General features: G+C 34.3%; 4 protein-coding genes and 1 pseudogene across 4 annotated transcripts in view; 3 read left to right on the top strand and 2 right to left on the bottom strand.

Moving 5' to 3' along the window:
- The first annotated feature begins 61,245 nt into the window (after positions 1 to 61,245).
- LOC132556617 (beta-adrenergic receptor kinase 2-like) lies at positions 61,246 to 80,382 on the top strand. The gene is made up of 16 exons (XM_060221050.1): positions 61,246 to 61,332; positions 62,549 to 62,635; positions 64,863 to 64,924; positions 66,878 to 66,929; positions 69,704 to 69,795; positions 70,020 to 70,119; positions 70,555 to 70,770; positions 71,319 to 71,413; positions 72,319 to 72,426; positions 73,314 to 73,380; positions 73,741 to 73,841; positions 75,295 to 75,457; positions 75,874 to 76,036; positions 76,959 to 77,113; positions 77,900 to 78,016; positions 79,774 to 80,382. The coding sequence occupies exons 1-16, from the start codon at positions 61,306 to 61,308 to the stop codon at positions 79,951 to 79,953; spliced, it is 1,785 nt and encodes a 594-aa protein (XP_060077033.1). The 5' UTR covers positions 61,246 to 61,305; the 3' UTR covers positions 79,954 to 80,382.
- Positions 80,383 to 88,434: 8,052 nt separating this feature from the next.
- LOC132556612 (serine/threonine-protein phosphatase PGAM5, mitochondrial-like) lies at positions 88,435 to 93,837 on the top strand. The gene is made up of 5 exons (XM_060221043.1): positions 88,435 to 88,598; positions 91,304 to 91,491; positions 92,072 to 92,286; positions 92,445 to 92,575; positions 93,334 to 93,837. Exons 1-5 carry the CDS (start codon positions 88,435 to 88,437, stop codon positions 93,482 to 93,484), a joined length of 849 nt encoding a protein of 282 aa, XP_060077026.1. The 3' UTR covers positions 93,485 to 93,837.
- A 6,439-nt stretch (positions 93,838 to 100,276) lies between these two features.
- On the top strand, positions 100,277 to 104,932 carry LOC132556618 (serine/threonine-protein phosphatase PGAM5, mitochondrial-like). Its single transcript, XM_060221051.1, has 5 exons — positions 100,277 to 100,440; positions 101,340 to 101,527; positions 102,064 to 102,278; positions 103,149 to 103,282; positions 104,051 to 104,932. Exons 1-5 carry the CDS (start codon positions 100,277 to 100,279, stop codon positions 104,199 to 104,201), a joined length of 852 nt encoding a protein of 283 aa, XP_060077034.1. The 3' UTR covers positions 104,202 to 104,932.
- Positions 104,933 to 138,281: 33,349 nt separating this feature from the next.
- Positions 138,282 to 139,814, bottom strand: LOC132556664 (cilia- and flagella-associated protein 251-like; annotated as a pseudogene).
- Positions 139,815 to 141,011: 1,197 nt separating this feature from the next.
- The window catches only part of LOC132556636 (A-kinase anchor protein 10, mitochondrial-like), a 14,303-nt gene continuing 11,135 nt past the window's right edge, over positions 141,012 to 144,179 (bottom strand). The window contains exons 10-13 of the mRNA XM_060221072.1: positions 143,594 to 143,777; positions 141,766 to 141,845; positions 141,446 to 141,483; positions 141,012 to 141,198 (exon numbers count right to left, since the gene is read on the bottom strand). Coding sequence (XP_060077055.1) covers positions 141,085 to 141,198; positions 141,446 to 141,483; positions 141,766 to 141,845; positions 143,594 to 143,777 — 416 coding nt within the window. The 3' untranslated portion in view covers positions 141,012 to 141,084. The remainder of the gene's footprint in view (positions 141,199 to 141,445; positions 141,484 to 141,765; positions 141,846 to 143,593; positions 143,778 to 144,179) is intronic.

Below are 144,179 nucleotides of genomic sequence, written 5' to 3'. Positions count from 1 at the left end.
CTGTATGTATCATAGGAAGGCATTGGTTCACATCTGACAAACGAAGCACAAAAACCCCTGTATGTATCATAGGAAGGCATTGGTTCACATCTGACAAACGAAGCACAAAAACCCCTGTATGTATCATAGGAAGGCATTGGTTCACATCTGACAAACGAAGCACAAAAACCCCTGTATGTATCATAGGAAGGCATTGGTTCACATCTGACAAACGAAGCACAAAAACCCCTGTATGTATCATAGGAAGGCATTGGTTCACATCTGACAAACGAAGCACAAAAACCCCTGTATGTATCATAGGAAGGCATTGGTTCACATCTGACAAACGAAGCACAAAAACCCCTGTATGTATCATAGGAAGGCATTGGTTCACATCTGACAAACGAAGCACAAAAACCCCTGTATGTATCATAGGAAGGCATTGGTTCACATCTGACAAACGAAGCACAAAAACCCCTGTATGTATCATAGGAAGGCATTGGTTCACTTAACTCCATGTCACTGCCGTCATCATCAGGTGTTATATTGAGTCTTTGTTTACAACCGTACGGAAATTATCATCAGTCCTCATGCAACATGGTCTTGCGTACTCCTGAGAGCATCATTTTGAATCAATCGGCTGATGAGATGCACAGGGGATACAGTAATCATATTCACTTAAGCATGATGCATCATCACCATCAACTTGTTTCTAAAATTACTAAAATACATGTAGAATAATTCGATAAGATTTGTACACCATGCCGTACTGCATATATTATAAAAGGCATGAGATTTCGTTTTGAATCCTAAAATTATACTGACTGGATGTGTATGATGGCATTGCATACTAATCAGGTAAACTTGTAAGATATTTTGCTTCAGTGGACCTTAAGATTAATGACTTTGTAATGATTAGCAAGTTGTTATGTCCAAATTTGTTATAAGCACCTTTTTGTTTATTGATTACTTCTCATCTGACAGGGTGCAAGACTCCGCTTGATACTAAGTGTAAACTTGCTTTAGTTGTGTTTGTAAGATCATAATGTTTTACAGTATATTGAATTTCATGGCTACACAGAACTACAAAGTGAGTATTTATGATGATAAATACCTAGCTATAGCAAGCTGATAGTCTGAGGTACAAAACCAGTACTTGAAATTCATATTTTTGTTTAGTTTTGGACAAAATGGTCATGATCAGCTGATGCAGATTTTGAATTTCTAGGTTTACATTTATTTACTTAATACGGTACAGTTGTTTGATTTCGTAGATTAATACTCGTATTCGCTTTAGGCTAATTCACTGTGATTATGAAATTTTTTGCAAATTCTTCATTAGACGATAAACAGGAAAGTGTGTATTGACTTGTTGTAATTAATTGTTATGTAATTTAAAGTTTTTCTATCAAACAAAATGTATTTGATATCAACCATTGTATTTTTACTCTATTAAACAAAAGTCATATAACATACATTTTCTGGGATGTTGATTTATTGTAAAATTATTTTCTGGTTTAATGTTGCACTATCTTGTTTGGCCACAAATATAGAAATAATTAATTAGTTTACACAACTAATATACATAATGGCGGTGTTGTAAGGATTTTTCAGAAATTCAGGTTAGTCTGCTTTATGGCTTAGTGACCTAGTAACATACATATTCAATGCAGAATGGTTACATTGACCTTCAAAGTTCACACTGTTGTTTCAGATGTCATTAATAATATATTTCATGATAAATCATTTGGATAAGATGAAGTGGAAACCGTCAATAACAAGCTTCACAAGTGGCTATATCTGGTCACACTTTGATGTGGTTTTAGTGGTCACACTGTGTGGCTGTAGTGGTCACACTTGGATGTGGCTATGGAATGGTCACACTTTGATGTGGTTTTAGTGGTCACACTTTGATGTGGTTTTAGTGGTCACTCTTTGTGGCTGTAGTGGTCACACTTTGATGTGGCTATGGAATGGTCACACTTTGATGTGGCTAGAGTGGTCACATTTTGATGTGGCTATAGTGGTCACACTTTAATGTGGCTAGGGTGGTCACACTTTGATGTGGCTATAGTGGTCACACTTTGATTGACCGATCAAATGATATTTATCTGGAAGTAAACCCCTGCCCACAAATAAGCCACCTTCATTTTTGCAGAATCATCGGTTTTAAAATAGCAAGATAAAGGTGGTTCACAAATGGGCCTTCCCCAAATGTTAATACAATGGGGAGGGGGCTTATTTGAGGTTAAACATGGTAAGTCCATCATATGTTCTCCAGAATCAAAGTTATGATATTTAAGGGTAAATAAATCATTGTCTTATACAGTGTATATAAGCCTATCTGTATTGTTATTTTGTTTGAAGATTTTAGTCAATTTTTCGATTGTCCTGTATAAGAAGAAATGTATTGTTAACCTGCAGACTTATTAGATATATATAGTGGTCATATCCCATTTGTTATTAAAAGCTTTGTACACATTCTACTGCATCTGTGACCGCTAAAGTCAATACAGATGAATAATGCGGGGAATAATGTGATCGTGGTTATCTGCTCAAATGGGTCATGTATAACTCTCTTGTCAACAAGAAAGCAAAAACCTCTGGTTATATGTGTATATTACACCTGGCATTTTAAAATTGTATTCATCAGGTAGGCTACAATATTGTGTTTCAGTAACCTTTGGTAATGTTGTTTCAATTTGAATAGATTTTCCTGTTTGTATCCTTTAACAAAGCTGATATGCTGTGTGGGCGTTCTAACAAAAATATATCCTTTGCCAGATAGAATTGTTGTGGATTGGGACAGACATATAATCAGATGATATAATAGCTTCAGATGTCATTATTCCTCTTCTTGTCCTCCTCAATAAAATACAAACAAACCTTTCACTACCTCACCCTCCTCTCCTCATCAATCAATACAGTACACACAGACCTTCCATTACCTCACCCTCCCCTCCTCATCAATCAATACAGTACACACAGACCTTCCATTACCTCACCCTCCCCTCCTCATCAATCAATACAGTACACACAGACCTTCCATTACCTCACCCTCCCCTCCTCATCAATCAATACAGTACACACAGACCTTCCATTACCTCGCCCTCCCCTCCTCATCAATCAATACAGTACACACAGACCTTCCATTACCTCACCCTCCCCTCCTCATCAATCAATACAGTACACACAGACCTTCCATTACCTCACCCTCCCCTCCTCATCAATCAATACAGTACACACAGACCTTCCATTACCTCACCCTCCCCTCCTCATCAATCAATACAGTACACACAGACCTTCCATTACCTCACCCTCCCCTCCTCATCAATCAATACAGTACACACAGACCTTCCATTACCTCGCCCTCCCCTCCTCATCAATCAATACAGTACACACAGACCTTCCATTACCTCGCCCTCCCCTCCTCATCAATCAATACAGTACACACAGACCTTCCATTACCTCGCCCTCCCCTCCTCATCAATCAATACAGTACACACAGACCTTCCATTACCTCGCCCTCCCCTCCTCATCAATCAATACAGTACACACAGACCTTCCATTACCTCGCCCTCCCCTCCTCATCAATCAATACAGTACACACAGACCTTCCATTACCTCGCCCTCCCCTCCTCATCAATCAATACAGTACACACAGACCTTCCATTACCTCGCCCTCCCCTCCTCATCAATCAATACAGTACACACAGACCTTCCATTACCTCACCCTCCCCTCCTCATCAATCAATGCAGTACACACAAACCTGTCACCTTATTTTTTATTCTATTTGATCTGCTCCATGGTGGAAAATTAATTTGTACATTGATAGTGACAAATCTGGCCATATTTTCCGGGTTATAAACACACACTGGTAGATAAGCCTCAGAGCAAATTTTTAAAGATTTTAAAAATTTGATCAACATATAAGCCGCACCGGAATATAAGTCACACCCTTTCTTATGATGTCATAACCGTTATTTCGACCAAATTTCGTTGATATAGCAGACAACAGAAGGCAATTTATCAAGATCGTCACTGAAATAGTTAATATCAGTTTGCGAATGAGTTAAACACAGATAATCCTTTATTTTACTAATGTGTTTCAAAAGCGTAAAATAGCAATTATCGCACTTGTTTGGCTTGGAAGCCTACTCAGATTGTCTACATACAGATATAGGGCCTGACGTTATGTACGGTTAACTTAACAATATCTCCATTGGTGTCTGTACTGTTCAATATTACCAAAGGCTCTTGCATGCTAATAAAATTCTTTTAGTCCAATATTATTTCTTGTATGTTACAAGAAGCCATCCTTATTGTAAACAAACATGGCCGTCATTTTAGAACTTGAACTATATCGTGATGACCTATCGATCCCAGGATGCAACAGGTTATTGTTAACTTCTGCTATGGCTTCCGAAGTAGCCATGAAAGTTCAGAAGATATTACAGTGATTCACATTAAAAGGTGTGATTAATGAAATCCATGAGAATGTTATTTTTATTTCAATCTTAAAATCATCCTGTATACGGTTGCAAAATGATGGTTCTAGACGATCTGTTCAGTCACAAACAAAAAATTTGGTACCGTCTCATACTTGTGTACTGGTACACTTTGTTTTTTCATTCTGTTGATTTGTTTTCGTCCAAATTATGATATGTATTGAAATAGATTTGAATAGATATGACTTAAAAACGTTTTTTATGATTTCTTTTTAGTCAATGAATTATGTTTAAATTAGATTAAACCCGATTGACCTTAACAAAGTAAGCAAGTAAGTATATATATCGCCATTCTTAAATGAACCTGGTATGAACTTTCAGGATGCCTGTAACCTTTCATATAGCTTCGTAAAAGGAACAGATGTAATTATTTTGTTTGATTATTTTTCTATCTTTAGAAATTGCTGTTTCAAGATATTAAGAAAACCGTCAAGAGTAAACTACGTGTTTTGTGTGGTGGATCAATAATCCCTGTAATTTAATCAGATTGTAATATTTTTGACATTTGTAATGGACTCTTTTTTTTTTGATAATGTCTTATACTGCCAATCAAAAGTGATGTTACAAAACAATGTTAATTCAACACAGCCCATGTTGGCTAATTAAAAATGACATTGTGAAATGATGTTGATTTTTTCATGTTGTTGTGGAGTGACAGTAATAAAATTGGCTAGTGAAAAATAATTAAGAAATTTAAGTATTACAGGTAGTCTGTCTGCCTAGAAATTTAAATAAAAAACACAAGGCCAGCTTCATCACCTCACATGTTTACTGTGTGCATTACACATTTTTTTGTATTTATTGTCGCAGTAAGTAACAGCTACCGATGTTGTTCCTTTTGGTCACAGTAAGTAACAGCTGCCGATGTTGTTCCTTCTGGTCACAGTAAGTAACAGCTACCGATGTTGTTCCTTCTGGTCACAGTAAGTAACAGTTACCGCTGTTGTTCCTTCTGGTCACAGTAAGTAACAGCTACCGATGTTGTTCCTTCTGGTCACAGTAAGTAACAGCTACTGATGTTGTTCCTTCTGGTCACAGTAAGTAACAGCTACTGATGTTGTTCCTTCTGGTCACAGTAAAAGATACCACGATTATCAGACGTTATCATACAGTTATATACATCTACTGCCCAAAGGTACTGATAATCTGTTATGTTGCTGGGAGCTTGTGATCAATAAGAAAGCAGAAAAAATGGGTGTAACAGTCTAACCTGGTTGTCCTCTTTACATCTGCTCTCATTCAGGCTTGAAATGCAATATGCATTATTTTGCAGACATGTTTTGAAAGCCTGACACGTATTTGACATAGTTTGGGTATTCTACAGTGTTGGTATACAGCCTGGGATAACTTAATTGATAGTTAATGTTAGAGTGGTAGATACAAAATGAAAGAGTTTTCTGTCTAACAACACGCCTGATTTGACCTAATAAGTGCCCTAGGTGCTGAACACATGAGTAAGCAGTTTATGGAAAATTGGGGTGACTGCTGAACCTTTCAGAGATTTAAATCGTGGTTTTGCTTGGAGTCAGAAAACAATAGAGGTATCGGGGCCTTTACTCAACAAGCATTGATCTGTCATAATATAACAGTCATATATGCTATAAACGATAGATCTTCACTGGCAAATATTATGTGCTACCGTAATATGGTCAATTTGCCTGCCAAGCTGTCATTTATATCAACTATATATGCCATCAATATCAATGATTATGTTTACATTTTTATACGATAAGGTGATATCTGTTTGTTCTATTTAATTCAACCAACCGTAAATTGTTTCTGTGGCTGAATACAAACTGTAGTCAGTTTATTTCTTTAGATGGAACGGCCATTTTGACATCATGTTGTTATCGACTGCAAGGCCTTTTATGAAAGTTATGCAAGTAATAGTATTGACTGTCTTGCAGATTTAGGTAAGGGAAACATCATACCAGTGTCAATATAGATCAATTTTGGGTTGTCAATTACAAATACACAATCTTCTTTATTTAATGTTTTTTTGTTATTCTCAAAAAGGTCAAAAACAGAGGTCAAAAAAAGGTTAAGAAATATTTTCTTATTTCTATCAGGAAGGATTTGAACCATGAAACTTGTATTTTTAACCAAAATAATCAAATAGTGTGGATGTTGAGAAAGAGAATCAGTGAAAGGCTGATGAGGACAGCTGTGGTGCTGTGGACTGCTAGGTTACAAGCTTATGGTTCTGGTTATTTTATTTAGAAATAGGATATACATTTGTACACAAGTATGTACCAGATCATTCCAAGAGCCTGATAACCTTGAGGTCATGTGTGTTATGATTGTGTAGGGGCAGAGGATGGCTGGAAAAGACCCTGCCTTCACAAGTTTTGATGTGTCATGACCTTCCAGTACTGAAATAGATATGTGAGAACAAGTGGGTTTAGCAGGATGGAGAGTGGGGTCATAGATAGTAGTTGTCTCCCTTTGTAGAGCTCGTTTGAACTATAGCATGAATGTTTCTGCCTCTACATTACTTAACATACATAAACCAGGATCATTTATATTCAAATTTTGACCTTTGACCTAAGTTATATCCAGGATTGGTCTGTATCATCTACCTTTTTGTTGAGTAATACACATTATAATTGTTTGTCTTGAAGAAGTGATGTCATGTTTAATTACCTGTCAAATCTGTGATGCTCTGTCTACATTGATTCTTATTGAACGAAATTAAAGACCTTTTGATCAAATGATGACGTGGTAATAATGTAATTACTAGAACATTTTTTAATCTTGATGATATTTTTTCCCCATTGAGTTAAAACATGAACACTGAGCGGACTGTTATAGTCTTTGTGCTGATACTGTGGATAAAGTAGATGTTACATTTGATGATAAAAAAAGTCAGATATCAAAATATATGGCTCTGTCATACACAAAAACTTCCAGCTTCTCTTTGTAAGTTTTAATGAATAGCCATCTTTGGTAATCCTTCTGATTTCTTGACAATGTCTGGCCAATCAACCCAGCCAGATGTTGTCATAGTTATCTTTACTTATCGATAAGTCTGTTTCACATTCCCATATATATTGATTCCCAGTGTGCCTACCCATATTTCGTCATGTTTACGTCTGAATGGTGAAGTCATTTTGTCACTAAAATAGATTTATAAAACAATTGACATCGTAGAGCGGCATCTGCGAAAAATAACGATTGGAGATTCTTCCAAAGTTGTCAGTATGTTTCTTTCAAATGGTGATTGGAATTAATGTCTTATTCTGTACAGAAGTATCAATTAATGATAGAAGACAATACCATGTGATATGATTTCATTTAGCTGTGATATCATTATCTAAAGTTGATCCCTAGATTGAGAATATCACTTTCTGCAATGGTTACCATTTTTGTCGACATTCTGAAACTACCAACAAACTCACCTGAAGTTGAGAAAAGGCAAATCAGAATATGTCACAAAGGTTATCAGTATCTATCTCTCTTCTTCACATTTCAGCGACACATGTGAATAACATGTCATTAGGATTCAATTTCTTCAATGTCGACGGTGAACATCTGCCTCTACTGGATAGATGACTGCTATATTTGGACTAGTATGCAAAATCCTGAGTATATTGGGGATAATGAAAATCATCATAACAATTATTTTTGAATGCAGAATCATTTTGTGGGGGTGGGGGGAAGAGAGGGGATATTTTTGTAGATTTTGTGGGGGTGGGGGGAGGAGAGGGGATATTTTTGTAGATTTTGTAGCTACATATATATTAGGGGCTCTAAATCTATGTATTCATGTGTTCACAAATCGATTAAATATATGAAAGATAACATTTTATACTAAGAAACATTGGTGGGAATTTGAAATGAATTAAAAAAGTTACGGAAAATGGGCCCCACTTAAATGCAAATCAGTGTTATAAAAAGTTCAAAAGGCTGCCTCAAAAAATACTGGTTAATCTGCATGCTCTGCATCATCAGAAAAAGCAAACAGGTGTAGTACGAAAGTTTACAGATAAAGTGTGATGTAGCAGGTGCTGCATGCTTTTCATGGTGTCTTGTCATAGGTAGAATGTAGACATAGAGTCATTGGAGGGGTCACCGTGTAGTCTGAATATATGCTTATAGTAAACGTGACTTTTCACAAAAATTCAAATTTACTTTCCAACTTAACTAGGCTAGGCATTGTTTGTAAATGAAGTCATGTTTACAAGAGTGAATTTCAATTTCGTTGATATCAATTCCAATGCATGATATCACCTTGACTATTTTAAGATAGGAAATGTTTACTGTATTTACATAAATATTAATCAGTTGATTAATTAAATTTTCTAGTGAAAGTTGCGAATGTGAGGACTTAAAGATCTTTGTAAGATGGTTGAGATTTGACTCCTAGAATAATATCACATGGATCACTGAAAGACTTGAGTTTCCGTGTAAATACATACACTCCGTAGTCCTCCTGGTACATCATTTTAAATGTCTGAATCTATATATATATCTATTTATGCATGGTATAAAAAGTTGCCAAAAAATATGAAGTCTCCCCAGCAAATATTTACACTGGTAATCTTCTTGGATCTCGTTGTTTATCAATGGAAGGTTTTTGGTAAATGATGTGATAATATGGCCAATATTTATTTTACGGAATTCAGTCAGAGTTCAGCTGCCATAGCAAAGTTAGCTACAGTGCATTGGATATGTATGAGGAATTTAGAAGGGATCTGTTATTGTAGTGATATGATTAGCTGTAGACTCTGTAAAGGTGAAACTTCTGCGTAGTGTATCCCAAGCTGAAGGTATTGGATAAAGAAATCACTATGAAATAGCTATAGGCTTGTTTTAGACCAGACATCACTTGATCCATGCAGCTTGTAATAGTAGAACTTATTTGCTCTTATAGCATGTTACTGACTATTCATTCTGTGTCAACTTTCCCATTAAATAAACTTTTTTCTAAATAATCAAAGAGGCTCTCGGATTCATTATATTCAGCTTGAAAAGTTTGTGAAAAGAAAAGGCCTTGACCAATATGCTAGGTCTGGGATGGTTGACTTTAAGACTCCTTGATATAGGCTGAAGTTCTGCAAAATTGCACAAAAATGCCAAAAAAAGTCACCTTTACTAATATTCAAGGTCAAAGGGGTCATATTTGTATTTTAATAAAGAATCCCATCTGTTTCATGTGAATAACACTAAGTCATAAGTATTATAAGTTTGCATCGTTAGAAGTTGGTTTAAATGAATTGGACTTGCCAGATATACCTTTTCGAATATCAACGATGTTAGATGTAAATGCATTTGTAGAAAGCATTTAATAACAGGTAGGTAATTTAGGACTTTTAAAACATAATGTTGGCAGTAACACAGTAGTTAAGCTTATAGTATGATGTGGCTAATAATAGTTTTATTCATTCAATTCTACTTGCCTCTTAAATACTATGTGAAATGATCAGTCAAATTATCACATCACCGTGTTTGTTTCTATATCAGGCTTAGATGTAAATTAAAAATGATATTGCAGAGCTAGGTTGGTGGATTAGGGATGGGTGAATGAAATATTTGCAGGAAAAGTGGCCATATCCTTATTTGCTCACCAGGTCAAAGTTGAAATGAGCTAAAAATTTGTATCTTGTCTATCCATTGTCTTTAGTCAGGCATCAACATTTTTGAATTTTGGGTCTGTAGCATGCTAGGATGAAAGGCAATCAATTTTGTTCAGTTGAATGACCTTGACCTGCATTCAAGATTTTAGGGATCAAAATATGGACAAAATTAAGAAAAGTGTTAAAAATTGAAATACATGTTTTTGTATTTCGTCCTTAAAGATCATAATTTTGAGTATAAAAAAGCCATTACTGTACTAGCAGACATCACAGAATTACTATAGAAATGGTCGTTGGCATCAGCTATTTTATCGTATTTGCTTGAAGTTGTTTTTTTCCTAGTAGGAACAAATACTTATGTATGTTGTGGGTTGGAGAATTTAATTTGCCTAATAGTTGTGGATAATATTTGACGGGATGTAAAGCATTATATAATTAGTAAACATTGGATACATGAACAAATGACTTTGATAGATATCACTGGTGTAAATGCACATGTAGTGACATACTGTGCCTGTAAAACAGCGTACAAGAAACCGTAAATAATAGATGAATATCCATGATATATAGACGGAGACCTATTTCAGTGAAAAAACCGCTGTTATTGACTAGTGCAGACAGAACAGTGGAATCTCATTATTCAACAAGTTATATTGTGTTTTAGGAAAATGTCCTTAATTAAGGTTTTCTCTTTAACTCTCTGTGGCTTGGAGTATAACATTGTAAATATTGATGATTTGCTGCATTGAAGGCTTAGAAACAAATTGTATTGTGCGATTGTTTGTGTGTTTGTATAGCCAGTTGAAGAGGAGATATAGGAATAAGTTACCGTGTCTTTTCTGTCCATCAGTCTCTCTGTCTATCTGTCCTGATTTCATTTTTGCATTTTGACATCTGTTAGGTTTACATGTCTCATGTTTCTTACAGCTGATAAGAACTGTGAGGAATCATTTTGGTTTTTATCAGCATTGCTTCTGCCTGATTGTGTTTGATACCATGGGAAAGCTACACAATGGCACCAGATGACTTGGTCAGTGTTACACAATAGCTGTCTGATGGAACGAGTACCATATTACTTATAAGTCTGGTCTTGTTAGCGAAAACTCTCGGTTGTCTGGTCACATAATTTACTATATTGACAATTTCAGTACATGTTACACTATCAAAATATACTTATCATGTTATTAAATGTTTATTACAACTAATGATCTTATGAATTGATGTTAATTGACACCTGTTATGAAGCTGTTTATATTATTACATGAGATACATTACACTATGATAAAAGACCTCATTAGCTAGTAGGGAAAAAAGTGTTGATAACCTGGAAGGGGTCAGATTGTTTTGTATCACTAAGTACCATTAAGTACACAAATTCTTGCAATGCAGGATTTTATGTACTGTAAATAAAATTTCAGAAGTTTAAAAATTCTAGTTTCTGTTATCTTTGTATTGTTGTAGCCCTAATGAGAAACAGCCATCACAGGTTCTCAAGTAGTTTCTGACATTTAACATGATTAATTGAGATTCTCATCTGGGGTTTTAATTGACTATAATATACTTCCACATGAAGTTATCTTTATACATGGAGTCTGAGAATTAGTCAGGTGGTGGTGTTTAAAATTCTATCAGGACTGTCCTAAATGAAGGTCATTTCTTATCCTGTACAGCTGCTATCAATACTTTACTGTTAAAAAAAGTTTTTCTTTTAGAAAAAAGTCTTTATTGCTATCGTACGTAAATCTGGTTTTTCATTTATAGTATCAGATAATGAGCATGTTATATATATATATCAAGTCATTAAAAACCGGTTGCTGGTAAAAACAGCAGATTACTCATCAACTTTAAACCTGTATCTCAACAGGTTTTCTGATTGGTATTAAGAGTGAATCATCTATTCTATAACTTCATGAGAACACAGAGTATGATAACTATGAGGATTGCTATCCTTATTCAAAGTAATTATCAATTTTCTCCAAAGTCTGTTCTTTTGTCCTATTTCATAACAGGACATTTGTAGTCAGTCTGCTGGGTTTACCATCCCCATAACAGCCAGGGTCATTATTAGGCTGGGTCTATTTCCAGTAGCTGGTGGCTACCTCATTGAACAACATGTGGGAGGCCTGTCACATGTTGTCCAGAGACATTAGGATAAAACAGCACAGACTAGTCAGTTACTTCAGGCAAAACACAAACCGCTACAGGTGGAGTGTGTTGAACCATGCAACTCCGATCTTTACCTGATGTTTTATGTAGGCCAACACTGGAAGTGACAGAGCTGTCATGGCCTCTGTAGTCACTTACATCCAACTTTCTGTGTACAACAAAATTACAAGCAAAAACAATGTGTATTTTTTGTGAGAAACATAAAGGATACGTCAATAAAAGAAAATATGTTGATTTTGTTTGTATTATGTGCTTTCTAATTAAAAGTTAGGAAAGCATTAAGACACTCATTGGATCGAGCTTTGACACACTATATATAGTTTAAAAACATTGTCCTACACAACATTATTCATGTGCATCATAGAAGCCCCAAGGTTTCATGTGTGATACCAGATGATAGACACACATGCTGTTTTTGTTTGAGAGCTAATTGCTGAAGTCATTGGCTGTGAATAACAATTGAGGAAGTTTTGCGACTGTATCTCAATTCTTAAAATCTTTTTACTACATAACTGAAAACAGATGTACAAAAAATGTCTTTCATAGAAATACTGAATGAACATTTCTACCTTTTATTTCCCGTAATAGTGTAGACGACCAGTTTGTACTGATTATGGTCCTCTATATTATTTTAGGGTTCAGAATGGGGTATGGTATATGCCATATAAGAAATGGTTGCATAAAGTGGACTGACCTGTAGACATTAATTATATAAGAGGCCTTGAGAAGATTTGTCAAAGCACGTCAGAGACAAAACCAAGACTAGAAGGCCTGTTCTTAATTCTGTAATCCTGGTCCCGCTGGTCAGACTGAGAGTGGAAAACGACCATGAGTTTTCATATGTTTGATACTGTAGAGACGGAGATACTCGTAGTTTTGACAGGTGTTAGATTTTTATATATCAGTCAGAAACGAGAGACCGATGTCTTTGAGTATCTGTGTATGTATACCGTCAATTTAACTATAAAATTGAATAATGGCTGATACATTAGATATATATATATATATATAAATATATACCTTGAATCTTAGCTAAGTGTTATATATATCCTTACACCAGCCACAAATTAAATCCACATTATTAAAAGAATTGACGTTATAAGTTCACACCTCGTCTTTATGCTTTTAGGTTAGATTTAATATACTGTATTTTTCCAACAGTTAGCCCAGGGGCTAACACTTAGCTCAGATTCAAGGTATACAGGGTTTATGAGATACAGTCGAGGTATACATAAGAAAAGTTTGTAGGACATGTTTGAAAGAGAGTGTTCTGTTCAATTTCATTTAGTAGTACGATTCAATACAAATTCTAGACATTAAAGAATTGTACAAAGACACAAGAGGATATACACCTTTTAGTACATATTTAAAACAAATTTGGAATGAGATACAGTAGAGCTAAGTAATGATTTAAACTGTATCATACAAGTGTTTTGTCCCTCTAGGACTCATCAGTGAGGTCAGTGGCCTAGAGTATGAGAACTTAGTAAGTAACTAATGAGAATTAAATTGGTAAAAAGAAATATCAAAAGTTAGAGGAGTAACCCCATAGTTTAATAAATCGAATCCGTTTTATAAATCTACCTGTATTACACTAATAGTCATCCTATATACATCTACCTGTATTACACTAATAGTCATCATTTTTATACATCTACCTGTATTACACTAACAGTCATCATTTTTATTCATCTACCTGTATTACACCAATAGTCATCCTATATACATCTACCTGTATTACACTAATAGTCATCATTTTTATACATCTACATGTATTACACTAATAGTCATCCTATATACATCTACCTGTATTACACTAATAGTCATCATTTTTATACATCTCCCTGTATTACACTAACAGTCATCATTTTTATACATCTCCCTGTATTACACTAATAGTCATCATTTTTATACATCTACCTGTATTACACTAATAGTCATCATTTTTATACATCTCCCTGTATTACACTAATAGTCATCATTTTTATACATCTACCTGTATTATACTAATAGTCATCCTATATACATCTACCTGTATTATACTAATAGTCATCCTATATACATCTCCCTGTATTACACTAATAGTCATCATTTTTATACATCTCCCTGTGTTACACTAACAGTCATCATTTTTATACATCTACCTGTATTACACTAATAGTCATCCTATATACATCTACCTGTATTACACTAATAGTCATCATTTTTATACATCTACTTGTATTACACTAATAGTCATCATTTTTATACATCTACCTGTATTACACTAATAGTCATCATTTTTATACATCTACCTGTATTACACTAATAGTCATCCTATATACATCTACCTGTATTACACTAATAGTCATCATTTTTATACATCTCCCTGTATTACACTAATAGTAATCATTTTTATACATCTACCTGTATTATACTAATAGTCATCATTTTTATACATCTACCTGTATTACACTAACAGTCATCATTTTTATACATCTACCTGTATCACACTAATAGTCATCATTTTTATACATCTCCCTGTATTACACTAATAGTAATCATTTTTATACATCTACCTGTATTACACTAATAGTCATTCTATATACATCTCCCTGAATTACACCAATAGTCATCATTTTTATACATCTACCTGTATTACACTAATAGTCATCCTATATACATCTACCTGTATTACACTAATAGTCATCATTTTTATACATCTACCTGTATTACACTAACAGTCATCATTTTTATACATCTCCCTGTATTACACTAATAGTCATCATTTTTATACATCTCCCTGTATTACACTAATAGTAATCATATATATACATCTACCTGTATTACACTAATAGTCATTCTATATACATCTCCCTGCATTACACTAATATTCATCATTTTTATACATCTACCTGTATTACACTAATAGTCATCCTATATACATCTACCTGTATTACACTAATAGTCATCATTTTTATACATCTACCTGTATTACACTAATAGTCATTCTATATACATCTCCCTGTATTATACTAATAGTCATCCTATATACATCTACCTGTATTACACTAATAGTCATCCTATATACATCTACCTGTATTACACTAACAGTCATCATTTTTATACATCTACCTGTATTACACTCATAGTCATCATTTTTATACATCTACCTGTATTACACTAATAGTCATCATTTTTATACATCTACCTGTATTACACTAATGGTCATCCTATATACATCTACCTGTATTACACTAATAGTCATCATTTTTATACATCTACCTGTATTACACTAATAGTCATCCTATATACATCTACCTGTATTACACTAATAGTCATCCTATATACATCTACCTGTATTATACTAATAGTCATCCTATATACATCTACCTGTATTATACTAATAGTCATCCTATATACATCTACCTGTATTACACTAATAGTCATCATTTTTATACATCTACCTGCATTACACTAATAGTCATCATTTTTATACATCTACCTGTATTATACTAATAGTCATCCTATATACATCTACCTGTATTACACTAATAGTCATCATTTTTATACATCTACCTGCATTACACTAACAGTCATCATTTTTATACATCTACCTGTATCACACTAATAGTCATCATTTTTATACATCTCCCTGTATTACACTAATAGTAATCATTTTTATACATCTACCTGTATTACACTAATAGTCATTCTATATACATCTCCCTGCATTACACTAATAGTCATCATTTTTATACATCTACCTGTATTACACTAATAGTCATCCTATATACATCTACCTGTATTACACTAATAGTCATCATTTTTATACATCTACCTGTATTACACTAACAGTCATCATTTTTATACATCTCCCTGTATTACACTAATAGTCATCATTTTTATACATCTCCCTGTATTACACTAATAGTAATCATTTTTATACATCTACCTGTATTACACTAATAGTCATTCTATATACATCTCCCTGCATTACACTAATATTCATCATTTTTATACATCTACCTGTATTACACTAATAGTCATCCTATATACATCTACCTGTATTACACTAATAGTCATCATTTTTATACATCTACCTGTATTACACTAATAGTCATTCTATATACATCTCCCTGTATTACACTAATAGTCATCCTATATACATCTACCTGTATTACACTAACAGTCATCATTTTTATACATCTACCTGTATTACACTAATAGTCATCATTTTTATACATCTACCTGTATTACACTAATAGTCATCATTTTTATACATCTACCTGTATTACACTAATGGTCATCCTATATACATCTACCTGTATTACACTAATAGTCATCATTTTTATACATCTACCTGTATTACACTAATAGTCATCCTATATACATCTACCTGTATTACACTAATAGTCATCCTATATACATCTACCTGTATTATACTAATAGTCATCCTATATACATCTACCTGTATTACACTAATAGTCATCATTTTTATACATCTACCTGTATTACACTAATAGTCATCCTATATACATCTACCTGTATTATACTAATAGTCATCCTATATGCATCTACCTGTATTACACTAATAGTCATCATTTTTATACATCTACCTGTATTATACTAATAGTCATCCTATATACATCTACCTGTATTACACTAATAGTCATCATTTTTATACATCTACCTGCATTACACTAATAGTTATCATTTTTATACATCTTCCTGTATTACACTAATAGTCATCATTTTTATACATCTTCCTGTATTACACTAATAGTCATCATTTTTATACATCTACCTGTATTACACTAATAGTCATCCTATATACATCTACCTGTATTACACTAATAGTCATCCTATATACATCTACCTGTATTACACTAATAGTCATCCTATATACATCTACCTGTATTACACTAATAGTCATCCTATATACATCTACCTGTATTACACTAATAGTCATCCTATATACATCTACCTGTATTACACTAATAGTCATCATTTTTATACATCTACCTGTATTACACTAATAGTCATCAGATGTATCTGAACTCAGAATGGTACACAGTGTGTATATGATAGTCTGAACTCAGAATGGTACATGGTGTGTATATGGTAGTCTGAACTCAGAATGGCACATGGTGTGTCTGAACTCAGAATGGTACACTGTGTGTATATGATAGTCTGAACTCAGAATGGTACATGGTGTGTATATGATAGTCTGAACTCAGAATGGTACATGGTGTGTATATGGTAGTCTGAACTCAGAATGGTACATGGTGTATCTGAACTCAGAATGGTACATGGTGTATCTGAACTCAGAATGGTACATGGTGTATCTGAACTCAGAATGGTACACGGTGTGTCTGAACTCAGAATGGTACACAGTGTGTATATGATAGTCTGAACTCAGAATGGTACACGGTGTGTATATGATAGTCTGAACTCAGAATGGTACATGGTGTGTATATGATAGTCTGAACTCAGAATGGTACATGGTGTATCTGAACTCAGAATGGTACATGGTGTGTATACGATAGTCTGAACTCAGAATGGCACACGATGTATCTGAACTCAGAATGGTACATGTGTATTGATATGTGAAATGGTATGATAGCCAGGGACCAGAAGACTTATACGTTGTTACTTGTTTAGTTTTAGAAGTGGATTTATTTATCTAGATTGGTTAATAAGGTTTTCTGGTGAAATCAAAGAGCAATTTCCTAAACTGTTACTTACCCTTAGTAACGCTGTACCCCCATACCCCCGTAAACCTCAAATTTTGGTGCCCCTGTACCCCTCATATCTTGGTACCCCTGTACTCCTCATATCTTGGTACCCCTGTACCCCTCATAACGGTATTACTCCTGTACCCCTCATATCTTGGTACCCCAGTACCCCTCATATCTGGGTACCCCTGTACCCCTTATATCTTGGTAGCCCTGTAGACTTATCTTTGTACCCCTGTAGACCTGTCTTGGTACCCCTTTAGACCTATCTTTGTACCCCTGTAGACCTATCTTGGTACCCCTGTAGACCTGTCTTTGTACCCCTGTAGACCTATCTTAGTACCCTGTAGACCTCCTATCTTGGTACTTCTGTACCCTAAATATACCTGTACACGTTTGATATATAGTTAGCCAATGCAATTTCCATAACTATTGATTATCTTTCCCACTGTACAGATCCATCATAATGTTATTCATGGTATTATACATATATTATCAAATCAATAGCTGATGTACAGGAGGGGAAAAAAACAATGTAGTAAACTTCACAGAAATTAGCTGATGCTGCAGCCCTTATGAAAGGGATGCAGTGACCTTCAAACTGTTGTATACCGTGGAATTACAAAGAAATGGAATTTTACAGGGTACCAGAGAGTTGTTACGGTTATCACTTAAAAAAGCATTTAATAAAAAACAAGTACCAGGGATAAGGGTGTTTTGTTTGATTTAGGAGAATGAGGGCTGTGCAAATTGAAAATTAGATCAGGAAAGAACTGCAAATGTTTTCTTGTCAGCCCATATCTTGTCACTGTAACTAGTGGACTCCAGCACAGCCTCAAGTTACAAAACTAACAACATTCCGTTGATCAAATGCTGATTTACTACTGCTGTAAATTGTAGCAAATTGACATGTAATGAAATATTAAAGAAAGTTGAAAAAAACCCAAGGCAATATACTGGTATTTTGAAGATGTACTTTATAATTACTAAACTTGAGTAGGATGTTGGGATATGTCTAACAGTGTATCTGTACCACGCAATAGACGACATTTGTATACTTTGTGTCACTTTAATTAAAAGTGATTAAAAACATGTATGAATTTTTTAATTTCATGTGCATGTAATTGTAAATTGAAAGGTAAATTTTTCAAAATAGAGTAGTTTGATAGGCTTTAATTTCCCCACATTATCATTGATGTTTGTTTCCCCTGATTTCGATAAACATTTTCAGCATTAATACTCAATATTTCAATCATACCCTCAGCACTGTCTTATGTCTGTCCGTTTTCTGGAACACAATGGTAATCCTACAATATGAGAAAAAATAATATTTCAGTCAGGACCTGAGGCTTTTTCTGCAACACTGCCTCAGGAAGGTATCTGTGAGTGAAGGAACACTAAGATCATACACCATCCTTGTGTTAATTTAGCTTGTACCTACCAAAAGCATAGAAAATCCATTGATAAATTAATTCCTGGAGAAGAACAGGCTGGTCAGGTTTTAATGATAAGATGTCTGTGGGTTTGGTTATTTGCCTGTGTGATCAATTACCTACCACTGGTGGTTTAGACTTAGAAGGTCTTACGAATGATCATAGGAAAATCAATAAAGTATTGAAACTCCATGTGTCTAGTGACATCACTAGTGTAATGTTTTAAATAGGGGTTGAAAACCAACTTTGAGGAAGAATTATGGTGTAGCCTTGTCCATCTGTGTGTGAGTGCTTTCTGTAGTGGTCCTCGTATTCTGTCTGATGTTGTGAAATTCAGTTCAGGATGATAAGTAAATCTACTGCTACTGTGCATTTTAATGTGAGTCATGGAAACAGTGCGTCCTGATCACGAAATGCACATGTATAAATATACACTTTATGTTGGAATAACAAAATAATTTATCCAACATTTGAAAACAGTCTTGCCATTCTGATTGAGCAAAACATCTGGTCTTGTGAGAAATTATAACAGATTAGTTAACATGTCATCATATACTTACCTGTGTGATTATATCCAAAACTAAACCTTCCTGGTCAGTGTGATGTAGATAAACCTACCTGGTCAGTGTGATGTAGATAAACCTATCTCATCAGTGTGATGAAGATAAACCTATCTGGTCAGTGTGATGTAGATAAACCTACCTGGTCAGTGTGATGTAGATAAATCTACCTGGTCAGTGTGATGTAAATAAACCTACCTGGTCAGTGTGATGTAGATAAACCTACCTGGTCAGTGTGATGTAGATAAACCAACCTGGTCAGTGTGATGTAGATAAACCTACTTGGTCAGTGTGATGTAGATAAACCTATCTCGTCAGTGTGATGAAGATAAACCTGTCTCATCAGTGTGATGAAGATAAACCTATCTGGTCAGTGTGATGTAGATAAACCTACTTGGTCAGTGTGATGTAGATAAACCTATCTCGTCAGTGTGATGTAGATAAACCAACCTGGTCAGTGTGATGTAGATAAACCTACTTGGTCAGTGTGATGTAGATAAACCTATCTCGTCAGTGTGATGAAGATAAACCTGTCTCATCAGTGTGATGTAGATACACCTACCTGGTCAGTGTGATGTAGATAAACCTATCTCGTCAGTGTGATGAAGATAAACCTGTCTCATCAGTGTGATGAAGATAAACCTATCTGGTCAGTGTGATGTAGATAAACCTACTTGGTCAGTGTGATGTAGATAAACCTATCTCGTCAGTGTGATGAAGATAAACCTGTCTCATCAGTGTGATGAAGATAAACCTACCTGGTCAGTGTGATGTAGATAAACCTACCTGGTCAGTGTGATGTAGATAAACCTATCTTGTCAGTGTGATGAAGATAAACCTGTCTCATCAGTGTGATGAAGATAAACCTATCTGGTCAGTGTGATGTAGATAAATCTACCTGATCAGTGTGATGAAGATAAACCAACTTGGTCAGTGTGATCTAGATAAACCTACCTGGTCAGTGTGATGTAGATAAACCTACCACGTCAGTGTGATGTAGATAAACCTATCTCATAGGTGTGATGTAGATAAACCTACCTGGTCAGTGTGATGTAGATAAACCTATCTCTTCAGTGTGATGTAGATAAACCTACCTGGTCAGTGTGATGTAGATAAACCTACCACGTCAGTGTGATGTAGATAAACCTATCTCATAGGTGTGATGTAGATAAACCTACCTGGTCAGTGTGATGTAGATAAACCTATCTCTTCAGTGTGATGTAGATAAACCTACCTGGTCAGTGTTATGTAGATAAACCTATCTCATCAGTGTGATGAAGATAAACCAACTTGGTCAGTGTGATGTAGATAAACCTACCTGGTCAGTGTGATGGAAACGACATCTCAGATCTCTTGTATAGCTGGTCTCAACAAATTGAAGAATTTGGTATGCTTATCAAGAGTAGCATGCTAGATTTAATGGAAGAGCAAGTATGGGTGTTTCTGGTCTTGAGTATTTAATCAGCATGGAATAGGTGATTCATACTCTGCTGTATATAATTAAGAAAATGCATCATGTGAAAGTGGATCTGTTAAACTTGTTTCAACCTGTCACACAATTACTTTAATGATAGGTCCTAAGACCAAACTTTAAAAACAAATTGTGGGAATGAGCTGTTGCTATTGGAAATTGGATTTTGGAACACGGAATAAATGGTGTGCCTGTCACAGGGATTCATTCATTGATTCATTTGTCGTTCATTTGTTCATTTTTATTTATTCATTCATTCAAACAATAAAGAAAGGACAAAGTTTGCACCCTATTCTTAAAAAATTAAACTACACCTTCAGACAGAAATTGATGAAACAAATCGACAACCTGTTCAAAGACAACAAGACAAATGGACAGAAATTGATGAAACAAGTCGATAGTTCTTCTCACAGACATGCAGACAGAAATAGCTGGACCAAGTTGACGTCCCTACTCACAGACATCCAGACAGAAATAGCTGGACCATGTTGACGTCCCTGCTCACAGACATCCAGACATAAATAGCTGGACCATGTTGACGTCCCTGCTCACAGACATCCAGACAGAAATAGCTGGACCATGTTGACGTCCCTGCTCACAGACATCCAGACAGAAATAGCTGGACCAAGTTGACATCCCTGCTCACAGACATCCAGACAGAAATAGCTGGACCAAATTGACACCCCAGCTCACAGACAGAGAGACTGGACAAAGTTGACACTGGACACATGTTACCATATTTTCAGCAGAATTTAGTGACAACACTGATACAGTATTTACATGATCATTCATATAAGCAGCTGATGTTGAGAATACGATGGTGTCTGCCCTTTCTGCCAAAGCTGGTGTGATTGATTAGAAAAATATTGTCAGCCTTGTGCTGTGGAATACTGTCAATTCTAATGCTCTGTGTGTTCTACTCCGGCTTCTTCTGTGATCAATATATGTTACTTAGGTTTGTCGGAATTGATGTTTTCTTCAAATCTTGTGTAAGTCATTGTCAAAGGGAAACAGTTTCTGATAGACAGTTTCCGAAATATTGATCATTATTTGGCATGTATAATGATCAGATCTGTAGGTGGTGTCATGATCAGTATACTGCATCTAGGTTGAAAGGTTTTGTAATTTTGATCTGTTGGTGGTGTCAGGATCAGTATACTGCATCTGGGTTGAAAGGTTTTTGTAATTTCAGATCCTTTGGTGGTGTCATGATCAGTATTCACCATCTAGGTTGAAAGGATTTTGTAATTTCAGATCTGTAGGTGGTGTCATGATCAGTATTCACCATCTAGGTTGAAAGGATTTTGTAATTTCAGATCTGTAGGTGGTGTCATGATCAGTATTCACCATCTAGGTTGAAAGGATTTTGTAATTTCAGATCTGTAGGTGGTGTCATGATCAGTATACTGCATCTAGGTTGAAAGGTTTTGTATTTCAGATCTGTAGGTGAATATAGTATATATAACTACAATTTGGTTTAATCTCCTCAATATGGTTATTTTGTTTCAAGTGTTCTTTAGTCAGTTAGTTTGCTTGCACTTATTAATTAATCAAATAGATATCAAAAGAATTTACATCAAATAGATATCAAAAGGTTTGTAATCAAATACATATCAGAAGATTTTACATCAAATAGATATCAAAAGATTTTACATCAAATAGATATCAAAAGATTTTACATCAAATAGATATCAAAAGGTTTGTAATCAAATAGATATCAGAAGATTTGTAATCAAATAGATATCAAAAGATTTGTAATCAAATAGATATCAAAAGATTTGTAATCAAATAGATATCAAAAGATTTGTAATCAAATAGATATCAAAAGATTTGTAATCAAATAGATATCAAAATGTTTGTATGTAGAAATCACTTTGTTGACATCAATCAAGGATTTGTAAATTTTTTAAAATACGTACTTATTGTTCCATAAGTTATATATAAAGCTAGTTCCCCTAATACCATTTACACAATAACCAAAAGGGTTTATAAAGAAATCTAAATGATCGCATTGTACAGCAATTTCTTCTTTATCTGATGAGATGTACAAAATAACCTGGTAAAAGGTATTGTCATTCCCAGGGAACATATAATTTTGTCAGTTTTATAGAGTTCCTCATTGTACTACCTGGTAAAAGGTATTGTCATTCCCAGGGAACATATAATTTTGTCAGTTTTATAGAGTTCCTCATTGTACTACATAATTTTGTCAGTTTTATAGAGTTCCTCATTGTAGAGAAGTTGGACACATGTTAAGATATATATATATATAATAGTGTGACAATGAAGTAATAGCAGCAATACTGACAAGTGAATTGTCAAATTTTCGAGATAACTTGCCCCTTTATTAAGACACAAATATGACATAAGTAATATCACATACATAGAACATAAAACAAATACAAAGTAAAATAGAATAGTATATGTATGTTAAAAGACAACAATCTGGAGCTAAGAGAGTATGTTTTAGTGCTGTCCATTATCAGGGGAGTTACAGGGGAAGCTCATGAGAGGACATGATACAGTAAATATGTTATATAATGTACACCATCAGAACTGTAAAATGTTTTAATTGGGATAGATAAAACAAAGGTTTTAACAATTCTTTTTTCCAGTTAATTGTTCACTTGTTTTTTTTTCATGAAAAAAGCCTTCATCTTGTACTTTTTTCCAAAATAATAAGTTGTGTTTCTCTCTTATTCCAGGTTATCTACTGTTCAAAGACTTCTGTGAAAATGTATGTGATGAGACAGTCCCCCAATTGAAATTCTATGAAGAGGTATGTACTGTTGTCATATATTTTCTTATTTAACATCTAGAATTGGTACAAGCAAATGCTTTCTGTTAAGATTTAGAAGTAAATGTCCATTCTGTATTGTGCATTGTATGATTTCCTTGTATTTTGAAATGGGTGTGCACAGCTGAGAGCATTTACACTGATACGAGTTTAGGTGAAGATTTCAGGTTTGATGTTTGAACCAGTACCTGGGGAACATGCACAGGCTGTCCTGTGGTGTTACATTGACTCTTCAGCCAAGCTAATTGCTCTAGACAATGTGATGAGCCTTTCATATGATGTTCAATGAGGTAGCAACCATATACTTCAAAGGAGGTTGCCTCTAATTGACGATGCTTGAGGGAATCAGCAAGCAGTATTGTGACTATGCTGATCGGTTATCACTATGACAACTGTTAATGAGGTATATTAAAATTTCAATGTGTCACTGTATCACAAAACTGAATCAAGTGATCAAGTTCAAGTCTTGAGTGATTAATGAACTCAGGTTGCCAAGGAGATAGGTACTTCACTCAAAAAATATTGATGATTGTATTGAAGGAGAATAGAACTTTTGCCATAAGGTACTTCACTCAAAAAATATTAATGATTTTTTTTTTTTAAATAGAATATAACTTCCGCTATGGCAAATTATTTTTGGTGAGAATTTCAGAAAACCATTTACTTTCATACTGTTTTGAGTCAAGAATCGATCAAAAATAATTTCCTTTGGTGGTGAATGATCCATCTGTAATGATGATGAGAATTTTTCGAAATCAGCTTTTGAAGGCTTCCTGTTTTGGAAAAAAGAAACACACAAAGGAAACACTTGAAGATCTTTAATAAGTATAACAGTATGTTCAAGAAGAGCATAAAGTGAGACTGAGACTTAGCAAATATATAGTGATGGGGTCTATAGTTCCTAGTGATAACTATATAGTGATGGGGTTAAACAGGAAGATCTATAGTTCCTAGTGATAACTATATAGTGATGGGGTTAAACAGGAAGATCTATAGTTCCTAGTGGTAGTGATAACTATATAGTGATGGGGTTAAACAGGAAGATCTATAGTTCCTAGTGATAACTATATAGTGATGGGGTTAAACAGGAAGATCTATAGTTCCTAGTGATAACTATATAGTGATGGGGTTAAACAGGAAGATCTATAGTTCCTAGTGATAACTATATAGTGATGGGGTTAAACAGGAAGATCTATATTTCCTAGTGGTAATGATAACTATATAGTGATGGGGTTAAACATGAAGATCTATAGTTCCTAGTGATAACTATATAGTAATGGTTTAAACAGGAAGATCTATAGTTCCTAGTGATAACTATATAGTGATGGGGTTAAACGGGAAGGTCTATAGTTCCTAGTGGGAGTGATAACTATATAGTGATGGGGTTAAACATGAAGATCTATAGTTCCTAGTGATAACTATATAGTGATGGTTTAAACAGGAAGATCTATAGTTCCTAGTTGATAACTATATAGTGATGGGGTTAAACAGGAAGATCTATAGTTCCTAGTGGTAGTGATAACTATATAGTGATGGGGTTAAACATGAAGATCTATAGTTCCTAGTGATAACTATATAGTGATGGTTTAAACAGGAAGATCTATAGTTCCTAGTGATAACTATATAGTGATGGGGTTAAACGGGAATATCTATAGTTCCTAGTGATAACTATATAGTGATGGGGTTAAACAGGAAGATCTATAGTTCCTAGTGATAACTATATAGTAATGGGGTTAAACGGGAAGGTCTATAGTTCCAAGTGGTAGTGATAACTATATAGTGATGGGGTTAAACATGAAGATCTATAGTTCCTAGTGATAACTATATAGTGATGGTTTAAACAGGAAGATCTATAGTTCCTAGTGATAACTATATAGTGATGGGGTTAAACGGGAATATCTATAGTTCCTAGTGATAACTATATAGTGATGGGGTTAAACAGGAAGATCTATAGTTCCTAGTGATAACTATATAGTGATGGGGTTAAACGGGAAGGTCTATAGTTCCTAGTGGGAGTGATAACTATATAGTGATGGGGTTAAACAGGAAGATCTATAGTTCCTAGTGATAACTATATAGTGATGGTTTAAACAGGAAGATCTATACTTCCTAGTGGTAGTGATAACTATATAGTGATGGGGTTAAACAGGAAGATCTATACTTCCTAGTGGTAGTGATAACTATATAGTGATGGGGTTAAACAGGAAGATCTATAGTTCCTAGTGATAACTATATAGTGATGGTTTAAACAGGAAGATCTATAGTTCCTAGTGATAACTATATAGTGATGGGGTTAAACAGGAAGATCTATAGTTCCTAGAGGTAGTGATAACTATATAGTGTTGGGGTTAAACATGAAGATCTATAGTTCCTAGTGATAACTATATAGTGATGGTTTAAACAGGAAGATCTATAGTTCCTAGTGATAACTATATAGTGATGGGTTAAACAGGAATATCTATAGTTCCTAGTGATAACTATATAGTGATGGTTTAAATAGGAAGATCTATAGTTCCTAGTGATAACTATATAGTGATGGGGTTAAACGGGAAGATCTATAGTTCCTAGTGATATCTATATAGTGATGGGGTTAAACAGGAAGATCTATAGTTCCAAGTGATAACTATATAGTGATGGGGTTAAACAGGAAGATCTATTGTTCCTAGTGATAGTGATAACTATATAGTGATGGGGTTAAGCAGGAAGATCTATAGTTCCTAGTGATAACTATATAGTGATGGGGTTAAACAGGAAGATCTATAGTTCCTAGTGATAACTATATAGTGATGGGGTTAAACAGGAAGATCTATAGTTCCTAGTGGTAGTGATAACTATATAGTGATGGGGTTAAACAGGAAGATCTATAGTTCCTAGTGATAACTATATAGTGATGGGGTTAAACGGGAAGGTCTATAGTTCCTAGTGGGAGTGGTAACTATATAGTGATGGGGTTAAACAGGAAGATCTATAGTTCCTAGTGATAACTATATAGTGATGGGGTTAAACAGAAGATCTATTGTTCCTAATGGATAACAATATAGTTTTGGTGTTAAACAGGAAGATCTTTAGTTACTTGGTTAAGATGACAACACTTTTGGCAAGGTTCCAACTATAGCCCTGTTGCATTATTGAATTCCTATATAGAATGTTTAATGAGGTAGTTGTATCTTGTTTTATAGTGCTGCGAGACTGTTAACAGTGACAAATGAAGATTTTGTTTTGAAAGTCAACCCACAATACCATTTCCCTGTATGGGAAAATAGTTGTACATCAACAAGATCAGTTTTCTAGTAAAATGTAATTACTGTGTATTTTAAGAATTTCTCATGCATTATGTTATGTAGGAAAAGAAACCAGGAACATGATAATAATCTACTGATATTTTTCTATTAAAACCTAACATGATTCAAAACAAAAGTCACTCGTCTTGAGTGAGTTTGGATATTAAGTTAATACTTATATGTGGAATCATCGATGGCTGTGTCAGGCTGGAAGTCATGGAAGATGATTGATCAGATTTCCTTAAATTACATCTCATTAAATGATTAACAAATGTAAGAAATCTGTTGATCTAAATCAGAAATCTTATTCTTGGTCTAGATAGATTCAGAAATCTGTTGATCCAGATCAGAAATCTTATGTTTGGTCTAGATAGATTCAGAAATCTGTTGATCCAGATCATAAATCTTATGTTTGGTCTAGATAGATTCAGAAATCTGTTGATCCAGATCATAAATCTTATGTTTGGTCTAGATAGATTCAGAAATCTGTTGATCCAGATCATAAATCTTATGTTTGGTCTAGATAGATTCAGAAATCTGTTGATCCAGATCAGAAATCTTATGTTTGGTCTAGATAGATTCAGAAATCTGTTGATCCAGATCATAAATCTTATGTTTGGTCTAGATAGATTCAGAAATCTGTTGATCCAGATCATAAATCTTATGTTTGGTCTAGATAGATTCAGAAATCTGTTGATCCAGATCAGAAATCTTATGTTTGGTCTAGATAGATTCAGAAATCTGTTGATCCAGATCAGAAATCTTATTCTTGGTCTAGATAGATTCAGAAATCTGTTGATCCAGATCAGAAATCTTATGTTTGGTCTAGATAGATTCAGAAATCTGTTGATCCAGATCATAAATCTTATGTTTGGTCTAGATAGATTCAGAAATCTGTTGATCTAGATCATAAATCTTATGTTTGGTCTAGATAGATTCAGAAATCTGTTGATCTAGATCAGAAATCTTATGTTTGGTCTAGATAGATTCAGAAATCTGTTGATCTAGATCATAAATCTTATGTTTGGTCTAGATAGATTCAGAAACAATAAATCAACAAACAAATTGAATGTAAAATTAACAATGATCTAATTGATGCCTTCTCTGAGAACTGTGTCCATTTTTCTTCAAACGTTTGATAAAACTATGAATTGTTTAACCATCAGAGAAAACACTCCCTCTATAGTAGTGATCAATCACATGAACATGTATGTTTTGAGTCTAAATTTCTAAGAAGATCTGTGTAAAGCACTAAAACATTGGTCCAGGATTTCTGTGTAATAATATCTTATACAACTGCTAGATTTCATTGAGGGTTGGTCAGTAATTATGTCAACAATTCACAACGGTTAAATTTAGCTTGGAGCAAATTGCATTCATCATTGGTTCTTTAATCAGAGTACTGTGTTCAGAATAGCTCATGCTTTCCTCTTTTATATATATTTAAAAAGTTCCTGATTCAGAAAAAGTTACAGCTGTTGTTAAGTTGAATACAAATATTGTATTAATGGACTGTTAAGTTTATGATGAATGTAGAGTATGAAAACAGTAAGACCAGGCCCAAATTTTGGGACCTGGAACCAGTATGTGTTTACCATGTATATGTGAGATGAGCTGTTTACAAGACATTTACCTATATAAACTACCTGGAAAGTCATTTAGTTTACAACAATAAAGTAAGGATTATATCTTTGTGTCTAGAGGTCATAGATAAAAGATCAAATTTTAATACAACTGACGTATAGCAGCCAATAAAACTGATTGTACACCAGATATCTAAGGTCAAATAGGTCAGTGAATTGTCACTTACACTCAGTATAGAATACTGTCATATCATATATTTTGTTATTTTACAAAGAAAAATAAAAAAAAAAAAAAAACATTTTGATATCTAGGAAAAATTTAGCAGGATAAATTTGCTCATATTAGTTTGAACAGTTTTTGTACCTATGAATTCATGCAATAAGTGGCCACAACGTAAATGAAAACAAGTGATTTTATATTATCTATCAACAGGATACATGCTAATAACACATTCTGCTTTTATCCCATCCTGCCAAACTAACAGGTTTGTTAAACAAATTTTCCTGATGGTGAAGTATTTATCACCAATTGTTTGAAACAGTGTACTCCTTCCTTATGTGACGATCCAAAGTGTGTTGTTTGATGATCAACACACTTGACATTCTGTACTGATCAGGAAGATCACAGCCCTTCATTGTGATGGTTGTGTCCTTTAGAGAGACACTTTATACCACTATACCCCTCTGAGAAGCATATGGTGAGACGCTTGTACTATGTCCTTTAGAGAGACACTTTACACCACTATACCCCTCTGAGAAGCATATGGTGAGACGCTTGTACTATGTCCTTTAGAGAGACACTTTACACCACTATACCCCTCTGAGAAGCATATGGTGAGACGCTTGTACTATGTCCTTTAGAGAGACACTTTACACCACTATACCCCTCTGAGAAGCATATGGTGAGACGCTTGTACTATGTCCTTTAGTGAGACACTTAACACCACTATACCCCTCTGAGAAGCATATGGTGAGACTCTTGTACTATGTCCTTTAGAGAGACAATTTACACCACTATACCCCTCTGAGAAGCAGATGGTGAGACGATTGTACTATGTCCTTTAGAGAGACAATTTACACCACTATACCCCGCATAGAAGCATATGGTGAGACGATTGTACTATGTCCTTTAGAGAGACACTTTACACCACTATACCCCTCTGAGAAGCATATGGTGAGACTCTTGTACTATGTCCTTTAAGGAGACACTTTACACCACTATACCCCTCTAAGAAGCATATGGTGAGACTCTTGTACTATGTTTTTTTGTACTATGTCCTTTAGAGAGACACTTTACACCACTATACCCCTCTGAGAAGGATATGGTGAGACCCTTTTACTATGTGATAGCCACCAGCTCTGCCCACTTAACTTCTGCTTCATCAATTAATTACTTAGAAATTTTTTCAAATTTGAAACTCCCTCCCCTTCCCCTACATGATGTTGTCAATCATGGAGATTTTTTATATGATATCATGGCTCTACTTGTACTTCTTTAATTTATTACTGTACTACATGTCTTTTTATTATAAATGAAAAAGCATTGATACTATCTGCCCATACTCGTTGAGTACATTTTATGGTATTTGTGATGTTACCTTATCATAGAAAAATCTCACAATCCGGTTTTTTATGCGTTTGCAAAAGGCTTCAAGTATCTTCAGTTTTTTGTGCAGAACTCTGGCAGCTTCGAAGTGGAGACATATACTTTATTAGCATATCCAAATGATTGAATGATTGAGAATGGGTTTGAACACTTACAAAGATTACACTAGTCCCCAATTCGGATGTGGCTGCCACACAATCCTTTAGATACCATTGGCTCTGAAGCTTTTATGCTTGTGATAGCTAGTCCTAACTCTTGGGGATTTTCTGACCCTCAAACCTGACCAAACAATGAGAAACTGGCTTACATTCCCATTCACCATCAAGCTCCCCATCAAAAAAGACATTGTATGTTGTCTGTGTGTGTCTACTGTATGTAGGGGAAGACTTAACATTGTGGAAAACATTCATGGCAGGTACTGGAAATTGATGGAAGTATAAAGTGTTTCTATAGTTGTACATCTAACAAGTAGTAGTTAATCAATGAACACACTTATGAAATATACATTATGTTTTTTCAGAATGTTATTCAATGAATTCTGAATATGGGAAATTTTTGCCAAAGTTGAACTTAAGAATAGAGACGTAAGAGGTTTAAATTACTTACAATGTCATAACTAGAAAAATATATAGTCAAAATTAAAGGTTTATGTAAAACAAAAATAATGAGGTTTCTGCTTAATTTAAACAATGCATGTTATACATGAAATACCTTTGAAAAGATCTTGTCAGGCATTCTTTATAAAAATATTCTGCAATATTTACAGGAAATTTGATCCTGATATGAAAAAATATAATTGAAATTTGTCCACATTGCATGCATGATTTTTGTAGCTACAAGGCCAGAAACATTATTTTATCCAGCAGCTCGCAGAATTGAAAACTCACTTAATTATCTTATAGAAAATGGAAAGACATTACATTGATCCTGAATTTTTTACAACCATTTCCCTTTAAACCTGTTGGAATTGTAATTTGTAATAATTCAGGAATATGTATCTTTATTATAGAGAATTAAGATAAAAAAAAACTAATATCGAGATTATTAAGACCCAGGTACTAGAAACCACAGTGTTTTTCTATATCTCTACTCTGTTTGCACTTTGGTTTCTGGAATTTTTTTCAGAGTTCATGGAGACTAAAACCCTCAAAATTTCATTTAGTGAATATACTGTTGTTCACAGATATTGAAATGGATCATTTTCAAAGTCAATGTCAAAATTAACCCACAATGAATAGAACAGTTATATGCATATCATGTGTTTGTGTTTACTTTCAGGCCTGAACATCATGGAATTAGGCCTTTGTGATCACCATTTATACTTTTAATACATTTGTCCTGAGGATTATAAACCTGACCTTTTGAATTAGACTTTCAATTAATTATGTAAAATCAACTTACAAAATGGACATGAAATTGTCACTAAAATAATTTTCTTTTCAAATTAAATTGTTGATACATGTTACATCAGGTAATAAACTTCAAAGAGTAGAATAACTACAACAGGTTTTGAACAGTTCTTACTAACGAGGAAGTAGATGAATGATCAGCAGAGAAAGCACCTGTCAGTCTCTCTAATAACAAGTAAAATTTCCTCTATACATCAGTCGCTCATTGGCACCTTCTATAGTGGGGACACCTTTGTGGCATTGGGAAATTTTCAATTGTAAACTGTCATTTGATCCTCCAAAATATACCTTACCATACATAAGCAGATATTTTAAGCGTCACTTAATTGAATAACGTTATATTCCCACCTATTTATAATTACTTATTATATTCCTTAAGACGTTGCATGATACTTTAGTTGTGTTATTTTCCACTCCAAAACAGCCAGACTGAAAAGATCCGTCAACTATTGATTATCATAAACGAAGAGTTATGTCTTTATCATGGCCAATATTGAAGCTTTCTCCCGTAAAAAGCCTCTCACAGAATCCAAGATAAGTTCTGACCACTTCCTCTTGGCTTGTAAGTGGGTCCACTTAGGATCATTGATCCTGGTTCAGTGTAAACAGTGGCTAAGGTTTACGAGGAGTAGAGTATATAATAGGTTCTGATCAAGTGTTCTACACATTTATGTCCATGTCATTCTCCATTGTACAGGTCTTTGTACTATATTTTCGAAGCATATTTATAGCCAATAGCTTGAAAGAGTTATGACCAGCTACTTTTGCAAACCAGAAAACCTTTTCATTTTATGCAAGGTTATAAAGTAAACATTCAAGTGCCAGTGACATAGGGATTTTTTTGTGATTATAATAAAAACCAATTTGAGGGATTTTTTTGTGTGATTATAATAAAAACCAATTTGATTGCGCTTGTGAATTTTATGAATGAATTAATGTTTTTTCATCATGTTGTTTTAAACAAGTTGGTCACATGAAAAAAAAGTTCAAATCTTGATGAATTTTCCTGTGATCAGTTTTATCTGTTGTGATGCTATTCTTGAAATACTATCATATTGCGTAAATATTTAAAACAGCCGCAACCTCAAAGTCCCACTATTTAAGATTTCATTTTTATTGATAAAGAATTTCTAAAAACTTTTTGAAATCACTTCATTTTAATGTTAACGCTTACATGGTTCTATCATTTTGATAACCATAGATAAAGCCATGAGAATAACCATACCAGCTTGGACTCCGTCTTTGTCTAGAGAATTGTACCACAGGAGTCTGAAAGGTAGACGCTTGGTTTCATGTTGTACTACAGGAGTCTGAAAGGTAGACGCTTGGTTTCATGTTGTACCACAGGAGTCTGAAAGGTAGACGCTTGGTTTCATGTTGTACCACAGGAGTCTGAAAGGTAGACGCTTGGTTTCATGTTGTACCACAGGAGTCTGAAAGGTAGAGGCTTTGTGTTATCTTGTACCACAGGAGTCTGAAAGTTAGAGGCTTTGTGTTATGTTGTATCACAGGAGTCTGAAAGGTAGACGCTTGGTTTCATGTTGTACCACAGGAGTCTGAAAGGTAGACGCTTGGTTTCATGTTGTACCACAAGAGTCTGAAAGGTAGAGGCTTTGTGTAATGTTGTACCTCAGGAGTCTGAAAGGTAGAGGCTTTGTGTTATGTTGTACCTCAGGAGTCTGAAAGGTAGAGGCTTTGTGTTATGTTGTACCTCAAGAGTCTGAAAGGTAGAGGCTTTGTGTTATGTTGTACCACAGGAGTCTGAAAGGTAGACGCTTGGTTTCATGTTGTACCACAAGAGTCTGAAAGGTAGAGGCTTTGTGTAATGTTGTACCTCAGGAGTCTGAAAGGTAGAGGCTTTGTGTTATGTTGTACCTCAAGAGTCTGAAAGGTAGAGGCTTTGTGTAATGTTGTACCTCAGGAGTCTGAAAGGTAGAGGCTTTGTGTTATGTTGTACCTCAAGAGTCTGAAAGGTAGAGGCTTTGTGTAATGTTGTACCTCAGGAGTCTGAAAGGTAGAGGCTTTGTGTAATGTTGTACCTCAGGAGTCTGAAAGGTAGAGGCTTTGTGTTATGTTGTACCACAAGAGTCTGAAAGGTAGAGGCTTTGTGTTATGTTGTACCTCAGGAGTCTGAAAGGTAGAGGCTTTGTGTAATGTTGTACCTCAGGAGTCTGAAAGGTAGAGGCTTTGTGTAATGTTGTACCTCAGGAGTCTGAAAGGTAGAGGCTTTGTGTTATGAGGCTTTGTGTTATGTTGTACCTCAGGAGTCTGAAAGGTAGAGGCTTTGTGTTATGTTGTACCTCAGGAGTCTGAAAGGTAGAGGCTTTGTGTTATGTTGTACCTCAAGAGTCTGAAAGGTAGAGGCTTTGTGTAATGTTGTACCTCAGGAGTCTGAAAGGTAGAGGCTTTGTGTAATGTTGTACCTCAGGAGTCTGAAAGGTAGAGGCTTTGTGTTATGTTGTACCACAAGAGTCTGAAAGGTAGAGGCTTTGTGTTATGTTGTACCTCAGGAGTCTGAAAGGTAGAGGCTTTGTGTAATGTTGTACCTCAGGAGTCTGAAAGGTAGAGGCTTTGTGTTATGTTGTACCTCAGGAGTCTGAAAGGTAGAGGCTTTGTGTTATGTTGTACCTCAAGTCTGAAAGGTAGAGGCTTTGTGTAATGTTGTACCTCAGGAGTCTGAAAGGTAGAGGCTTTGTGTTATGTTGTACCTCAGGAGTCTGAAAGGTAGAGGCTTTGTGTTATGTTGTACCTCAAGAGTCTGAAAGGTAGAGGCTTTGTGTTATGTTGTACCTCAGGAGTCTGAAAGGTAGAGGCTTTGTGTTATGTTGTACCTCAGGAGTCTGAAAGGTAGAGGCTTTGTGTTATGTTGTTAAATTAAAAAAATGATGATTGTAAATAGTAGGCCAAGGGGACTGTTCGCTCAGTGTTGTAGAAATGTCCAGATAATAAACAACAACAACAACAACAACAACAACAACAACAACAACAACAACAACAACAACAACAACAACAACAACAATATTCTTACCTTTAACTAACTCCTCCACTAGTTCACCCTATCAACTTAATGTTATTGGTTTACTTGGCAGTGGACAGAGAAATGTCCTTGACCTTGGATTGGCTTGAATGTAGAACAATACCTCAATCCATGATAGTTGTACACTGACACAGGAAAAAATTAAACGTAACCTGTGAAGTCATTGATTTGTGTATACAAAAAACTACAGCAGCTTTGGTCTGTTAGTGTGTGTCGGGATTAGATCTAGAGCATCTGTTTCTCAAAGCTATGTTCATATTGGTTGATATCCTACGCGTTATGAAAAATACATCTCATTTGTTGATTTTTTTTTGCCATGGCTTTATGGTATTTAGAGATTTAACCATATGTGACCTATTTAGGTTGAAGACTTTGTATATACATTGAATCTATATAACAGATTTATCCTTCATTGGTTTGTTAGTCCTCCACCCCCATCATTATATACTGGTACACAGTCTATCCCATAAACATATTTACCTAATCATGTTCAGCTCACTAATTGATGATGTGATTGAGTTGATTTGTATAGCTTTCTTGCAGATACAACATGTTGCACAATCTTGCACATTATCACTGCTGATCTTTATGTTAACACTAGGTTAACATGCAACTGGTAATTTTGCAGTTAAATGTTTCCAATTAGCACATCTTTGTTGCATTCTACCAATGTCTTCCCCTTCCTATCACTTCTCTTCCTTGTATCAGCCCCCCCCCCTTTTGTATTAACATCTGTATTTACATTTGTATATGCACCAGTGCCCTGGAATGATAATGTACTTGAGATCTATAACTTTACCTTAATAAATCCTGAAACGTTTACCCATTAAAGTTACATAGATTTTTGTGGCCTCTCTGATGTTCCTTCCATTTGGCATGAACTCTCACTGCCTGCTGTGTGCCCCTTCCAAAATTCATTGATAACCAACTTGTAACAAAATAAACAAGGTAAATAGGTCAGGTAAACCTTGGTAAATAGGTCAGAAAGAGCAATGTAAATAGGTCAGACAGAGCAAGGTAAATAGGTCAATCAAAACAAAGTAAATAGGTCAGAGGTAAATAGGTCAAGGTAAATAGGTCAGACAGAGCAAGGTAAATAGGTCAATCAAAACAAAGTAAATAGGTCAGATAAACCATGGTAAATAGGTCAGAAAGAGCAATGTAAATAGGTCAGATAAAACAAGGTAAATAGGTGAGATAAAACAAGGTTAATAGGCAGACGGAAAATTATAAATAGGTGAGATAAAGGAAGATAGATAGGTCAGACAGAACAAGGTGAATAATCCCAGTAAAATAAGGACAGTATATATGTGTACAATATTTCAGTTTTTTAAATGGTCACAAAACATTGAAGAATGTACTATTGATGTTGTTTTTATAAACTTTGACAATAAGGAGAGAACATGAAATGATAGATAATACTAGGCTGACATGAAACTTAACAATTCAGATGGTTACATAATACACAAGTGGTAAACGTGTTTTCCCCTGTGAATCTCTCAAGTGAAAATCTTAAAGTACATGTGCATGTTTTCCCTGGTGGGCTGATAAAACAGGAGATAATCTTTGGAGCTTGCTCAGTGTGAAGTTAATTAGATAACAACCAATTCCACCTACCAGTGGCAGAAGTCAGTTTTTACAAGTCTGATCAGGGGAGGCCCTTTTATATACCAGCTCAAGAATTTGATGGTGTCTTAAAGGCTTTTATCGTGCCTCAGTATGAAGTGACAGTAGCATGTTTTACACAAAGGGTTTTGCTTTGGACGATATTTTTTTGTGTGAAATAGCAAAGCTTACTTTTCAATGTTAACAGCATGGTGGTGACTGTGACATGAATTTAAGATCTTGTCTGATGATTTTACTAAGTCATGCCTAATCCTTTCTCCACAGTTTCTCTTGATCTGTTCTAATTCATTTATTTAAGATATTAAAGTAGCACACATCAAGTTTCAAATTCTTTTTCTCCTCAGTGATGATAGATGATGTTTACTATTTGATCATAAATAAAGAATAATGTATACTATGTATGTCTGTGGTGTATGTGTTTAGAGATCTGTAGTGAATGTATTCAGAAATCTGTAGATATCTGTGGGGCATGTATTCAGACATCAGTGTGTATCTTTGTGTATGTTTTCAGACGTCTGTGTGTATCTGTGGTGTATGTATTCAGACATCTGTGTGTATCTGTGTGTATGTATTCAGACATCTGTGTGTATCTGTGTGTATGTATTCAGACATCTGTGTGTATCTGTGGTGTATGTATTCAGACATCTGTGTGTATCTGTGTGTAGGTATTCAGACATCTGTGTGTATCTGTGTGTCTGTGTGTATATGTTCAGACATCTGTGTATATCTGTATGTATTCAGACATCTGTGTGTATCTGTGGTGTATGTATTCAGACATCTGTGTGTATCTGTGTGTACCTGTGTGTATGTATTCAGACATCTGTGTGTATCTGTGTGTATGTATTCAGACATCTGTGTGTATCTGTGTGTCTGTGTGTATATGTTCAGACATCTGTGTATATCTGTGTGTATTCAGACATCTGTGTGTATCTGTGTGTATGTATTCAGACATCTGTGTGTATCTGTGTGTATGTATTCAGACATCTGTGTGTATCTGTGTCTGTGTGTATATGTTCAGACATCTGTGTATATCTGTGTGTATATGTTCAGACATCTGTGTGTACCTGTGTGTATATGTTCAGACATCTGTGTATATCTGTGTGTATTCAGACATGGAAGTGTAACTATAAATTCGAGTGTTTTGATGAGAAGTTGCATTGAGGTGCTGGATCAGTTTGTGGATGTAGTTTTATCACATAGGATTCAAATAACTGAAATGGCAGCAATGTAGACATCACTTAGAGCCATACCTGGACACTATTCCTAAAGGTCAGCTTCTCTGGAGGAAGGGTTACCATGTTGAGGGGGTTCCACCCTGATGGGATATACAAGATTTAACTTTTATATTTCTGATCTTTTGCTAACAAGAAGTTTGAGAAAATATATGCCAGATATAAAGTTGTTGATTGTGTAATTGTTTTTTTGGTAGGAAGGTAATAACAGGTCTTTTGATTACTAATGACATAGACGAAGAGTACAAGTTTACAGTGTGTGGAACAACCTATTATTTGATTGCCTAGTTTTCTCAAGGGATGCCAGTATAAAATCGAATCCAGTATCCTGTTATATACAGAAATATTGCGTTGTATTTACCATAAACCCATTTTGTGTAAGGTATCACCTCATATTGACAAATTTTTCATGCGTGTACTAACACATATGAAAATTGGGTCTTTATAACATCTGATGTGAACATATTTAATTGAAATTTACAAGGGGATTAGGTACAAGCCCTTACACCAGGACTTAGTAAGATCTCTCCTAAAATATTTACATTATACCTTTATCAAGGCTTTATATAGTTGCTTTGTCTGTCCTTTCTTCTGTCAGTCCTTTTTTGTCTGAAGCATAACATTGCCCACAGTTAAGCAAGGATCATGGAACTTGGTGTATTCATTCAGGGCCAACACCCCATTGTTTACAAAGTTACTTCCCTTTGTTTAAATTTTTGTGTCCGGGGTATCCCTTTGCTTTACTTAAACCAGGATTCTGAAACTTCGTGTATTCACTGGTCATACTAAGAGAATGTGCAGTGTACAGCATATTCGGCCTGCAACCCCTTAATTACAGAATTATTGCCCTTTGTTGAAATTATGTGTCTAATATAGTTGTTTTTGGGGAGCATTACTATACATTATTTATACTAGGTTATTATTGCAATACTGAAAAATGCTCTCTTTGTTTTTTTGTTAGATCTAGGTTTTAAAACAACTAAGATCATTATGAAATTTATTTAATTAAAGTAGAGTTGGCTTTCACATCCACTTGTGTACAACTGTTGTTTAGTGGATCCAGATTGAGCTTATATTTAATTACATCTGCATTTCCAATTTTTAAGATACTTCCTGTGTTTTAGGTGGCAAAGACCTTGTTACTGTTTGTATAAACTTGTCTGACCATGCAGATAATTTTGTACTCTGGGGCATTCATGCCAAACAAACATGTTCATGATAAACATGATACCAGTGATATATAAATAGAGTTATCTCCCTCAACGAGCTCTTTCATTAAATATGATAGGATGATTGATGACAAGTCACATGCAAGCAAAAAATAGCATATCATTTCAGAAGTCTTTTTAAATGTATGCCATGAGTTCATTAAAGTTGGAATTCAAACCATGCAAAAATATAGAAAGATTATGGTTGGAAACTCTTTAGAAAATGAATGTTCAGGAATAGGTTACAGCATATATATAACCTTAAATTGTTGTGCAATCTGAGGTGGAGAGGTTTTGATGTAACCTGAACACATACAGACTCTCCTGTATACATAGTAACATTCAATGTCTGATACATCTATTAGTTATCTTTGCTAAACAATTCCCCGCTCACAAGTGTATTGATTTTACACAGCTATCTCAGTTGTATTTCTCAGTAGATTTTTACCCTGGCTGGTTACAAATTAAACAAGTCCAAAATAGAGGCCAATATTTAAGGTTCCTTAGTGGAGAATCTTACGCATATGCTTTTATTTTTTTGGAAACAAAATAAAGTTTTGATATAGTTTAAACATACTCTATGTTAACAAGTTTACAATAAAAAAATCAAGGATGAATTAGGGAAACAAAGAAGAGAAAGAAAAAAAAACACAGCCAAGAAAAGAACAAAATGATTCAGTGATAATTAAGGGAAAAAAGAATGAGAATGTGTAAATTGATTGAATGTTACTTAGTTTGATATGCTATCTGATGTCAAACATTGATGTATGAGGATAAGACTCCATTGTATCCCTATAGGAACTTATCAGCATCTCATTAGAGACCCCTACGGTCTTCGCTGTGTGTATTTCTTGTTTAGTTATCCCAAGCACTGTAGTGTGTTAATCCTGTTCTGTGACCAGTACATGTTAATCCTGTTCTGTGACCTGTACATTTTCCTGTTGGTTAATTTGAGGAAAGCTGAAGGTAAATTTCAAAAGTGTAGTCAATAATTCAGTCACACTGGACCACATTTACATAACAAATATAACCAATACCTGTCTTTAGAGGCCACCTTTATACACTTTTAATAATTACCTGTCTATAACAACCATATGCCTCTATATATAACAAATGCATCCTCTATATAGGTCACCTGCATACAACAAATACCTTTCTATATAGATTGTCTGTATATAATGAATACCTTCCTATAGAGACCATCTGTATATAACAAATATCTCACTGTATAGGACATGCTTTTAACAAATACCTGTTAATAAGTACCTATTTAAATGTTATTAATATGTATACTGCTTATAGATATTGTCTTGTGTTACAGAAACATTTGTATAAAGACCACTGGTTTCAGGTCCCTACTCAATACAAGTTAGAAGTATTAAACTTCCATACATAGAAACCTTCACATGCCTTAAAAGTCACTTGATGATTTTTCAATATACATGCATTGTGATATGTGATATCAGTTAGTGTAAATATGGTAACAAATTTAACATGTGATATCAGTTAGTGTAAATATGGTAACAAATTTAACATGTGATATCAATTAGTGTAAATATGGTAACAAATTTAACATGTGATATCAATTAGTGTAAATATGGTAACACATTTAACATGTGATATCAGTTAGTGTAAATATGGTAACAAATTTAACATGTGATATCAGTTAGTGTAAATATGGTAACAAATTTAACATGTGGTATCAATTAGTGTAAATATGGTAACAAATTTAACATGTGGTATCAATTAGTGTAAATATGGTAACAAATTTAACATGTGATATCAATTAGTGTAAATATGGTAACAAATTTAACATGTGATATCAATTAGTATAAATATGGTAACAAATTTAACATGGGGTATCAATTAGTATAAATATGGTAACAAATTTAACATGTGATATCAATTAGTATAAATATGGTAACAAATTTAATGTGATATCAATTAGTATAAATATGGTAACAAATTTAATGTGATATCAATTAGTATAAATATGGTAACAAATTTAACATGTGATATCAATTAGTGTAAATATGGTAACAAATTTAACATGTGATATCAATTAGTGTAAATATGGTAACAAATTTAATGTGATATCAATTAGTATAAATATGGTAACAAATTTAACATGGGGTATCAATTAGTGTAAATATGGTAACAAATTTAACATGTGATATCAATTAGTATAAATATGGTAACAAATTTAATGTGATATCAATTAGTATAAATATGGTAACAAATTTAATGTGATATCAATTAGTATAAATATGGTAACAAATTTAACATGTGATATCAATTAGTGTAAATATGGTAACAAATTTAATGTGATATCAATTAGTATAAATATGGTAACAAATTTAACATGGGGTATCAATTAGTGTAAATATGGTAACAAATTTAATGTGATATCAATTAGTATAAATATGGTAACAAATTTAACATGGGGTATCAATTAGTGTAAATATGGTAACAAATTTAACATGTGATATCAATTAGTATAAATATGGTAACAAATTTAATGTGATATCAATTAGTATAAATATGGTAACAAATTTAATGTGATATCAATTAGTATAAATATGGTAACAAATTTAACATGTGATATCAATTAGTGTAAATATGGTAACAAATTTAACATGTGATATCAATTAGTGTAAATATGGTAACAAATTTAACATGTGATATCAATTAGTGTGTAACAAATTTAACATGGGGTATCAATTAGTATAAATATGGTAACAAATTTAACGTGTTATCAATTATTATAAATATGGTAAGAAATTTAATGTGATATCAATTAGTGTAAATATGGTAACAAATTTAACATGTGATATCAATTAGTATAAATATGGTAACAAATTTAACATGTGATATCAATTAGTGTAAATATGGTAACACATTTAACGTGATATCAATTAGTGTAAATATGGTAACAAATTTAACATGTGATATCAATTAGTGTAAATATGGTAACAAATTTAACATGGGGTATCAATTAGTATAAATATGGTAACAAATTTAACATGTGATATCAATTAGTGTAAATATGGTAACAAATTTAACGTGTTATCAATTATTATAAATATGGTAACAAATTTAACATGTGATATCAATTAGTGTAAATATGGTAACAAATTTAACATGTGATATCAATTAGTATAAATATGGTAACAAATTTAACGTGTTATCAATTATTATAAATATGGTAAGAAATTTAACGTGATATCAATTAGTGTAAATATGGTAACAAATTTAACATGTGATATCAATTACTGTAAATATGGTAACACATTTAACGTGATATCAATTAGTGTAAATATGGTAACAAATTTAACATGTGATATCAATTAGTATAAATATGGTAACAAATTTAACATGGGGTATCAATTAGTATAAATATGGTAACAAATTTAACGTGTTATCAATTATTATAAATATGGTAAGAAATTTAACGTGATATCAATTAGTGTAAATATGGTAACAAATTTAACATGTGATATCAATTAGTATAAATATGGTAACAAATTTAACATGTGATATCAATTACTGTAAATATGGTAACACATTTAACGTGGGGTATCAATTAGATATCAATTAGTGTATCAATATGGTAACAAATTTAACATGTGATATCAATTATTATAAATATGGTAACAAATTTAACATGTGATATCAATTAGTGTAAATATGGTAACAAATTTAACATGTGATATCAATTAGTGTAAATATGGTAACAAATTTAACATGTGATATCAATTAGTATAAATATGGTAACAAATTTAACATGTGATATCAATTAGTATAAATATGGTAACAAATTTAACATGTGATATCAATTACTGTAAATATGGTAACACATTTAACATGTGATATCAATTAGTGTAAATATGGTAACAAATTTAATGTGATATCAATAAGTGTAAATATGGTAACAAATTTAACATGTGATATCAATTAGTGTAAATATGGTAACAAATTTAACATGGGGTATCAATTAGTATAAATATGGTAACAAATTTAACGTGTTATCAATTAGTGTAAATATGGTAACAAATTTAACATGTGATATCAATTAGTGTAAATATGGTAACAAATTTAATGTGATATCAATAAGTGTAAATATGGTAACAAATTTAACATGTGATATCAATTAGTGTAAATATGGTAACAAATTTAACATGGGGTATCAATTAGTATAAATATGGTAACAAATTTAACGTGTTATCAATTATTATAAATATGGTAAGAAATTTAACGTGATATCAGTTAGTGTAAATATGGTAACAAATTTAACGTGATATCAATTAGTGTAAATATGGTAACAAATTTAACATGTGATATCAATTAGTGTAAATATGGTAAGAAATTTAACATGTGATATCAATTAGTATAAATATGGTAACACATTTAACGTGATATCAATTAGTGTAAATATGGTAACAAATTTAACATGTGATATCAATTAGTGTAAATATGGTAACAAATTTAACATGTGATATCAATTATTATAAATATGGTAAGAAATTTAACGTGATATCAATTAGTGTAAATATGGTAACAAATTTAATATGGAGTATCAGTTAGTGTAAATATGGTAAAAAATTTAATGTGTGTAATATATTTATGTAAATTTAGTTACAAATATAAAAATGTTTTCATCTTCATATGAACATTAAATATTTTGTAAGTTGACAGTTGTGGAGATATATTGCAACCTTTAAGACAAATGTAAAGTCCTGTTCATTAAAGATAAAATGACAAATGAAACAAGAAAAATTAAATGAAATATGAAAGTTTCTACATTTTAAACAAGTAGAAGAACATTCATCAGAAAATTGTTCTCATGAATGCATTAAATAGGAAACTTCCAACCTGCAGCTTCCACCGAGAGACGTGCACCAAAAAGCATGAGTCATTGCAAGTTATTGTCATGAAATTGGGTTTGATTTTTGCACAAATGCTTGTTGCTTCAGTTGTATCTGGATGTGTCATGGACAACTCCAGTGTAACATGTTACCATTAGCAGTCACCTGCTCTGCACTAAACAAAGATCTGTCATCATTCGGTTCCATGTGTGCAAATACTTTAGGCTGATGGCTTTTCATGGTTTATTGTGAAAAACGAGTGGTTTTATTTTCAGTAGTTCAACTTTGAAAGGTTTAACCAAAGGTTCCAAGCAAATTGGGTATAATATCCAAAGAAGTTCTTTTCTGTCCTATTTTCAAGATAGCTATTTTTCATTACTATATCCAATCATGGATAGTAGTGAAAATTGTAAATTGGCAATAAAAGTCATAACAGTAACTATGTACATCAATCAGCTGACAAACCTTAGTATGACTTTCTGGTAAACCTTTACATTATTAGAGAGAACAGTTATGGTATAGAAACCCTGTCACATTGTCATCAAGATTTTGTAGATACAAGACGAAAGATCTTTAGAACTGCAGGTGGTTGCAAAATTCTTAAAGCAAAGTGAAAAAGCGAAAAAAAAACCATGAATCTGCTTGACAGAAAGCAGTGATGGATAGAATGTGCTTTCTCTTGTGACTGTCATAGATCCCAGCTGCGGCTGCTGGCACTTGAGTAATTGCACCTGAAATATTTTGATGGAGATAACGACTGGGTGGCTTATGGATTCTCTGTACTGTTGATATTTATGATAAATCAATATTCCAATCAAAGACAGTGGTATTTTGTAGCATTACTCAAGTTTGTGTGCTTAATGTAGATAAGGAGAGGTATCAGATTATATTGGATTGTGACTTGTTGGCAAAGCAGTAAGAAATCATGTTGGAGTGCTGCTGTTATGATAATGGAGATTATAGATTAGTTGTTGGTTTAATAGGATTTAGATGTTTTTGGAAATGTTGCAGGTACAAATGTTATTTGTAATAGGATGATGAAGCAATGTATCTGTTGTTTTAGGCTGTGATTTGTTACAGAGAATGATTAGTCTGACTTAATATCCGTATTTTAGGATGTTTTAGGAAATGCCGAGAAGATCAACTAATGGAATCAGGTCATTGGAGTGAATGATATGTTGATCTTGTGTTTAATTGCATTGGGCCACTTGGGTAAATGCTATCTCAATCTTTTGTTTATTTTGTTGAGATCAGTTTAGAGGATGTGAGGTTGATAGATCTGGTTATTTTAGTGAGAGTATTTGATGGTGTGCAAAGCAGATCTCTACTCTTTAATTTGGTGTATATGGTTTCTGTGACAAGTTTCTAGGATTTTCTTTTCTAGGTCTCTATGGTTTTCTGTTTTAGTTTCAATGGTTTTCTTTTTTAGTCTTTATGGTCTATTGTTGCAGTTCTCTATGGTTTTCTGTGGCAGTTCTCTATGGTTTTCTGTATCAGGTCTCTATGGTTTTCTATTTCAGTTCTCTATGGTTTTCTGTCGCAGTTCTCTATGGTTTCCTGTTTCAGTTCTCTATAGTTTTCTGTATCAGTTCTCTATGGTTTTATCTTTCAGTTTTCTATGGGTTTCTGTGGCAGTTCTCTATGGTTTTCTGTCGCAGTTCTCTATGGGTTTCTGTGGCAATTCTCTATGGTTTTCTGTATCAGTTCTCTATAGTTTCCTGTTGAATTTCTCTATGGGTTTCTGTTGCAGTTCTCTATGGTTTTCTGTATCAGTTCCCTATGGTTTTATCTTTCAGTTTTCTATGGGTTTCTGTGGCAGTTCTCTATGGTTTTCTGTTTTAGATCTCTATGGTTTTCTTTTGCAGGTCTCTATGGTTTCCTGTGGCAGGTCTCTATGGTTTTCTGTGGCAGGTCTCTATGGTTTTCTGTGGCAGGTCTCTATGGTTTTCTGTCGCAGGTCTCTATAGTTTTCTATTTTAGTTTAGTTTTCTGTTACAGAATATGTCCTGTAGGAGACATAAGGTCAACCTGATGGTCTCGTTGTCAACAATGATAGTGGACATGAGCAAGCCTTGTGTACAATCATTAGCTATGCATTCATGGTAGGATATTGTAGTCTGGGGTTAGATAGCCCTGCAGCTCACTGTTCCATAATACACTGCTCCAATTCTTTCTATAATGTGTCTGTACACATCCTGCTTCACACTATCTTCAGTCCCCAGGGTCCGTCAGTGATAGAAGCAGTCATTGCATCATCACGTGAGAAATCAGTTTAGTCCAGCAGTCATCAAATTGCTAAAGCAAATTTGTTTTATTTTTGTAAAAAATGGAACATGTGGAATGTCTCAGATTGTAGTTGAAGCAAACAGGTTTTAAGCTCACCTGCCCCACAAGGTCTGCTGACTACTTGGATGTTTCCCATCCATCCTATGACAACTTTTCCCTTCCAATGACTGCTCCTTGTTAATTAACCCAAAGACTTTGAATCAGGATATTTGGCTGGTTTGTTCTCTGGATGAACCCAACAAAGTTTGTGAGAAGAAATGACCTAGTCTCATATCCAAGATCACAGCGGTCAAAATCGTGTCTTGATATTTTGCTCGTAGATTCCAGAGATAACGCTCGCTAAAGCTACTGGGAAGTGTTGATATTAATACTAATTTAAATGTTTGTTTAGATGGATTTTATATAGAACTATAGACTCAATCTGAACGTTAATAAAGCCTGATATTAATGTATGTATGATAAAAATTGAATATCAGTTGAGAGATACAGGAATATTAGTCCTGTTTTTTTTTTATTTCAGGCACATATGAGAGTAGCATGAGAATACAATGTCTGATCATTTATATAATTACAATGGAATTCACTTAAGTGATTGTGATCTTTTAGGATGTTTTTCTGTTGCCAATGGAATCAACATTGCTTATCATGCAATGAAGGGTCCATTAACGTGCTACAACAATGTAAAAAAGGATTTCACGAAGGCCTGCAGCATCAGGACTACATCAGCTCACTCACATATTAATACATACGGAGGGCTTGTGTAGTGGCTGATTGTGTAGTGAAGACTTCATGTCGTGACATATGTACTATAGTAAAAGTATTCATCAGAATTACACAGGGTGATTAATAAAGTTTAATCCCCACTGTATAAATTATACCCTCCTTATCAAAGTCGGGAGAAATTCTATTTATATACACGTGTCAGGGTATTTATCTGATTTAAGGAGTGAGGCACTATAATTGGCGTTCGTTAGAAGGAAGTAGATTTCTAGACACTATAAGGAAAATGATTCTGTAAGGTCATGTGATATATAATGATAGATAGTGGGGTATTATGTTCTAATATAAGCTTAGTAATTGTCTAGTCTTAGGTAATGATGGTGTAGGATCTTGTGATGTTTGAAGTTGAAGAAGCTTTTGTAAGAGACAACAGTAATGGTGTTTGATATCACATCTACAGCAATTAATGCCATATGATATTTGTGATTCATTTATTGTGAAAATGGTGTTTTATTGAGTGGAAGAGATCAGGCTATATTTTAGTATAGGAAGAATACTGTGATATGTTGTATTGATTTTTGTGAGCGTTTTTAGCTGATTCTATATCAACCTTTCAGTTGTCTGATTTTACATGATCTTAGTATGAGTGGGATTCTTGAGCATCAAGTTATGAAATTGAAAATCCACTCAAAAGTTCAGTTGTGGAAAATACAAAATGTGAGCCCCACAAAAATATATGACTTTATAGAAGACTATTTTTATGCAAACATATGGTAATAAATTCATATCTTAAGAACAAGCCATAACAATGCCTGCAGACAATTAAGATTCCTAACAAGAATAATGTACATTTACCCTTCAGAATGAGCATTGATTTGCATGATATATTGCTCAGTGTACCACCCAGGTCATTTTGAGGCGTGGTCTCTTTGTACTAGCTGGTAACTACCTTGGTATAGAGAAGACCCATCACATACGGTCCACAGGAACTATGTTAAAGTGTCCCTCCAATCACACTATCTTGTCAGCACAAACTGGCTCGTTTCTCAGTACAGAAATACCAACTCATTGGCACTGAACATCAAGCCACACCTTGAATATTCACCTGGAGTTACATAGGCCACAGCTGTCACCAACTGAGCTAAGATTAGAGCTGTATTTACAGTTACACGTATGATCATACAATTAATTTGGAGTTAGGATTCATTTGCTTTCTGATAAGGTTCCAAAAACTGATGAATTTGACAGACTTTGAAAAAACAAAAAAATTGTTTTGGTCTTAAGAATGATTTGAAACAAACTAATTCATTAGTGACATTTGCTTACAAGATAAAACAGTTCTTTTGTATTTTCTTTCCAAACAATGAATGCTTTATAGGGATCAAACCTGACCATATTTTGTTAATGCAGAGAGGTTTATTTCTAAACTACAGAACTGGTTACAGTATCCTACTTATTTAATTGATGTGAACAAATCATTTTTATCTTTTTCAGTCTTATTTGTATTTGTACAAATGTGACAATAATTTGGATTGCATCTTGAGCTAAATGGTATATTTTGAAATGATAAGTGTTGATGATATTTGCTTTCTATCTACCTTACTGGAGTAACAATATTGCAATATCTGTCAATATTGGCAAATTTTCTGCTTCGATATAATACAGCAATACGGCATTGAGGTATCGTAATACACCCATCTGAACCCTCCTGGAAATATTTCTCATGAAAAACTAGCTGTGTTACATGTGAGATGTTGGTTGTTAACAACAGAGGACACATGTACGTGTATTGCACTTTGCTTTTAATAGTTTTTTTAGTTTTTGAGATGGTGGTCGCGATCTAAAACAGACTGTGCTTGTTGTATAGAATAAAGATTGATGGGTTTCTTATAGTTTGAAATGAAGGTTAAGGAAGGGTAGAATTTTTTGTGTGGTTTACTTGTTTCTTCTACTTTCTTTGTGGTGAAAAAACTTATTTAGTGTTGTGGTTATTAGATGATCACACTAGAATTAGGCATATACAATAAGTAATGTATCACAGCACCTGTGTTGCATTACATGTCATATCATGAATCCTTTCAATATTTAAAACATTTCAGTGAACCTATTATGAAGGTAGCTAGACTCAATTTAGAATGATGAACATTTGAAACAGATTTTCTTGTAATGCAAATAAATTAGAAATATTACAACAAATAACTGTCTTTTTATCAGCAAAAATAAACCGGTTGCAAACCTATTAGTTCTGACCTTTGAGAAGACAAATCATTTGAAGGTCACATTTAGACTTTAACAAGCAGAAAACGACATTTTATTACAAGCAAGAAATATATGCATCATAAGGTTAAGGGATGATTTCTCAAGACCTCGGCTTTACTTCACCTCTTTCCATACAAACGACAACCCGCATAAACCTCACACGCACATGACTGTCCATTTGGTTCTGGGTATTGATTGTGAGGGTCCTAGATATACATGTAAACTGCTGTTAGAAGGAACACTCTGTGACACACTGTCATCTACATTTACCAAGTTGTCTTCTTTCAAATGGATTGTTTTTTTTAATTCTTATGAAGTTAGAATTCAAACATGACATTTTCAACATCTCAAAATGTCTTTCTTATTTTAATGAAGATGATACAGTCAACAGTTTTGATTTTATTTCTTAACTTGAATTCCAGGTAAAATATTTTTCTTCTGTTATCTGAAAAAGTACACCCAAATCCTTTGAAATTTTAAACATTTGTTAAAGTCAGTCATCTGAATTTATTTTCTGTGAAAGAATGCATTTGCTGGAAATTCCAAAAGTTGATTGAATCAGATTTGTTATTTCAGTGGTCTGGCAACTGTATCATCAAATTTATCTGTTTTATATATGTGACAATATAATGTCTTAGTTCTTTGAAATTATCCCCTGTGGCAGGGATCATCAATGATGTATAGGGACATGTGCTGAAGCCTGGCAGAGGTCGTATGTACTGTAAATGTCATCAGCTCTCAGTTGCCTACTTGTTTTGCCATCATCATGCGACACAATATGCATGCATCGGAACCAATATTCATTAATTATGTACACGTGTTCATATTGCAATTTATAAATTGATATGGTTTACAGGCAACTGTTTGTCTTACTAATTAGCTTTGTTATAAGAAATGATTAACTTTTTTAACAGAAAATGATTTTTAAGGAATTTACAAATACGATTTTGAAATAGAAAACAAATACAGAAATGGGAATTTCAGAACAAAATTTCAATACATGGAGTGTAATTCATTTTATGATACTGGTAACAGGGTACATGTAGTTCAGCTATTTAATGAAAATTCTTAAAAATGTCTTGTTAAACAGCAATTATCTTCCTTGCAATGGCCTGTTGCCTGCTGTTGGAGTTTTGGCATCATTGGAGTTGCAGATATTATTCATGTTATTATCTGTACTACTGTGGAAATGAACAGAGCCAATAAGGATGATATGTGTCTACTATTTGTTGTAAACAATGCAATTTGCCATTCCTATTTTGAGCCTGCCATTTCTTTAAAGGCTTATTGAACACTTTTCATCCTTCATTCTGTGATTCTCCTATTTTTATGCAAATTGGTTGTGTCATCGATAAAGCAGGATACAATCCCAGAATACATGGTCTTCTTCTGCGTGTACTTCTGTGGAGTCTCCATGTGAATGTTTCTTTTGTTCATATTTTGTCCTAGTTTCATAAGAGTTTTAACCCTTTCGGCGCCAAATATTTCTCACAATGTGCAGCTCAGCGCCAAATATTTCTCACAATGTACAGCTCAGCGCCAAATATTTTCCGGAAAATATCCGAAAACAATTGCAAAAATTGTCGACTAAAGTCGCCTACGGCGGCCTGTCTGCATGTCAACTTTAGTTGCCTAAGGCAGCCTGTCTGCATGTCGACTTTAGTCGCCTACGGCAGCCTGTCTGCATGTCGACTTTAGTCGCCTACGGCAGCCTGTCTGCATGTCGACTTTAGTCGCCTACGGCGCCAAAAGGGTTAATCAGAATTCTGATGACATATTGAGTTAGGTGGCTTTCTATTCAAAAGTTGAAGACACTATTTCTCTCTCTAAGTGATGACTAAATCTTTTTCATTCAAAATAATGGTTTGGATATATACTAAAGGTATTAGGGCTATATCATGTTGGTGTTTTGTGTCTGTATTATGGATGATCTGGTTTGAGTTACCTAAAATGCCCTCTGGGTTCATAGTCAAAATCAGTCTCACCAATACCCACATCATCTCCCATACGTTTTAGTTCTGTTAATCACCTAGATTTTCACAATTATTTTATTTCGCAAACATACCTCTTAAGACATATTTACAGATACATGATGTCGCGAATGCTGATCAATAAATGACCTTAAATTCAGCAATGATAAGCTATTAGAGTTTTGAAGACTCTGATATTGGTAATTATTTTCGTACAAATAATCACGAGGGATTTGAATTTGCGATTGACTCTCCTTGCATATTAACGCAAAAATGAATCTTGAGCGAAATGTAAGTGATTTACAATATCAAACTCAACATATCCAGTGTTCCACGAAGTGAAGTGGTTTAGTGGCTAGATCATAATAGAATTGATTAGAGGTCAGATAATAATAGAACTGATTATAGGTCAGATAATAATAGATTTAATTGTAGGTCAGATAATAATAGAACTGATTATAGGTGAGATAATAATAAAACTGATTATAGGTCAGATAATAATAGAACTGATTATAGGTCAGATAATAATATATTTGATTGTAGGTCAGATAATAATAGAACTGATTATAGGTGAGATAATAATAGATTTGATTGTAGGTCAGATAATAATAGAACTGATTATAGGTCAGATAATAATAGATTTGATTGTAGGTCAGATGATAATATATTTGATTGTAGGTCAGATAATTATAGAACTGATTATAGGTCAGATAATAATAGATTTGATTGTAGGTCAGATAATTATAGAACTGATTATAAGTCAGATAATAATAGAACTGATTATAGGTGAGATAATAATAGAACTGATTATAGGTGAGATAATAATAGAACTGATTATAGGTCAGATAATAATAGAACTGATTATAGGTCAGATAATAATAGAACTTATTATTGGTCAGATGATAATAGAACTGATTATAGGTCAGATAATAATAGAACTGATTGTAGGTGAGATAATAATAGATTTGATTGTAGGTCAGATAATAAAAGAACTGATTATAGGTCAGATAATAATAGAACTGATTATAGGTCAGATAATAATAGAACTGGTTATAGGTCAGATAATAATAGAACTGATTATAAGTGAGATAATAATAGATTTGATTGTAGGTCAGATAATAATAGAACTGATTATAGGTCAGATAATAATAGAACTGATTATAGGTCAGATAATGATAGAGCTGATTATAGCTATGATAATAATAGAACTGATTATAGGTCAGGTAATGATAGAGCTGATTATAGCTATGATAATAATAGAACTGATTATAGGTCAGGTAATGGAAGGACTTCATTAATGTCTAGATATATATAGAACTGATAAGTGGCCATATAGTTAGAGGAGTGGATTAGTTATTAAATAATGATAGAACTGATTAGTTACTGGATTATAATAGGACTAGATTAGTGACTGGGTATGATAGAATAGGATTAGTGACTGGATAATAGAGGGACTGGATTAGTGGTTTGATAAGTATCAATCTGATTAGTGGCTGGATAATGAAAGAATTGGTTAAATGGCTAAACAATTAAATAATATGATAAATGTTCAAAGTTTTGAGAATTGAAATTGAAATTAGAATAATTGCTTTGTGATATTATAGAATGTGATAGGACCTTATCATGATCTTTGTGTGTCATTTTAGCGACAGACTTCATTGAAAAAAATAATGCTTTTGCTTGAATCACACATCCGTAATGTTCCCATCAAATGGCATATAGGAAGAGTAGTTACAAATAAAACAAACAAAAATGGAAATTTTATTTTATATCTCACAAATAACATATAAAATCAATTTCAATGTCATACTAACAATTCTGCTAAACATTACACAATCAAATACTAACAATTCTGCTAAACATTATCTACACAATCAAATACTAACAATTCTGCTAAACATTACACAATCAAATACTAACAATTCTGCTAAACATTACACAATCAAATACTAACAATTCTGCTAAACATTACACAATCAAATACTAACAATTCTGCTAAACATTACACAATCAAATACTAACAATTCTGCTAAACATTATCTAAACAATCAAATACTAACAATTCTGCTAAAAATTACACAATCAAAAACAAACAATTCTGCTAAACATTACACAATCAAATACTAACAATTCTGCTAAACATTCAAATACTAACAATTCTGCTAAACATTACACAATCAAATACTAACAATTCTGCTAAACATTCTCAAACATACTAACAATTCTGCTAAACATTATCTACACAATCAAATACTAACAATTCTGCTAAACATTATCTACACAATCAAATACTAACAATTCTGCTAAACATTATCTACACAATCAAATACTAACAATTCTGCTAAACATTACTACACAATCAAATACTAACAATTCTGCTAAACATTATCTACACAATCAAATACTAACAATTCTGCTAAACATTACACAATCAAATACTAACAATTCTGCTAACAATTCTGCTAAACATCAAATACTAACAATTCTGCTAAACATTATCTACACAATCAAATACTAACAATTCTGCTAAACATTATCTACACAATCAAATACTAACAATTCTGCTAAACATTACACACAATCAAATACTAACAATTCTGCTAAACATTACACAATCAAATACTAACAATTCTGCTAAACATTACACAATCAAATACTAACAATTCTGCTAAACATTACACAATCAAATACTAACAATTCTGCTAAACATTATTTACACAATCAAATACTAACAATTCTGCTAAACATTATCTACACAATCAAATACTAACAATTCTGCTAAACATTATCAAATACTACACAATCAAATACTAACAATTCTGCTAAACATTATCACACAATCAAATACTAACAATTCTGCTAAACATTACACAATCAAATACTAACAATTCTGCTAAACATTATCTACACAATCAAATACTAACAATTCTGCTAAACATTATCACACAATCAAATACTAACAATTCTGCTAAACATTATCTACACAATCAAATACTAACAATTCTGCTAAACATTACACAATCACACAATCAAATACTAACAATTCTGCTAAACATTACACAATCAAATACAACAATTCTGCTAAACATTACACAATTACTAACAATTCTGCTAAACATTACACAATCAAATACTAACAATTCTGCTAAACATTACACAATCAAATACTAACAATTCTGCTACATTATCAACAATCAAATACTAACAATTCTGCTAAACATTACACAATCAAATACTAACAATTCTGCTAAACATTACACAATCAAATACTAACAATTCTGCTAAACATTACACAATCAAATACTAACAATTCTGCTAAACATTACACAATCAAATACTAACAATTCTGCTAAACATTATCTACACAATCAAACACTAACAATTCTGCTAAACATTATCTACACAATCAAATACTAACAATTCTGCTAAACATTACACAATCAAATACTAACAATTCTGCTAAACATTATCACACAATCAAATACTAACAATTCTGCTAAACATTACACACAATCAAATACTAACAATTCTGCTAAACATTACACAAAACATCAAATACTAACAATTCTGCTAAACATTACACAAATCAAATACTAACAATTCTGCTAAACATTATCTACACAATCAAATACTAACAATTCTGCTAAACATTACACAATCAAATACTAACAATTCTGTTAAACATTACACAATGAAATACTAACAATTCTGCTAAACATTACACAATCAAATACTAACAATTCTGCTAAACATTACACAATCAAATACTAACAATTCTGCTAAACATTACACAATCAAATACTAACAATTCTGCTAAACATTATCTACACAATCAAATACTAACAATTCTGCTAAACATTACACAAACAACAATTCAAATACTAACAATTCTGCTAAACATTAATTCTGCTACATTACACATCAAACACTAACAATTCTGCTAAACATTATCTACACAATCAAATACTAACAATTCTGCTAAACATTACACAATCAAATACTAACAATTCTGCTAAACATTATCTACACAATCAAATACTAACAATTCTGCTAAACATTACACAATCAAATACTAACAATTCTGCTAAACATTACACAATCAAATACTAACAATTCTGCTAAACATTACACAATCAAATACAACAATTCTGCTAAACATTACTAAATACAATTCTGCTAAACATTACACACAATCAAATACTAACAATTCTGCTAAACATTATCTACACAATCAAATACTAACAATTCTGCTAAACATTATCACACAATCAAATACTAACAATTCTGCTAAACATTATCTACACAATCAAATACTAACAATTCTGCTAAACATTACACAATCAAATACTAACAATTCTGCTAAACATTATCTACACAATCAAATACTAACAATTCTGCTAAACATTATCTACACAATCAAATACTAACAATTCTGCTAAACATTACACAACAAATACTAACAATTCTGCTAAACATTACACAATCACACAATCAAATACTAACAATTCTGCTAAACATTACACAATCAAATACTAACAATTCTGCTAAACATTACACAATCAAATACTAACAATTCTGCTAAACATTACACACAATCAAATACAACAATTCTGCTAAACATTACACAATCAAATACTAACAATTCTGCTAAACATTACACAATCAAATACTAACAATTCTGCTAAACATTACACAATCACAACAATTCTGCTAAACATCAAATACTAACAATTCTGCTAAACATTACACAATCAAATACTAACAATTCTGCTAAACATTATCTACACAATCAAATACTAACAATTCTGCTAAACATTACACAAAATCAAATACTAACAATTCTGCTAAACATTACACAATCAAATACTAACAATTCTGCTACACAATCAAATACTAACAATTCTGCTAAACATTACACAATCAAATACTAACAATTCTGCTAAACATTACACAATCAAATACATTCTGCTAAACATTATCTACACAATCAAATACTAACAATTCTGCTAAACATTACACAATCAAATACTAACAATTCTGCTAAACATTACACAATCAAATACTAACAATTCTGCTAAACATTACACAATCAAATACTAACAATTCTGCTAAACATTACACAATCAAATACTAACAATTCTGCTAAACATTATCTACACAATCAAATACTAACAATTCTGCTAAACATTATCTACACAATCAAATACTAACAATTCTGCTAAACATTATCTACACAATCAAATACTAACAATTCTGCTAAACATTATCAAACACTAACAATTCTGCTAAACATTATCTACACAATCAAATACTAACAATTCTGCTAAACATTATCTACACAATCAAATACTAACAATTCTGCTAAACATTACACACAATCAAATACTAACAATTCTGCTAAACATTATCACACAATCAAATACTAACAATTCTGCTAAACATTACACAATCAAATACTAACAATTCTGCTAAACATTATCTACACAATCAAATACTAACAATTCTGCTAAACATTATCTACACAATCAAATACTAACAATTCTGCTAAACATTATCTTCTGCTAAACATTACACAATCAAATACTAACAATTCTGCTAAACATTATCTACACAATCAAATACTAACAATTCTGCTAAACATTATCTACACAATCAAATACTAACAATTCTGCTAAACATTATCTACACAATCAAATACTAACAATTCTGCTAAACATTATCTACACAATCAAATACTAACAATTCTGCTAAACATTACACAATCAAATACTAACAATTCTGCTAAACATTATCTACACAATCAAATACTAACAATTCTGCTAAACATTACACAATCAAATACTAACAATTCTGCTAAACATTATCTACACAATCAAATACTAACAATTCTGCTAAACATTACACAATCAAATACTAACAATTCTGCTAAACATTATCTACACAATCAAATACTAACAATTCTGCTAAACATTATCTACACAATCAAACCCCCGAGTCCATTGCCCATTCTCAAATCAGGATCAAATCTCATTTGGAATCACTTAAAAAATGTGCTAGTCATGATTTCTATTCCTCTAGGGCTAACTAAATATCTGGAATATTCCAATATTGATACTGAGGCATGATGGCCTGATGTGATAGCTGTCTTTGAGGGGTAACAAACTAAAAGTTCAAACAGATCAATACTGCTATGATATCCTTCAATTCCAGACATTGACAAATGAAACATATCTATGACCAGTGTTACACACAAACAGACAATGTTGTATTTTAGTGACATCTCTTGTCTGGAGTATTAAACCTGTACTTATCTGACAGATAACAGCATGTAAGATAGCAATAAAATACAGTGATAGAGAGATGTCCTACAGACTGGGTACAGTGTGTATGTCCTATAGACTGGGTAAAGTGTGTATGTCCTACAGACTGGGTATAGTGTGATAGTGTGTATGTCCTACAGACTGGGTATAGTATGATAGTGTGTCTGTCCTACACACTGGGTACAGTGTAATAGTGTTTATGTCCTACAGACTGGGTAGAGTATGATAGTGTGTATGTCCTACAGACTGGTTATAGTGTGTATGTCCTACAGTCTGGGTATAGTGTGATAGTGTGTCTGTCCTACAGACTGGGTAGAGTGTGATAGTGTGTCTGTCCTACAGACTGGGTATAGTGTGTATGTCCTACAGACTGGGTATAGTGTGATAGTGTGTCTGTCCTACAGACTGGTGATAGTGTGTCTGTCCTACAGACTGGGTATAGTGTGATAGTGTGTCTGTCCTACAGACTGGGTATAGTGTGATAGTGTGTCTGTCCTACAGACTGGTTATAGTGTGTATGTCCTACAGACTGGGTATAGTGTGTATGTCCTACAGACTGGGTATAGTGTGTATGTCCTACAGACTGGGTATAGTGTGATAGTGTGTCTGTCCTACAGACTGGGTATAGCGTGTATGTCCTACAGACTGGGTATAGTGTGATAGTGTGTATGTCCTACAGACTGGGTATAGTGTGTATGTCCTACAGACTGGGTACAGTGTGTATGTCCTACAGACTGGGTATAGTGTGTATGTCCTACAGACTGGGTAGAGTATGATAGTGTGTCTGTCCTACAGACTGGGTAGAGTATGATAGTGTGTATGTCCTACAGACTGGGTACAGTGTGTATGTCCTACAGACTGGGTATAGTGTGATAGTGTGTATGTCCTACAGACTGGGTATAGTGTGTATGTCCTACAGACTGGGTAGAGTATGATAGTGTGTATGTCCTACAGACTGGGTATAGTATGATAGTGTGTCTGTCCTACAGACTGGGTACAGTGTAATAGTGTGTATGTCCTACAGACTGGGTAGAGTATGATAGTGTGTATGTCCTACAGACTGGGTATAGTATGATAGTGTGTCTGTCCTACAGACTGGGTACAGTGTGTATGTCCTACAGACTGGGTATAGTGTGTATGTCCTACAAACTGGGTAGAGTATGATAGTGTGTATGTCCTACAGACTGGGTAGAGTATGATAGTGTGTATGTCCTACAGACTGGGTATAGTATGATAGTGTGTCTGTCCTACAGACTGGGTACAGTGTAATAGTGTGTATGTCCAACAGACTGGGTAGAGTATGATAGTGTGTATGTCCTACAGACTGGGTAGAGTATGATAGTGTGTATGTCCTACAGACTGGGTATAGTGTGTATGTCCTACAGAATGGGTAGAGTATGATAGTGTGTATGTCCTACAGACTGGGTAGAGTATGATAGTGTGTATGTCCTACAGACTGGGTACAATGTGTATGTCCTACAGACTGGGTATAGTGTGTATGTCCTACAGACTGGGTAGAGCATGATAGTGTGTATGTCCTACAGACTGGGTATAGTATGATAGTGTGTATGTCCTACAGACTGGGTAGAGTATGATAGTGTGTCTGTCCTACAGACTGGGTACAGTGTAATAGTGTGTATGTCCTACAGACTGGGTATAGTGTGTCTGTCCTGCAGACTGGGTACAGTGTAATAGTGTATATGTCCTACAGTCTGGGTATAGTGTGTATGTCCTACAGACTGGGTACAGTGTAATAATGTGTATGTCCTACAGACTGGGTATAGTGTGTCTGTCCTACAGACTGGGTACAGTGTAATAGTGTGTATGTCCTACAGTCTGGGTATAGTGTGTATGTCCTACAGACTGGTACAGTGTAATAGTGTGTATGTCGTACAGACTGGGTACAGTGTAATAGTGTGTATGTCCTACAGACTGGGTATAGTGTGTATGTCCTACAGTCTGGGTATAGTGTGTATGTCCCACAGACTGGGTACAGTGTAATAGCGTGTATGTCCTACAGACTGGGTACAGTGTAATAGTGTGTATGTCCTACAGACTGGGTATAGTGTGTATGTCCTACAGACTGGATATAGTGTGATAGTGTGTCTGTCCTACAGACTGGGTAGAGTGTGATAGTGTGTCTGTCCTACAGACTGGGTATAGTGTGTATGTCCTACAGACTGGGTATAGTGTGATAGTGTGTCTGTCCTACAGACTGGTGATAGTGTGTCTGTCCTACAGACTGGGTATAGTGTGATAGTGTGTCTGTCCTACAGACTGGGTATAGTGTGTCTGTCCTACAGACTGGGTATAGTGTGATAGTGTGTCTGTCCTACAGACTGGGTATAGTGTGATAGTGTGTCTGTCCTACAGACTGGGTATAGTGTGTCTGTCCTACAGACTGGGTATAGTGTGTATGTCCTACAGACTGGGTATAGTGTGTCTGTCCTACAGACTGGGTATAGTGTGATAGTGTGTCTGTCCTACAGTGTGAGTGTGATAGTGTGTCTGTCCTACAGACTGGGTATAGTGTGATATTGTGTCTGTCCTACAGACTGGGTATAGTGTGTCTGTCCTACAGACTGGGTATGGTGTGATAGTGTGTCTGTCCTACAGTGTGAGTGTGATAGTGTGTCTGTCCTACAGACTGGGTATAGTGTGATAGTGTGTCTGTCCTACAGACTGGGTATAATGTGTATGTCCTACAGACTGGGTATAGTGTGTCTGTCCTACAGACTGGGTATAGTGTGATAGTGTGTCTGTCCTACAGTGTGAGTGTGATAGTGTAACCTTATTTATATATGTGTTATGTTGTGCTATGTGACAGCAGTTGTAAAGTACTTTCCAGTTATAGTCAACTGACCCGAGCTCATCACGATATCAAAGACAATAGCATTTTTCAGTGAAAAACTATTGTTTTGGTGGTGAATTAACTAGAATATTGATGCCAAATGTTAGAACAGATGTTGTATAACACAATCAGTAGAAGATTTGAATGTGACGTTTCAATAAATACACTGTCACCTTCATCAGACAAATGACCAGTGTTGAGTGGATTAGCTAACCAGTTCTATTCCATTGACATTACCAACCTGAAGAAAATGCTCAGAGATATCCTACTCTGTTTTTAAATGGGCAGAGATAAACACTGTCTTAGGATTTACAATCACAAATGTCTATTTTAATAACTGCCGGAATTGGCAGGGAAATGGTGTATTACGATATACTGTCACAGATATCTGTTGAATTATGATATACTGTCACAAATATCTGTTTTAATGACTGCCTCCTCAATAAAAGAAATTTCAGAACTGAGAAATGATAAATATTGCAGCAAGTTTGAAAACTAAGAGGACATTAGTCCTCTGGTAGACTATAGTTTTACATCTGTACCTCCTTCTGCCTTTTTTCTTACTCTCTCTTTCCCTACACTTCTTGTTGCTGGAACTTCATACTTTGGTTACACATTGGGAGGTTAACCTTGGTAAGGCGATGTGTCGGTGTGGAACTGTTATTTGCACAGTTGTTTTGTTTGTAGAGAAAATCAATTATAGAAACTTTATAAACAATTCATGAAATAAGTTAAGGTGATTTAATTCTGTTTTTTTTTTTCTTTTCAGATTAAACGGTTTGAGAAATTAGAATCTGATGAAGAAAGGATAAAATTAGGAAAAGATATTTACGACCAATTTATCATGAAGGAATTGTTATCACAATCACATGTGAGTACTGATTATACATTTTGTTAGCTCACCTGATCCATAGGACTGGTGAACTCATACCTGTTATCTGGCTGTCTACTTTTCCTAAAATTATTATTAGTCAGGAATGCCTGAGTGGTCACAAACATCCTTTAGGGGAAGGGGGCTTAATTTTGCATAAATAAAAGGTCTGGCATCTTTGGGGCTTAAGGGGTGGAACCCAAAAATGGAAATTTATCATATTCTATGAATTCTTTCTTCTTTTTAAGTAATGATTGAATTATGTGCAAATTTAGTCTGCAGCATCCTTTGGTGAAGAGAACTTAACTTTATACAAATGGTGATTCTTTCTCCTTGGGGCAAAGGGATGGGACTCCTGATTTTGAACATACTGTTAAATCACTAATTTTCAAATGGGAACCATTTTCATTAAATTCATTGGTACTTTAAATCCACAAATTCATATGTCCACAATTGATGAACAGATAGAATTTGACACAGAACATATTTCTGATGGATTTCCTGGGCAAGGTTTTCCCATGAAATCAAGTATCTGTGAAAATGTTAATTTTGATAAAAACCATGAAATTTGAACCCGTTAAAAATATGATTTAACAGTATATAGAGAAAGTTTCATTTTCATAAATATTTGGAAAGTCTGAGACCCTGGTATACAGTCACCTTGACTCTATTGATATATTGTGGCCTGGTTATAGGCCTTATGTGGGGAGCCAGACAGACACAGCCATGTGATTCTGTGGCTGATATATCCAGTCTGTTGTGTAGTAATATGATGTTAGATTTCTTGTTTATTAGCCGAGACAAGGAAAGTTGGTGTAAATGTCTTACTTTGATAGGAACTCTAAGCTTGTTTAACAGCTGTATCAGGAGAGGGCTAGTCTTGTTAGTTATAAAAACTTGTTTCCTTGATCCTGTATTTCAGTGAACTATTTCGTAACTTTATATGAAATAAGTTGATTAAATTCAGTGGAATTCTATTGAATACTTTATTTTGTTATAGCCTTCTTTGATGCATCAGAAACAGTTATCTTAGCTGTGTGTGTTGTACCTTTTATTTCTATAGAATAGAAATATATAAAAAAAATGATAATAAAATTTACAGGAAAGACAGATTTACATTGAGATATATAAAATATATTCTGTCTTATATAACTATTTCACATTGGTTTTGATAAGATACAATAGAAATCATTCCAGCCCAATGTTTTTGTTTCAGACCTATTCAAAAGCAGCTGTGGATCATGTACAAGAGGCATTAACTGCTGCACAAAGAACTAAAAGTTTATCATCTAATATTTTTGAGGTAGGTGTATGGCTCAGTGGTTAGTGTGGTAAGTAATTTATCAAATGGTTAAAAAATGTTATTGTCATTATTTCTGAATTTACTTTGCTAGTTTTAAATTCACCAAGAAGAAAATAAATGTAGACTGAATTCCTACTTAGATTTCAGCAATTACCGATCACATTATTTCTAAATATTATCTTTGTCACTTACACCATAACAATCATCGTAGTGAGGATAATAGGCCTTTTTCTGTCCAGAATGCGTTATATAAGCCAAGTGACTTCAGAAAAAAAGTCATTTATCACCTGACTGATTTGCAGAACTCCTCGTCTGTGGAATTTTGTTAGGAAATTGTACCTCACAAAGGCCAAGCAATACATTATTAGTAATTAATCAAGTTTCATCTTCACTAAAAGTACAAATTTATGTGTTTGGCTAGTTGTACCCAAAGAACTATGAAGCTACAAGTGGACAGTTTTGGGAAAATGTAATGGAATTGGTTTGGAAACCTTAGATCATGTTTGTTTTAATTAATCCAGGGTAAAGTTTTATATATTTGGAGAAAGTGTGAGTTTGTTTTATCATATACACAGAGATAAGGTACTCTGTCAAAGTTGTGATTGATCTAGCTTTACAGTTCACAAGATATATCATTCCATTACAGTATAGATGTGAAAAATTAAAGAGAATGATTTCAAACATAAAATTCACATCAAAAAGTATGTGAAGTTTTAGTTAACAGAGAAATTCAGTGTCTGTAGGTGACACGTTAGGATTTCATAACCAATAATGTTTGATGATTTGTCATCTTAAACATTGCACTTGTTCTCAAATGTTCAGATTCATATTGCAATTTTGAACTATCGATAAATGATATGGTTATATATGGTGATTCCTTACGTTCAGGCTCTCCTGTAGTGTTTAAAATAATGTTAACTAGAATTTGCACCCACTTGTGAGTACCTTTTTCACAATATCTTATCTATATTGTTCAACAAAAAATTGTAAAATGATAACATTTCTTTGAATCATCACACCTCCGGTGAATGTTATCAGCAGAATATCTTAAACTTTGAACAGGTTTTTAAGATTGGGGCAACATGACCGACAAAGTGATTCATATTTTATATGAAAAATTAATGAAAAGTGTTTTACTAACTTCTGACAATATTGCAGACAGAGTTGTCTCCCCACTTAGGGTCATGGTATAGGGTTAGTAGTTATAAATTACATGATTTACCTCCCCTGTCTATAATAATTACAACATCCCCAGGGTGTTAGTTAGAAAATGTATGCTTCACAAAATATTGATGCTTGATCAGCTGGTGTAATTTTGTTGGGTGACATTTAAAATATTTAAAATGATTTGAAAGGTTTTCTGTGTCGAGGCGGTGTCAGATGTCACAATGATAACTCCGCTGGCAATTGGTTTCCCGGGTAATGTTATATCCATGAATGATTATGAAATGGTGCAATTGATGTACTTTGCTTGAGAAAGTAGAAATAAAAATGTAGAACAACGTTACTGACACCTGCCATCTAAAAAAATCTCATGAGATTGATACACATATAACTGACATAGTACCAAACGATTGATGAAATGTGAACAAAATAGAGCTGAACTTGTCACAACAAAGTAATTTATAACAAGAGGATCTAAGGCTCTTGTTTGTGTGATGTACAGTGTTTATGAAACAAATTCAATAAAGACAGTTTCATTTAGTGTAATTTGATTAAACAGGCTTATATGATACACTTGCACCAGTTAATAAAATACTGATCAATGCATCTAACCTTTAGGAAACCAGAAATCATTAATTGAAAAGGAAATATTGATCAACTATCAATTAGTAATTCAGCATTTTCTAAGTTATTATCTGTTGACATCCTGCATAAATAGTGTTACTATGATTTTTAAGTTATAAGATAATTTATATCTATAAAGTGTGTCAGTATTGATATTGTCTGTCCCATCAGTTCTGATATCATCAATATTAATTGAATCACCGATTGCCATAATAAAACAGCATCTATATATATGTTCCATCACTTTCAATATGTAGATTTAAAAAAATTTTCTTCGTTACTTGTCCTTTAATGAATAAAATAAATAATAAACAAATGGTATGACGAAAATGTACTCATCAAGTCAAATATTAACTATAGTATACACACTCATTCTTATTTTGTCAAATTATTGTATGATATAATTTGTAATTAAAACTTTTTTTTTTCTAATTTTCAGCCCTACATAGAAGAAATATGTAATTCCTTAAGATATCATATATTTGAGAAGTTTTTAGAAAGGTAAGTAGTGGAAAGGGAAACCAAGCATTATGATACACTTTGATTTAGAAATCTTCCTTGTATTCTGCCAGTTAGATACTCACATTAAAAGATAAAGCTTTAATATGGAATGTTTTACCCCTAATAGAACTTACACATTTTCACAGGGGGATGTAATACATCTTAGCCTGGGACCATGGTTTGATTTCACAATAGAATATGATAAAGTGTCAGGTCACTTGCTCAACCACATAGGTATCCTTGTATCTGGGTACTCCTGATTCTCTCCCACAGTAACAGCCCCTCCTGTGCTTCCATGTAAGTCTGATTAATGTCAGGGGGATAGGTTGTTTTAGAATTGGTGTAAGGTTATTTTCTATTTTACTTATATGACTGTTCAAACTTTATTTTACTTTTATAATGTTTTGTTCTAATGTGAGTTCTCAGTTTGATGGGGATGTATTCCCCCTGGCAACTGTCTTCTTCAAATAGCCTATAGGCAATGTTCTGATTAGTCTTGATTTGACAGCATTACATATGTACGACACAAAAGTCTCACACATTTTTTTATGTCCTACTGACATTGGATGTGACTCATTGCATTTTTGTTGGCTCAATACCAGTTGTTTTATGCTACACTGATCTACACTGAGCTGACTTGATGTGGTATTCCATGACAATTTCTATAGTGACACATTTAATACTTGTTAAGATACTGGGTGACTTGTATTAGTAACCTACAGTGACATAGATAATCATCCGGATTGATTTCTATGTGCCCCTCCTCTTTGATAGGGTAGGAGTAGGGGTTTACAGGAAGGTGGATGGTGGTGAGAAGTAGGGGTTTAGAGGAAGGTGGATGGTGGTGAGAAGTAGTGGTTTAGAGAAAGGGGGTGGTGGTGAGAAGTAGGGGTTTAGAGAAAGGGGGTGGTGGTGAGAAGTAGGGGTTTAGAGAAAGGGGGTGGTGGTGAGAAGTAGGGGTTTAGAGGAAGGGGGGATGGGGGATGGTGATGAGAAGTAGGGGTTTAGAGGAAAGGGGGATGGTGATAAGAAGTAGGGGTTTAGAGGAAGGGGAATGGTGGTGAGAAGTAGGGGTTGAGAGGAAGGGGGTGGTGGTGAGAAGTAGGGGTTTAGAGGAAGGGGGATGGTGGTAAGAAGTAGTGGTTTAGAGGAAGGTGGATGGTGGTGGGAAGTAGTGGTTTAGAGAAAGGGGGCGGTGGTGAGAAGTAGGGGTTTAGAGGAAGGTGGATGGTGGTGAGAAGTAGTGGTTTAGAGAAAGGGGGAGGTGGTGAGAAGTAGTGGTTTAGAGGAAGGTGGATGGTGGTGAGAAGTAGGGGTTTTGAGGAATGGGAGATGGTGGTGAGAAGTAGGGGTTCAGAGGAATGGGAGATCGTGATGGTGATACAACCAGTATTTATTACTATTACTGTTCTGTTCCATCCTAATCCATGTCGTCACCAGAAACTTCTCTTCTTTAGAAAATAAGGTATAAGAATACCTTGTATTAAGTTTGATGTTTTAGGATTCCAATATTGAGAAAATATTTAATTTAGTACAATAAAATTTCAGTGCAATGTCAATCTTTGGCTAATTAGTGCAGTGATGAATTAGTGCATTTGCAATAATTACTATGTAAACAAAACACAGACACTGCAATTAGTAAAAAATTCAGTGCAATGTCACTCATGATTAATTAGTACAGTGATGAATTAGTGCATTTACTATAATGAAAATACATTATTCAATAGTACACATAATAGGCCAGACTTTCTGGTAAGATTTTTGTATCAGTTTGAACAGTAGTTCATTATGTTGTTGTTTCAACTTACAGTTAAACTAATTGGTCTCCAGAGATACACAGTATACATATTATATTGTTTTTAATGTTTTAGGATCCTACAATTTCAGAACAAAATTTAAAACTTCAAATTTCTATAAGTCTTTTTGAAAACTATTTTCATTTCTTTTTTGCAGTGAAAAGTACACAAGATTTTGTCAATGGAAAAATCTAGAACTTAATATACAGGTGAGTGATGATGCTTTGAGTTTTGTTACTAAAACTCAACTCCATTTTACAATTACTTTTATCAATGAATCAGATTTAAATTAAATTTGTTGACGATGTTGATATCCCATTTATTTTCGGAGATGAATCTCAGAAACTCTCAAGTTCCATCAGAGTAGGTGACCAGATCAAGCTTTCCAGACGATGACCAGGTCAAGCTTTCCAGACGATGACCTTGTTATATAGTGCTTATCTGTCGTTTGTGTGTCGCTGTTTCACCACAAACAGCACTGATTGGATTTGATACGAAGACAAGAAAAGCAAACAACACATCAAATTTATAAATATTCCCAAATATAAGTGATATAAATAAATATCATACAGAGTTTGATTTTTGTTCAGAAAAAAAAAATCAAAAGGATTTAGGTCTGATGACAGAAGAAGCTTTCTGGATTACAAAGGTTTGAAGGTCTTTGGACTAATGGATGGCTTTCTGGGCAAAACGTTTGAAGGACTTAGACTGGTGTAACTTTCTGAAACACAAATATTTTAAAGTCTCAAATTTGTATGGCTTCCTGGAACTCAAATATTTGAAGGACATCTTAGATGTGCATTGATTTCCGGAACACAAAGGTCAGAAAGTCCTAGTTGTGTGGTGGTGACATATACTGTCTCTATATGTCCCATCCTGTCTCATCCTGTTCACAATTAACATCAAATTGTACACCTGATCCTGTTAAAGTAATCATCACTCAATATTTAAGGGTCAAAAGTTACATTTGTCAACTTTTCAAATGCATAAAAAAGGAAACTTTTATACATGGCATTAGGGTCATCCATTTCTTACAGACATATTCTAGTTACCAATATATATGATGGATTGAAATGTTTTTGCATTCCTTCTTATGAAAAAAAGTGATGTCTGCAGGTATCCAGAAAGTCTGATTAATTTGAAGGACACAGTTAATGTGCACATTTTGTGCAGTTTATTTTACAAACCCAAGGGGTTGTTGTTGAAATGTCAAAAAGTTACATAGCCAGCAATGTTGGATGATAGGGATCTATTCGCGACCACTTCTTAAAAATTGTGATCAATATAGTATGGTGTAGTTGGTATAGACCCCTCCATACATAGACCAGATCCCTGTATCTTTAACTCTACCAACTAGTCCCAGTATGTCATTCACTGCAGTTATTAAGCATGAATTATTTCTTCTTCAAGCCACTTCAGATGTCTGACTCTCCTCACATTTTATTGATTAATTTTTTTTCAGGAATTAATTTGGTCCACTTGTATTCTGTTGAGAACTAATATGTTGCAATAAGCCTGCACAACAGATGGGTCTTCCTGTATGCAGGATGTATTTGAGAAATTTCTTAGGCAATTTAATTTCAAGGCAGCTGCTATACACATAGAAGAAGAATCATGTTAGGGTTTTACCTAATAGATTTTAAAGTCTTTACGTCATTTATCCAGAAATGCATCAGAAGTGTTTAAAAAAAATCAACAGAAAATTAATTACAATAAAGAATTGGACAAGAAGGATAATATTAATCAAAAGGCATGCTTCGAGCTTCAGGTTTGTTCAAATAAATGACCTTGACCAAACTTTTAATGTCATAAGGATCAAATTTGTTGAAATCTTTACATAATTACTAAATAGCCTACGAAGAATTAACAAATTGTTCTTACAAGCGATCTCCTTGATCTTCTCTCATGGTCACATTTAAACAGAGGTACGTAAGTACAAGCGATCTCCTTGATCCACACTCATGGACACGTTTAAACAGAGGTACGTAAGTACAAGCGATCTCCTTGATCTACTTTCATGGACACGTTTAAACAGAGGTACGTAAGTACAAGCGATCTCCTTGATCTACTCTCATGGACACATTTAAACAGAGGTACGTAAGTACAAGCGATCTCCTTGATCTACTTTCATGGACACGTTTAAACAGAGGTACGTAAGTACAAGCGATCTCCTTGATCCACGCTCATGGACACGTTTAAACAGAGGTATGTAAGTACAAGAGATCTCCTTGATCCACACTCATGGACACGTTTAAACAGAGGTATGTAAGTACAAGCGATCTCCTTGATCCACGCTCATGGACACGTTTAAACAGAGGTACGTAAGTATAAGTGATCTCCTTGATCCACGCTCATGGTCACATTTAAACAGAGGTACGTAAGTATAAGTGATCTCCTTGATCCACGCTCATGGTCACATTTAAACAGAGGTACGTAAGTACAAGTGATCTCCTTGATCAACGCTCATGGTCACATTTAAACAGAGGTACGTAAGTACAAGAGATCTCCTTGATCCACACTCATGGACACGTTTAAACAGAGGTACGTAAGTACAAGCGATCTCCTTGATCTACTCTCATGGACACATTTAAACAGAGGTACGTAAGTACAAGCGATCTCCTTGATCTACTTTCATGGACACGTTTAAACAGAGGTACGTAAGTATAAGTGATTTCCTTGATCTACTCTCATGGACAAGTTTAAACAGCAATTAGTAAGTACAGAGCAGGATATTTTACCAAAAGCACTAGGAGTTCTCATACCAGGAGATTAATCAGAGGCATCGAAGACGTAACGTCATAAAAGTGTAATGAAGTATGGGTTCTGGGGTTGACAAATTGAGTTGGACTTGAGACAAATTTAATGAGTAGCAAGCGTTGTGGAATGCTAGCTGTAAGTTAGGGACAGGCTGACTTAATTTAATGTTATTAGTGCACAATGTTAAAGGCACTTGTTTTAACCAATTTTGTAACATACATTGCAGTTAACGATGAATGACTTCAGTGTACATAGGATTATTGGGCGAGGTGGCTTCGGAGAGGTATATGGTTGTAGGAAAGCAGATACAGGCAAAATGTAAGTAGCATCAGAGGCACAATAATCAACACAAGTCTAAGATGGTGAAGTGGACCATTATTTTTATTTCTAAAGGATATAAATATTTAAATATCCAGTTTCTTTCTTCACTGTTGTGAAATGTTTACACAACAGAAGTAAGGCAATGACTATAAGAAGTGAGAGCAATGTCTAGAGTCTGAACACTGTAATCTATTACTGTACAACTTTATGTGTTTCTCCAGGTATGCAATGAAATGCTTGGATAAGAAGAGGATTAAGATGAAGCAGGGAGAAACTCTAGCTTTAAATGAGAGAATAATGCTATCTCTAGTCAGCACAGGGGTACGTCTAAAGATCGGAAGTTTATCATTTATTTATATTTTCTGTTTCGTTATCAGTTTATGATTCTGGGAAATTTTAAGTCCATGGTTCCTTGTAAACAGTCAGAAATGTTCATATGTAGATTAAAGGGGCATAATATGGTAGGAAACTTTCTAAAGTAAAACAAATTTGAGACCAATATGTTTAAAATATTGGGTATGAAATATAACCAATGATACATTGTTATTCTCGTGTGTTTTTATGTGTATGGTTTTGATAGAAGTAGACCATTATATCATTTAATTACACCTGTGATTAAAAGATTTTTTTTCTTGTTTTTTTTTTTGTTTGTTTTATTTTCATTTTCTGTGTTGCCATTGTCTCCTTAACAATTGATTCAACTTTCCATAGAAAATCTATGAACATGTCTTATGTTATTTTTTGTATGTGCACCAGCAGGAAGGCAGCCCTTTCATTGTGTGTATGACATACGCGTTCCAAACACCGGAGAAGTTGTGCTTCATCTTAGATTTGATGAATGGAGGTGACCTTCACTATCACTTGTCCCAGCATGGTGTCTTCTCAGAGAGGGAAGTCCGTTTCTACGCTGCCGAGGTCATCCTAGGATTAGAACATATGCACAACCGATTTGTGGTGTACCGAGATTTGAAGGTTAGATATACAGATGAAAAGTTAATAGTTAATACATTTTCCTATTATGAATTCCTTTGTCAATCCAACATTGTACAAATTTCGGTATTTGATTCATCTGGATAAAAGTTTAGAAAACAAAGTCCATGTCAGATAAAGAATTTGTGATATTTGAGTTTATAAATGATAGAGAAGCTTCTAACTGGTAAACCTGCTTTGATTGTGTGCCCAAAGAACACAAAAAACACCAGCACAAAGGAGTCCATTTCTCATCTTCCTGAGAACCCTGCAGTAAGCCAAGAGGGCTTAGGTGTTAGAGATAGAGAGTATACACTGCATAGTTAAGCAAAGTTAAACTTGTATGGTTAATGGAAGAACATAACTGCCAGAAATTTTAATCATTTGTGAAATTTATCAAAATTAGTATTTTTTGGTCCTATTCCAAATTGATAAACCAGGACTAGTAATGTTCATCATGTGAAAAAATCTGTTGCTACCACAAAAATTTTCTCTTTGTCAAAATCCTAATCTGATGATTTATGTTTATCAAACATTGTATTATATTTCAGCCTGCAAATATTTTATTAGATGAAAATGGCCATGTGAGAATATCAGATTTAGGTTTAGCCTGTGATTTTTCCAAGAAGAAGCCACATGCCAGCGTGTAAGTGAACGTTTATCATAAAGCATTGGGGTTTGTCCAAAACTTTTGATAACTTATATACCCTTGTTAAATACTTCAGCTAGTTATGTTGTATGTAACTTCTAATGAGTTGATGTACTTTGGATTAGGTCATTGTTTAATATGTTCTATATAGCTAGATATTTTTGTAGTTTTGCTATTTCATGGGACGTTAATTTGAAAATCTTATGGATTTCATTTGCGAAGTAAAGTTTGACAAAAACCTATTGTCTTATCAGTACCATCACTACCTAACTTACAGTTATTTACAACATCTAAATTTTGTAGAATAAATGAAATGTAATACTAAGTAATTGTACATTTTTTATGGAATATATCCATTTATAAATAAATAGAAGTTAATATAAAAATGAATGATAAGTTTAAATTATTAATATAAGACATAAGTCTTGTTCAGTCATGCAGGTGCTTGGTTGATTAATCAACAATGACATATTTCAAACTTAACATCAGAAGCAAATTTCATGAAAATATCCTCTAATATTCAGATCATGTTATTTTTGATATGTTTCAATTTTCTTTTCTTTTCTTAAACAAAAAGTTGTGAAAATAGTAACTGGCAAAAAATAACCAGCTATGCTACAACTTGTAATGATTCATTTATAGAGGATTGAAACAGGCTCGTGCATTTCAAGTATATAGTCTCTCAGATTCTCTTATTTCATTGGCTAACAATACCACATATGGACTATAAACTGAAATTAAATACAACTATGAAAGTATCATGGACATATGTAGATGTGTAATTTGAATGTTGCTGGTATATATATTGGTACATATAAAAATGTAAGGATCTAATTGAAATGAATTGAAGACAAAGAGAGGATGAACATCAATGTTTTATTTAATATGTTGGTTATCTACAGGGGAACACATGGGTATATGGCTCCTGAGGTCCTATCTAAGGGAACACCATATGACTCCAGTGCTGACTGGTTCTCTCTAGGCTGTATGCTGTACAAATTACTAAAAGGGTGAGTGTGTATTGGTCAGTATTATGAAGGTACAGTGCATGTAACTGAGGATGATAATGATTGGTCAGATCGGTGAATTCTTGTGTGAATTATAATTCTTTGATGTTTAGTTAATCTCAGGTGAGAGAACTCATTGTTTACTCTTAAACACAAGTTATGATTGGTTGGTTCTTACATGTATGATGATTGGGTACTAATCTCTCAGACACGAGTGATGATTGGTTGGTTCTGACATGTATGATGATTGGGTACTAATCTCTCAGACACGAGTGATGATTGGTTGGTTCTGACATGTATGATGATTGGGTACTAATCTTTCAGACGTGAGTGGTGATTGGTTGTTCTTACATGTATGATGATTGGGTACTAATCTTTCAGACGTGAGTGGTGATTGGTTGGTTCTTACATGTATGATGACTGGGTACTAATCTTTCAGACATGAGTGGTGATTGGTTGGTTCTTACATGTATGATGACTGGGTACTAATCTTTCAGACGTGAGTGGTGATTGGTTGGTTCTTACATGTATGATGACTGGGTACTAATCTTTCAGACGTGAGTGGTGATTGGTTGGTTCTTACATGTATGATGACTGGGTACTAATCTTTCAGACATGAGTGGTGATTGGTTTATTTTTATTTGTCAGTTCTTAACCGCTTATTTTTCACTGGAAGTGGTGATTCTTTAAATTTTTGATGAGTGAGGATTACCACGTAGTTATTTTCAAGATGGCTTTTGATTGGTTGATTGTTGATGGCTGATTTATAGGATGTATTTTGATTGGATAATTGAGGGTCGTGTTTATACTTGATATAATTTCATTCACCCTTTGATAATCGTAGCTACATTCTTTGATTTTAATCATCATTTGTCTTTATATTTTTACAGACATAGTCCCTTCAGGCAACACAGAACCAAAGACAAACATGAAATTGACAGAATGACCATGACTATGGTAAGTTTACTCAAACACTTTAATTTATAAACCACTGTGTATTCAGAGTCTGTATTGATGTAAACATAGCTTAAAACAAGATAGATCACCTCAGGTAAAACTTCAAACTGCTCGTGAGCAGTGTGAGATTGTAAAAGAAATTTTTTCTGTTCTGATGAACATACATTTATCTTGAGATACTGTTAACATAACACAACAAATATGTCATTATTTTGATTTAAGAATGATCACAGAAAGTTGATGGTTCATGGCAATATTTCCCAGCAGTATGTATTGAAGCATTCATTGTTTTCTTGTCATAAAATTTTTCAATATTTTCTTTGTTTTTCAATGTTATATACTTTATTTTCTTTCTTGTAGAATGTAGAGTTGCCAGATTCCATGACGTGTGAAATGAAGGCTCTATTGGAAGGACTACTACAGCGGAGTGTAGATGACAGACTAGGCTGTATGGGCAGGGGGTATGTGTGTGTACAGGGTGAAATAGATACCCTTCAAAAAACAATGACAGACTAGGCTGTATTGGCAGGGGGTATGTGTGTACAGGGTGAAATAAATACCCTTCAAAATAATGACAGACTAGGCTGCATGGGCAGGGGGTATGTGTGTGTACAGGGTGAAATAGATAGCCTTCAAAAAACAATGACAGGCTAGGCTGTATTGGCAGGGGTATGTGTGTACAGGGTGAAATAAATACCCTTTAAAACAAAGACAGACTAGGCTGTATGGGCAGGGAGTGTGTGTGTACAGGGTGAAATAAATACCCTTCAAAACAATGATAGACTAGGCTGTATGGGCAGGGGAAATGTGTGTGTACAGGGTGAAATAAATACCCTTCAAAACAATGATAGACTAGGCTGTATGGGCAGGGGAAATGTGTGTGTACAGGGTGAAATAAATACCCTTCAAAACAATGATAGACTAGGCTGTATGGGCAGGGGAAATGTGTGTGTGTGTACCCTTCAAAACAATGATAGACTAGGCTGTATGGGCAGGGGGTATAAATACCCTTCAAAACAATGACAGACTAGGCTGTATTTGCAGGGGGTATGTGTGTACAGGGTGAAATATGTATCATTCAGATTAAATCCATTTGTAGAAACATCCATTAAATAACCAATACTGTTCTGGAATCATTTGTTTGTAACTCGTTGTATTTGAATTGATTATGGATGGCTGTGTTGAAGGGAAGCAGATCTCTTCAGTGTCTGTGACTGGCATAGTGTAGTTCAAATGTAATGCAGTTCTGTTAAAACCCAATCCACATTATTAAATTTTCAGAAATATATTTGAAGATATTGTTCCCAGTTAGACACTATTTCCAGACAGATGTCCAGAAGCTAGCTGTGTTTAATCAATATTTCACCAGACAAAGTCTATGTGGTCTTGTTTAGGGACTCCCAATTATAACTCTATTTTAGATACATCATTCATCTCAGTCCTATTATCTTTGATTATATAACCATTGTAGGAATATTTCGGGGTAAGATTTACAAACTTACAAACTAATGAATCATTGATATATCATCCAAAAATATTCCTATTGTAGCCAATTAGTGGACAAGGTGACAGATCATTATTGATAAAGAAAGATAACTCCTGCAGACAAAATTAACCAATTTTTCTGTGATTATCTGCATTTCACTGTTTTTGAATGATTTTAAAATTTAGATAGTTTTCAACAATATATTAATAAAGTGTTAATGAGACATGAAATATATTAATAAAGTGTTAATGAGACATGAAATATATTAATAAAGTGTTAATGAGACATGAAAGTAGTTTTCAACAATATATTAATAAAGTGTTAATGAGACATGAAAGAATTACCAATTTACAAAACAAAAAAATCAAGCTTTGCTGATTCATCAAAAGTTTATTGATCAATATGTATATAATTATCACTTTATACAGAGCCCAGGAGGTGAAGGAACATCCATTTTTCCGAACCATTGATTGGACTCAGGTGTACCTCCAGAAATATACTCCGCCTCTCATTCCCCCAAGGGGCGAGGTCAATGCAGCCGATGCTTTCGATATTGGGTCCTTTGATGAAGAAGACACAAAAGGCATTAAAGTGAGTAGTGAAATTTTTGCAAAATTTTATGGACAGTTTCTGTTACTGAGAAATACCCCTTTTTTATGCCATTTACTGTAAACTAACATTATTTAACATAATCAAAGTTTAGCTCCCTTTTTTTTATTTGATAAATTAGAGCAGTGCTTACTTTGCACATGCATAAGAAGCACTATAGAGACAGCATATAGAAACTGTAATTTACACCAAACTTTCAGCACAGAAAGTGCCACAATGATAATACCACTAACATATATCTTTACAGTAATATTTCAGATTTATTCTGCTGAGGAACAATGTGTTTCCTGAAGAATAAGATATTCAGGATGTTTAATGCATGAAAAACAAAAAGTATTTTGAATTTTGCACAAAGTTATAGAATATTAATAGATGACATGATATTTTTGTGTTTCCAGTTAGCAGAAGCTGACCAAGAATTGTATCGGAACTTTCCATTGGTCGTCTCAGAGAGATGGCAACAGGAAGTGGCAGAGACGGTGTTTGAGGCAATCAATACCGATACAGACAAGCTGGAGCAGAAACGGAAGCAGAAACCAAGAATTGATGATGTGGATGTTGGTATGTTTTTCCAAATAAATTTCAGCTGTGTTTCAGATTGGCTGCCTGAATTGGTTACAAGGCAGATTTGAAACAAGCCAGAATAATAGATGATATAACAGTTTTTTAAACACAACTATTCAACTTTCAATTAAGGTTGAATGAATGCATGATTTTCTGACTTTGAGTCAGAGGTTCCATAGTGGTCCCCTGGCCCCTGTAATAAGCCCATATTCTGACTTTGAGTCAGAGGTTCCATTGTGGTCCCCTGGCCCCTGTCATAATCCCATCTTCTGACTTTGAGTCAAAGGTTCCATATTGGCCCCATTGCTTCTGTAATAAGCCCATATTCTGACTTTGTATCAGAGGTTCCATTGTAGTCCCCTGGCCCCTGTCATAAGCCCATCTTCTGACTTTGAGTCAGAGGTTCCATATTGGCCCCATTGCTTCTGTAATAAGCCCATATTCTGACTTTGAATCAGAGGTTACATTGTGGTCCCCTGGCCCCTGTAATAAGCCCATATTCTGACTTTGAGTCAGAAGTTAGATATTGGCCCCATGGCCCATGTAATAAACCCCTTTTGTGACTTTGGTTCAAAGCCTGTAAGTGAGAGGTTAGGTGTTGGTCTATGGCTCCTGTAATAAATCCATCCCTTGACTTTACGTCTGAGATGAGGTGTTTACCAACTTAGGTCAGTAGCAGTCATTTATGGTATCACCGATTAGTTTCTACTATATTCAGCCATAGGTTATTAAACAGCATCATTATTTCAGAGATAAAATACAAGATATATGGTTTTGATATGTAGGTGTATAGCTAGTCATGTTGTAGCACTTAATCAGATGGATTTTACTAACATATCCAATAAAATAAGGTAAATTTGAGATTAATTGATAAAGATAAGTGAGAAGGTAAATCCAGTGTGTAAGCTTGTGTTTTCAGGTCCAACAGACTGTATAGTGGAAGGAGAAGTGCTAAAGTTAGGAGGACCTTTTCTACAAACATGGCAGAAGAAACACCTCAAATTGTATCCCAATAGATTAGAATTTTACAGCAAGAACAAAGATGGACAAGTTGTTCGAGGAAAAGGAGTGGAGGTATGTCGGGTGGTGTAAGATGATCACAGTAGGGCAAGATTTCTGTACACTTCCATTTCTGATGCTCATATAGAGATTTGTTACTGGTGAAAACCTTTTTATTACTCATTGTAAGAAGTCAGCTTTGTTGAACTCCAGATCTCTCCCTGAATACTAATAAATGATGAATTAAAAGCCGTCCATAAATTATGATGAGAATGTACTTATACATAACAAATATTGGGCAGCTCTGATATAAAGGATTTGTTGTGACTATAACAACATCTCTGTGTGGTCAACAGCAATCATACAATGATATTTGTGTTAACAACAGTTTTGTGTAAAATTTGAATTAATTGATAAAGGTCATTGATGTATATTAAATTACATTATTATACACAATATGTAATGAATAAACAGTCTTGATTATAAAAAACATGTAATATTGAACAAAGCCCATGTAATGTTGAACAAAGCCCATGTAATGTTGAACAAAGCCCATGTAATGTTGAATAAAATCCATTTAATGTTGAACAAAACCCATGTAATATTGAACAAAATCCATTTAATGTTGAACAAAACCCATGTTATCTTGAATAAATTCATTTGATGTTGAATAAAATCCATTTAATGTTGAATAAAACCCATGTTATCTTGAATAAATTTGTTTGATGTTGAATAAAATCCATTTAATGTTGAACAAATCCCATGCTATCTTGAATAATTCTATTTAATGTTGAACAAAATCTTTAATTTTAAACAAAATGTAATTTTGAAATCTTGTTACCTATTGTTTTATTTTTTCAGTTGGTGTCAATGTTGGACATTAAGGAAGTGTATCAAGAATTTCAGAAGTTGAATAAAACAGAAAACTGTATAGTTATAGTACAGAAAAATGACACAAAGCTAGCCATCACTTCTCCTGTAAGTGGAACCCTTCGTGGCCAACACTCATCAACGGTCGTTAAATACCACATGTAGAATTGGACATATTAATGAGATTGAGGATCATTATGTTTTTGAATGTTTTTTAGAGTTAGGATTATTTTCAGTTTGCTTTCTAGTGTAAGGTTAAAAAGATTACTGACAACATGAATTAGAAACAGTACAGTGATTATGCTTGGTTGTAATTGAAGTTGTTTCAACTTAAAATAATTCTAAAGTATAATTCTAAAGTATACCTTATATATAGAATTGAAATTTCAAGACGCAAAATGTAATATACAGTATGCTGTTTTGATAATACATATTTACTGAAAAGAAATATAGAATTTATTTGTCAATAACTTTCTTTTACACAACTCATCTTTTAAACTATAAACAGTATAAAAAAACACACATTTTGGCATAGATATTGCTCGATATTTGTATATATATAGGTAGATATTGATAAGATATTGGAATATAAGTGGGTAGATAACAGTACATGTATATATGTCGGTATAGTGATATTGGCATATAGAGATATTGGTAATATATAGATATTGTTATATATAGAGATATTGGTATATATAGATATTGGTAAATATATAGATATTGGTATATAAAGAGATATTGGTATAGATAGATATTGGTATAAACAGAGATATTGGTATATATATATAGATATTGGTATAAACAGAGATATTGGTATATATATATAGATATTGGTATATACAGAGATATTGGTATATATATATATATATAGATATTGGTATATATATAGAGATATTGGTATATATATATATATATAGATATTGGTATATATATAGATATTGGTATATATAGATATATGGTATATATAGAGATATTGGTATATATAGAGATATTGGTATATATAGATATTGGTATATATATAGAGATATTGGTATATATATATATTGGTATATATATATAGATATTGGTATATATATATAGATATTGGTATATATATATATTGGTATATATATAGACATTGGTATATATAGAGATATTGGTATATATAGATATTGGTATATATATATATATCGGTATATATATAGATATTGGTATATATATAGATATTGGTATATATATATTGGATATATATAGAGATATTGGTATATATATATATATATATATATATATACATATTGGTATATATAGATATTGGTATATATAGAGATATTGGTATATATAGAGATATTGGTATATATAGAGATATTGGTATATATATAGATATTGGTATATATATAGATATTGGTATATATATATATATATATATATTGGTATATATAGATATTGGTATATATAGATATTGGTATATATAGAGATATTGGTATATATATAGATATTGGTATATATATAGAGATATTGGTATATAGATATATATATAGATATTGGTATATATAGAGATATCGGTATATATATAGATATTGGTATATATATATATAGATATTGGTATATATATAGATATTGGTATATATATAGAGATATTGGTATATATATAGATATTGGTATATATAGATATATATAGATATTGGTATATATATATATATATATATATATATATATAGATATTGGTATATATAGAGATATTGGTATATATATATATATATATATATAGATATTGGTATATATATATAGATATTGGTAATATATAGAGATATTGATACATAGAGGTATTGGTATATAGGTATTGATGTAGATATTGGTAAATACAGTAAGGATGGTTTATGTTACAGGACAGGGTACTGATAAACCAATGGAAGGATGAGATCATCAGTGGATACAAGACCTCTACACAGATGATGGCTCAGATGACAACCAAAGCTAGCAAGATGTATGGTGCGGCTATCGCTAATAGTCCTAGCTCAGAAAACTTCAAACCCCCTCTAGAACATAGAAACAGCAACGGAAGCTAGGCTAAAACCCATTTAGTCTGAGTTAGCATGTCAGAAACAAGTGTCGCTTACCAGTGGGCATCCTGTGAGATATCACCTGTGTATGGAATCTCCTCTCCAGTTGTGAAGGGCAACCTTGTTTCTATAACAAAGATATCTATTGAATGTTTGATCCAAGAGTTGTTGATTGAAGGTCGTCACTCTGTGGAAAATATTTTAATTTCAAATAAAACCTAGGAATATATTTATGTTCTACCAGAGATCTGATGCAAATCCAAAATAAAAGCTGTTGAGGAAAGCTGCACACTTGTTGGCCAGCCTGAACAGCAGAAGTCCGGCACTGTGGATTATTTTGTGTATTTCTTTGGCTGGAATGAATATTTAGCTGTATTTAAAATATTTATTCATTTTGTGCCAATCATCAAATATCAGAAAAACAAAAATATGAGATGGGAGAGTGCACATGGAAATGGATAATGTTTCCTGGATTGAAAGAAAATTGTCATCAAAAGATTGATGTGCTTCAAGGCTGTGATTGGTTATTTTAAGCACCTGGTGTCCATGTTATGCCGTGACACACCATTCAATGGCTGAAGACTTCTAACCTGGTCGGACATTTTAATTTACATGCTACAATTTTTATTTTATCTGTGATTTCTAATTGTTATGATGATGTACATTTCATATACTTGCATTTTGTGATTGAAATTGGCAAAAATGGAAAATAGTGTTACTATTTTTTAGTACACGTTTCAGGTAGAAAAGTTATTGTATGAACCCCATTTTATGCATATTTAGATCTGACCTATGACCTCTGTGCTAAATGGGGAGCGATCTCTGTGTGCGTTTAAAACCTCCCCTGGAAGCTGTATATGTTATCATAAAGTCTTATTTTAGATTCCCCATTGTTCATAGTTACTCCAAAATTTAACCCGTCATTCGAGAATGTTTTAAGAATTTGTGAGTTTCATGTACAGAACTTAATGTCAGACATGTGACTCTAATCACGTCTTCTTCATCAGGCTCAATAACGTTGAGGCAAAATTGTCCTCATTTGCTTTATAAATTGTTGAAATCTTGTATGAGTATTTATGACTATTGTTGAGATAGACCAGTTTACCAAAATAGCTTTATGTTGTCATCCTTTCTTAGGATGCCAATGTTATAATTGTGGATTTCTTCATTGGAGAATTTCTTTTCAACTGTTTTATAATAGAATCTTCAGTGATGAAGCGGTTTGAAAGTGTATCATACAATGTAATGTATCAGTGCACCAAACGTTTTGTGATTCAAATATCCAGACAGTTTACAATATTGTGAACTTTGCACATGGCTTCATCCTGAAGATTCTGTAAGTAATGAGAAACAAGCTTTATCATTTATTCAACAATATGGGATTTCCTCTATGCTTCTTGTTTTTCCAAAAATGTCGATGTTTGGACAAAGGAATTTACACTTAAAATTTCATATCTATGTCCAAATTTGATAGCATTGAAAAGCCTGATGTTCGGTAATAAAGATGAAGGCTTTAAGTTCTTAGACTTAATCCCAGTTTTTATCAAACATGAAATCCATTTAATTAAAAGATGATCTTGTTCATTGTTTATAAGATTTCAGTAGAATGACTGTAGTAAACTATTCATACACAGGAGGGCTACTTGTTATAATTACTCATCAACAGAGCAATCAAAAGATCTCCATAGTGTGTTAGAGAAATAGGAATTCACTAATAGTATCTCTCAAACATTTCTCGCTGTTGATGAATTCTTAAATATTAATCAATGATTAAACAGTATTGGTTGGTATTGAAACATCATTGATTCATAATTCAGCATAAACAGACAGTGTTGAATATCAGTAAAACATTGTTGAGTGATGTCGACTGTTAAACAGTGTTGAATATCAGTAAAACATTGTTGAGTGATGCTGAATGTTAAACAGTGTTGAATATCAGTAAAACATTGTTGAGTGATGTCGACTGTTAAACAGTGTTGAATATCAGTAAAACATTGTTGAGTGATGTCGACTGTTAAACAGTGTTGAATATCAGTAAAACATTGTTGAGTGATGTCGACTGTTAAACAGTGTTGAATATCAGTAAAACATTGTTGAGTGATGTTGAATGTTAAACAGTGTTGAATATCACAGTAAAACAATTTTGAGTGATGCTGAATGTTAAACAGTGTTGAATATCACAGTAAAACATTGTTGAGTGATGTTGAATGTTAAACAGTGTTGAATATCAGTAAAACATTGTTGAGTGATGTTGAATGTTAAACAGTGTTGAATATCACAGTAAAACATTGTTGAGTGATGTTGAATGTTAAACAGTGTTGAATATCACAGTAAAACATTGTTGAGTGATGTTGAATGTTAAACAGTGTTGAATATCACAGTAAAACATTGTTGAGTGATGTCGACTGTTAAACAGTGTTGAATATCACAGTAAAACATTGTTGAGTGATGTTGAATGTTAAACAGTGTTGAATATCACAGTAAAACATTGTTGAGTGATGTTGAATGTTAAACAGTGTTGAATATCACAGTAAAACATTGTTGAGTGATGTCGACTGTTAAACAGTGTTGAATATCACAGTAAAACATTGTTGAGTGATGTTGATCGTTTAAGAATTCTAGTTAAACAATATTGATTACAGATATCACAACATTGATGATAAAACAGTTGAAAATGGTGGCACTTTTCGATTTAGTTGGGGGTATATGTGAATACTGAAAAGTCCTGTAAAGATTACTTTTTATTATTTGGGTACAGTTCAAAGCATTTTCAAGAATGATACTCTGTAGAAAATGAAATACCTTATTTACAGGAGCGTTTGAATTATATTACCACAAGGGAAGCAAATATTTATAATTTGTTTTCACTACTACATCTACTGCATCACAATATCAAGTTTGGTATTTAAGATTTTGAGAGCTAGATAAAACTTCTACTGTACAAGCAAGTCTTGTTTTATTTCTAAACTGAATATAAAAAGACAAACATTATTTCAATAGTGGCCTATAATTTTCAGATCAAACAACATAAACTTTGTTGGTTGTATTTCACTACAGCCAACTAACCAAAGTGAGTTACAGAGCTTGTTTGTTCAAACATATAGACACTTGTTACTAGTCCATCCATTGTCTATATTTCTGTAAATCACTACTTCATGTTAAACATTTGGTTGGTGATATGATACTAGGATTGTAGCTTTCTTGGATGAATACCTACAAATTTCACAAAATGAAGTTTCAATGTCATACTGTCAGGGTCACAGTTATCGACTATAGGTGATTGTCCATGAATTCCATGGAACCAGAACTACTAAGGACATGAACTTTGACCTGGAGCTAACTATTATAAGATTGAAAAAGTCATGATTTTCAGCCAGTGTGGTTGCTGCCATGGAGTCCTTCACAGTGGAATGACCTTGATTAAGGTCAAAGTAATCCAGTTTGTTAAGCAGTTTAACAACTTCCTTTAGGAATTGGAGGCCTGAAGTAATACATTGATTCAGTCAGTATCTTACTGTCACTGCCAGAGAGGTCAAATTTCTAGATATCCTTACATAATGTCCAAAGAACCAACTTCTTACACAACTTGTGAATTCAGAAAAGCATGTCTAACCAATACTATGCTGCAAATAAATGATTTGAATAAATATTCAGTGTGACGTTGACCTGCATCAGATTTCAAACATGTAATACATGTTTTTCAAACAATTAAGTTGCAAGTAAATGATTCAGGCAATCTTCTTGTATTATTTTTGTAAAATGTGTGTTGAAATGCAAAACAAAAATTATTAACCTATTATTATGTCAATTTTTTTAATAGAAAATCCTTTTTTGAACATACAGGCTCTGTTATATCGATTGCTTGATATCCCTTACACAAGTTACCCTTTTCTTCTTCTGTCCTAAAAACCTTCCATATTTTTCCACAAAGGATATTGATTTTCTTCTATATTGCATGGGAGCAATTTGTTCTATAAATTGGTTGACCAAATATGTTCAGTTTGTAGAAGGAGTTATATGGATATTTATTATAATATGTATTAAGGTTTTTACACCAACAGAAGTCTCGTAGGAACTTAGTAACATTTCTGATACAGTGAAAATGTATGATATCATATTTCATGTATTTGGTATTACCGTTCATGTATATTATTTAATTGTTTCAGAAACAACCATGGAGGTTTTGAAAGAACATTGATTTAACAACTTTCCATTAGTTACTAGACAGTCCCAGAGAATTTAGATGTAATCACCAGTAGAATGAACCAAAATTGAAAAAATTTAGTTGGGTGTATGTATTCATCATCACAGATGGTTTACATTGTATTCATAGTAAAAGCATCAAACCAAACATTTCCTGATGTATAACTTAACTTTTCAGAATATTAGTGAACGGCTTGTGTTAATTGGATACAATGCTAGTGTAACAATGCACACAGATGAGAAGTTCCCAGAGAATCTGTATTACTGTGGATCAGTATCTGAATGTTGATATTCCGTAAGCCAACACGACTTATGAGCTGAGTTACCTAGTTACCTCATATTGTTTGTTTAATTTTTTGTACACATATCAACTGTTTGCAGCTTATGTGCACTTGAACTGCTTGAATATTTAGTTACATCTAGAAACAAGAGATTTTGTGTGGAAATCTAGACTTTATTACAATTGTAATAAAAAAACCATTTGAGGTAAAGCTAGACATATACATAAATTATATTCATTAAATGAATACCTTTAGTCATTTATAACTTGTTTGGTTGATTACCAAATGATATGCTTTGTTTAAAAATGTACTTTTCTTGATTCTATTGCTGGATTTTAGCTGAATATTTTTTTTTTTTTTTTGGCAGTTTTTTTCTATAATTCATAAAGGAAACACTTTTGCATCAGATTATCTTATCATTCTAAATTTGATATTTTTTTAAAGAAAGGATTCATGTTTTCAAGATTGTTTAAGTGGAAGGTTTTGTGAGGTACATCTTTAACATTTCCTGTTCATAAATATACACACCAATGTTAGTTGCCGCAGAATGCCATTGTATAGTTCAATTTCTAACTATCATGATTTAAAACCTACACATTTCCATTTGAAATCAAACCAACATTTACTTCTAATTTGTTTCATTTTTTGAAATAATTCTTAAAAATTAAAAAGAAAATTGAATCTGAACTGTGACTGTTTCCAGCTGCAAGACCAAGTAATTGTAATCCGCTTTTATTTGATCATCAGTGATCTGAAAGATATCAATAAAAAGTCCATCGATCCCTTCCTCAGACACCTTAATAAATGGTCTATTGGCACCTTTATCAGACACTTCAATAAAAGGTTCATTGGTCTCTTCCTCAGACACTTTAATAAAAGGTCTATTGGTCCCTTCATCAGACAGTTCAATAAAAGGTCAACTTTTCCCTTCATCAGACACTTTAATAAAAGGTCTATTGGTCCCTTCATTAGAGACTACTATGATAGATCTGTTGGTCTCTCCATTAGAGACCACTGTAACAGGGCTTGTTAACATGACCATAAGAACATTGCAGTTTACACACAGTCTTTACACCATATACATCTAAGAATGATCATTGTTTGTAATCCATGAGAGAATTTAAAGAAAGAACAATAATGTTTAAATTTCTCTATAATTGCTTTTTTAAAGTAACAGAGTGAGAAAATTTCGGTATTTGGTGAGGAGATGTTTGTTAATCATGTTTTGTGTGAGGTATTCAATCTCTGTGGTTCTATAGTGCTTGGTTTTAGTATATGATAGATCCACTCCACAGGACACTGTGCTGTGTATACTCTTTATGTATGTATGGGTCAGCATGAATGACAGATCGATAAGGAATGAATGCTTCCAGAGTATGAATGTATGACCAAGGGTTTTTGTATGTTATTTATCAATGTTGTGTGTCGTGGAAAAGTATTTTATACTCAATGAATTGAAGGTGTACGTAGTTGTAAATAATAAAGCATTTTAATTTTATGCATGTGGAAGTAACCATTTATACATGATAATTATTTTATCTATTGCTAAAGGGCAGATAACTCTTTATCAGTTCTCCAAAGCAGGTAAAGCTTTGTCTGTCCTTTACCATATTTTGGATGATAGGTGATTTGTTATCAGTTACTGTTTAAGGGAATTTATCTCTTAGGTTATCCTGGTAACACTTTCTCTACATCTGAAGACTAATGATCAGTTGTGTGTGGGCAGGCTACCTGCATATTTGACCAGGATTATAAATTCATTTGTTGAGTTTTACAGAAAATCTCGGATCATGTAAATGTAACTTTGATGCTGAGAGAGATGATTTAGCTTTGTCATCAGCTGGTGACAAATTATTATTATTTAAATGTTCTGTTTGTTATGAAGTTAAATGGGCAGAGTGTAGCTACCATTACTTTGGTATTCACTACAATAGATTTATACTTTTCATTTTTTATTGACTTGAAATCTCAGAAATCTCAACTGTCTCACACTATTTTGTTCATTTTTAAAGAAAAAAAAAATTGTTATAATGAAGACAGAGATTGCTTTGTAATAAAAATATTGATGACATGTGTGTTCAAATTTTAATTTCTGAAATTTGTTAGGAACCAGCAGTATTTTTAACTTCTTTGATATCAAATGTTAGTGTAGTGGTGATCTGTCATGACTTCCATCATTTTGAATTCAGCAAATATAGCAGTAGTGTATTGGCTACGTGATTTGTGCTTGAGGTATTTGATGGAACACAGATATGGAATTGTGAAATTTTCCAAATTGTTTTGATTAAGAAGAATACAGGCTGTGGAATATTATCTAAAGATAAAATGATTTAACATTAAAATCCTGCTTGTTTTGTTGAAATTATATTTCAGATATATGTAAAGTTTTGCTGGTCGAGACCTATCATAGTTTATAGAAGTTGTTATACATTTCAATAATGCTGGAACATATATACTTTATTCTGACTAAAAGTTGAAATGAATTATTTCTATGGTGTTATTATAAATTAGACATGTGATTTTTCTACCCATGAACACTTGGCTTTTTCTAAAAATACTGATGAAAAACACCAGTTGGAGTAAAATGATATTTCTTTGTGGAGATATTTGTAAAAGATTTTGTCTAGAGCACAGACTTGTATTGATTGAGATGTACAAACTTATCCTTTTTGTATCTGCTACACATCATTGATGGAAATAGTCTAGAAATATACTGTAAAACCTTCTGGAAAACCTGTCATCAACTTCTCTACATAAGTTATGTTTCTATTGTTTTACTTTGGTAAAACCTACCAAAAACAAACTCTAGTCACTTCTCAGTTGTGTCATACCTGTTCATGCTTCAGCCCATCTCCAAAGTCAACAGTAACTACATTTGTACTTGAGATACAGTGTAGATGGACCACAGTTAGCTCTGCCATGTATTTCCAGATTATCAAACAAATAAAACTTGAATAATGAAATACCTGGTGTCTCATTGTTATTATTTGATGTTTTTCTGCAGTGCCTTTCAGAGCAACTGCTTTGCTACAGTAAATTGTACAGAAAACCATGGGTTGTAAATGCGCAAAACCATGAGATTTATTGTTCCTTGTATTTTTAGCCCACCATTATCAGATGGTGTGCTGTTCAAATCTCACTACATCCGTGGACCCGTTGTGTGTTCGTCCATAAACAATTTTTATCACTATTTCTTGAGAAGTACTACTTGGATCTTTCTCAAATTTCAGATGTAGGTTCCCCTTGATCCCTAGTTGATATTTGAACTGATCCAAAAAATAAAATGGCTGACAGGCAGCCATCTTGGATTGCTATTTCTTGAGAAGGACTCAATGGATCTCTCTCAGATTTTATAAATAGGTTTCCTTTTGTCTCTAGTTGTGCCCATTTGATTTTGGGACTGATCAGAAAAACAAAATGGCTGACAGACGGCCATCTTGGGTTTTCATTTTGAAAGTTTGTTATCACTAGAGAATCATTGCATAGATCTTTCTCAAATTTCAAGTGTAGGGCTCACGTTTGAGTTTCGGACTGATAAGGAAAACCAGCTTGGATTTGGCAGGTAAAGATTACCATCGCTATTTCTGCAAAGGAATGTTCAAATTTCTCATTATTAAGAGCAAAAACAGAGTAGAGAAAAGAAGGGAAAAGATCCAACTTTCAAAGGGCAAATAAAGATGTAAGATATCAATAAATATTTATAGATACCCCGAATTTGAAAAAGACCATCCCAACATCGTTGTTTAATAAGACAAGAATAAATAAAATTTTACTATTTTTACCATGATGATGAGATGGTGATGATGATGATTATCAAACAATTTTGAAAAAAAAAATTCAAGCAATACTAACACATATCGTACGTTTAAAATAAGATGTTCAGAAATATATTGTTTAATAGTCTTGACGATGATCACTTGTTCCGAAAATGTATATGTGTCGTTTTCGACTTTTACAAAAGACTTGCAAAGCGTATTTACGACTTTGATCATGGTAAACAAGAATGGCTGGTTGGAGTAGATTGGCACGGCGAAGTATCGCTGTAGTCGGCGGTGTCGCTGTTGCGGCAGGCGTTGTTTATAAAAACGATCCACAGAAATTTCATGCCGACGCTTCTTGGACTTCTAATTTCGAACCAAGTGTAAAATGGGACCACAATTGGGACAAGTATGCATTTTTGAACTGTTACTAGTTATCCTTGGCGCAGTAGTTTCGGACCTTAATAATCATTTCTCGCCTGTTACGCTATGTCGACGAATTGCCACCAAACAAATACATAGATAAATTAAAACTTGTTCATACTTTAACATTTATTGGAAAGACTGACCGGTGAAGCACCATTACTTTTCTGAAAAAAAAACCCAAACAGATACGACCTCAAATTCGCTCACCTGAAAATGACCAACATCTGTATCGGATATGTATCAGCACTTCCGTTTCTGATGACATCGCTAAATCATAGAAACGTTTGAGTTAAGTTAGCTTACAATGTCCCAGAAGTATGAATATATCACATAGAATCATCATTTGAACGGGAATGGTATTTTGATAAAAATTAAAATAAATTCATAGTGCGAAAGTGCTGGATACATATATCCACCTTTTCTAAAGTGTTAAATTCAAGGTTTTATGATTTGGTTCATGTTTTCCCATATGAGCCATATTTCTTGGTAAACTTCTCTTTTCTAATACAAAATTTTGAATACAGTTGATTTTTCATCTCTTTGTCTACAGCTCGCTAGTAAACTTAAATCAGAAATGAGTCGTCAAAAGTGATAAATGAAAAAAATCATCATTTTTCTAATATAAGACATGTATGTTTGGACTTCCCAAAATATTATGAGAAGGTATGGCCTATCTTTCATTGTCAGTTTTTATTTACATGACAGACGACGACAAAACATTGGCATCCGAGGATGGATGATATTTCATTATATATATCTGGTAAGATGTTTGGTGTGTAAGAATATGTATCTGGAAAAGATACACAAATTTGTCAAGGAAATATACACCAAAATATTTTATGGTGAATGGTTTTAATCACTGTTTTTTATTCTTTCTAGAAGTGTGACATGTTACAGCAACCAAAATTATCCGAGTCCGAGGTCATGCAGGGCAATAGTGCATGTGATATGACCAGAACCAATTTCCAGATGATATAATGTGATCTGTTATTTCCAAGGCACTTATCTTTGATGCTGGTTCTGCAATGTTATCAGCACGACCCAAATGCAAAGACCGTATAACATTTCAGTGCTTTTCACATGGAATTTGCTAAAATTTTGAGAACCCACATGGCCACTGTTTAGTCCCTCGGACCACACTGTACACATCTCTAAGTAATTGGACTCATCATTTATTTTTTTAAATTGCAGTGTTCCCCATTACTCCCTAATAAGAGAGTACAAAACCCCTTAATGGATGAAACCAAAACTTTTACCCCTGGTTTTCAAGTACTATATAAATACATTAATAGAGGTAAACTGTATCCCCAGTTTCAAAGGGCAGAGGAGAGCACTGAAATGGTGTTCTGAGTTCATTTGAAATGATGAAAGGTCACACAAAAATTTGCTGAATTTGCAAATTTATTTTTCACAGAACAAGACATGGACACACCCAAAACTACAGACATATCAAATCAATAATAGGTGCATCCATCACCCACTGGAACCTCCTCCCCACAGGTGTCATCTGATGTACAATACTCACAAAATTGAAATCCAAGGCAACACACAATACCCTCTCATACATTTACAACCACAATTTAATTACCTCCCCCTTTTTTTGTAAATCCAGTATATATATACCATCATATATTTTTTGTGTTTTTTAAACAAGCATGTATCACTTTACCATCCCCTCACCAGAATCATCAATATTAATGAAGGAGATGAAGAAAAGGAAAAGGAAAAAGGAAAGTTTTTAATATTATTTTAATGTAGGAGTTAACCCCCCTGATTTGTTACTTACATTTCATAAGCCTGCATTCCTTAATCACCAACATGTCTTTTCCAAGAATCATCTTATTTCTGGGCCAGTTATTCTAGTTTCCCCTTCCCCACACATCCTTAAGTGAATAACTAAGACATTGTGTCAAGTTTCTGTAGCCTCCTCGTATATATGATGTTTCTGTATGTAGAAATAGAATTACAATCAACAAGGTATATGTAGGTTCCAGATATAAACTCTTTATTGTCATCACAAGCTCCCTACATTTCATCCCATTCTGCAATCCCCTGACAAAGGCGTCCATTTATTTTATTGTTGATGTTTCTGTGACTGTCCTTATGAAATAGGTATGTTTTTCTGTATGATTTAAAATACAAGCTGTATACCCAACCCTCAATGTGGATGACAGATATCATACAGTTACTGTTTTTTTTTTACATTGTGAGCAATAGATTGTAATACCTAGGTTGTTTATCACTGACCATTTTATTACAATGGCAATATCAAGAGAAGGTTGGAATAATATATTGTACTGAGAAACCATTTTAGCTTTTATTTCTTAAATTGCTTAACTTGTCCATAGCTAACAGGTACATATCGTCTAGATAAAGTTGTTAGTTCTGGCTGCTGGGATGAAACAGTGTATACACTGAGGGAAATTTATTTTAATAATAGACAGAGCTTCTATTTAACTAAGTGTCAATTCCCATTTTGCTTCAAAATATGGAAATACTACAATCAAAATGCTGCCTTTGAAAGTCATGATTCAAAGTTCAGATCATTTTTGAGAGTCAAAGTCCCAGATGAGATTGACATTGGTGAATTGGAGACCCTAAATATGTGTTGTATAATTTATTAATTGGCTAATTGAAAGTGACCCTATTAGTAATACGATTCAACCACTGAAAAATATTTTCTCTCAGATGTGAACCAGCCAGTTTAGTGAAACCGTCAAAAAATCAAAATTCCTCTGAAGAGAAGGATGCAAAAGATGCAGAAAATGAACTGAAAAAACATACAGCAACAGCAACACGACATCTACTGTTGATTCGTCACGGTCAATACAACACTGATGGGGAAGAGGACAGCCAACGGTACCTCACAGAACTAGGTAAGTTCTCTTGCATAAAACTGGTATAAAACCTGAGGAATATGAAAACTAACAACACCTCACAGAACTAGGTAAGTTCTGGTGTCAAAAACCTGTGATTGTAGGTGGCTGATGGGTAATCCGGCTCAAACTGTTTTCAATATATCATAATGGCTCTTTTATAAATATCATAATAAAAGGTTTGTTGGAGTCAACTCGAAAGTAGCCAATCTTTGATATATTGTGTTCAGTAAGTTACTGGTGAAAACATTGTATTGTAAGATTCATCATGAATAAGGTTATTGATCAGGTTCAAGTGTTATCAACAGAATGTTGTTTCTATGGTTAAACTGTAAATGAATAGACTTTTTTCTTTGATAGATGATAGATAATGATATTCAATATATATAGATAAGACTTAATCAGAAAAGAGACACTTGTATGAATAAACATCACATGGCATATATCTTTTGTTCATTTAATCTGTGAATTAATTACAATTAAAAAATTATATTCCTTGAATATATTAACTTAAGGGAGATAACTAGTATAAATCCAAGGGAGTTAACTAGTATAAAAGTTATTGGACTGATTTCTTCAGGGCGAAAGCAGGCTGAATACACAGGTCAACGCCTGAAAGACTTGGGTCTGTCTTATACCATTCTCCTGTCATCGACCATGACACGAGCAAAGGAAACTGCTGATATTATACAAAAGTTCTTCCCTGATGTTCCACGTAAAGAAACGGACATGCTTAGAGAAGGCGCACCAATACCCCCTGAACCACCAATGGGACACTGGCGACCAGAAAAGCAGGTAACTTTTATTGCTCTAGTAGTTTGTTTTGGGAAGATGTTTTATTTTGGGAATTCCTTTGAAATTTGTTTTGATTATGGTGTTTTAATTATAATGAGTGATTATTTTGGTACTGTAATGTTATCTAGATGATTGATTTTCATGTTCTTTTTGAACAGTTTCTTCAAGATGGATCAAGAATAGAAGCTGCATACAAAAATCTGTTTCATCGAGCTGATGCCTCCCAGGAAACTGACAGCCATGAAATAGTGGTCTGTCATGCTAATGTTATACGATACTTTGTGTGTAGGTAAGTGGATTTTTATGTTTATCTCTGATGGGCTGATACTAATCAAAATCAGTTGATTAAAGCAAATCAGAGAGATATAAATAGGTCAGACATATTATATGATTATGTAAATAGGTCAGATATCTTACATGATTATCTAAATAGGTCGGACATCTTACATGATTATCTCAAATAGGTCAAACATCTTACATGATTATAGAAATAGGTCAGACAAGTTTTGTGACTAGATAAATAGGAATGATATGTGATTGCATTATATAAGCAGACTGGCATGTGATTATCTAAATAGGTCAGCCAAATTATGTAGTTATATAAATTAGGTTAACCATTGGATTATATAAAACATGTAGATATGATCAAGGGATGATGTGTTTAGTGTCAATATATCTGTGGATTATATCATGTGTTCGAGATGACATGACAGAGACAAAAGATTAATCAGGACAAGAAGCTGTAATTCAGCTTCCCTGATATAATATAGAACTCCAAAGGAAGAAAGAAGTAATAAATGAATAATAATTATTATAAAATGTTTAAAGTCTGTTTTTTCTAATATAAATGTTCAGTCTGTTTAGAAGGATGGACTGATGATGTGCATTAGATTTTACCTCAAAGATTTGGAAGTGTAAACATTTAAATTTAGTGATTTATGTATAGTTATGTAAGTTTGTGTAAAGATACAGATTTGTTTGTTTGTTTTTGATGTAATGATACAAAAATGTTAAAAACCTTTGTTACTTGTACTGTCTATTTTCCAGGGCTCTGCAATTTCCTCCTGAAGCTTGGCTTCGTATTAGGTTAAATCATGCTAGTATTACGTGGATAACAATTCGGCCTTCTGGACGAGTGTCTATACGTCACCTTGGTGAGTCTGGGTTCATGCCAGCGGACAAAGTGTCTGTTGTATGATAAAAACACAATAATTTGACATCAGGTTGGAGTAAGTGTGTAAAAGAAGATGTGTATGATGTAAGGATGAGTAAGCCATGATGAAGCTATTGGTGGTTTGAACAGAGACATTGGTGTATTTCTCATGGAAATCATGTTAAACATGTGAAAAATGTGAAAAGTTTATGAATACAGTGGATTTTACATAATCAAAGTTTGTCTGCTCCTTTACCAGTCATACGATTTACGAGGTTAATTTGACCAGATTTTTAATGTCTTGACATGTTATAACTCTCAGCAAAACAATTCTGTTGTTGCTATTCCTATTTTTTGATTTTCAACACAGAAAACTTCAATTAAAAGAGAAAAAAATATTGGAACTCTTCCTTGTCATTGTTACTGATGTAGTGATATTACACCTAAAACTTTTAAATTGTAGTACACTAGTGTAAAAGTAGTAAGCTTAACTGAGATACATATGTACCTGTTTATAATGTCAGTATTTGTAGACAAATATTTGTAATGTGCCTTCAGTTTAGGAAGTTAACTGTATATATAATTTTGTATTAGGTTTTGCCTTTCTTTTAAATGTTCTGTGATGGAACTGAAAAAAAAATCAAAACAACAAAACTCCATGTCTATGTCTGTCCCTCTGTCTGTTTATATAGTAATCTGTCTTTCTGCTAGATATTCAGTTGGTTTTGATAATTACTTCCACAATGAGTTGGATTCTGCAAATTTTCCTGATATGATAACTCCAACTTGGCTTGATTCTTTTGATCTATTTATATGCTAGAGTAGATATGTAACATGGTTTGTATCTACCTGAAGGTGCAGAATAATTTATTGTACAAGGATTTTATGTCTGGTATACTGATTTAAACGGTCAGACAATTACATTAACTTTAGATTGTCACTGATGAAAGTGTGTTTGTTATTACTTTATTTTGTAAGTGAGTAGCCTAAAACGGATAGTAATGATAATAAAGATGTAGTAAATAAAATCATCATCAACATCACCTCAGATCTCTGTCGATTCACAAAGAATTAGAGATAAAAGGAAGAATTAGAAGCTGCTGTGGAATACGTCAAGCACTCTATTTTTGGTAAGACAGTCATGGCTGAAAAAGATGAAATCAGGGTCACACCCAACAAAGGATTTAATAAATCTAAATATTTTTGTCCAAATTTGATTTACAGAAATGACAGATCACCAGAATTTTTACAGACTGAAACAGAACAGGTGAAAATCAAGACGCGAGGAAACAAGAATTATAGAAAAGGATCTTTCAACATGCTGTACCAAAACATAATAAAACTGGATAAAGGACTAACAAAGATCTTAAAAAAAAGTAAAATGCAATGTCCTGTCATTTGTTGGACCGACAAGACATAAATAAAACAAGGGGGAGGGGATAAAGAAACCTTACATATCAACATAACAAACTGGAACACAACTAACACAAATACCTGACAACCGACATGTGGACCTGTTAGACCCTAGATATTTACTACAAACCTATATATAACAACTGGAACACAACTAACACAAATACCTGACAACCAACATGTGGACCTGTTAGACCCTAGATATTTACTACAAAGCCGAGTTTGATCTTGAGCTGTTACAGTGTACCAGGGATATCAGAACACGAAGTTGGAGATACAGAGTTCTAAACAAAACCCCACAACCAATTCTAATCAGCAGGAAAGTTAATATCCATGAACATCTTGTGACAGACTGAAACATCACCTAAACATCAAAGAAACTGGAGCATGGCTGTAAAAATGACGGCAAATATTCAGAAAGGACTTGGCCAATGCTATATATAACCATATATCGTCAAAACTTAAAAATAAAACAGACTACAATGGATACTAAATAAAAGATAAGAACGAGGAAATGTTCTACCAACAAGCCAGAAGAACTTCAAAGGACTAGAGGTAAAATAAAAGTCAACGGTAGGGAAAAGAGATAACGGAACTGAAGAAAATCAGCACAAATAACCTACAATGTCTTAACATAACAACAATGTCTTAAACAACCTACAATGTCTTAAACATAACAATGTCTTAAACAACCTACAATGTCTTAACATAACAATAATGTCTTAAACAACCTACAATGTCTTAAACAACCTACAATGTCTTAAACATAACAACAATGTCTTCAACAACCTACAATGTCTTAAACAACCTACAATGTCTTAAACAACCTACAATGTCTTAACATAACAACAATGTCTTAAACATAACAACAATGTCTTAAACAACCTACAATGTCTTAAACATAACAACAATGTCTTCAACAACCTACAATGTCTTAAACAACCTACAATGTCTTAACAAAACAACAATGTCTTAAACAACCTACAATGTCTTAAACATAACAACAATGTCTTAAACAACCTACAATGTCTTAAACAACAATGCCTTAAACAACCTACAATGTCTTAACATAACAACAATGTCTTAAACAACCTACAATGTCTTAAACATAACAACAATGTCTTAAACATAACAACAATGTCTTAAACAACCTACAATGTCTTAAACATAACAACAATGTCTTAAACATAACAACAATGTCTTAAACATAACAACAATGTCTTAAAAAACCTACAATGTCTTAACATAACAACAATGTCTTAACCTACAATGTCTTAAACATAAAAACAATGTCTTAAAAAACCTACAATGTCTTAAACATAACAACAATGTCTTAACCTACAATGTCTTAAACATAACAACAATGTCTTAAAAAACCTACACTGTCTTAACATAACAACAATGTCTTAAACAACCTACAATGTCTTAAACAACCTACAATGTCTTAAACATAACAACAATGTCTTAAACAACCTACAATGTCTTAACATAACAACAATGTCTTCAACAACCTACAATGTCTTAAACAACCCACAATGTCTTAAACATAACAACAATGTCTTAAACAACCTACAATGTCTTAACATAACAACAATGTTTTAAACAACCTACAATGTCTTAAACATAACAACAATGTCTTAAACAACCTACACTGTCTTAAACATAACAACAATGTCTTAAAAAAACCTACAATGTCTTAACATAACAACAATGTCTTAAACAACCTACAATGTCTTAAACACAACAACAATGTCTTAAACAACCTACAATGTCTTAAACAACCTACAATGTCTTAACATAACAACAATGTCTTAAACAACCTACAATGTCTTAAACAACCCACAATGTCTTAAACATAACAACAATGTCTTAAACAACCTACAATGTCTTAAACAACCTACAATTTCTTAAACATAACAACAATGTCTTAAACAACCTACAATGTCTTAAACAACCTACAATGTCTTAAACAGCCTACAATGTCTGAAACATAACAACAATGTCTTAAACAACCTACAATGTCTTAAACAACCTACAATGTCTTAAACATAACAACAATGTCGTAAACAACCTACAATGTCTTAAACAACCTACAATGTCTTAAACATAACAACAATGTCTTAATATAACAACAATGTCTTAAACAACCTACAATGTCTTAAACAACCTGCAATGTCTTAAACAACCTACAATGTCTTAACAAAACAACAATGTCTTAAACAACCTACAATGTCTTAAACATAACAACAATGTCTTAAACATAACAACAATGTCTTAAACAACCTACAATGTCTTAAACAACCGACAATGTCTGAAACATAACAACAATGTCTTAAACAACCTACAATGTCTTAAACATAACAACAAACCAAGAAATGCATGAAATTTAACAGGCAGAATTCATTTGGAAAAGCCACCCTAAAAGCCATAATTCTATTGTATATGTGGACATGATAAATCCTAGTTGCAGGGACATTCCTGGTGTATGGGGAGTCACAGGCACATTCCTGGCACAGGGAAGTCACAGGGGCATTCCTGGTACATGAGGAGTCACAAGGACATTCCTGGTACAGGGGGAGTCACAGGGACATTCCTGGTACAGGGAAGTCACAGAGACATTCCTGTTACAGGGGGTTTCACAGGGACATTCCTGGTACATTGGGAGTCACAGGGGCATTCCTGGTACAGGGGGAGTCACAGAGACATTCCTGATACATGGGGAGTCACAGGGACATTCCTGGTACATGGGGAGTTACAGGGGCATATGATGCATCCTAGATACATGGGAAGTCACAGGGACATTCCTGGTACACGGGAAATCACAGGGACATTCCTTGTACATGGGGATTCACAGGGACATTCCTGGTACATGGGGAGTCACAGGGACATTCCTGGTACATGGGGAGTCACAGGGACATTCCTGGTACATGGGGACATTGGGAGTCACAGGGACAATCCTGGTACATGGGGAGTCACAGGGACATTCCTGGTACATGGGGAGTCACAGGGACATTCCTGGTACATGGGGACATGGGGAGTCACAGGGACATTCCTGGTACATGGGGAGTCACAGGGACATTCCTGGTACATGGGGAGTCACAGGGACATTCTTGGTACATGGGGAGTCACAGGGATATGCGATACATCCCTGGTATGGGAGAAGCCACTGAGACATATGATACATCTCTGGTACAGGAGGAGTCACAGGGACACATGATACATCTCTGGTATGGGAGGAGTTACAGGGACACATGATACATCTCTGGTATGGGAGGAGTTACAGGGACACATGATACATCTCTGGTATGGGAGGAGTCACAGGGACATATGATACATCCCTGGTATAGGGGGAGTTCAAGTCCCAGGAACATATACATCCCTGGTATGGGAAAAATCCCACCCTGGTACAGTTGGAGTCTGAGGGACATATGGTATATACCTAGTACAGGGGAGTTTCAGGGACATGCCAGGTAAAGGGGGAGTCACAGGGACATATACATCCCAGGTACAGAGGGAGTTGTAGGGATATGTGTATATCCTTCATACAGAGGGAAAAAATAAAAAAAAACTATTGCAAAATTTTAAGAGGACTTATCGTATGGTCCAGGGATCCACCAGCTTGGAGAAGAGTCAACTCTGAGTAATCTATTCTTTTCTTTTCTTATTTTCTTTCTTTCTCTTTCATTCTTTACTTTATTTTTTCACTTTATTTTATTTTCATGATGATTTGTGGATTTTTTGCCTCAAAAACCAGCTGAATATGATAATAAACACAACATTTTCCAAGACAGTAAGGACATTTGAAAATACAAATATATGAAGCTTAATAAATTGCATAATGCCAGCACCAGTGTTATTTAATGTACAATGGTTATAAACTGTAAATTTTATAGCAATTCATTTGTTGTTAAAACTGGGAAGTAAAGAAGATTAGTTATGGCTTTCTGTGATGTAACCTATCTCTGTTCCTTGATCGTTTCTTGTTTTCAATGTTTTACATAACATTAAATATATGTTCTAACTGGTTGTGATATAAGGATGTCTATACAGTAAAGATTACCAGACTGAGGAAAATATCCAAAGTTACACTCCATGGTTTGTCGAGTCAGGGCTGATGGTGATAAATATATTCTTGGTATTAGATACACAGAAGCATAGGAAAGTGTATTAAGACCAATTTGAAAAGACAGAAATAATAATGTTTACTTTAAATGCATTATTTGTCTTGTTAAAATTAGTAGGTTACCTTGTTGAAATGTATTATCTCATTTATTGAAACGTAAAGTGATGATTTTCTTGTTTAAACATGTTAGTTATCTCATTTTGAAACGAGAGAATTATATCAATGAAAGAAATCATTGATCTTGTTAAATGCATTCATCATCTCATTAAAATGTGATATTTATACAATATTTTGTATCATTAAAATAGAATAATTGTCATTTAATTAATCCCCTCATTAATACAAGTTAAAGCCGAGTCAAAAGTGAGAGTCCTCAGAAGATATAACTATAGGTAAATAAATATCCAAAATTTTAATTCCTATTTCAGGTGAGCAAAGAAAACTTCAAGCATAGCCAAGGTCATATGCAAGGTCATAGCCAAGGTCATCTGACCTTTAGCTATCATGTTTCCTCAGTTGTCAAGCATCATAAGTAAACCTTTCATTCAAATGACTTCTAAATGACCAAAAGGCCAAAGGCACTGATATTGAGCTTGTAGCATGCCAGGTTGAAGGGCTACGAAGTTTGCTCAAATGAATCACCTTGACCCACTTTAACAGTTGCAGATGTCAAATGTTTTCACATCTTCTTCTCAATAATCAAAAGGCCCAGTGTGTTTAGCAGGTAACATTATGGGTTGAATAGCTACCAAGTTTGTTCAACTGGATGACCTTAACCCACTAATTTAAGGTCAGATGTGATAGAATCTTCATGCAACTTGACCCACTTTCAAGGTCAGTGATTTCGTTTATCAACAAATAAAAGGCATTGTGTTATGGTATTTGTGTAGAAGTATGTATGATGAATAGTTTTTAAATCTGAAGAATTCGGCTTTATGAACAGACAAGGTCTTCTCTTAACGTCACAGTAAAGGATGGCAATTCATACTGTTTTGGATCTCTATCACATACTGTAGGCCTACAAGTTTTTGTAGTCAAATGACTGTTGATGCCTATGGCCCTCTTGTTTATTTGATATAACCTACATAGTGGATAACATTAATCCTCACCAGGTACAAAATGTACTGAACCATACTGCACGTATTAAAACACGCATTTATAATAGATTCGCGGCAGTTGCCTATATACCTATTCCACATGTAAGTCTGTGATTACAAAACTTGTTCCGAATATGTGTTGTTTCCGAATATTATTACAGACATCCTTAAGCGCATTAAAGACCTTGATCACAATAAACAAGCATGGCTGGATGGAGTAGGTTGGCACGTCGAAGTGCCGGTTTTATAGGCGGTGTCGCCGTTGCAGCAGGTGTTATTTATAAAACCAAGTCGGAAAAATTGCATGAAAACGCTGTTTGGACTTCCAATTTCGAACCAAGTGTAAAGTGGGACTACAACTGGGATAAGTACGTCTGTCCATGCTAAATGCACTTGAAACAACCTCTGCGGTCGATCTAATTATGAGGCGGAACCGGTGGCTAAATGCATGTTTTGGACATGTCACAGTAACTTATTAACACGCTTTGATAAGCTACATGCATATAAATGTTCCTTTTCAGTGTTTTTCGTGTGAGACGTAACCAACTTTTAATAACACAAGTATCATTTTAAAGTAGGCGTGGTGGTCCCTCTTCGGTGTTTACTTACATTTTAGTTCAAGCCTAGCTCAAAAGTCACCAACGAGTAATCTCAAGGAATCACTCATTTCTGGTTCAGTTTTTGGCTCCTTGCCGACACATTCCTAGATTATTAGGGTGGTAATTGTCTTACGACTCGTCAGGCTCTTATACATTCAATGGCATTCCAGTTTCAAACATGTTCTTAAAGAATAGGTATACATTTATATGCAGTCCTCATGCCCGACCCTAATGGGAAAGAGTATGTGGAATGCTCTTCCTCAAATGTTTGTTATTTTGATTTATTTGTCCATAACTGATAAATACTGGTCACATATTGTGTAAGTTATATATTCAACTACAGATGAAGATCAAAACTAGCTCTGTCCACTACGAAATCAAAAGCTAGACTGTAAACAATGTGGAAAATTTAAGTAGTAGGGCTTCTGTTTGACCTATGATACTTAGAGTCAATTAACTTTTGCTCCAAAGTTTGGAAATATCACTACTAAATCATCAATAAGATGTTTTGTTTGAAACCCATGATTCAAAGCTGTTTTTGGGAGTCTGAAACCCAGAGGAGATTCATATTTGTGAAACGGAATCTTTGAAGTATGAGTTGTGAAGTTAACTGGCTGTAGAAGTGTGTCAATAGTAAGAATCAACCACTGAAATATATTTTCTTTCAGATGTGAAGCAGCCAGCTTAGTGAGACCACCTAAGAGCAATAATTCCTCTGATGAGAAAAATGCAAAAGATGCCAAAAATGAACTGAAAAAACATGCCCCAACAGCAACACGACATCTACTGTTGATTCGTCACGGTCAATACAACACTGATGGGGAAGATGACAGCCAACGGTACCTCACAGAACTAGGTAAGTTCTCTTGTAAAGAACTGGTGTCGAAAACCTTAGGAATGTGAAAACTAACAACACCTCAAAAAACTAGGTAAGTTCTCTTGAATAGAACTGGTGTCAAAAACTCTTGAGGAATATGAAAACTAACAACACTTCACAGAACCAGGTAAGCTTTTATTTTGATGCATTGTGTTTGTTGTCATTTGGTTACATATAAGTTACTGATAACAAAATTGTAATGTAAGATACGTGATTAATGAGTTAATTGATCAGACTCAAATGTAAGAAAAGGCTGTTTCTATTATTATTATTAATTATTATAAAAAAATTTTGCACTGTCTACATCATTTACTTGTGTTAGAAAACATATCCCTGGTAAATATATGACTGAACATCAAATTGGCATGCATGTTTTGTGCATTTAATTTGTGAATTTATCACAGGTTAAAAATTACTTTCCTTGTAGAATATGTATATATATATATATATATATATATTTTCATTTAATCAAAGGGAGATAACTAGTATAAAAGTTATTGGACTGATTTATTTAGGGCGAAAGCAGGCTGAATACACAGGTCAACGTCTGAAAGACTTGGGTCTGTCTTATACCATTCTCCTGTCATCGACCATGACACGAGCAAAGGAAACTGCTGATATTATACAAAAGTTCTTCCCTGATGTTCCACGTAAAGAAACGGACATGCTTAGAGAAGGAGCACCAATACCACCTGAACCACCCGTGGACCACTGGCGACCAGAAAAACAGGTAATATTGTTATTTCTCTGGTATCTTGATCATTTTTTTGATCAGATTTGTTGTTTTTGTGTGTTTAGTTTTAAGGTGACCTGAGACACTATTGTAATCACCTTTGATTGGACAGCATGTATCATGCATTCTTACATTTTCACCATTTTTAAGAGGCTTGAGTCACAGACCAAAAGGTGTCAGATTGATCCAAATTTCAAACATCTACTTCATGGATGGAAGTGTTGTAAGGTGCTTTACATAAATAGTAAATTTCATAGCCCCAGGGTCTCACATTTCCCTCTGGGGAGGGGGGTAATTTTACAATGCTATATGTAGGAAAAGTACATTTTTGAGCAGAATTTGTTTACTTTCCATTGGAAATATTTCAATCTGAGTACGAGTTATCAGTATGGGATGACTGCTTGATGGTATGTACATATTGAGGCTGGCTGACCCTCAGGGGCAAAAAAGGGGTCAAATTCACTCAAAAGTCAAAAATCATCCTCTCATCCACCCAGATATGGCAGAATCAAATGCTCTTCATTGATGGAAGGATTTTAAGTTGCTTTACCAAAATTCTACACCTCATGACCCAAGAGTCTCGCATTGCCTTCTTGGGATGGTGAAGTTAACTATAGTTTAGTCTAGGATGACATATGATGGTAGTGACTGGCTAGCCCCCAAGGACTCTGATCACTTAAGTTTTACTATCAATAATGTCGCAATTTTGTCTTCAAAACACTTGAAAGCAACCTTTTAACCTTTATATTCAATATTACTAATCTCAGGTAGCTGTCAGGGCCGCTAGGCCTCTTGTCTTAATCTGGCTGAGACAACTGTTTTTTTCTCTTTCTAAATACAGTACATAGTTACCATGTTCTCTTTCAGCAATTTCTTGAAGACGGTGCTAGAATAGAGGGTGCTTACAAAAATCTGTTTCATCGAGCTGACGCCTCCCAGAAAACTGACAGCCATGAAATAGTGGTTTGTCATGCTAATGTTATACGATACTTTGCTTGCAGGTAAGTGTTTTTTTTATTTTGCTGATGGGCTGATACTGATCAAAATCAGTTAATTAAAGCAAATCAGAGATTAGGAATGACTCAGTATGACAGTCAGTTATGTGGAGAATTCACAGAATTACTATATTTTGTGGTTTATCTAGAGGTAACTTACAACTGGTAGCCTGGAAATGCTTCATCTGTGGTTTTCAATAAACAAAACATACACAGATTCAAGGCTTGTAGATACTTGTTATAAATATATAAATATCACTATATATTTTCATTAGTGGAAACAAACAACTCAAGCAATTCTGCATTTAACCAATAACCATTCAATAATGAAAAGATTGTATGTACTCAACAACTGATAGATATGAAACTGGACACAAGTCAGATGAGGTGAAACGAATGGATTAGCAATTAGATCTGATCATATTATCATCACTACTATAACTTTTGATTCAATCTTTTTATCATGAAAAGGGGGCAAAATAGAAATAAAGGTAAAATATATATTATGCCATGTATTATTAAATGTATTTAACCTTTATGCATGAATTTATCTAAGTGTGCTTTTCTAATATAAAAATCAAATCTGTTTAGAAGACGGGCTGTTGTGTACCATACAGAAGTTGCTACAGCAAAAGCTGTAAACAGTTAAATAGATTTAGTGATTTATGTATAGTTATGTAAGTTTGTGTAAAGATGCAGATTTGTTTGTTTGTTTTTGATGTAATGATACAAAAATGTTTAAAACCTTTGTTACCTGTACTGTCTATTTTCCAGGGCTCTGCAATTTCCTCCTGAAGCTTGGCTTCGTATCAGTTTAAATCATGCTAGTATTACGTGGATAACAATTCGGCCTTCTGGACGAGTGTCTATACGTCACCTTGGTGAGTCTGGGTTCATGCCAGCAGACAAAGTGTCTGTTGTATGATAAAAACACAATAATTTGACATCAGGTTGGAGTAAGTGTGTAAAAGAAGATGTGTATGATGTAAGGATGAGTAAGCCATGATGAAGCTATTGGTGGTTAATATCTCAATGTGTTGAACACAAGTATCAATAGCCATTATCATGGTATTTATTTCAGCGGAGTGAACATCGAGACAAATTGAGGTATCTTCAGAGACATTTGTGCTGTTTAAACAGAAACATTGGTGTATTTGTCATTTCCATCCAAAACGAAATCATGTTAAACATTTTAAAAATGTGAAAAAATGATGAATATCGGACAATGGATTTTATATAAAAGGACAAAATCAGAGTTTGTCTGGGCCTTTACCAATCACACGATTTACAAAGTTAATTTGACTTGCTATAACTCTCAGCAAAAAATTCTTTTGTTGCTATAATTTTTTCATCACAGAAAACTTCAATTAAAAGAGAGAAAATAATATTGTGGAACTCTTCCTTGTCATTGTAAGTGATGTAGTGATATTACACCTAAAAATTCTAAATGGAAGGACAGTAGTTTAATCATTATATTCATCTAAATGTTCCATATGTATTATGGAATCCTATAGCTTTTTCAGTTTTAAAAATAGTAAAAAATTTGACCAAGATATGCATGTAGCGGTGGATAATGTCAGGATTTTGTTGAAAAGTATTTGTAATGTGCCTTCAGTTTAGGAAGTTAGCAATATAAAATTTTGTGTTTGGTTTTGTCTTTAAAAATATAAAGTTTTGTGTTTGGTTTTGTCTTTAACAGTATAAAATTTTGTGTTTGGTTTTGTCTTTAAAAATATAAAGTTTTGTGTTTGGTTTTGTCTTTAAAAATATAAAGTTTTGTGTTTGGTTTTGTCTTTAAAAATATAAAGTTTTGTGTTTGGTTTTGTCTTTAAAAATATAAAGTTTTGTGTTTGGTTTTGTCTTTAAAAATATAAAATTTTGTGTTTGGTTTTGTCTTTAAAAATATAAAATTTTGTGTTTGGTTTTGTCTTTAAAAATATAAAGTTTTGTGTTTGGTTTTGTCTTTAAAAATATAAAGTTTTGTGTTTGGTTTTGTCTTTAAAAATATAAAGTTTTGTGTTTGGTTTTGTCTTTAAAAATATAAAGTTTTGTGTTTGGTTTTGTCTTTAAAAATATAAAATTTTGTGTTTGGTTTTGTCTTTAAAAATATAAAATTTTGTGTTTGGTTTTGTCTTTAAAAATATAAAGTTTTGTGTTTGGTTTTGTCTTTAAAAATATAAAGTTTTGTGTTTGGTTTTGTCTTTAAAAATATAAAGTTTTGTGTTTGGTTTTGTCTTTAAAAATATAAAGTTTTGTGTTTGGTTTTGTCTTTAAAAATATAAAGTTTTGTGTTTGGTTTTGTCTTTAACAGTATAAAATTTTGGGTTTGGTTTTGTCTTTAACAGTATAAAATTTTGTGTTAGGTTTTGTCTTTAAAAATATAAAGTTTTGTGTTTGGTTTTGTCTTTAACAGTATAAAGTTTTGTGTTTGGTTTTGTCTTTAACAGTATAAAATTTTGTGTTAGGTTTTGTCTTTAAAAATATAAAGTTTTGTGTTTGGTTTTGTCTTTAAAAATATAAAGTTTTGTGTTTGGTTTTGTCTTTAAAAATATAAAGTTTTGTGTTTGGTTTTGTCTTTAAAAATATAAAGTTTTGTGTTTGGTTTTGTCTTTAAAAATATAAAGTTTTGTGTTTGGTTTTGTCTTTAAAAATATAAAGTTTTGTGTTAGGTTTTGTCTTTAACAGTATAAAGTTTTGTGTTTGGTTTTGTCTTTAAAAATATAAAGTTTTGTGTTTGGTTTTGTCTTTAACAGTATAAAATTTTGTGTTAGGTTTTGTCTTTAACAGTATAAAATTTTGTGTTAGGTTTTGTCTTTAAAAATATAAAGTTTTGTGTTTGGTTTTGTCTTTAAAAATATAAAGTTTTGTGTTTGGTTTTGTCTTTAAAAATATAAAGTTTTGTGTTTGGTTTTGTCTTTAAAAATATAAAGTTTTGTGTTTGGTTTTGTCTTTAACAGTATAAAGTTTTGTGTTTGGTTTTGTCTTTAAAAATATAAAGTTTTGTGTTTGGTTTTGTCTTTAAAAATATAAAGTTTTGTGTTTGGTTTTGTCTTTAAAAATATAAAGTTTTGTGTTTGGTTTTGTCTTTAAAAATATAAAGTTTTGTGTTTGGTTTTGTCTTTAAAAATATAAAGTTTTGTGTTTGGTTTTGTCTTTAACAGTATAAAGTTTTGTGTTTGGTTTTGTCTTTAAAAATATAAAGTTTTGTGTTTGGTTTTGTCTTTAAAAATATAAAGTTTTGTGTTTGGTTTTGTCTTTAACAGTATAAAATTTTGTGTTAGGTTTTGTCTTTAAAAATATAAAGTTTTGTGTTTGGTTTTGTCTTTAACAGTATAAAATTTTGTGTTAGGTTTTGTCTTTAACAGTATAAAATTTTGTGTTAGGTTTTGTCTTTAACAGTATAAAATTTTGTGTTAGGTTTTGTCTTTAACAGTATAAAATTTTGTGTTAGGTTTTGTCTTTAACAGTATAAAATTTTGTGTTAGGTTTTGTCTTTAACAGTATAAAATTTTGTGTTAGGTTTTGTCTTTAACAGTATAAAATTTTGTGTTAGGTTTTGTCTTTAACAGTATAAAATTTTGTGTTAGGTTTTGTCTTTAACAGTATAAAATTTAGTGTTAGGTTTTGTCTTTAATAGTATAAAATTTTGTGTTAGGTTTTGTCTTTAACAGTATAAAATTTTGTGTTAGGTTTTGCCTTTAACAGTATAAAATTTTGTGTTAGGTTTTGCCTTTAACAGTATAAAATTTTGTGTTAGGTTTTGTCTTTAACAGTATAAAATTTTGTGTTAGGTTTTGTCTTTAACAGTATAAAATTTAGTGTTAGGTTTTGTCTTTAACAGTATAAAATTTTGTGTTAGGTTTTGTCTTTAACAGTATAAAATTTTGTGTTAGGTTTTGTCTTTAACAGTATAAAATTTTGTGTTAGGTTTTGTCTTTAACAGTATAAAATTTTGTGTTAGGTTTTGTCTTTAACAGTATAAAATTTTGTGTTAGGTTTTGCCTTTAACAGTATAAAATTTTGTGTTAGGTTTTGTCTTTAACAGTATAAAATTTTGTGTTAGGTTTTGTCTTTAACAGTATAAAATTTTGTGTTAGGTTTTGTCTTTAACAGTATAAAATTTTGTGTTAGGTTTTGTCTTTAACAGTATAAAATTTATGTGTTAGGTTTTGTCTTTAACAGTATAAAATTTTGTGTTAGGTTTTGTCTTTAACAGTATAAAATTTTGTGTTAGGTTTTGCCTTTAACAGTATAAAATTTTGTGTTAGGTTTTGCCTTTAACAGTATAAAATTTTGTGTTAGGTTTTGCCTTTAACAGTATAAAATTTTGTGTTAGGTTTTGTCTTTAACAGTATAAAATTTTGTGTTAGGTTTTGCCTTTAACAGTATAAAATTTAGTGTTAGGTTTTGTCTTTAACAGTATAAAATTTTGTGTTAGGTTTTGTCTTTAAAGATATATTAATTTTCTTCATAAGGTTTTGCCTTTCTGTCAAACATTTCTGTGATGAAACTGTTCTCTTCCTATTGTGAAAAATTGATTGAAAATGTTCATACTGGCAAAACAATGACAGACACCGTTAAAATAGACACTGTACTTTGAGTCAAAGGTTTTCATTTTTTTGACCTTGTGAATCAATACATAGTTGGAAAAGATTTTTAAATATTTATTTTGTTTTGCTTATAGCAGTTCAAGTGCTGTGTGTCATGTTATAAGAACTTTGTACCTACAAATGAGATTTACCATGATATTAAATAAAACATTCTTTATATAGTACATTTGTTTTCGTTTGTCCCTATGGTCATATATTGATCCGCCTATCCATCTGTTGCCTTTTAGTCAAGAGGAGATCCCAGAAAGACCTTGGCGCTCAGCTTTGTTTTATCTTTATTCTGTAAAATTTTGGTCTTTTCCCTTCATTTTTTTCTGTCCTTTATTTTTCATGCTTTGTATGAAAACTGAACCTTAATCTTAAGAAAGAGTGACAATGTTAATGATCTTGTTGGACCCAAGATGGTCACTTTTGGCCATTTTGTTGTCCTTACCAGTCCCTAAATCAATATGGCACAACTAGGACGTATGGTGAACCAATGTTTGAAATATGAGAAAGATTCATTCTGTACTTCTCCAGAAACAGTAATAACTATCTTTCATTGTCAAAATCCAAGATGGCCACCTGTCAACCATTTTGTTTTCCTAATCTTTCAAAGTGCAAAAGTGCACAACTAAGGACTGAAGGGAATCTACAAATATAAGCAAGATTCATCTAGCATTTCTCAAGTAATAATGATAACAATTTATGGTTATCAAAAACCAAGATGGCCATCTGTCATATGTATGTTTAAGAATGATCCAACAAGTACTTCTCCAGAGGTAGTGGTAGCAATCTATGTTGAAAACCAAGATTTCTGTCTGTTAGTCATCTTGTTTTCCAATAAATTTCAAAACCAACAGGACACATCTAGGGACCAAAGGGTACCTCCATATGTAATAAACAGGAGGTTTATGGAGAACTCTTAATCGAAATTCAGTGTGGCCACCTATCAACCATTTTTTTCCTGATCAGTCACAAAATTCATTGGGCACAACTAGGGACCAAAGAAACCACATATATGATTAAGGAATAAGTCATCCAGCACTGCTCTAAGTCAACAGACCTAGGAGAACCTACATAGGTCTAACATGAATCTATACTGAGAGGAAAACGAAACGCAATTAGGAATTTCCAGGTCAACTACGGGAAATAGAAAAGGGTTTTAGAATGTAATTATGGTGCAACTGGAAGATAGTTGACCACTCTGTCATCCACGAGAATTTCATTCGTTTCAAATTTGACGTTGATTCAAGAGTACCCCACTCAAAATGAAGTGCGTTCTGGACCCATCAATCGTGTGTGCCCCATCCCCTCTTCCCCCGCAGTAACTGCACGAACTCTTTTGTGCAATGAATTGATCGGGGTATTAACCCTCCTCATTGGTATATGATTCCATTCCTCATCCAGCGCCAACGCCAACTGAGCGACGTTAATTGGAGGATTCGGCCTACGTCTTATCCTTCTGTCCAACTCGTCCCATAAATGTTCTATTGGGGAGAGGTCAGGGCTGTATGGGGGCCAGTCTAGGGTGGGGACATTGTTTGATGCGAGATAACCACGGCAAACCCTCGCTACATGCGGCCGGGCGTTGTCCTGCTGAAACGTCAGTTGACGCTGCTGTACTAGAGGAACAAAATGCGGCGCTAGGACTTGATCTCTATAGCGGACGGCCGTGAGATTTCCCTGAATAACGACCAGAGGAGTCTTGATACCATGCGCAATCCCTCCCCATACCATGACCGATCCTCCTCCAAAGCGGTCATTCTCTATCACACAAGCATCTGCATAGCACTCGTGGTTACGTCTACAGACACGACGTCGGCCGTCTGCCCGTAAAGCGAAAACCTGGACTCATCTGAGAACAGGACCCTTCTCCATCATTGCATTGGGAAGCGTCTTACGGAATGTGCTTTCAGTCATTGCATTCGTATGGCTCGTCGCCGCGCATTAAGCTGTGGTCCAACATATGGCTGCCGCGATCTTAGACCATAGGCACGCAGCCGAGTACGCACTGTCTTTGGATCAATTGGAATATGATGACGCCCAATTGTGTTCCTTACTGTTTCCGTGCCCGCCAGAAAGCGATTGCGTAGGTGCGAAAGGCGCATTGCCCTATCCTGCTGACGCGTCGTCACACGAGGGCGACCGCTTCGGGGACGGTCTGCAACCCTTCCGGTGGCATGTAGTCTTTGGATGAGACGGCAAATGTTCGATGGATGGACTCCAAATTGATTAGCGACCTGATTTTGCGGGGTACCTTGCATAAGAAGTGCAATGGCACGACCCCTGTCAACTTCGGACAGTCATGATATTTTTTACGGTGAACTGTTTATGCTTAAAATGTGGGAAATCAAGACGGATATGTCTGAAGATTCGCCCACACAAATTTTGAACCAATCCTTTAGACTGGGTTCGAGATATCGTGCTTTTGTCTCTTATACTTTTGTACAAGCTGCGTGCGCAGTTAAGTTATGCATCAGTGATTTTAATACGGTACAATAGGGACCTAACTCAAATGCACACATTTGTCAAGTTTCAAGGGTGTACGTCAAGGATTTAATTTACAATATTAACTTTCTGTTAATTGCGTTTCTTTTTCCTCTCAGTATATATAATACTTATCCAGAAATAGTGATTAAAATGTTGAAGGACTGACGAAGGACCAGTTCATAGGAATGTGCGAAATGTATGGACCACCAACAAGCCAAAACCAGGACAACCCTGAAATATTAACAATGCTGTAGAGAGAAATCTTGTTACTTATCGTTGGCACGATTCATGCTGTAGAAAGAAAAATATTGTTACTTATCGTTGGCACGACGCATGCTGTAGAGAGAAAAATCTTGTTACCAAGAGAGAGTATTTGGATTTGGTTTGTAGGATAATGCTGAAATACACACAAATCATTTAGGACGACTCATGCTGTAGAGAGAAATTTGACATCTTGTGTAGAGAGAAATCTTGTTATCGTTGGCACGACTCATGCTGTAGAGAGAAAACTTGTTACTTATCGTTGGCACGACACATGCTGTAGAGAGAGAAATCTTGTTACTTATCGTTGGCACGACACATGCTGTAGAGAGAGAAATCTTGTTACTTATCGTTGGCACGACACATGCTGTAGAGAGAAATCTTGTTACTTATCGTTGGCACGACACATGCTGTAGAGAGAGAAATCTTGTTACTTATCATACGAGAGAGAGAGCAAACTTGTTACTTATCGTTGGCACGACACATGCTGTAGAGAGAAATCTTAGTAATCTTGTTACTTATCGTTGGCACGAATTCATACTATAGAGGGAAATGCTGTAGAGAGAGAAATCTTGTTACTTATCGTTGGCACGACACATGCTGTAGAGAGAAATCTTGTTACTTATCGTTGGCACGACTCATGCTGTAGAGAGAGAAATCTTGTTACTTATCGTTGGCACGACTCATGCTGTAGAAAGAAAAATATTGTTACTTATCGTTGGCACGACGCATGCTGTAAAGAGAGTAATCTTGTTACTTATCGTTGGCACGACTCATGCTGTAGAGAGAGTAATCTTGTTACTTATCGTTGGCACGACACATGCTGTAGAGAGAAATCTTGTTACTTATCGTTGGCACGAATTCATACTATAGAGGGAAATGCTGTAGAGAGAGAAATCTTGTTACTTATCGTTGGCACGACTCATGCTGTAGAGAGAAATCTTGTTACTTATCGTTGGCACGACACATGCTGTAGAGAGAAATCTTGTTACTTATCGTTGGCACGACTCATGCTGTAGAGAGAAATCTTGTTACTTATCGTTGGCACGACACATGCTGTAAAGAGAGTAATCTTGTTACTTATCGTTGGCACGAATTCATACTATAGAGGGAAATGCTGTAGAGAGAGAAATCTTGTTACTTATCGTTGGCACGACACATGCTGTAGAGAGAGAAATCTTGTTACTTATCGTTGGCACGACACATGCTGTAGAGAGAAATCTTGTTACTTATCGTTGGCACGACTCAGTAGAGAGAGAAATGCTGTAGAGAGAGTAATCTTGTTACTTATCGTTGGCACGACACATGCTGTAGAGAGAAATCTTGTTACTTATCGTTGGCACGACACATGCTGTAGAGAGAAATCTTGTTACTTATCGTTGGCACGACTCATGCTGTAGAGAGAAAAATCTTGTTACTTATCGTTGGCACGACTCATGCTGTAGAGAGAAATCTTGTTACTTATCGTTGGCACGACTTCATACTATAGATGGTTATGCTGTAGAGAGAGAGAAATCTTGTTACTTATCGTTGGCACGACTCATGCTGTAGAGAGAGAAATCTTGTTACTTATCGTTGGCACGACTCATGCTGTAGAGAGAAATCTTGTTAGTTATCGTTGGCACGACTCATGCTGTAGAGAGAGGAATCTTGTTACTTATCGTTGGCACGACACATGCTGTAGAGAGAAATCTTGTTACTTATCGTTGGCACGACTCATGCTGTAGAGAGAGAGAGAGAAATCTTGTTACTTATCGTTGGCACGACTCATGCTGTAGAGAGAAATCTTGTTACTTATCGTTGGCACGACACATGCTGTAGAGAGAGAAATCTTGTTACTTATCGTTGGCACGACTCATGCTGTAGAGAGAGAAATCTTGTTACTTATCGTTGGCACGACTCATGCTGTAGAGAGAAATCTTGTTACTTATCGTTGGCACGACACATGCTGTAGAGAGAAATCTTGTTACTTATCGTTGGCACGACTCATGCTGTAGAGAGAAATCTTGTTACTTATCGTTGGCACGACTCATGCTGTAGAGAGAAATCTTGTTACTTATCGTTGGCACGACTGCATGCTGTAGAGAGAGAAGAAATCTTGTTACTTATCGTTGGCACGACTCATGCTGTAGAGAGAAATCTTGTTACTTATCGTTGGCACGACTCATGCTGTAGAGAGAAATCTTGTTACTTATCGTTGGCACGACACATGCTGTAGAGACAAAATCTTGTTACTTATCGTTGGCACGACACATGCTGTAGAGAGAAATCTTGTTACTTATCGTTGGCACGACACATGCTGTAGAGAGAAATCTTGTTACTTATCGTTGGCACGACTCATGCTGTAGAGAGAAATCTTGTTACTTATCGTTGGCACGACACATGCTGTAGAGAGAGAAATCTTGTTACTTATCGTTGGCACGACACATGCTGTAGAGAGAGAAATCTTGTTACTTATCGTTGGCACGACTCATGCTGTAGAGAGAAATCTTGTTACTTATCGTTGGCACGACTCATGCTGTAGAGAGAAATCTTGTTACTTATCGTTGGCACGACACATGCTGTAGAGAGAAATCTTGTTACTTATCGTTGGCACGACTCATGCTGTAGAGAGAAATCTTGTTACTTATCGTTGGCACGACACATGCTGTAGAGAGAGAAATCTTGTTACTTATCGTTGGCACGACTCATGCTGTAGAGAGAAATCTTGTTACTTATCGTTGGCACGACTCATGCTGTAGAGAGAAATCTTGTTACTTATCGTTGGCACGACTCATGCTGTAGAGAGAGAAATCTTGTTACTTATCGTTGGCACGACTCATGCTGTAGAGAGAAATCTTGTTACTTATCGTTGGCACGACTCATGCTGTAGAGAGAAATCTTGTTACTTATCGTTGGCACGACTCATGCTGTAGAGAGAAATCTTGTTACTTATCGTTGGCACGACACATGCTGTAGAGAGAAATCTTGTTAAACGACACATGCTGTAGAGAGAGAAATCTTGTTACTTATCGTTGGCACGACACATGCTGTAGAGAGAAATCTTGTTACTTATCGTTGGTACGACACATGCTGTAGAGAGAAATCTTGTTACTTATCGTTGGCACGACACATGCTGTAGAGAGAAATCTTGTTACTTATCGTTGGCACGACTCATGCTGTAGAGAGAGAAATCTTGTTACTTATCGTTGGCACGACACATGCTGTAGAGAGAGAAATCTTGTTACTTATCGTTGGCACGACTCATGCTGTAGAGAGAAATCTTGTTACTTATCGTTGGCACGACTCATGCTGTAAAGAGAGTAATCTTGTTACTTATCGTTGGCACGACACATGCTGTAGAGAGAAATCTTGTTACTTATCGTTGGCACGACTCATGCTGTAGAGAGAAATCTTGTTACTTATCGTTGGCACGACTCATGCTGTAGAGAGAAATCTTGTTACTTATCGTTGGCACGACTCATGCTGTAGAGAGAAATCTTGTTACTTATCGTTGGCACGACTCATGCTGTAAAGAGAGTAATCTTGTTACTTATCGTTGGCACGACACATGCTGTAGAGAGAAATCCTGTTACTTATCGTTGGCACGACACATGCTGTAGAGAGAAATCTTGTTGTTGGCACGACACATGCTGTAGAGAGAGAAATCTTGTTACTTATCGTTGGCACGACTCATGCTGTAGAGAGAAATCTTGTTACTTATCGTTGGCACGACTCATGCTGTAGAGAGAGAAATCTTGTTACTTATCGTAGAGAGAGAAATCTTGTTACTTATCGTTGGCACGAATTCATACTATAGAGGGAAATGCTGTAGAGAGAGAAATCTTGTTACTTATCGTTGGCACGACACATGCTGTAGAGAGAAATCTTGTTACTTATCGTTGGCACGACTCACGACTCATGCTGTAGAGAGAAATCTTGTTACTTATCGTTGGCACGACACATGCTGTAGAGACAGAAATCTTGTTACTTATCGTTGGCACGACTCATGCTGTAGAGAGAAATCTTGTTAGTTATCGTTGGCACGAATTCATACTATAGAGGGAAATCTTGTTACTTATCGTTGGCACGACTCATGCTGTAGAGAGAAATCTTGTTACTTATCGTTGGCACGACACATGCTGTAGAGAGAAATGCTGTAGAGAGAGAGAGAAATCTTGTTACTTATCGTTGGCACGACTCATGCTGTAGAGAGAAATCTTGTTACTTATCGTTGGCACGACTCATGCTGTAGAGAGAAATCTTGTTACTTATCGTTGGCACGACACATGCTGTAGAGAGAGAAATCTTGTTACTTATCGTTGGCACGACTCATGCTGTAGAGAGAAATCTTGTTACTTATCGTTGGCACGACTCATGCTGTAGAGAGAAATCTTGTTAGTTATCGTTGGCACGACTCATGCTGTAGAGAGAGAAATCTTGTTAGTTATCGTTGGCACGACTCATGCTGTAGAGAGAAATCTTGTTACTTATCGTTGGCTTGTTACTTATCGTTGGCACGACACATGCTGTAGAGAGAGAAATCTTGTTACTTATCGTTGGCACGACACATGCTGTAGAGAGAGAAATCTTGTTACTTATCGTTGGCACGACACATGCTGTAGAGAGAGAAATATTGTTAAATATCGTTGGCAAGACACATGCTGTAGAGAGAAATCTTGTTACTTATCGTTGGCACGACTCATGAGAGAAATCTTGTTACTTATCGTTGCTGATAGTGATACACCGGTGATATATCACGTGGTATGATCAGATTGATCTGATACACCGGTGATATATCACGTGGTATCCTAGATTGCTCTGATACGTCGGTGATATATCACGTGGTATCCTAGATTGCTCTGATACACCGGTGATATATCACGTGGTATGATCAGATTGATCTGATACACCGGTGATACATCACGTGGTTTGATAAGATATTCTGATACACCGGTGATACATCACGTGGTATGATCAGATTGCTTTGATACACCGGTGATATATCACGTGGTATGATCAGATTGCTCTGATACACCGGTGATACATGGTATCGTGGATACGTAGTATGATGAGATATTCTGGCAAGCTCTTCTATTTTATTTATAGACATAACGACCTTGGCAAGTCCTTCTATTTTACTTGTAGAGTTAACGACCTTGGCAAGTCCTTCTATTTTACTTGTACACATAACGACCTTGGCAAGTCCTTCTGTTTTACTTGTACACATAATGACCTTGGCAAGTCTTTCTATTTTACTTGTACACATAACGACCTTGGCAAGTCTTTCCTATTTTACTTGTACACATAACGACCTTGGCAAGTCCTTCTATTTTACTTGTACACATAACGACGACGACCTGTCTTTAGAACATTTCTGTTATGGTGAAATTATGCATGGGGGGGGGGATTTTATTTTCGGTTAGGTTGTTGATACACTAAATCCACGAATTCATGTATCAAGAAAATGACAAACAGATAAAAATAGACATGGGGATTTTAGCACTAATGGATTATGAAAGCGATATTTATCCAAGAAATCAGATGCAAAAGAAAATGTATTTGTTTGAAAACCCACGAAGTTAACAGTAATGGGGAGGGCTTAACGACATTTTGAGCCCTTCATGACAAGTTCTCGTAGTTCAACGTTTTAGATGACACAATCGCACGTTACTTTAGGTCCAGGTGGACCATATTTGACAGATCATTAAAGGAAGATTAGTTTTCAGGTCATCTACTTTCAGTTCTTGCATCGTTGGTTTTAGCAGTTGAACATTTTGGATGTAATGTGTTGAAGTAAATCTACGAAATGACGGTCATGTCTGTATTGAAATTCTAGTGAGATGGTAGCTTGGACATCTGGTGTATAATACTGCTGATGCTGATAGCGTTCCCTTACTTGGAAGCTCACTTTCTTACATGTGGAATTGCATGATAATTTCTGCTACCAAAGAATGACACAGATTGGTATAGCGGAAATGCGTGTGTGTTTCTGGAACATGTTCATGAAGCAGGCAGAATAGCAGGGATCGATGAGAGGGCGGTGCAGATAAAATGTCGGGAAATAGAGGATGTAAGGATTATTTTGGCTAACATGCAAGGACTTTCTAGCAGGGAAAAGCTTAGAGACGTTAACTATAATACTTACTTTCTACAAGACACACATTTAACACAAGATAACTAACAGCTCAGAAGAATTGAGTGAATGGGCACACAATGCTTGTCGTTTGTCCTTTTCTTCTTGTCCATTATAATCGTGATCATTTAACTAAGGCTCCAAAAATGAACATGTTTCAAATGTGAAAACCAAGTTAGTAATCAAAATCTATTTGACTTTGTCACTTTTCTGTTATTGTTTCTTGAAAAGACTGGTTTTTAGACATATTTTTGTAAAGAAAGATTAATCAACCAGGCAATATTTAGACATTTCTTTTTTTTCTGTGGGCGCCAGAATCTTACCTTTTTTAGACCAATTACATCCGTTATTATTTTGTTAATGTTTAAAACATAAATAGATGACAGGAGTAATATACTGAACAATGTTCTTGTATGTACATTTTAGAACATATATTGAATCTATATATCGAGAATTCTTACAAACAACAAAGTTTCCGAAATAAGAATTGTATGGTTGTAACTATAAGCAATCATTCATGGGAGGTAAACCCAAAAAGACATGGTCATGTTCTCCATATTACAGCATACACCGTAAATATATAGAAAGCTCAATACTCCTTATGAATCATTTATGCTGACATGTTGGAGAAAGCCGGGACTTTCTCTATACTTTGAGTGTATGAAACGCTCCTTACATCTCCTACTGTGCATTTGTTCCTGGTTTGTTTACAAAAGGCTATTTCCTCACATAAGAGGTAAGCCTTGGTCGCATTTCCCACAGGACCAGTTCATTCTAAATAGATACTTTGTTACAAATTTTCAGTCATCGATACAAATGACTGACGTATCTAACGTTAAACATCTCGAAAAGCTTATATTATTTATTTTCATTTGAAATGATAAATTTCCAATACGAGGCTAATTCCACTATGCTTGTTGACTTAATTGGCAGTATATGTATGGTGTATGTTATTAAAAAAATCTAACGATTGGATCAGTTATATTGATAATATCGGAATGGCATGTAAGTTTGGTTGGCTGATCATTCCTATATAGATTTCAAATTGCACTAATGTCATCAGTCCCACCTCTGCTACGACCGACAGATCAATCTAATGATATATGTGGTGATTCATAACTAGGCATATATTCTTGCAGGAAGGACATAAGTAATGCATGTTCTCCTTGTATGATCATTAGAGGTGGCTAAACCCTGGGTCATTATCTCTACTCTTCACTGAAAACTTTTGCTTTCGAGTCTTTTGAAAATACCTTGAATTCGGTCTTTGTGGGTGTTATCCAATTGAGAAAGACGACAGGTTCCGTCTCTAGCTGCAACATATCAAAGCACTTGCTGCTTACCACTTGTCTGTCAGAACTGAATGGGATTCACAAGGATTATCCAGCCTGTTGTCAGTATCATATAACCGGTCTTCTTCCGTGGACACCGTCTTCATATGAACCTTTCTGTTGCGAGGACGTTAAATTTCAGTATTGCGTTCCACCTAATAGTTTAGTGCGTTAAGGTCTGCTACATACACATCAGTGGATGAGTTACAATGCTAACGAACGTCCATGTCAGTTAAGAATGATGACACCTTTCTGACTATGAAGAACCCTCATCAATGCCAAGGCATCGGTCACCACACTCTCAATGATTTATTCAATCACAAAATGAAAGAAAAATCTATATTTATAATAACACAAATTTCAATGAGACACACCTTCGATCACATTTAAATGAACATCAGACGGATTAAAAGAAACCTATGTAATGTGACAACACTGCGCATGCGAATTTCCAATCACAGACTATAAGAAGATGACCTCTCTGGTGTTGCATCAGGAACTGGAGGCACTGTTTCTGACATCACGTCTGCAGAATAACCGTAAGTACACATCTTCATGGCCTATTGTATCAGGCAATTTTACATGAATATAGTACGATACGCTTACAAATTCGCGTTTAAAGTTTAGTTTAGTAAAACGAAATATGAATAAGAAACTGGGAATTATTCTTCGGTAATATTGTTAACACTTTCTGATATAAGCTGTTATGTTAATCCTATTGCTGATTGTTTGTGTTCTCTTTGTTATACACTGTATGTATGTACTTTATTTATTCAATAACCTGGGTTGGTTTATATGATTTCATATAAAAACCTTTTTCTATTTTTCATAAACTTCCTACATACGTACGGTGTGTTCACAGTTTACTTGAGCTTGACGATGGCATACATTGCTAGTGGAATATGTGTCCATTAGATCGCCAAGTTTTAATTCATTCCATTGTGACACGGTTAAGGATATACACATGGATCTGACCGTTCTCTGTAAGATTATTTGAATATTACGAAGTTTATTGACTTACGGGGCTTGCATTTCAGCCACTTTTCATCAGTCTAGAAGGAGAACACAGCTGTTTGACGCAGTTTACGATTCATGATTTGGCACAACATTATCTAATTCTAAAGTATGTGTGTTTTGTAAATTTAGTTGAACTTAAAGGTGCAATTCATTTCTTTGGGGGTTGAATATGAAGTGGAAGGCGCTTACTTTTCAGGTACACCAGGTCTTATTCTCCTTTTACTTGTTAAGGGGTCTCTATATCAGTCGTTTTTTGTTCATATTTTGCTTATTTTAATTAAATGCGAGTTTGCATTATGATCATGTTGGCATGTTAGTATTTTCTTGTACTGCTTGTACAATCCGTGATACTAAAAGGAACTATGTTTTTGAAATACGTTGTACTTGAACGAACTTGAACGAGTGTTTGTACACTCTTTGTGTTGAAAGGCACTATTCACTTCTGTGTGTCCTTGATATTGAAAGGGTCTATTCAAGTATGTGAGTTTTGTGCAATCTGTTGTACTGAAAGAAACTGTTCATTTCCGTGTGTTTTGTACAGTCTCTGTATTGAATATCGCTCTTCACTTCATATCACGATATAAGTGACATAAATCTTTTGTTTTGGAATTAAACTTAACACAGACTTAGATATCTTATAAACCATAAGACAGTCAGATTGTGATATGTGATGCAACCACCATCTTGTTTGACAGGGACATGACCTTGACCATGATATCGAGGAAGGAACTAGCATTCACCATGCTCGTGTATGGTATTTTGTTCAGCCGGACCCAGGCTCAGAACTTTTGTTCCTGCTGGGGAGAATTTCGGTCCGACTTTCGCAGTCGACCATGTGGTATGTAGATTTTAATGATCACAATCATCATCAATGTTACTTTCTTCTGACAAATCTAATTCCCTTTTTTCTGTAGCGAGGATGGGAAATGAGAATACATAACGTGTTATCGCTAAGTATTAAATAGATTTTATTCTGCTAGCATATGCCTCGTTTGGAACTTGGATGGCTAAGTTTATGACTATAGATACAATACGTTTGCCCGTTGTACTTTTGTGGCAACGCCGCTTTCTTAAATACAATTCTATCAGACTCTGGCTGTTCAGAGGCTTGTTGGAGATAAGCAAGGATCCATGAAAAGTTTCAATCACGAATCAAACAAAGATGGGAACATTCTCAATCGTTTATTATTGTAGATTTATTTTTCGTTGTTTAAGTTCATTTTTGGTATCTGTTATTACCATTTTGGTATCTATTATTACCATTTTGGTATCTGTTATTACCATTTTCAGTATCTGTTATTAACATTTTGGTATCTGTTATTACCATTTTGGTATCAGTTATTACCATTTTGGTATCTGTTATTACCATTTTCAGTATCTGTTATTACCATTTTGGTATCAGTTATTACCATTTTCAGTATTTGTTATTACCATTTTGGTATCTGTTATTACCATTTTCAGTATCAGTTATTACCATTTTGGTATCTGTTATTACCATTTTTGGTATCTGTTATTACCATTTTGGTATCAGTTATTACCATTTTGGTATCTGTTATTACCATTTTCAGTATCTGTTATTACCATTTTCTGTATCTGTTTTTACCATTTTCAGTATCTGTAATTACCATTTTTGGTATCTGTTATTACCATTTTGGTATCTGTAATTACCATTTTCAGTATCTGTAATTACCATTTTCTGTATCTGTTATTACCATTTTCAGTATCTGTTATTACCATTTGCAGTATCTGTTATTACCATTTTGGTATCTGTTATTACCATTTTGGTATCTATTATTACCATTTCCAGTATTTGTTATTACCATTTTGGTATCAGTTATTACCATTTCTGTTATTACCATTTTGGTATCTGTAATTACCATTTTCTGTATCTGTTATTACCATTTTCAGTATCTGTAATTACCATTTTCTGTATCTGTTATTACCATTTTCTGTATCTGTAATTACCATTTTCTGTATCTGTTATTACCATTTTCGGTATCTGTAATTACCATTTTCTGTATCTGTTATTACCATTTTGGTATCTGTTATTACCATTTTCAGTATCTGTTATTACCATTTTCAGTATCTGTTATCACCATTTTCTGTATCTGTTATTACCATTTTCAGTATCTGTAATTACCATTTTTGGTATCTGTAATTACCATTTTCTGTATCTGTTATTACCATTTTCAGTATCTGTAATTACCATTTTCTGTATCTGTTATTACCATTTTCGGTATCTGTAATTACCATTTTCTGTATCTGTTATTACCATTTTGGTATCTGTTATTACCATTTTCAGTATCTGTTATTACCATTTTGGTATCTGTTATTACCATTTTGGTATCAGTTATTACCATTTTGGTATCAGTTATTACCATTTTGGTATCTGTTATTACCATTTTGGTATCTGTAATTACCATTTTCTGTATCTGTTATTACCATTTTCTGTATCTGTTATTACCATTTTCTGTATCTGTTATTACCATTTTCAGTATCTGTTATTACCATTTTCTGTATCTGTTATTACCATTTTCAGTATCTGTAATTACCATTTTTGGTATCTGTAATTACCATTTTCTGTATCTGTTATTACCATTTTCAGTATCTGTAATTACCATTTTCTGTATCTGTTATTACCATTTTGGTATCTGTTATTACCATTTTCTGTATCTGTTATTACCATTTTGGTTATTACCATTTTGATCTGTTATTACCATTTTCAGTATCTGTTATTACCATTTTGGTATCTGTTATTACCATTTTGGTATCTGTTATTACCATTTTGGTATCTGTTCTTACCATTTTTAGTATCTGTTATTACCATTTTGGTATCTGTTATTATCATTTTCAGTATCTGTTATTACCATTTTGGTATCAGTTATTACCATTTTGGTATTTTTATTACCATTTTGGTATTTTTATTACCATTTTGGTATCAGTTATTACATTTTCAGTATCTGTTATCACCATTTTCAGTATCTGTTATTACCATTTTCAGTATCTGTTATCACCATTTTGGTATGTGTTATTACCATTTTGGTATCTGTTATTACCATTTTTGGTATCAGTTATTACCATTTTGGTATTTTTATTACCATTTTGGTATTTGTTATTACCATTTTGGTATCTGTTATTACCATTTTGGTATCTGTTATTACCATTTTCAGTATCTGTTATTACCATTTTGGTATCTGTTATTACCATTTTGGTTTCTGTTATTACCATTTTTGGTATCTGTTATTACCATTTTTGGTATCAGTTATTACCATTTTGGTATTTTTATTACCATTTTGGTATCTGTTATTACCATTTTTGGTATCTGTTATTACCATTTTCAGTATCTGTTATTACCATTTTGGTATCTGTTATTACCATTTTTGGTATCTGTTATTACCATTTTAGTATCTGTTATTACCATTTTTGGTATCAGTTATTACCATTTTGGTATGTGTTATTACCATTTTCAGTACCTGTTATTACCATTTTTGGTATGTGTTATTACCATTTTTGGTATCTGTTATTACCATTTTCTGTATCTGTTATTACCATTTTGGTATCTGTTATTACCATTTTTGGTATCTGTTATTACCATTTTGGTATCTGTTATTACCATTTTGGTATCAGTTATTACCATTTTCAGTATTTGTTATTACCATTTTGGTATCAGTTATTACCATTTTGGTATCTGTTATTACCATTTTCAGTATCTGTTATTACCATTTTTGGTATCTGTTATTACCATTTTTGGTATCTGTTATTACCATTTTGGTATCTGTTATTACCATTTTTGGTATCTGTTATTACCATTTTGGTATCTATTATTACCATTTTTGGTATGTGTTATTACCATTTTCGGTACCTGTTATTACCATTTTTGGTATCTGTTATTACCATTTTGGTATCTGTTATTACCATTTTGGTATTTGTTATTACCATTTTTGGTATCTGTTATCACCATTTTTGGTATCTGTTATCACCATTTTGGTATCTGTTATTACCCTTTTTTGGTACTTATTAACCTAATTTCCAGTATCTATTCAAGTTATTTAAGTATTTGTTATTATCATTTTTGCTATGTGGACGATGTTTTTGGTATAATTAAACATCCTTCCTTGTGTCTGTTAATACCATTTTAAGAATTGTTTTGTTGCAGACGAATTCAAAGAGTCTCGGTCGTGTGATGTTTGGAAAAACTATGGTGAGATATTTACATTTACTGACAATTTATGCTTTCCCGATATATTGTATCACTTCCATGTGTTGAATGTTGTAGCAAACGTAACTACTTCTAGTAAGGGAGGTAATCTTGTAGAGGCGACTACAGAAACATCACCCTTCCAATGGATTATGGAGAGACATCAAAGAGAATAGCATTTCACATCAAGCAACAAGAAGCAAATACCAACAAGTCAACATAATCAAAATCCAAACACAAATCCATTACATTTAAGATTTACACGTCTCTTAAAAAAGTACAAGGAAAATATTACATATGTTCTGGAAGAGTAAGCGTCTTCTGCTTCATTGGCGACACTACCCGCCATGTTAACCTTGGTCAATCCAAGTTAGTGATGTCACTTTCTCAAATGAGAACAAAGTGGACAACAGCGTACCAAGAGGCAAACTAACAGTCAGTTGACGGCTTTTTGCAAGACAATCGTGATAATTGGAACATGCCTTTGAATATCGACAATAAGTTGGGGGTACAGTCATAATGCTATGCAGACATGGATTCACACTAGGGAAATTGAAATCCTCTCATCAGCTTGACGGAAAGTTGTCCATGTTGGTTTCGTTGTAGAAAAGACCGAGATAAGCGGTAAATGTAGAAGATCCTGTCGTACCTTTGATTTCAAGTTCTGGTTAGTTTATAAGATGAACGTGGTCAATAAATTTCTTGTTAATTAGAGACAGGAGGTCATCAATATGTCTGAAAGTTGATTTAAGCGACATTGAAAGGTCTGTGTGATCTCTTTTATAAATCCAGCCTTCTATGAGAACAAGAACAAGTTTGGCAAAAGAGAGGCAAGTTAGTTTCCATTGGTATGCCCGTAGTCTGTCGGAAGATCTTACTATTAAACTAGACAAGCATGTTGTCAACTGGAAACTCATTCGTTTTTATGATTTCATCCTCCGTATATTTGTTCGTTGATTGGGACGTATTTTTCACACTTCAGGGTAGTTCACAACCATATATTTACAATATAGCCATATATTTACAATATAACAATAGTTTTACAATATCAATATATATTTACAATATAGACATATATTTACAATTACCATATATTTACAATAACCGTATATTTACAATATAACCATATATTTACAATATAGCCATATATTTACAATAACCATATGTTTACAATATAGCCATATATTTACAATATAACTATACATTTACAATATAGCCATATATTTACAATATAACTATACATTTACAATATAGCCATATATTTACAATATAAATATACATTTACAATATAGCTATATATTTAGATTTAGATGCACTAAATGCCAACAAAACGATTCAATTGTGCCCTTTTTGACTCAGTGGCCTACCATGTTAAAACGTATCACGATTAGCAGGTGTTCCAATATCTATTATGAAATAAGTAAAGGGTGTGATCAGCGATGGTAGCGTGTCAGGGCCCAACAGGTGAAATATGGGCCATTCATCAAACACATTTAGCTTTGTTTTTCGGTTTGGGTTGAATTTGCTCTGAAACATTGTCGAACTTCTAGAAACGGGTATGAGGAGGAAAACTTCCGTAAAGGGATTTCAATCAAATTTGGCATGAAACACCATAGGACCAAAAAATGACACAAAATTGAAATATTATAATGAAAATATCGACAAAGTGGCTTGTAGGCAGGAGTATTCATTCTGGAGGGTTTGAACTTACTCCTTCTGTGTTATATGAACATGGCTGAAGTGAGGAAGTAAAATCACCAACTAGCTATGTCAATTCCAAGACTTCTTACTCGAGGGCATGTTATCACAATTTCCGTGAAAAATATTGATAGCAGACAGATAAACGTACAACGCAAAATTTCGATAAGTGAAGGTTGATGAAGAGAGTGATAATATCGGGAATATTTATTTCCTTGTTCACTACCACATAATGGGTAGTTTCGGTGCTGTTTACCTGTTCCTGTATGAGATAGGGACATTGCTGTCATGAATTGGACACATTTTTAAACGGTGTGCCGTTGAAGCAGAAGACACATATCCGCCCAAAACACACGTTTTTATTCTCCCTGGATATTTCAGTTAACATCTTTCTTGATACTTTGTTACGTCGATTTACGTCGGTAGTTCAATGTTTTGATCTCAGTCCCTGTCCTCACCCTTGACTGCACACATTCTATTAGCTTGGTATTTCAATTACAAGGGCTGATTGACTGATAAGTTGTGAGCCTCATATTTAACGATTGGACTTTGTACGGACATATTGCACTATTTTTCAATATAATTCCCCTTTCTCCCGCATTTCTACAGTATTGCCAGTGATGTCTAAAGGCCTCGATGCTACTTTTAAAGAAATCCTTTCCTCGATCGTTCAGAACGTCCCCCATTGTCTGTAAAATGTCATCATCTGACCGAGAGTGGGTACTGGAAATGGCCTTTTTCAATTTTGGAAATGGATGAAAGTCTGATGGAGCGATATCAGGTGAATAAGGCAGACGATAATTATCCTGGTGGATTGTTTGTCCCTTTTGCAGATGCTTCACCATCAGAATACCATCAGCATCCAGAAAATCCGAGGTCATAATCTTTCCATTCTTGGTCTTTATTGGCGGGAATGAACCAGAGTGGTGCCATCGCTTAGACTGTAGTTTGGCCTCTAGGGGAAAATGAGGAACCTCTTCAGAATGTTAACAGCATCTTCCTCTGAAATGTTCATATTTGCTCGCAACAAAGTCCATTTGGTTTGCTTCTTATAAACTCTCAGAAGTCCTGGTGCCCTACTGGCTAAGAGCCAAAAATCTTCTGTAAGAATTGAATGTTCTCTTTCCTGTGAAATCTCAACTGTGTTGGCTATACATCTCTCTGTAACTCGTCTGAAAGCAATAGCATGGACCTCATTCACATTTAACATTCCTTGGGTTACTACAGTGAAAAGCCTTCCGGGAGGGGCGTCATCCCCATTGCGCAGCCTGCCACGTTTAAATTATGCCACTCACCTTGCAATGTAGCATATGAAGGGGCACCATTCCCTAGTATTGCTACCATATCCTTAGGTTCTAGACCTTTATCATGGAAATATTGAATCACTGCTCTTTCAATTTTGAAATGATTTACTCTACCTCTGCTACACAGCCTTAACTTGATATCCTTGCTTAATTTCTTTGATGAAAGGCTCACAACTTATAAATGAACCCTCGTAAATATGTTTTTATCAATAAAACAATGGTCTAGTTGTATAAAGCCTTATTACTTGTGGTGATTTAAATCTATTTGGCAGAATGATAATCATAGGCCGTATACCTTAGAATGAATTTCCATATTGTTATTATCATTTCCATGTCCCCTGCAGTTCCTCAAGAGTCACTGACGGAGGAGTGTGACCGACAACACTCACGATCATTACGCATTGAAAATGCACTAGCCTGTGCAGTGAACGTGCCTTACACACATTACGAAGAATCGTTCCGATGTGAAGCGCGAGAAGGTAAGCATTGACTCATGATACCAACATCACTGCCCCGAACCGGTGGTAGGTAAATGTGGTTATCCATCGCCGGCGCTGTTCCAGGTAAGAATTTCTCTGTTGTTGTTATATTAACGGTATCGGTAACGTTTGTTATCCACTCCTCCTGTACTATGTTGTTTTAAACTTATATTTTGTAGCGTAGCGCATGTTTAAACATCTATGTGTAAGTGAAATGAGTTACCACAATAACGACGATGTCATTGTTAATTTAACATACTTTCGCGGTCAAAACATGCTTTCATTTACCAATGACATTCCTTAATTTGCACAGGTCATTTCTACTTCAAGAAACACTTGCAGCTAAACGCCACAGTTCAAAAATGACATATCATATGGGCGTACAAATACGAGAACAGAGACATGACTTCTCTGGATCGCCGTTGGCCATACTTGTTGTGGGTAACCACAATTATGTTCTGATTCAATTCCCTCAACCAACATATATTATTTATCATTTATATATACCTCTTTAAGTAATGTTATTTCGTCCACCTATATACTAAGATGCACACAAATTATCCAAATATTTTCATAACTCCCGTCTCTGGCAAGATCTACTGAAAGTCCTCTTATAAATGAATCTATAGGCACACCTGGTACCCAGAACATCGAACAGTTGGATGTCATGATTGCTGGTATCTATTGAAAAGCCTCTTATAAATGAATCTGTAGGTACACCTGGTACCTAGAACATCGCACAGTTGGATGTCATGATTGCTGGTATCTATTGAAAAGCCTCTTATAAATGAATCTGTAGGTACACCTGGTACCCAGAACATCGAACAATTGGATGACATGGAGAGGTAAAACAAACAAAACCAAGCCACATTCATTTAATTCCAAAAAGGGTGGGTGGTACCACTTACTGACCGAAGGCTACGTGAACACAGACACCTCTGCGTGTCACCACTGTAGAATTTCTACCTTAAGCATTTACATAGCAATGCTAATATATATGTACCTACCGCCAGTTCTGTATATCAAATGTCATGTACAGGTAGGTAAACCTTCGTTCATAAAACTGTTCATTTTCTTCAAATGATCATGGAATAAAGAGATGTTCGCGATCAATACTATTATCTAAATCAAAACAGTCGACTGCTTAATTTAAATATGTTTTATCCACAAGGGGATCAGGTAAAAGTTATTACAATAGAAGAAGCGCCCTCTCCCGACCTACAATGAGATTATTATAATATTCAGTAAACCTACACAGTAACAATCATTTAAACATGTTTTCAATCTAAAATCTTTTACTGGACTTGATGTAATGATACACGTGCCTGACAATATTGATATTATAGACATGCAGTTCATGACCATATAATGATACACGTGTCTGACAATATTGATATTATCAACATGCAGTTCATGACCATATGATGATACACGTGTCTGACAATATTAATATTATCGACATGCAGTTCATGACCATATAATGATACACGTGTCTAACAATATTGATATTATCGACATGCAGTTCATGACCATATAATGATACACGTGTCTGACAATATTAATATTATCGACATGCAGTTCATGACTAAATAATGATACACGTGTCTGACAATATTAATATTATGACACGCAGTTCATGACCAAATGATGATACACGTGTCTGACAATATTAATATTGATATTATCGACATGCAGTTCATGACCATGTAATGATACACGTGTCTGACAATATCAATATTATTGACATGCAGTTCATGACCATATAATGATACACGTGTCTGACAATATTGATATTGATATTATCGACACACGTGTCTGACAATATTAATATTGATATTATCGACATGCAGTTCATGACCAAACAATGATACACGTGTCTGACAATATTGATATTATCGACATGCAGTTCATGACCAAACAATGATACACGTGTCTGACAATATTGATATTATCGACATGCAGTTCATGACCATGTAATGATACACGTGTCTGACAATATTAATATTGATATTATCGACATGCAGTTCATGACCATATAATGATACACGTGTCTGACAATATTAATATTGATATTATCGACATGCAGTTCATAACCATGTAATGATACACGTGTCTGACAATATTAATATTGATATTATCGACATGCAGTTCGTGACCATGTAATGATACATTTAAATTATAATCAAACATTAAACGACGCCTAGTTGTAAAGTTTATCAAACAACATGAAATGAGAATCATTTTCTTGGTTTCACTGTCTGAAAGATTTACAAAGCAGTTTATTCTTTTGTATTTAATTTATTTGTAGACACATACACCTGCGTTTTCCCCAGAGTTATATATAGACGACAGGCAGCTGCTATACCATATTTCGGCGCATTGCTTGTGAAACATCGTCCTAATGGAGCAGGTGTCCACCAGACATCGACGCTAGAGGTGCTACAAACTGATGTTCATCAGCATACGATTTCTCTGAGGGATGGATGTACAAAAGTGCCATTCTGTATCAATCCTCCACACGAATCACAACAATCAGACAATGCACATAGGAATAATATATCTATCGCTTTCGCGATAACCGGAAGTGACGTGGTGATAGACGAAGACGTGATTGCTACAGTGTTTTATACTGGTATATACAGGGAATGTACCCCCATTCCCAGAAGACGTTTCCCTTTTAACATGATGCCATCCAGTCCTTGATATCGGAACTTGAGCTCAGTAAGTTCATGTCAGACTGATGTCAGTTTGTGAAGTCCTATGATAATAAGAGAATGAAAGCCATCGAAAAATAAAGATATATCATTTCATAAGCCTTACACTTGGTTGTTTTTGCCTAGTGCAATGACCCTGAAATATATATCAAGTGGTGTGGAATGATCTTGTCTTCCTTTCGTCAGAAATGGCCACACTGTCATATACAGTGTACAGTCTATATTCTGGACGCACACTAGTAATAACCAGTGCATTCAATAAAAATTCAGGATTAGCCTAGTAGATCTAAATAAATAATTAAACTGCATCATAAAGCTAATAGATTCGTCAGTGATTTTGAGGGCCTTTAGTTGGAAACCTAGGAGGCGACCGAGGAAAATTCAATGTGATCGAAAGAAAGGTCAAATGCTAGAATGGGAGATGCCTCGTTATTTAATATATTGCGTTTTTTCAAATATCTGATAAAGGATACGAATGAAGAGTACGAATGAAGAGTATCAGCTTTGTACATCATCTGCAATCTCGACGATTGCAAAACATATATCAATTTATACAGTTATATAAAAGTTAGAAAGGACGTCGCCACTATGTCACAGGACAGTCCTTGTTCTCGTCTTCCTGGGAAGCACAAGAATCTCCGGGTACAGGTCCACCTATACACAACAGGATCTTCAATCGGTTGAGGTTGTTAGGACAGATGCTCTTTCGGGCGGGTTATCGTTGTTTTCGGTAACATGTAATCATCCTCAATCTGAAATCTTTTACAATCAGGAAAAAACTTAAAGTAATGTCTTTTTTTAACGGTTTACCATTCTCACTGTAGCACCTGACTCTTAAAAACACAGTCGATGGATGATGAAATATTTTATTGGCAGTTTCATGACACCAAATTATCTTGCTTCGGTAGCACGCATTCTGTGTTGGCCCAATTGCACCGCCAATTGCCTAACTAGAAAGTAAACAGAAACAATGTGACGTAGGTGACCATAGTAAATGACAGTGAAGTGTGGTATCATTAACACTGCTCCATACCATCCACACCCTGGTATGTGAGGGTATATCATTAAAACTATAGTAGCTTTTTGTTTTGTTTTGGCAGAATGCACAAATGTTCTCGATGTGAGCTACACGAGATGCAAACCCAAGTAAGCATTCACTTAGAAACTCTGTTGTTCAGCATTTCTACGTATACACGTAGAATAAATTGTGGTTGTCACAGAAAATATATATATACATATATTATATTTACCCTCGAAATGTGTACTTAGTAGAATGCCACCGGATATTTTGATTAACAATTTGTTACAAATTTACTTAAATTCAGTTTTGAAGTCAAAATGTACCCAATCCTCCTTAATTAGATACAAGAATTCATTAATGCAAGTATTTCAACGCACACGATAACGTCACCCGGCGACCACAAACCAAACTGGAAGAAAAGGTTCTCACAAATTGCATTTTGGTTTTTTTTTTTTTCAGTTGTAAAAACCTCCTCATCCATCATCGAGTCCATTACAGAATTCTGCTAAACGCATGCAACAGGAAAACATCCTCCTTCATCACTGCAGCCATTTTAATGCTCTACAAAGCACTAGCAGAGTGAAACATCCTCCTTCATCACTGGGGCTATTTTAATGCTCTACCAAACACTAGCAGAGTGAAACATCCTCCTTCATCATTGGGGCTATTTTAATGCTCTACAAAACACTAGCAGAGTGAAACATCCTCCTTCATCATTGGGGCTATTTTAATGCTCTACAAAACACTAGCAGAGTGAAACATCCTCCTTCATCATTGGGGCTATTTTAATGCTCTACAAAACACTAGCAGAGTGAAACATCCTCCTTCATCATTGGGGCTATTTTAATGCTCTACAAAACACTAGCAGAGTGAAACATCCTCCTTCATCATTGGGGCTATTTTAATGCTCTACAAAACACTAGCAGAGTGAAACATCCTCCTTCATCTTCGAGGCAGTTACAAGATTTATTATACACTAGAGGTCGTTGGAAACGTCTGCTTCCATCAGCAGTACAGAAACATCCTCATCGCTCACGGGGACCATTACTGTTTAATTATTGGCATCCAAAATTCATACAATGATATCAATAAATGTATCTATATCAACAGTTTGATTTAATAAGGTTAATTTGAATTCAGTAATTCAATTAGTGATATCACTGATTTGCATTATTGATATATCGATATCATTAAACAGAATTATCATATCGTTAAATGAATTGTTGACATCATTAATTCGAATTTATGATATTACTTAATGTTCAGAATTATTGATAACAAAAATCCAAGGTACTGATAACAGTCATTTGAATTAGTGACATCATTAATTAAATATTAATGTGAGAAGAAATGATGGACTGACTGTATACTTTGTACATCAAATGACAGAACAGCTGGAAATTGATTTATTGTATTTATTTTATTTTGATTATAATTCTATTACATGTACATTAACATTTCAAAAACATCCATTTTGTTATATTGATTCAGTAACAAGCATAACAGTTTACACAAAAACATGCATATATTTGTCACTTCAAACAATCTCATTTAGTCACAAACAGGTAATACAGACTAGTCTTTATGCTGTTATAAGGTCTATCACTTCAGTCTTACTCTACAAAAAATAATCACCACAGACACGTCTTTGTACCAACAGATTTAGTCACTGTCACATCACCCACTTCAGTCTTCCTGTACACAACTCGTCACCACAGACAAGTCTATGTACCAACAGATTTAGTCCACTGTTACATCACCCACTTCAGTCTTACTGTACACAACTGGTCGCCACAGACAGGTCTCTGTACCAACAGATTTAGTCACTGTCACATCACATACTTCAGTCTTCCTGTACACAACTCATCACCACAGACACTTCTCTGTACCAACAGATTTAGTCAGTCACATCACATACTTCAATCTTCCTGTACACAACTCATCACCACAGACAAGTCTCTGTACCAACAGATTTAGTCACTGTCACATCACATACTTCAGTCTTCCTGTACACAACTCATCACCACAGACACTTCTCTGTACCAACAGATTTAGTCACTGTCACATCACATACTTCAGTCTTACTGTACACAACTCATCACCACAGTCAAGTCTCTGTACCAACAGATTTAGTCACTGTCACATCACCCATTTCAGTCTTACTGTACACAACTCATCACCACAGACAAGTCTATGTACCAACAGATTTAGTCAACTGTTACATCACCAAGACATTCAGATTAAATAATCAGTAAGCAAGATAATTTTCTAATCATTAGGTGTGCAAGATAATTCTTAAGTAAACTGAGAGTATAATGTTGATGAGAGTAATATGTGCAGATACAAGTCAGTGCCCCAAACAGTTCACACATTCTATTATATGTCCCTACTTTTGAAGAAATTAACATTCTACAACAGGTAGTTATATTTACTTTAAAATATATATCTGTTGTAGTGTTATACATCTCACATGGAAACTTTATATGACTTGATACATCTCACAAGGAAACTATGAAAGAAAAACAAACATAATCACAAACAAAACTCTCCATTTCTAAAATGAAAAATACATAGCTAATCAATCACAAATAACAACGTAATAACAGTCACTGTGGCCATAATACAAAGGTCATTCAGTACTATCTGTACAAAATAATACAAAGGTCATTCAGTACTATCTGTACAACATAATACAAAGGTCGTTCAGTACTATCTGTACAAAATAATGCAAAGGTCATTCAGTACTATCTGTACAACATAATACAAAGGTCATTCAGTACTATCTGTACAACATAATACAAAGGTCATTCAGTACTAGCTGTACAATATAACACAAGGTCATCCAGTACTAGCTGTACAACATAATACAAAGGTCATTCAGTACTATCTGTACAACATAATACAAAGGTCATTCAGTACTAGCTGTACAACATAACACAGAGGTCATCCAGTACTATCTGTACCAGCACAATATATGAGTCATTTGAAAAACAAGACACAATGCCCTGATGATACACACTAGTGAGATGTTACAAAATCTAGATATAAAGCTCTGAAAAAGGTTATCCTCTATTTTCTGCATTTCTATATTATTATTCTCAGTCCATCAGAGAAGTCCAGCCAAGACTTCCCATCAGCAGAATATTGTACATGGCAGTACAATCAGGTTATCCTACAGATATTCACCTAAATAACATTTCTACATTACTGGAGACCTAAGAAGACACTGACTTTCACCACTATCATATCCTACATCACAACTGAAGATATTCAATATTTTCAGCTATTAGACAATTACACAGTGATTACAACAATAACATTATATAACTGTTACACACTTATTTCCGAGACATTTTACTTTGAGAGACAACATTTATTTCTGTAAAATCAGGCTATCTTTTTGTCTTGAATAAATTTTAAAATGTTTTTAATTGAGCAACTATTTCAAAACTGCATTTGACACTGTATTTGACAATCAACTTCAAAGTCAAAGTCATATTTCATTTCTTAAATTTGCAAAAGGAAACAAGAGCCCGGTCTGTATCCCTCACCTGGCTTTGTTTGGCTAAATATTTTCTAACCAAACTCAAGGAAAATGAATTCTAAAGGTTTGTGTCTATTTCTCCAATTAGCCTCCACCCCTTTGCCCTCAACGGGTCAACAAATCCATTTAAATAAGTCTTCTTCATCCAAGTATGATTCTGACCAAACTGGGATATTATCCTGTCATTCCTACAAAAGGAGGATTTGCTTTATTTCTCTTTTGCCACCCCTACTCTCTCTCATCCTGCCCTCTTTTGCCACCCCTACTCTCTCTCATCCTGCCTTTTTTGCCACCCCTACTCTCTCTCATCCTGCCCTCTTTTGCCACCCCTACTCTCTCTCATCCTGCCCTCTTTTGCCACCCCTACTCTCTCTCATCCTACCTTCTTTTGCCACCCCCTGCTCTCTCTCATCCTGCCTTCTTTTGCCACCCCCTGCTCTCTCTCATCCTGCCCCCGTGGGCTAAGACCCACCATTTATACAAAAATGATTTTCCCTTACCTTTGCATAATTCAGACCGAATTCGGGGGAATACTGACACTCCTACTGAAGAGGAAAGAGCTTAAAGGATTTGCTTAATTTCACATATTGCATCCAACCCCTTCAAGGGCACAGAGATGCACCATTTATACATGGTTCAGACCAAAGGAATTGTGATATTCTATAAATGGAAGATATGATAGTATTTGCTCTAATTCCCCTATAGGCCCCTCCTACTCCACGGGCCCAAAGATCCATTGTTTACCCTTTCACCATGTATCACACTGAAATGTGATAGAATCCTGCCATTCCTACAAAAGAATTTTAGAGAATTTGGACCATTTCCTTTATTGAGCAAAGACCCACTGTTTACCCTTTCATCATGTTTCACACTGAAATGTGACAGAATCCTGCCATTCCTACAAAAGAATTTTAGAGAATTTGAACCATTTCCTTTATTGAGCAAAGACCCACTGTTTACCCTTTCATCATGTTTCACACTGAAATGTGACAGAATCCTGCCATTCCTACAAAAGAATTTTAGAGAATTTGAACCATTTCCTTTATTGAGCAAAGACCCACTGTTTACCCTTTCATCATGTTTCACACTGAAATGTGACAGAATCCTGCCATTCCTACAAAAGAATTTTAGAGAATTTGGGCCATTTCCTCTATTGAGCAAAGACCCACTGTTTCTACAAAATTGAGTCTCCTTCCACCCAAGAATGCTTCTGACCAGATTTGGTTGAAAAACCGAGCAGTCTTTCATAACTGATAGTGTTACAAAGAAACTGTTAACGGATGACAGACAAGGGACGGATGGCACAGCAAAAGCTGACCTGTGGACCAATAGAATTAAAGACCAATATCTAATTTCCTGTTGTGCTCATAAATTAGTGATTATATGAAATGAAAGCTATAAGATACATAATTATACATTCTGACAGGAAAAATGAATTCCTATTATATTAACACACATTTATTTCCATATAGTCTCTACACAATTTAAAAAGACAGTTTTACACAATTATTACACTGTACAGTAACATATAGTATGTCGGTTCATCGAACATGGTTGTCCTTGTCTATGGAGAGAACATACTAGATATTTGAAATTATTGCACTCATATTTTTTACAACAAATCAAACAAAACAGACAAGCACTTCCTCTCTTGATTGACCTAAGTATTACCACATCCTTAACTTTCACCATTTGTAAATATTTAGTCTTGTATCTTCCACGAGAATGACATACCTCTAGGAAGTGTACAAATCTGTTAGTTTTCTTATTATTTCTGGAGCGATAAAATTTTAACTAGAATATAACCACTCACATTTAAGCCTTTGCTATATTATCAGCTTTAAAAACCACGTTAAAAAAATAAAAAGAAAAGGTGACAGTCAAGACCAAATCAACATCTGACCCGTTGACCTAAGTACAATACTTTAAAGAGAAGAAACTTTAACATACTAAGAGAGCCATATGTTTGTAGTACCCATCAGACTGTGGGTACCTGTCAGCAAGCAACTTAATTGGTCATTCATCTCTGTGAGATTTCTAATTTGACAAACACTCTATAAAAACTTGTTTATATCTCAATTTCTGTTCAGTCTAAATAACACTAAATATGTTCACAAATAAACAAGAACAATAGCAAAAATACATGCCTACTATGTACTTCACTTTCTAGGAGAAAAATCACACAAATTTATTTATAGGAAAACAAAATCTAATGTGATGGAACATTCAATTATCAGACTTGATGTTGTTTGCTCAATCATATAAAAACATATTTCAATTGAGCGAGAAAAGACCAGATTGTCAGAAACCAGTAGAAAATCTCTTCTTTATACAAGCTGTGAACTGTTTTTGTGGTTAGTGTCTTATTTTCTAAATCTTGTTTGGTTTTTTCAAGTCTTGCAAAAAATTTAATAAATTCTGCAGAAAAAATATACTCAACAAAAAAAAGGTTAACATGTTTCCTTGGTGAATACCTATAAATTAGTGAAAACAAAATGACGTTTGTGCAATATTAGAAAATGGTTATGTTTTACATTACAAAATCCAAGGGGGTTACCACAATCATTCAAGCGTGAAAGTCTTTATTAGCGAAAGAGCTGCACGATGTGTTCTGCGACTAACTTGTATCTTCACTTGAATTTCATAAACATTCAAACTGATAACTGTTCCTTAGATCCTTAGGACTTAAAAATTTATGAATCTTGCTATCTATCAACTTTATCCTTATGCCCCGGCTGTCACAAGTACAGAGAGAAAGGGGTGTAGGCATGATCCAGGCTGGGGAGTCTCGCCGTCGAGTTGCACAGCATTTTGGTTGCAGTGTTAAGACAATTTGCCACTTGGTAAGTCGTTTAAACCAAACTGGGTTAACATCCGATCATCCCTGAAGCGGCCGACCCCATAAAACGACCGCCTGGGATGACCGTCGTATACGATTGATACAATTGCGCAATCGATTCGTAACCGCAGTAGAGACTACAAGAACATTGTTTGGGCGTCGTGTGTCTTCCCAAACAGTCTGCAACAGGTTGAGGGCCTACCAATTGAAAGCGCGGTGTCCCTACACTGGACCCAATTTGTTGCGACGTCACCGTAATAATCGGCGTAACTGGACCCGTGTTCACCGTCGTTGGGCCATACGACAATGGAACAATGTCCTGTTTTCAGATGAGTCCAGGTTTTGTCTGCAACACGGTGACGGAAGGCGCGGAGTGTGGAGGCGACGAGGGGAGCGTTTTGCGAACTGCTGCGTGGCAGAATGGGACCACTTTGGCGGCGGAAGTGTAATGGTTTGGGGTGGTATTTGTGGGGGGACTCGTACCAGGCTTGTTGTGTTAAATGGCAATTTAACCGGCATTCGATATCGGGACGAAATTTTAAGACCAGTGGTTATGCCATTCTTAAGACGCCATGGCGTCGGCACCATTTTTCAACAGGATAACGCACCAGCGCACACCAGTCGTGTCAGCAGAACTTTCTTGCAGCAGAATAACATACAGGTGTTAGATTGGCCATCTAAATCACCTGATTCGTCACCGATTGAGCATGTCTGGGATGTTCTTTGGCGATGCGTGAGAGAACGTCAAAATCAGCCGTCAAACTTGCAGGAGCTGGCCCAAGCCTTGATCGCTGAATGGAACAACATCTCTCCTCGAATTATCCGCCGGTTTACGATTTCCATGCGATGACGCTGCAATGCTGTTTACTTCGCAAACGGTGGCCATACCTGTTACTAATGGTGTTACCTTTGAAATTGACCCCAACGTCCTTTACAGTCGAGTAAAATCAACTGAACGCAAAGTTTTATAATGAACCATGACTGCAGTTTTATCAGAATTGATCAATTACTTTATTCGTACATGATTGGTAAGGATTTATGAAGGGATTAATTAATTAATCACAGAATAAAGTAGTGTTACCTTTCTTTTTTTGTTTAGTATATGTTAATACAATTCCTTCCAAGTGTACACACTATATTCAGACATTTCATTTCATAACTGAAGATGGAGATCTAAAATAAACTGACTGATCAGACATGCTCATAATTTATATCTCTCTTCTTCCTTTCCCACTCTCTCTCTCCTTCCTTCCTTTCCCACTCTCTCTCCTTACTTCCTTTCCCACTCTCTCTCCTTACTTCCTTTCCCACTCTCTCTCCTTCCTTCCTTTCCCACTCTCTCTCCTTCCTTCCTTTCCCACTCTCTCTCCTTCTTTCCTTTCCCACTCTTTCTCCTTTCTTCCTAACCCACTCTTTCTCCTTTCTTCCTTTCCCACTCTCTCTCCTTCTTTCCTTTCCCACTCTCTCTCCTTTCTTCCTGTCCCACTCTCTCTCCTTTCTTCCTTTCCCACTCTCTCTCTTCTTTCTTCCTTTCCCACTCTACCTCCTTCCTTCCTTTCCCACTCTCTCTCCTTTCTTCCTTTCCCACTCTCTCTCCTTCCTTCCTTTCCCACTCTTTCTCCTTTCTTCCTAACCCACTCTTTCTCCTTCCTTCCTTTCCTACTCTCTCTCCTTCTTTCCTTTCCCACTCTCTCTCTTCTTTCTTCCTTTCCCACTCTTTCTCCTTACTTCCTTTCCCACTCTTTCTCCTTACTTCCTTACTTCCTTTCCCACTCTCTCTCCTTCCTTCCTTTCCCACTCTCTCTCCTTTCTTCCTTTCCCACTCTCTTTCTCCTTCCTTCCTTTCCTACTCTCTCTCCTTCCTTCCTTTCCCACTCTCTCTCCTTCTTTCCTTTCCCACTCTTTCTCCTTTCTTCCTAACCCACTCTCTCTCCTTCCATCCTTTCCCACTCTCTCTCCTTACTTCCTTTCCCACTCTCTCTCCTTTCTTCCTGTCCCACTCTCTCTCCTTTCTTCCTTTCCCACTCTTTCTCCTTTCTTCCTTTCCCACTCTCTCTCTTCTTTCTTCCTTTCCCACTCTCTCTCCTTTCTTCCTGTCCCACTCTCTTTCTCCTTCCTTCCTTTCCCACTCTCTCTCCTTCCTTCCTTTCCCACTCTCTCTCTTCTTTCTTCCTTTCCCACTCTTTCTCCTTTCTTCCTTTCCCACTCTCTCTCTTCTTTCTTCCTTTCCCACTCTCTCTTTCTTCCTTTCCCTGTCTCTCTCCTTCCATCCTTTCCCATTCTCTCTCCTTCCTTCCTTTCCCAATCTCTATTCTTTCTTCCTTCCTCTCTACCTTTCCCATTTGTCATTTGTGTGATGTCCTATATAGTTATTCTAAAAATAACCCAACGAACAAAATCTATCAGTACATCTGAACTTCCACTCTGTTTCTTTATGTAAATAAATCTTACTATTAGAAAAATAGTGTATCTTGTTGTCTACTAAAACAATGAAAAAGGTGAAAGGATGTGGGTTTGATGAGAAATGTCACCTCTAGAAATGTGAAAGGATGTGGGTTTGATGAGAAATGTCACCTCTAGAAATGTGAAAGGATGTGGGTTTAATGAGAAAATATCACCTCTAGAAATGTGAAAGGATGTGGGTTTAATGAGAAAATATCACCTCTAGAAATGTGAAAGGATGTGGTTTAATGAGAAAATATCACCTCTAGAAATGTGAAAGGATGTGGGTTTAATGAGAAAATATCACCTCTAGATATGTGAAAGGATGTGGTTTAATGAGAAAATATCACCTCTAGAAATGTGAAAGGATGTGGTTTAATGAGAAAATATAACCTGATTTATTGTCAAAGCAGGCTTGCTTTGTTTTATTATCAAAATTCTCAATGTTGATAATTAACCCTGCTATTAAGTTTAAAGTTTCATTCTCAGCCATTTCAAGGTATCAAAGGTTACATGTTACAAACAGGAGCAAGAACTCAACAACTTTTGAAACATCTGACGACTTCATCTGTCAAGGAAGGATTTATCAAACATCAGTATGATCAATATAATGAAGTGGACCGGAGAGAAGTATCTAGATGACAATACAGAAATATTGGTCGGTGAAGATAACACAGATTTTCATTACCAGGTACAATTCCTACTAATGTTTTTGTAGTGAGGATAAATTGCATATCAATATATGGCACTTATCTTGTGTACATGAATCAATATTATACAAAAATGTGAACTTAACACTGTAAGGAGCACTGCTTATTTATGCAGAATGCTGAATTAGATGTGTATCACTGTACATAAACATGTACTTACACTTTAACTGAAGTCTTACATAAAGACCTTGACCACCAACATGAAATCTTAATTTGTAAATCAAAATGTCAGTAAAATAACACTCCTGATTTTATAAAGGTATATACTCTTCTCAAAAATCTGAACCAAACAGCATTAAGTGGTCAGCTAACAAAATAACCAAAGGAGTGACCACATAACCTCAGAAATTAACGAACAAAACAAATAACGGAGTGACCACATAACTTCGGAGATCAACGAACGAAATAACCAATGGAGTGACCACATGACATTACCTCGGAGATTTACAAATAATATGAAACCCATTTAAGTCTTTCTTACATTCATTATCAATTGATAGAAACAGATGAATTCTTACTGTATGATATGTGGGTAAAATTCAGGGACATACTTCTAATGCTGAGTTACATTTAATGTGACCTGACACAGGCCTGCAGATATCTCTAAATACACCAATTAATAATATTATCACATAATTGTTGCTATTACAGTAAACATACCCAAGTAAAAATTTTGCGTATGACCTCATGTTGTATGGTAATGACCTTCAGAGATGAAAATGAAATAATGTTACATGCTCACAGATTGCATTATGACTTAAGAATGATGTCAGAAATATTTTCTACATTTTTTGCAAAAAAATAAAAAGGATTTAAAATTTGTTCTGATTATGAATATGACTTATGAAACTAATTTCAATTTTTTTCATTTAAGCTTGCCATTTTGTATGAAATGGGAATTGGTGTAAGATCCTAGCTATATTTAGGAACAAAAATCTGAATATCTCTAGCAGAATGCATACTTGTTACAGCTGAGGTCTCTGATAGATACTGGTATATGGTTGTCTTACAACATCCCTGTCTATGTCTAACATCAGTAACTACAATACATTGCTAGCTTCCATCGTCTGGATCCTGTGGGTTTTTCAGTGCACCAATTGTTTGTGTGACAGAAGTCACATCATTAATAATCATCTGGGCTATCTTTAATGCCATGTCTTCTTGTTCCTGGGTAAAACAGACAAATCATACACAGATTTATATTAAAATTTCACATTGCTACGAATAAGAATTTAGACAGGTCTCACAGATACACTTCATTATACCTGAATAAAAAAATTGTGTACATTTATATGTTTGATAATCTGTAATGACATTGCTTTTTGATTGAAAAGATGATTTCCACTCAAAGCGAATCAAAATGAGGTTAACATCGTAGATAAACAAGATATTGTCTATATTACTGGTTCATTACCTTTTCCTTTGCTTTCTTTCTCTTAAAAAGTCCAGATGCTACAAAAGTCAACAAACAAACATCAATAAGAAGTTCAAGATTTGCACAGTAAACTGAATTTACACTGGATAGAGACAGGTATAAAAGTATTCCCAACTCACACAATGAATCCTATCACCTGAATTAAATAGCAATATCTAACTACTGTATCACCAGGATTCCTTCTTCAAGAAACATAAAACATTATTTTTTTTTTGATTGGTAATAATTGGGAATCTGCAGGACTACTACTGTACATCAAACACTGCCCATAATTCCTTTATTGTTTATCCAAGACATACCTTTCACTTTCTCTTGGTCAGGGTTAGGGTCAAACTCTGACACAAATTCTCCAAGTGTGTCAACTTTTCCTAAGCTCATCCTGAATAGAAAAAACTCATACTATCACACTTTAGCAATAAAAAGGATTTCTACAGAACGAGAATACAATACGTCCTTTTCTATAGTTTACCAGAAAAAGGCCCATGCTTGGGAATTAATGGGAAAATTACGTAAATAACAATGTTTTTCCAAACAAAAAATGACGATGTGTATTCATGATTAAAGCTAGCAAACTTGCAGGTTTTGTCAAATGTTCAAATCACAAAGAAAAGGAATGCTTATTTATCATTTCATCCATTCTTTAATCATAAAATGACAGAAAGTAGAGATTTCACCCATACTTTAATCATATAATGACAGAAAGTAGAGATCTCACCCATACTTTAATCATAAAATGACAGAAAGTAGAGATTTCACCCATACTTTGATCATAAAATGACAGAAAGTAGAGATTTCACCCATACTTTGATCATAAAATGACAGAAAGTAGAGATTTCACCCATACTTTGATCGTAAAATGACAGAAAGTAGAGATTTCACCCATACTTTAATCATACAATGACAGAAAGTAGAGATTTCACCCATACTTTGATCATAAAATGACAGAAAGTAGAGATTTCACCCATACTTTGATCTTGATCATAAAATGACAGAAAGTAGAGATTTCACCCATACTTTAATCAAAAAATGACAGAAAGTAGAGATTTCACCCATACTTTGATCATAAAATGACAGAAAGTAGAAATTTCACCCATACTTTAATCATACAATGACAGAAAGTAGAGATTTCACCCATACTTTGATCATAAAATGACAGAAAGTAGAGATTTCACCCATACTTTGATCTTGATCATAAAATGACAGAAAGTAGAGATTTCACCCATACTTTAATCAAAAAATGACAGAAAGTAGAGATTTCACCCATACTTTGATCATAAAATGACAGAAAGTAGAGATTTCACCCATACTTTGATCTTGATCATAAAATGACAGAAAGTAGAGATTTCACCCATACTTTAATCAAAAAATGACAGAAAGTAGAGATTTCACCCATACTTTAATCAAAAAATGACAGAAAGTAGAGATTTCACCCATACTTTAATCATAAAATGACAGAAAGTAGAGATTTCACCCATACTTTAATCAAAAAATGACAGAAAGTAGAGATTTCACCCCTACTTTAATCATAAAATGACAGAAAGTAGAGATTTCACCCATACTTTAATCATAAAATGACAGAAAGTAGAGATTTCACCCATACTTTGATCTTGATCATAAAATGACAGAAAGTAGAGATTTCACCCATACTTTAATCATAAAATGACAGAAAGTAGAGATTTCACCCATACTTTGATCTTGATCATAAAATGACAGAAAGTAGAGATTTCACCCATACTTTAATCATAAAATGACAGAAAGTAGAGATTTCACCCATACTTTAATCATAAAATGACAGAAAGTAGAGATTTCACCCATACTTTAATCATAAAATGACAGAAAGTAGAGATTTCACCCATACTTTAATCATAAAATGACAGAAAGTAGAGATTTAAGTTCATTGTGAAATTGTTTGTATTTTGGACAGTAGGATGACAGATGGGTTGACAGAGAGATGGACAGATGGATGAACAGAAGATGGACAGATGGAAGGATGACAGATGGATGGAAAGAGGGATGAAAGATAGATGTACAGAAGACAATGATCAGAATGATGACAGATGTATGGACAGATGTATAGTATCATACCCACACTTTTTCTAACCAAAGACAAAAACATTAAAAAATTACTTTGGACTGTGTCTTTTCCATAAGAGGTCAGGGTTTAGGAGCCCAGGGTCAAGGTTCATGGCAGTATCAAGCTTATTTATGTTGTGACGTAAGTAGCTTGTATCAGTTGCCAGATATGTATTTTTTGAGGATCGGCTCTCACTGCCCGCACTGTGACTGCTGTGTTCTGAGGATGCATCACTAGCTGTAATCAAAAGAAAACCAATATTTAAACAGCTCTTTTATCAATAATGATAGGTAACCCCCAAAAACGTCCAAATATTATATAGATCACACATCTTCATTGCAGCAACGAACTAGATGTAGTACCACAGGTGACTGAAGGAAGATAGTCATATGAGCTGATTATTTTTCACCATAGCTTACCGGTACCTCATCTGTTGTTATAATATTGTAGTTGAAGCACTCAGATGTGATGCATGTGTTCAATTAAAGCTCCATAGTACCTTACTGTTTGATAATAAATCAAAACATACTCTGATATCACATTTGAAAAAATACTTGTTCAATATGATAAAATTTTTTGAAGATTGAGTAGTATAAAGAAGGAAAATAGATATTAACTAAAAGACTTAATTTTAAATAA

The sequence above is a fragment of the Ylistrum balloti genome, unplaced genomic scaffold (assembly GCF_031769215.1).
Source record: "Ylistrum balloti isolate Yb309-2 unplaced genomic scaffold, AGI_CSIRO_Ybal_v1 Utg370580, whole genome shotgun sequence".
Taxonomy (NCBI): Eukaryota; Metazoa; Mollusca; class Bivalvia; order Pectinida; family Pectinidae; genus Ylistrum; species Ylistrum balloti.
The sequence above is the reverse complement of the archived record's forward strand: the minus strand, read 5'-3'. Positions and strand labels throughout refer to the sequence as shown.

Excerpts from the sequence above, each read along its gene's own strand:
- LOC132556618 (XM_060221051.1), top strand. The coding sequence starts at position 100,277 with ATGGCTGGATGGAGTAGGTTGGCACGTCGAAGTGCCGGTTTTATAGGC. Across the intron at positions 101,528-102,063 it reads ACGGTACCTCACAGAACTAG|GGCGAAAGCAGGCTGAATAC; the intron begins GTAAGTTCTCTT and ends TGATTTATTTAG. Across the intron at positions 102,279-103,148 it reads ACTGGCGACCAGAAAAACAG|CAATTTCTTGAAGACGGTGC; the intron begins GTAATATTGTTA and ends GTTCTCTTTCAG.
- LOC132556612 (XM_060221043.1), top strand. The coding sequence starts at position 88,435 with ATGGCTGGTTGGAGTAGATTGGCACGGCGAAGTATCGCTGTAGTCGGC. Across the intron at positions 88,599-91,303 it reads TGGGACCACAATTGGGACAA|ATGTGAACCAGCCAGTTTAG; the intron begins GTATGCATTTTT and ends ATTTTCTCTCAG. Across the intron at positions 92,287-92,444 it reads ACTGGCGACCAGAAAAGCAG|TTTCTTCAAGATGGATCAAG; the intron begins GTAACTTTTATT and ends CTTTTTGAACAG.
- LOC132556617 (XM_060221050.1), top strand. The coding sequence starts at position 61,306 with ATGAAGGAATTGTTATCACAATCACAT. Across the intron at positions 70,771-71,318 it reads TGGTGTACCGAGATTTGAAG|CCTGCAAATATTTTATTAGA; the intron begins GTTAGATATACA and ends ATTATATTTCAG. Across the intron at positions 78,017-79,773 it reads AGCTAGCCATCACTTCTCCT|GACAGGGTACTGATAAACCA; the intron begins GTAAGTGGAACC and ends TTTATGTTACAG.